Below are 136,335 nucleotides of genomic sequence, written 5' to 3' on the forward strand. Positions count from 1 at the left end.
TATCTTACAGCTTAATTCTGTAAGCGCTACTATTGAGTTTCCACCATGTATCAGGCAATGTGCACACTGGAGTTAAAAACAACACCAACCACGGCCTCAAGCTGTCGTTCGATGCAGGGATGCATACAGGCACAGCGCAGAGGCATTGTGGGTTCAGCCCCCGACCGCCACAATAAAACAAATCATCACAGTCAAGCAGGTCAACACAAATTTTTTGATTTCCTAGTGCAAATGAAAGTTACGCTTACACTATACTGCAGTCTCTTGAGTGTGCAACAGCATTATGTCTAAAAAAGTACATATTAATTTACAAATATTTTATCACTAAAAAATGCTACCTATCATCTGAGCCTTCAGTGAGTCTTAATCTTTTTGCAACAATAACATCAAAGACCACTGATCACAGATCACCATAACAAATATAATCACAATGAAACGTTTGAAATATTGTGAGAATTACCTAAATGTGACACAGAGACATGAAGTGAGCAAATGCTGTTGGAAAAATGGTGCCAATAGACTTGCTCGATGCAGGGTTGCCACAAACCGTCCATTTATAAAAATGCGATATTGCAAAGCGCAACAAAGTGAAGAACAATGAGGACCATCTGTACAGAAAATGGTTAAATAATAAATTATTATTAGTGAAATCATTGCTAGGAAAGAGAAAAAATGGCAAGACATAAAATAACACGGAAGGAAGTATTTCAGGATGAGTGACAGAAAAGGTGCTTCTGAGGAGGGGACAACTAAGCTATTTCAATAATAGGAGGCGGCAAACACACATGTTCTCCAGGAGGAGAACCTTCCAGGAAGAAACAAGAACATATACAAGATCCATGAGGCCAGAAAAAGCATGGAGTGGTTTAGAGACATTAATAGTATCTGTATGGCTGAAGTTCAAGACACAAGCCATAGAAGAGTGCAACACATGCTTGCAGAAGTAAACAGGGGCCAGATCACAAAGGGACTTAATGTGATAATAAGGAGGTTATTGCTAACACAATAGGAAGCTTCTGTATGCTTTTCAGCAGAAGACGGAAATGACACATATTTTAAAATAATTGCTCAATGCTGCTGCCGAAAGACTGTATAAGGTTGGTTTCAGTAGGTGTAGGGGATTTCATTTTTCTTGTTTGTTTTGGGCTGACATCATTCAGGCTCCAGTAGGAAACAGCACTTTCAAACAGGGATAATTTGGGAGTTTAATACAGGGTCGAGGTGGAGGTTGGGTACAGGGAAGCCAGAAGAGGGAAGTGCAGTTTCTTGGGGACAAGGACGATCAGAGAGCCATCACTATACCAGACATAAAGGCACAAATGGAGTGAGGGGTAACCAGAACAGAAGAACAGAAGGCTGCTTCCAGACAGGAAAGGAGACTTTCCATTGACAATCCCCGCAAGTCTGTGGCACTCCTAAAAAGGAGGGAGCCCATGCAATACATACCCCGACCAACCTCCTCCCTCCCCCCAATTTCCTGCTCTTATTCTCCATTAACTGAATCCAACCAGAAGCCCAAGAAGGGCCAGGGAGGTAGCTTACACACATCAGCCCACCGAGGAACAGAGCAAAATGAACGTATCTGGAAGGGAAAACAGAAAATATGCCATCCACAAGGTGACAGTGAAGATAAAGGCAAATGTAAGAATTCAGAATATCCTTGGATGTAGAACTCCCATGAGGCACAGATACATTTTTATGAAGAGTGGAGGAGACGGAGGCATTAACTATAAACCTCAGGCTTCCACGTGGAGTCATGAGGTTGATTATGGTGCTGTTTATGAAGATGTGGTAGACTTGGGGTCGAATGGATTCTTAAGGAGAAACTCAAGATTCATTGGCATGTTAAGTGTAAGGCATTTGAGAGGTGTGCAGGTGGAGATGTGAAAGGGGTGGGTGGAGGGACAAGAATGTACCTCAAAAGACACACCTAGACTGGACAGAGAAACTTGAAAGTCATCAGCACACACACGGTATTTAATGAGATGATAATGGCTATTATCTAGAGAGAGCCTGTAAAAAGAAGAGAGGACCTATTTTCAAGTTCTGAAATCAGACAGAAGAGGAGAAGCCAGCACAGAAGACTGAGCAGTTGTAACCACAGTGGTGGAAAGAAAACCAGGAATGCATGAGGTCACAGAAATTATGAATACATTTCAGGGAGGAGGATGGGACAACGGTGATACATACACCATTGAAATGACAGCACTTTGAGACTAGCTTCAGTTAGTGGAGCAGGCAGAAGCCAGATTAGAGTAGATTGTTCATGATAAGCCTGTGATATAGGTTTCATTATGCTTCAAAAAAAATTTAACATGTGAAAAAATAATGCTGAGATGAGTTAAGCAGCTCTTTTATTTAGTTACTAAAGTTTGAATGCAGGTCTTTGGACTCAAAACCTGTGCTCATTCCATTCTGCTGAGTAATGAATGCTCCAACTCTGTGATTCATGCTATGCTGGGAGAAGTTTGGAAGGAATTGTCAAGTTAGCATCTCATCCTAGGGTTCTGCCAGATCTGACCTTCTCTCAGCTCTGGCTCTTGAAGGCAGAAGATGAGGAAAGGCTTCCCCTCCAAAGGGGAAAAAAATAACATAAAATAAATGGCAAGATATTAATCTCGAGACCATTTACAGAGAGCTGTTAAGTGCCCCCATTGGCATTAACAGCGATGAGCTTCGAATATCACTTGTACAGCAAGCAGCTTAGCTCTGCAGATAACAAGTCACAGCAGGCCTTCTTCGGCTGCAAATGTCGTCACTTTGTTTGCCAATTAACTCTTTCCCACACTGCTTTTTATATAACCAGCTGGGAGGCTCTGCTGAGACAGCATGATCTGCCAGAAAACAGCACTGGCCTGGGAGCTGGGAGAGAGGATGGGAAGAGGCGGCAGAGGTCGCAGAGACAGACAGCAGTGGTAACAGTAGCAGAACAGTCATTACTAAGCCAGAGCCCTCGGAGACTACTTTCTGAAATAAATTTCCATGTTTTCTGAGCTTAATATCAGTCAGTGTCTTAGGCAAGACACTGTTCTCTCATCTCAAGAAATTTCACTTTGTCTACATCGTCCTGAACATGCTAGCTAAACCACTCTGTGGTCTTTCCAAGTACACTGCCAACAGTCCTTACATCCGTATTTGTGATGCCACAGACTAGATTCCTCCAGGAGCAGGTGGTTTTGTGTCCTAGAGAGCGTTGCTTTCTCATGCATTGGAACCATGACTTCCAGCAGGTGAAATACAGGGAAATCATGGATGTTCTTTGTTTGCTTGGCCCTCCAGCAACATTTGACATGCTTGACAATCTCATCTTCACAAAGCATGTTTTCTTTTGTTTTCCTGATACCACAATTTCCAGGTGTTCCTCCTTCCTCATGGACTATTCTTCCTCAGTCTCTTTTCCTCAACTTACAAATGTTGAAACATCCTGGGGTCTTTCCTAAGCTCCCTTTATTTCTCCATCTATTTTCTCTCCATGGAAGGCACTGATATAATTCATCATCCAGAATAAGGCCACCTTGAGAGACTAAGGTGCTAGACCAGGCAATGAGTATTACAGGACCACAGGTGTGTTTCTAGGTGACCACGTCTCTACACAGCAAAGGTTCTTAAATCTGTGTCTGTAGACTCTGGACTCACATACTCAGTGACCAACTTGACATTTCTACCTAGATTGAAAGAGGCATCTCAACCACAACATAGGAAAAACATAATTCTTGAGTTTGCTCTTGCCATCCTGTTCTTTCTTAGTCATTTCCACCCTAGTGAATGGCCTCACCATTCATCCACCATTCACAAAGCCAGCCATTATCTTTGATGTTTCTTCCCTTTGTCCACCATATTCAATTCATCAACAAGTCCTGTTGACCCTACTACCTTCTTGGATGAAGCTACCACCATTTCTTGGCTAGATACTACAATAGCATCTTAACTGGGCTTTCTTCTTTGATTATTGGCTTTCTAGAAACTCTTCCCACACTTTGAATAAAATATATGCTCCAAACTTTGATGCTCAAGATTCTCCATGTCTTGGCCTTTTCCCACCTCCTCAGTACCACTTCCTTTCCCCTCCCCTCTCACCTACTCTCCTCCATCCCACTGGCCTTCTCAGGGCCTTCCAGTAGCCCTTCTCCTTATCTTAGAGGCTCTGATCCTCAATAGTTAGCTGCTTCTTAAAATACAGAACTTTGCTTAAATGATGCCTCCTCAGAGAGACTTTCTCAACTGTGGTTCCTCATCTGAGCCGCAAAACATAGCAAATGATTTCAGTAACACCCTCTTCCCCAATTTTCTCAAGGACTGTATAATACCACTACCATACTAGATGCATAGACAAGAAGCTAGTCAGTTATACCGAATGTATGCCTTAGGGCGGCTGGACTTTATCTTCGAGGGGAACCCTTGTTGAAAAAGGCAAAATATGCTTTCTTATGTAATTCTTCTTCTAAACGTAGTTATTACCATCTGGTATTTTTCCTCACTTGGTTACTTTTTTATATTCCCTATCTCTTCTGCTGAGATTGCGAACTCCATCAGAGACTATGTCCATGCTCTTTGCTGGTACATAGCATGCATTCAGTAAGTATTTGTGGGAGGTAAATGACGGAGGCACAATGAACCAAGATGGGGAACCTAGGAGGATGAGGGCTTCTCGCAAACCCTTTCTAAGGTTGGCCTTTACTGCTGACCCCTCCAATTATTTTTTTTTGTAGTATACCATGCTGTGTATTTCTTTAATAGTCCTCACCACAGCTTTGATTATTTCTTTCCTCTGTGTTCATTGTCTCTCTCCTCTCCCTAGAACATGAGCTCCATGTAATGAGTGACCTTATATGACTTGCTGTCCTGTTATCCTCAATATCTCACCCAATGTCTGGTACACAGCAGTTTTATTATCTAAATAAATGAAAACAAGGGCAAGTCTCTGCTGCAAGAGACTCTGATCCAGGCTGAACTTAGATCACCTTGCCATACCCCTCTGTGCTTGTTACTAAGCCTGTCTCTGTGTCAGATTTTCCCATCAGTAAAATGAAGACTCATTAAGACCCACCTGATACAACATAAGGAATAAATCATCCTATATATAACTGTTGTGTGCTACCTTCGTTTGAGTTCCCCAGAAGCAATCTCTAAAACAAGGGTTCCAGTCCAGCTAATTTATTGGACAATGAAGGAAACACTGGCAAAGGAGTGGGCGGAAAGAAGAGAGCCACCAGTGTGGGCAGCTGAGCTTATTAATCCCACTGAACAAACTGGGAGACAATGTGGTGCATGTGCTACAGACTGATCCCACCAAAGGCGAAGGGAGCTGGGGTATAAATACACCTATCAGACTTTGATGGAGTGTTGTTCCCAGCAGGCATTCATTCCTGGGCCTGTCAGGGTGATCTGTCCAGCTCTAAGAAAAAGCCCTTATGCTGAGAAATGCAGAGCTGCAGCTGGCCACTGGGCTGGCATACACTGTAGTGGTGGGACCAATGGGATGGGGGGAGGGGGTTGCAGAGGGGATTTCCAGAAGCATCTGCTACAAGTGTCTGCTGTATCCCAGTAACAGCCCAGTGTCTGGCATAGTAACCTACATTTAAAATACTTTTGTTCATGAGCCCTCTGAAATGTTATACAAACTAGATAATTGTACATTTTTCAGGGAAAAGATGCCAAGCCATCATCAGATATTCAAAAGGGTCTGCGACCCCAAAAACTTAAGAGTCACTGGTATAGAAATCCATATGACGTGAGACTTGCCCCTTTTCTAGCCACTCATTCAAAAATATTGTTAGTGCACCACCGAGAAAGCACGAAGGCTGTACGCACTGACGACTTCACAGCAACCCCAGGGGAAGGTAAGGATGCTCCCGACCAGTGAGAGTGAAGACTGAAGCCGAGGTTACTGGCTCTCTGAGAGGAAGTGGCACCACCCCAGCATACATTCTCAGTACACGCACAGTGGAGGTAATAAACTCTCTCTTATAATCCCTACCTTACAAGGCTGTTGGAGGAGTTAAATGGTATAATGTATATAATATACTTAATTACCTAACCCAGGCCTTGGCAACACAGTCCCTAGAGAGCAAATGCAGAGACCACACTCGTGTTCTCCACTGCGGTGCCCAGGGTCCTTGGACACAAATACATGCTGGACTGAAATGTACGTAGAGGGCAGAGGAGTGACAGGGAGGGAGGGCATCTGGGCCGCAGTGTTTTTTGGCCTACTGGATATTTCCAGAGAGGCCCATTTAAAGCCAGTGACACACAGAGAGGGCATTTATTTCATTTTAGCAGGCTGGTGTCATTGGCATTGGACTCTGAGTGCCTACACCACCCTGTGATAATGGAGACAGCTGGAAGGTCAGAAACACAGAGATGCTTCAGATGCATTTCCAAATATTTCTCTGATGCAGGAGGGAGAGTCTGAGAGAAACTGGTCCCCTGACATTTGTCTACCGGATGCCAAGTCAACATGCTGAACTGAACACATTTCAATCTTAGGTACATTATTTAAAAAAAAAAAAAGTGGTTGGCGGGTACATTTTTGCACTGCCTGCATGCTGGGCAGAGAGCCACCTAGAGAAGGTAAATAAAATCCTAGTCACAGAGAGCTCTGGGCCGGAAGTGTTTTCAAACACTCGCTTAGAAGCATTGCTGTAGCCTGGAAAAGCAGCTGAGCCTTAGTTACCAGAGGCCTGGGAGCAAGTTCTGGCCTTCTACTTACTACACGTAAAGAATTAAATCAAATTGCCCTAAACCTCACTGTTCTTACCTAGAGACTAAATCCAGGTGGGGAGGATTAGCAACGTGCACACACGCACATGTACGTTCACATGTGTGTTGACAGAGCCACTGTTCTGAGCACCTAGCCCCACCCTTGCTTGGAGATTTCAGAGAGAATCGAGTGAGGATAGGAGGATTTCAGCTGATTGTCTCAGTCACGCTTGTAAGTAAGCAAAATAGAGCAGAGGTCAGCAAACTGCTCCCCACGGGCCAGATCCGCGGGGCCTGCCGTCTTTGTAAAGCACGTTTCACTGGCTGACAGCCACGCCCATTTGTGTCTGTAGCGTCAGCGGCTGCCTGTTTGCCACAGCAACGGAGCTGAGTAGTTGTGACAAAGACCAGATGGGCCACAGGCCTAAAATATTTACTATCTGACCCTTTATGGAAAGTATCTGTCATCCTCTGAAACAGAAGATGAGAGAAACTCGCGTTAAGACCGTGTCCTTGCACTCATGTTTATCGCCTGCATCTTCCAAGGCTGAGAACTTTCTTTTCCAATGTGGTGGGAAACATTAACAGAACTGACCTTGAAGGAAACTCTTCCTCCCCACATTCTTCCCTCTCCTCCATCCACACTCATCCCCTCCTGGTGACCCCTAATTCTCTCTTGTCCGTTCAGCAGGGTGCGACACAGATTAGGACTGAGATGCTCAAACCACAGGGTTGTGAGCGTCCTGCAACCACAGTGTGATGTGAACAACCCCAGCCTGTACTCCTGGGACGCCAATTTTATAGAAAAATAGGTAAAATCTCATCTTTCAGAAAAACAAACTAGGAGATTTTAGATGAAGCACAGGACTGCAAAAAAAAAAAAAGAAAATTCCCAGTCTGCTCTGGTCCATGTAATATCCTCTCCCGGAGGAAAAAGCTCGCCCTCTTCTGTGTGGGATTATAGACGAGAAACGTGACAAGGACTCTCCGTGTGGGAGCCCAACATCTCAGGGTCGGACAGAGCTGTGTTTGACTCTTTGCTCAATTGCTAACTGGTCATGTGTCTGAACTGTTGCAAGACGCTCACTGCTTCTCATTCTGCAAAGCAAGGAATGAGTATCTTCCTAGGAAGGCTGGAGTGAGAGTGAACAATGACAATCTGTACTGACGGTTCTCCAACCTGCCTGCACATGGAAACCACCTGGACACCTCCTGGATGCCCACGCCTCACCATCACCCCAGCGAAAACAGAAGAGGGGATCAGCACTGCTTAAAAATCGCTCCAGATCATTCCATTGTGAACCCTGGGTTAAGAAAAGCCTGATGCGCGGGGAAGAATTAGCATGACTCAGCATGTGGTACTCACCTCGGGCTGCCCGTCATGCAAGCTCCGACTTACCCCACGGTGGCAAATAGCCCGAAGTCAACGTGTCACCCCACCCTTATCATGTATTTGCATTGCAGAGACTAATGGTTCCCCTAAATCACATTGTGGAGACAGCCCCAGCCTCCACCTGATGCGAGCCCCAGGTCATCTGGGGCGGAACACCAATCCCCATCAATGCACAGGAATCCACATCCTTAAAGGACAGGACAAAGCACAGTCTCTGTCCTTTGGGGGCCACCAACAACTCGGGAGTGTCTCCAGAGCTCATCGAAGTCACCTGTGCTCTACCTGCTTGCTACAGATGGCGAGCAAAGAGTGTGTGTGTGTGTGTGTGTCTGTGTGTGTCTGTGTGTGTTTGACTGACTGAAGGACTCCTGACCCTGGAGTCAGAGACCCGGCTTCTCTCCCACCATGTCCGGCCTGGGTTCGCACTTGAAAAGCCTGAGTTAAGAGTTCCTAAGGAGGTACTTTATTCTGGAAGTGATCCCAAGGACCACAAGTGAAGCACCAGTGGGTAAAACAGGAAGGAAGAAACACAAATGTAAAAATACGGCATCAATTCAGCCATGACTGGGAGTGACTGTGGCTCAGTCTCTCCCCCACGTGAAATACGTCTCAGAACCATTCACCTGGGAGAATGAAAAGGGGATGCATTTATTCAACAGTTCCAGCTCCCCTCAGGTCAGGAGTGGCCCCTCCAACATTAATCTCTCAGACGGTCTATCCTTAGAACCCTTCCAAAGTTTCACAGTGAGCTGGAGAATCCCTGAGCAGAAAGATTCCCCTGCCTCCTCCCCCCGGCCCCCAAAAGCTGTTGAAACTGCATGGAACTGTTTGCACAGAATGTGGGGCTGGGAGGGTGGGAAAGAGTGTAGAAGTTGTTGGGTACCCAGTCTTCCCACTTACCCCTGCCACAGCAGAGGCTCCAGGCATGATCTCATCTGGTCCTCCCCCAACCCCAAGGGGGCTAGCACCTTCCACTTCATTTTACAGTTGGGGAACCTGGACCTCTGAGATGCCAGGAAACCTACAGTGGCTGAATGGGGACTCAAACCCAGACTACCCACCTCAGACCCTTCCGCTTCTCACTCCTGAGCTGGTAAGTGGAGATTCCAGACACATCATTGCATCTTTCTGATTTTTGATGCCCTTGTTTGTAAGACCATGTCGGTAACCTCTGCCTCCTTTCTGGGCTATAATGAAGACAAAATGAGAAATGTGCGCAAACTATGAAGGCAAGTACACATACAAGGACTTAATTTTTTTTTTTTTAAGAAGGCAAAAAACAAAACAGCACATTTCTGGTAGCAGGGGAAGGGGTGAACAGCTTTGAAAGGCACATCCATGACTTGGGTGGTTCTGCCTGAAAAGACAGGCTGCCACAGGGAGCCCGGAGCTGGGGCAGATTCTTCCTGGTTAGAGGACAGCCTTTCTCTGGGGTTCAAAGATACATCTAAGTAACCCGGCGCAGAAGGACAGTTGCTGGGTGTGCCTCTGGGTGCCCTACTAGAGAAACAAAAGCTAAGAACTACAGTTTCTCTCATAGATGTGAAGCAGCTTTGCAATTGAAAGACAGAGAGCAAGCCGCCCGGAGCAATTATGTTTTCATTATGATTCCCAAGCTGCTGTGTCACAAATCACATTTTCCCTCCCGGGGCGTGTTGGTGCAGAGCTGCTGACTGCGGTTCCCATCACTCCTCCAGCTGACTGCTCCAGCCGGGCCTGGGAGCGGCCAGCCGGCGGCTCTTTAACTGCGGCACCTGCACACGCACTGCGGAGCCCACGGAGCAGATGCTCTGTAGTGAGGGCAACCTCCCCACTTGCAAACGACTACAGAGTCCTTTTTACTATCAAATTCCTGTTGAGATTTTTTTCAAGAAAGACAGACCAGAAAACCCTTGAAGATTTTCGCGTCGACCTGCATTGCAGCTCAGCTGAGGGTGCTGAGGTTGGGCGTAACCTTGACTCGAAGGCACAAACACAAACACACCCAGGCGCCCTGGCTCTATTTAAAGCGGCAGAGATGAGCGCGCTGGAGCGCTGCCGTGATCATGCCGCCATCATGTGGCTGAAGGAGGAACTACACCATTGGAGAGGAATCTGCCAAATTCGATATGGTCTGGGGTGTCTTTCCCTCCTTCCTCCCTCCCTCGCTCCCTCCCTTCCTTTTTCCTCTCCTCCTTTCTCCCTCTTCTTACTTCCTTCTTCTCTTCTTTCCTTCCTCCTTTCTTACACTGCGACAAATGCTCAGATACAAAAATGCATCTGACACACCTGCTTTTCAGGAGCCCAGTGAAAGGGAGGAGGAAAAGTGGAAGCAAAATAATTTAGTTCCACTGTTACCAGCCCCTTCTCCTGGGTTCCTGAGAATCAGCACAGTTAACTCTCACAAAACCCTCTGTGGGAGGGCATGTTATCGACAACTAGTTGTCAAATGAATCTGAGTGATCATGCAAACACATCCTTGATTACACTGTTGTTAAAACAGATTAGGTGATTTCAATGTCAAAATTGTGAGCTTCTATTTAAGAAGAGATGATTCTCACAAAACTTCATTAACTTTACACCTAGAGGGGGCCCAGAACAAGTGATGCTTTTGCTTACCTATTGCTTTGAATAAAAATCAGTATTTCACCCAAAAAAAGGCATTGAGACTATGCCCTTATCTATTTTTCTATTAGGTTATTTGTCTTCTAATTCTCAATTTGTAGAAGCTTGTGTTATATCCTGAAGAGATTATCCTTTTTTGTGTTATATGAGTTGTAAATGCTTTCTCATCATCAGTCATTTGCTTTCTTTCTTTATGGAGTTTCTTAACAGAATATTTAGAATTATTGTTTTTAATATAACCAAAGCTGCTAATTTTGTTTTCTCTTCACAGTTTCTGAGTTTCCTGTCTTGCTCAGGAAGGCCTCCTTCACCTCAAAAGTATGATAGTCTTTAATACTATTTTTAAACAGAGTTTATAATTTTATTTTTATGTTTATATTTAGTCCATGTGAATTTATTTTTATACACTGTTTAAGGTAAGCTAACTTCACTTTCATCCAAATATGAAATCAGTTGTCTCTACACCACTTGAAAAATCTTTCTCCATTGAACTGAAGTGGCACATTTATTGTAGACTATGTGCCCATTTATAGCTGGATCTTACCTGTTTCACCAACTTATCTATACTTCTCCACTACTATGCTATTTTCATTTGGTAGGACAGACCCCTCCCTTACTAATTTTCTTTTACAAAATATGTTAACCTCTACATCATATATGTATACATTGTCTGAATTTTTAGAGTAAACCGGCATTACTTTTATTAATAGAAACAATCTTTGCTTCTCTATCTTCTGCAGGGCTTACGTTGTATTTCTGGATGCCAGGGAATGCCTGGGCCTGTCTCTGAACCTGCTGGAGGGAACGTGATTGGCCCAGATTGAGTCAGTCTATTTCTCTGTTGCCAGAGGAGGGGTCTCATGGCCGTCAGGAGCCACCCCTAATAGCGAGCAGTGGTTGTTCTCCATAAATGGGGTGGTTGTGAGATGGGCAGAGACCCCAGTGGTGTTTCCAAAGACCCCTAATCCCAATTCATTCAAAAATCATGTATTGATTGCTGTTTCTCTGCCAGGGCTTGGGACTGGGGAATCACAATTAAATCAGATACAGTCTTTGCATTCAAGAAGCTCAGGGTCTAGAAGAGATAGACATATGTGAAGACAAAATTAGGCCCTACCAGGCAAAGAAGTGTAATGAACACATATGCGTCGTGCTGGGGTGGCTTTACGGGGGCCGGGGGAGTGACATCCTTCCAGGTGAGTTAAGAATGTGATCCAGAAGTAGTGGATGCTGGGTGAGGGCCGCGTAGCACAGGGTTCCTCCCTCCATGGGGGACCCGTCCCCCCACAGCTCAGGGGTAGGAAGGTGTGTGATGATCCTTGTGTGTGCATGTGTGCAGGTGGGCGCGGTCCCCCCGCACAGGCACCTGGCCAGAAGCCACGGGGTTTGAAGAGAGAGATGGAAGGATTTAGGATGGAAGCATTGGGTTCTTCCCTGTCCCCAAGAGACAGCACAGCCAAGCACTGCAGGCAGGGTATTCGGAAAGACACAGTTCTCACTGTCCCAGGAAACGGGAGCTTATACCCCGAATAAAGACTCTGCCTCATCCTGTACCACCTTCTGCGTCTTTCTCCTGACACACAAGTGCTGTTTGTTTGAAAGTTTATCTCAACTGGGGGTTTTAAGGAAGGGCCCCTGGACACCGCCATGGATCCTGTGTTATGCTTCAGCTGCTTTTTGATGTTTGTCTGTTCACACAGATGAAGTCATGAAGATCACAGTCTAGGGCAAGATCATATTTTCTGTGGTAATTATTGTTCTTGGAAATAGGAGAGCAGGGGGAAGGACAGGATCCAGGCAGCCATCCAGCGCACCGCTAGGTTAACCCCTGAGGGAACAGAGACCTGGAGAGGTGACGTGACTTGGCCAAGTTCACACAGCTAGCTCATTCCACGCAGATGTATCTAAAGCCAGCTCATCACTATGCAATACAATGGAGGCCTCCTTTTGATAGAATGTATCACTTCCTTTCTTCCAAACATCAAGGTCAGCATTATCTTTATTTTTTGTATGTGACAGTTTGCAATATAAAAATAGAAAATATAAAAGTTAATTTTTAAATAATTTAAATATAAATTAAACAAATTTAAATATAAAATTTGGAGAGCGAAATGCATCCAAAGGACAAACCAAAAGGAGAATACAGGCTCTCCCACCCCCACCACCAAAAGCAGGCTTCCAGCAAGAAAAGGCTGATTAGGTGGGGAATGCCTACCCTCCACAAAGCCTCCCTGAAGAAGCCTTCCCTGCACACTCCTGTCGCTCTGCGCATTCCTCCCCACGGAGAGCCCCAAACCTCCTCACTGGAGAGTTTGGGACAGAGCATGCGGCATCCATGGCTCATCTTTCTGCTTCCCTTTGTTGGTCCAAAAGTGCTGGCCGGGAGCAGCTGGGTCCTCTGACATGAAGAACAAAGTCCTGACCCCAAGGAGAAAGCTATCTTTTTTCCAGCACTGTCAGGAGCTGCGTGGAAAAGCCAGTCCAGCTCTCGAGAACAGTCCTAGAAATCCATTGTCTCCTCGATCTCCAGCTTTCTCTTTGTCTGTAGTCAAGGTGTCATTCTCTTCTCCTCGGTCCACCTCCTTGTGTCTCGGTTGATTCAGAGCTCTGACAAGGGAAGGGGGTGTGCTGGGTTCACCCCTTCCATCAAAGAATGTCAGGATGCATCCGTGGTAGCTAATTTAAAGACTGGGAGTAGCTTCCTCATGATTTCTACAAAGGGTGCCAAGTCGGTCCGCAATTTCATGTGCAATATAAATGCCTTTCATAGTTGAAAGATGTTTCAAAACTCAACACTTTTTTTTTCTATACTTCGCTTTTTGGACAAAAGCAGAACAGAATATATGACCAATGAGAACCCGACCTGCGAAACCAGCCACTCAGAAGACAATGGTCCAGGAGCCAGCACAACCTGGAGGTCAAGGGAATCTCACTGGCTTCTCTCGAATACCCCTAGATTATCTCCTCTGCTTGCTTGAGTCTCAGAATCTCAGCGGCCAGAGGGTTCTCAAAGGTCACCTAATATAGCAATTTGGAGGAACTGGAAGTCCTGCCACATTTCCCCAGCAGCTTCTGTCCAGTCAGCTTCCTCACCGCCAGAGAACTGGAGTTTAACGAAACCCAAGGTAGCACAGGTCATCTTTGAACACATTGATTTTTGAGGAATTTTTGTTGTTGTCTGGTTTTTCAAAGCATGCTCAAAGTAGCCACCCTGAACTGCATCTAAAACCTACTCTTCGTGGGGCAATACTGCAGTTCATCAATTCCAAGACACATGTTTGTTTATGACGTTTTCTCTCTGAGCATGGAGCTCCTCTGAATGTCTGATGACTTAACATCTTACGGCGGTGCTTGACCGGGCAGCTGATGGGACACAGTTGTTGTCTGCGAGTGTGTGAGCTTAGCTCTTCCTGGTGGTGGAGTGAAAATGGCAACTTCTCAACATTTCAGTCAGCAAACCACTTAGATACCTTGGGAATAAGGAGCCTAAGTTCCCTTGGTGACCTATAAAAACTTAACAGTTGAAATTTTCTGGAAACTGAGAAAGCACCAGCATCAAAATGTTCAAAGGCATCTGGGATAAAAACCAACAACACTCCTGGAGATACTAGTGGAGCACCCCTCAAACAGTGCTGTATCATAAAGCTGTTACAAAGAGAATAAAACTGATGACAGAATACAGCAAAACTGTTCAACGCATGTGCCTAATACACGGGGCGCAGTAACCATTTTGGAAATGAAACACTTGTTGGTTTATGACGTGCCAGGAACTCCGCTAAACCTTTGCCATGTTTTATTCCACGCAAAAACCTAATGAGGTAGTTAGTACAAGACCACTACCCCTTACACAAAACTTCTGGGGCAAGGTGAATTTTGAAAATCCGTAACTCTTTTCATTATTTTAGAAAAGCAATGTAGTGCACGTATTGTGTTTTACCTGACACTATCAGCCTGGGATAATGTGCTTTAATCAAACACATTAATATTTGGCAGCAAAATCCATGCATATTATCAAAGAGTTGTGTAAAGAAAGACCTCAACAAGCCTCATGCCAGTTCAGGTCGGGTTTAGCTGCCAAAGAAGTTTGCCATGGGCTTATGAAAATATTTCCTGTCTTCAGATATTTGGGGATATTAGAAAGGCAAATGAGGCATTTTGAACTTGTATTACTATCTCCATTTTGCAAATAAAGTGAAGCTTTGTAAGGAGCTTCACTGATGCAGCTTCCTAAAGTGTGGAGTTGGGCGTGAGACCTGTATCATTCTCACTCCACAGCACACCATGCACCAAGGTCTTAACCATGATGCTCTGCGGCCTCAGGGAGACATCTGTCAGGGGGTTGAGGGCCACTCGCATGGGCCCTGAGTCTTCTACTCTGCAGATTAACCACCAGCAGACAATCACTGTCTCAAATCTCGCTGCCATGATGGCTGCTCACCTTTCAACACACAGCCATTACCCTCAATCCCCTCTTAACCATTAGAGCACAGTCTCATACCACCCAGAGGGAGACACCTGCTCATACAAGACCAGAGAGGTGCGGTGAGGAATTTACTCTCTAGCAGCACCAAACACTTGCTCAATGAATTTTTAAAAAATCAAAAAAAATTCACAAGCAGATGATGTGGTCTCTGCTTTTATGATGCTCATAATTTTAGAAGGAAAAGATCTAAGAAAAAGCCAGCATTGGATCCAAACTCAGGTTTGAGAAACTTCCATCCCAGTTCTATTGAAATCACAATTCCTCGTATAAATTCCCATGGAGAAGTCACAAATATCATAAGAATTTCAATAATAACAGCGTATAAGTGCTGTAGCCAGCTCATCTGATTTGAAACCTATTCCTATCTGGGTGACCTTATGCAAATTACTTAACCTCTCTTTGCCTCAGTTTTTCCATCTAACAGATGGGAAAATAATTTCTCTCATGTGAGCTCTCAAACTAGTATCTGGCCATAGTAAGGACTCACTATGAACATGAGCTTCTCATCATTATCATCATGGATCTATCTGACACGTGAACCACGGTCTCCCAGAAAGGAGAGGTGGCAGAAGCAAATTTAGGAGCCAGATCTGTCTGCCTCTGAAGCTCAGGATCTTAAGCATTAGGCTGTCTTGTTTCACATGCCTAGGACCTGTGACACCTAGAAACCAATCTACCTCTGAAATCCTAGGACCCTTCCACAACCACATCAAGGAGTAACACCATGACTTTCCCTGTCTCAGAATTAGTGACTTGACGCAAAGCAAAACAAATATGGCCATCTCCATGGAACCTCCCTGGTGGAAAGTGGATTAATCTGCTCTGACACCATCATTATTAAAGGCTTTACTATGGGTGAGAATTCATGTGGTGCTCTCTAAAGAAACAAAGGGGGTGTAAACAGTCTTAGTCTTCAAAGAGCTCTCACCCTAGCAGCAGTTACAATATATATATAAATGCATTAGAATATAGCGAGATATACACACATGTACACGCATATAATAGACACTTGACACTTTGCACATAATACTTACTTGCCGCATCTGAGTCTAAATTTACTCATTCAGAGATAATGATTCTTATTCTCTCCTATAAATTCTTAGATCTTTAAAAGAAGCCACGTTTTGCTCATTTCTTTATCCATACTGCCTATAAAATGAATACTCGAGAAAGAAGGAAGGAATGAATGAATGGAGGAATGACTGGTGTGGCCTGCAGTCTCTAACCGGATTCTCCCACAATGACTGGTGCTCCCTCCAGCAGTCTCTGGAGCACAGGGGAGCACACCCCCCATCAGTACTTCCGTCAGTCCTCCCCACACCCAAGCACAAACTCATCTGGCCACAGCAGCAAATGTTCCCTCAGGGGTGGAAGGGAAGGGGACAATACAGACCTAAAGAAAGCGAGGCTGACTTCTCTTAGTCACCTTGCCAAAATGGGAAAGGGAAGTCAGACTAAAAGGAGAATGGTTCATAAATGCAAGTTCTCCTAATAGCACTGGTGAACCCTGGGGGTAAACGTTCCGGTAGCTGACGTGTAAAGAAGTTCCGATCTCCCCTACAGTCTTGGGGGGTTTTAAGGGGATTCCCACTGAGCAACCGCTCCCACGTGTGTTCACCTTCACCTTCAGGAAGCACTTCGTGGCTACTGCACACCTTACTGTGACTGCACCTCCTCTGAACACCTAAACTGGCACTGAAGCCTAGCGGTTGTGTTTGGGAAAAGGAATCCAACCTAGATTCAAATCCTTCCACTCCGTATACCAGCTGTGTGGCCTTCTGCAATATAATCGTCCTCTTTAAGCCTATACTTCCTTATTTCAACTTGCACATATGGATAGCACCTGCCTCCCAAGCTGTTTTACAAATCAAAAGAGATAATCTGCATGGGAAGTACTCAGTGCATTGTTTGACAAAGTTATCTTAAAAAATGTCTAAAACTATTATTATTCATTCCTGCATTGATAACTTACGTTACATTTAATAATAGATGTTCCTTGGGTTGTACTAAGTATTTGATGCATGCTTATTTTGTCTTTTTGATGGCAAGAGCTTACGTACTGAGTCTCTGTTGTAGTCTCATTCATGTTTTTCAGCAAGATACGATGGTTCTTAGCAAAACTGTGATGTAGGTGAGAGCAAGCTGTGTAGTCGAGGGGCAAGAATGCATCGGAGGCCTCTTTTATCTTCCCTGACCAACTGTCTCCACAAGCCACCGCCTGCCCCTCTTTGAGTAGAATCTTCTCCCAAGACCAGGAAACAAATTGCAAGTTGGGTCCTGTGAGTAGGTTATACTACATGGCAAGGGGAATAAAGTTTCTGATAAACTGTATTTATGACAGGGAGATTATCCTGGAATATCCAGGTGGCCCGATATAATCACAGGGTCGTTTCATGGGGAAAAGGGAGGCAGAAGGCTCAGAACCAGAGAGATGACATCATGAGAAAATCTCACCGGGCTGTTGCCAGTTTTGGAAGTGGAGGAAGGGAGCCACGGGCCAAGAAAGGCGAGGAGTCTCTAGCAGTTGGAAAAGGCAAGGAAGCAGAATCTCCCCTAGAAGTTAAAAAGTCATGCGGACAACTTGAGTTTGGCCCAGTGAAGTTCATTTTGGATTTCTGATCTCCAGACTGTAGGATAATCAATTTGCGGCTTAAGGCACTGAGTCTGTGCTAACTTGTTCCAGCAGCAAGAAAAAATGAATGCACTGGCCCATGAGGTGATACAATGGGGGAGCCCCCAGGGGCAGTGATGACTTACAGAGCTTATTCAGGTGACCTGGAACAGCGGAGCCAGAAGGACAATGCGACCTGACAAGTCAAGGGGAAAAAGCTGAGCAGAACCCAGACCGCCATTCTGAGCACTAAGATGGAGTGACAGGGCTACGCAGCACGGAGAGCAAAGGGCAAGGTAAGGCGTTAGGGAGACCCAGGGCAGGGGGCTGGTTCCAGACTGGCACTGGGAGCAGCAGGAGGGATGGGAGGAGAAATGCTTGACTGCATCGTGACAAGGCAAATATATGCCTGATACTTTAGTCTGGCGGCTCTCCCACTGGAGACATCACGACAATTCACTGCGCTAGGAGCCTGGGCTCCACATACAACGTCTGTCTGTACCTCTTGGGACACCTTCCACGGCCCCGACACCAACTCAGCTCTGACTGTAAGCTGACCAACGGTCTGTCCAAAGAAGTCCATGATGGTGGTCAGTGGGATGATCTCCCCCGTGAGACATGGACTCTACTTGTGGAAGCCCGTCTTTCTTTTCATAATAGTCCTAGTATCTCACTTCATGGGAAGAAAGCCACGCCAATAACACCCTATGATAAAGCGTGTGGTCATAAAGTTTTTATTCCCCACATTCGATAGGAGAAGGAAGGCAGCTTTCAAGTTCAGTGTCTTCAATTACTTCCAACAATACTTAATAGGTATTAGGAATTTTATTTTTAAATTAGGAATGCAAAATAAACAAATAAAATAAGAACACCAAGAGCAACTGGAAAACACAGCCAGTGTTCCTCAGGCTAGAGTGCTATTGTATTTTACGACAGTTGCCTAAGGATATCCAGGGCATATAGTCAAAACCTGCCCCTCGCACTGGTTTACACCGCGGGGAAGTGTGGGGCTGGCAGTGAGCCGACAGGAGCTCCGGGCCCAGACTTCTCTCCAGCTGACTGTGTGTCCTTGGCTTAGTCTCCTCCGCTGGGATAAGGCCTTTCTTTGGCTCTGCATCATTCAAGCTTCACTCCGGCTCTGAAGGCCCATGACTGTATTGCTCCACCCAAAGGTCACTGTCATTTTTCCAAGGTTGCCTTCACGGTCAGGGAGTTTTGGGACCGATACCGGTGTATCATGGTGACGAAGTGTCCTTGGCTACCCTGCGAGCGGTCACTGCCCACAGAGGAGCAGAGGGAGGTGAGGAAGTCGTACTGCCGACAGGGGTCTCCGGGGGCACTGAATACCGCTTAGGAGTCTCTCACAAGACCCCAAGTCCCTCCGCACTTCCTTTAGGAAAAAAAAAGAATTTTAACTTCAGTCCTGGCATAAGAATGAGCCAGGCAGTCATACAATCTGAACTGAAAGGGGCCTTACAGGTAAGTGGCTGCAAACCACTGCTCCCTCCCAATACTCAGCACGCCCACTTATAGGTGGGGACGCCCACATCTCAAGAGAGCAAAGCTGGCCCACAGGTCCACTCCCACTAAGCAGCAGAGTGAGACCTGAACGCCAGTGGCTCCCCCAGCAGACCCCTGCCCTTTCTGTGACTGCAAAGGCCATCCTTTATGAGATTCTCTGTGTTTGTCTAAAATACAGTCCTAGGAAGTTCTACAAACCCTTGCTTTGCAAAGGGTGACCCATGACCCAGCAGCACTGGCATCAGCTGGAAACCTGTTAGAAATGCAGAATCTCAGGCCCCTCCTCAGACCTACTCAATCTGAACCTGCTATTGTGATAAGGCCTCCCAGGGAACACAAGTGCACCTTAAAGTTTGAGAAGCACCAACATCTCAAATACAAACAGTCAGAGTCCGCAGAAGTCTCCTAGCTTAGTCGTCCAACACTGGGAATTACTGCAGCTCCGAGTGGCCCCAGAGGACCACGATGGTTACTTATTGATCCGCATTAGCAGGTGGCTCTTTAGTTCTCCAGGCAGAAACCTGTGACCTTCATGGGAGAAGCCTGAATGATTCTCAGTCGCTACTTAGGAATCTACATCCATTTTTGGTATCTAGGAAACAAGGAAGAGGTTTTTTTGGTTTGTTTTTTGTTTTCTTTAAATATCAGATGACTGTGACTCTTTTGTTAACTTCTGCTTACTTTGCTTTGGCTTTGGTTTCATGAAACCAGAACCTCCTATTTACACAGGGTTTACATAAGGTTCATTGTTCTTTCTGTGGCACAAAGAGGCAGCCTAGGGAAGAGAAAAAAGCAAGAGCAGTGGGCCCAGAGTCCCCCAGAGCTGAGTTCCAATACTGCCTCAAATATTTAACAGCTGTGTGTCCTGAAGCAGGGCAGTTTACCTCTCTGAACTTCACTCTCCTCATCAGTAAAATCGTTATGCCGATAAGAACTAACTTAAGGCGAGTCACAAGAGATTATATACATGAAAGTTCCCAGGCAAGTGTTTAGTAGGATGCAGAGCTGTGTAATTTAGAAAGGTAGTAAATAGAGCATGCAATAAATACTTCCTGAGCAGCTACACTGTGAGCAGACACAGGGCATATGCTACTAAGTGAGACATACAGTGACGCCTCCATTAGAACTACTGCCCATTGAGAAAGTAAGGGAAAAAATGACTGAGTGCTTGCTATGTATGTGCAAGGCACTGTTCTAAGGACTTTACTTGGATGGACTGATTTAATCATCACTGCTATCCAGTGGCTCTAGGTACTATCCTTAACTCACTTTACAGATGAGGAAACTGAGGTGCATAGGAGTTAAGTAACCTGGTTAAAGGCTGTACAGCTAGTAAGTAGACACACCTAGGTCATTATCCCAACAGGTCGGTTCTGGAGCCCAGTTTCTTAAGCTCTCTGCTACCGTGCCTCACTATACGCAGCAACTAAATATATATAAATATATGCTCCAAGAGGAGATGGCCAGGGAGCTGGAAGAGTGTATCACAGAGCCCCAACCCCATCTGAGGGGCTAGATCAGGCTCTCTGTGAAGGTGACGAGAAGGAGGATGAGAAGGAGGTGATGAGAACTCAGGCAAAGAAGGGGAAGAATCACCCCAGCCAGGAAAGAACAGGGGTGAAGACCTGGGATTAACTGAGAGCTCAGGTAATTTAATATTAAGTGACAGAAGAGCTCTTGATTCCTGAGGACTGCAGCTCAAAACTCAACCAACCAACCCAAACGTTCATGAAGACAATCTCTTGAATGTTACTTCTGTCATGTATACATTCCCAACTTTTACCCGGGGCCACTATCAATACCTGTCCTGGTCAGAGAGAGACAGGTGAGCTGGCAATGAGAAGGACAGAGACCAAGGGCTTTGGCATCGAGTCTGGCCATGGATCCACGGATTCCTCCTTTCTGTATGACCTTGAGAAGATGATTTTAAATTGTCTCCTATAACTTAGTTTCCTTATCTGGAAAACAGGAATAATAATACTACTTTTTGTAACTGTGGTAAAGATGAAGTAAGCCATGCGTGTATGGCGCTGGCCTATAGCAGGGGCTCAGGGAATGTCTTCCCCCTCCCCTTCTCAGTGGTCAAAGCTGGAAGATGGCAGTTGTTCAGGGAAACCAGACACTATCTCCAAACATCCAGGTCCCCTCACCCACCCTCCATCTTTGAAGGTATCTGGTTTACCTGATGTCTTAAGCAATGATTGGTTGTCAAGTTCTATCATAGTGTACCCATGAGACTTGTCAAAAAAGTCTTTGTTTGTTTAAGATCCTTCAGAGGAAGCAAAACTCCAAATTGGACGAAGATACCCAAGTGCCCTATTGAGAGTCTCTCTTATAAACAAGTAAACAAAATGTGAAACTAGACAATCAAATTACAATATAAGAAAACGGCTAATAAAACGAATGGGGTTTTTCTGTTCCTAGCAGTGCACACTAAAGGGATATGTATGCCTTCAATCTCCACCAATGCCAGAGAGACAATTTTGGAGTCAACAAAGACAGTCTTTTTCAGGGATACCTGAACTTCAGAATTGAAATCATCTTAAAGAACACTGGGCTAAGCCCCCTGTTTGCCAACATTTATGAGTGATTTTTAAAGCTGAAGCAAAAATCACATGGGGTTATTGGCAGAGTTAGGACTTGAACTTGGGACTCCTGGGGCCATCAAGGGGCAGTATGTGCCCTGATCAGCTAAGGAGATTTGCTGCTCAACACAAAGAATTCAAGTCTCAATGTTTAAGCAGAAAGCTGTGGATAAGTGGCTAAATTCCCTTCTTTGAAGAGCGAAAATAGAGTTAAAACTGCTATAAAGCAACAAAGCCTCAATTCAACATATCTAAGGACATATTCTCTTTTCCTAATAGATGTAATAATCCTCATGCTTGTCATTTCTCATTGACCCCTTTGTGGGAAGTTAGTAAAGTTTGCTTAGATTTGCATGTGATTTCCATACTGGTCACCCAATCCCAAACTCACGTCAGTGGGTAATCACAGGCCAGTTCCTGTTCTGGTTCTTGGTCATTAAGCAAGAATGCTGAGTGCTTTAGCCTCTGCCAGGCAAAGCCATCACCCAAGGAAAGGAAGGCTATTCTCCATCATGGCATCCTTCCAGCTGGGGATCAAGGCAGCCTTCCTAATCCTGATGCCCTTCAAATGCCTTTCAAAAAGGCCACAAAGGACTCCCCAGTGCAGTGATGCAGTGTGTGGTCCGAACAAGTCAGCTATGAAAGAAACGTCTGGGGCAACTGAGGACATTTGAATTTGGAATGGGCATGACATGGCACTAGGAAATGACTGTTAATTTTGAGCGGTATGATAATTGTATGATCATTATGTAAGATAATAGCCTCATTTTTAGAGACGCATTATGGAATATTTGGAGTGAAATGTCAAGATGTCTGTAATTTGCTTTAAAACATAAACTACTCTAAAATACTAAGCAAATTTTCAAGGATAAATCAAATGCAGCAAAATGTTAGTAAGTATAAAATCAAGGTTTAAGTATCTATTACAATATGCTGTCTACTTTTCTGTGTGTAAAAATTTGCATACTAAAAATTTTAAAAGGAAATAAAGTTATTCTTTTAGAATTTAAAAAGAGCTATGAAACATCACCTCTTGTTATTCTGTTTGTCCAGCCAAAAGTCCATTTCCAAAGATAGATGCTATGATAAAGAAAATAAGAATTTTCTTTTTTATGTAAAAAGAACACACAGTTAACTAATACATGAATATTTACTCATTGCAAAAACTCCCAAACATCAAGAAGTATAAAAAGTAACAAATGAAAGTCCTTCTCTGTGGACTGTCCTCTCCCCGTCAAATTCCTCCAATAGCTCCTGCCCACCCCCTGCCCACCCTTCTCCGCACCATTAACAGTTTAGTGGAAGTGACTAGGAAAATGGATTTGTGTTCCTGGGCCAACTTAATGCTGAAATCATCCATGAAAAAAAGTGATAAAAGCAGAGTAGAGGGGTGGAGGGGGGACAGGGGCAGGAGAGGAAACAAGCTTTCTGAAGCGCTGAAGAGCTGGACGCAGGTATATTATTTTTGGAGAGACGCCTAGGTGCTCATTCTGTTTTCTCCCCAAGAGGAGAATATGGCCCTCCTAATACTGAGTTCAGTTCATCATCCAGGAAAGCCAGAACTTTGCAGATATTCCTTCCCTTAAACCGAAATGCCAAGGTCAGTAAAGGAAAATCCTTCTCCCAAGGTTGTATGGTCATAAAGTGAACATTCTCAATGCTGCTTTCTGAACATGGCAGGGTCCAGTCTGGGAAGAGAGTGTCACCTCCAGTGTTTGGCCCTGACAAGGACCCAAGGCTCCAGAGTGGAAACCATGACAAGATGGTTCCCTTACACAGTGAACCCTTGGTTAAGAAATGGGAGCTCATGTTAAATGTGTAAGTGTCATCTGTTTTCATCAAGTAGCCAAATAGGCACTGTGTAGCACCAAACACATTGGTGTTTTCATGAAAACAAACAGTTTGGTATGATTTATATTCTTACAGTCCCTGAAACTTGATAGAAGCAAATTTTGTACTAACAGCCGCACACATGTACAACAGCTTATACCTGAAATGACAAAGGAATCATCAACCTTTAGAAAACATGACTCCGGTCCTCTCAGAGTACTCTGATGCGCTAGGTTTGACTCTGGCGGTCTGGTGGAAGACACTGAGCAAACTGTTGGGAATGCCTCACATTGTGTTGAAACAATGGACTGGCTCTCTTGTTTTGGGTGGTATGGTTGTGTTTTCCAGAAACTGGATGAATCATTTGTCTCAAGCAGGCAGTGGCCATGCCAGCTTGGCTGTGCTCCAGGTAGCCTTTCCTAAAATCTGCAGAAGAAATGTGTGCTATTAGAAATGTTTGAGACATATTTCCTGGAAGAAAAGTCCTAGGTGATCAAGATCTCCTTCTCATCTATCTCTACGAAAAAAAGGGCTCCTTCTGGGTCTTTCTTCTCTTAGATCTGTGAGTATAATTATCTGAAAAGGATCAACCAGGCCATGATTTTACAGAGGGAAAGGAAGTAGTATTCCTCAGTGCTTTAGCAATGTATATCAGTTAAGAATGCTTTGGTTGCAAATAAGAGAAACAGGGTCTAACAGAGGCTTAAGCAAATATGAGATTTTTCTCCATCATATATCAAGAAATTTATAGAGAAATTAATCCTAAAGTAATATGGCAGCTCAAGGATACCTATCAAGAATACCCATTCCTTTTGTCTTTCAACTTCACTATCCTTAATAAATCGGTCTTTCATTCTCATTGCTATTGTCTAATTGTTACAAAATGGATTCCATAGCTCCAAGGAACACAACTTTAATAAAGGCTGAAAGAAGAAGAAAGAAGTTATCTATCTGTCCCTTTTATTTGGAAAGAAAACACCTCAGCCTTCCAGCCAAGTTCCCCTCAACTCTCATTGGCCTGAACTGGATTTCATCATCTCCCTTAGCTGAAGGGAAGCAAGAAAATTGCCTTTTACAAAAGGAAAAGGTGTTCATGACTGAATTCAAGCAATTATGATTTGCCACCTGGGACTCTACACATTGCAGAGGTTGCTGTTATCAAGAAGGAAGATGGAAGTGGATATTAAGCAGATAACTAACACTCCTGTACCATCCAATGACCATACTCCACCTTCAGTGCCTTGTACTCCGAAACTTCTTTCCCTCTTCTGCCTTTAACACAAGCAGAACATACAGCATTCTCATTTTTTAAGGCTTGGTTTAAGCCTTCCTGAATGGTCTCCTCCAGGACGTTATCTCTGAGGACTTTATCCCACAGAAATCATAGCTACCATTGATTGAATGTTTACTGTAAGCCAAACATTAGACTAAATTTGAAGTATTTTTAACAATTCTCAAAGAATCTCGCCAAATAGATGGCATCCCTCATCATATAGTAACTTTTCCACAGTCAGCACAATGAGTATGGAGTGAGGGCTGATTTGAACTCAACTCTATCTGAAGCCAAAGACCTTCTCTCTTTTCCCTCTAACACATGTGCCCTTTTTCTCTGCTGAATTCCTGTGGAACTCAGAGCACTGCCAAAGCCTCTGTTTTCTTCTGCATTACTCTATGAATTATTTATTTGTGTAAATTATACAGAAAGAGTTCTACTTCCTAGGGTCAGGGAGGTCTTCAAGTTGTCCTCGTCATTTATCTTCAACCATGTCTAACTAGCCAAGTAAGCTTTCTTTACAGGGTTGTTGCTTTTTTTTTTTTTAAACCCAGGGCCTAAGGAAAGCTTTCCCAGTGAAGACCTGACCTTAGTGTTTTGTCTTATCAAGAATGAGGTGTTTGTTAAAATTATGGTATAGTGGTTCTCAATCTTGGCTGGTTTAGCTGGTCTCAGGTGGGACCCGGGTGGAGCCCAGACATTAGTATTTCTAAAAACCTCCTTAAGTTTTCATGTGCAGCCCAGATTACAGTTCTAAAATGAGACTGAGTCTCTGTATGTTTACCCAGCAGTTTCAGTCTGTTCTAATGATCAGGTTAGTCTGTGCAAGACCAGCCACTAATGACCTTTTTGAGGGAAGAGTAGAAACTTTCTTGGCTCTAGTCATGATGGACAATTTATTCTAGTCCTAGGCTTGAGTGTGTCAGAATGGTGTTAGGGATTTTTGTAAAACATAACAGAGCCAACATCTACAGAACCTCTACTGCAATGCTAGTCACTACACTAAGAACTTTCAGTGGCTGATTATTTTCTCCCTTATATTACTCTTTGAGCCAGCTTTGTATTACCCCATTTTATAGTCAGGGAAAATTACTTAAGGATACATGGTTAGTAAATGGTGGAACCACGGGTCCAATCCAGGAAGCCTGACCTTGGTCTCTGGTTTTCTCGGTATGGTACTTCCTGCTCTGAAACACACTGGAGTCTTTCAATGGCATTATGAAGTAAAGTATTATCCTGTCTACTGAGTCAGAAAAGAGGATGGGAAGTTAGAGCCCAGGACTGGTCTGCACCTTTATCTTAGAGCAAAGGAATCTGACATTGAAAGAGAAATAAAGGCAGCCATTAGCTGTCAAGGGACTTATGCTTCTATAAAGCCAAGCTAAAGAATCTTCTACCATGTGTAAGACCTCACACTACACGCAGGGACTTGATCTTTTTAAGACATAACAACAGTTATTTCTAGGCAGTATGATACTGTGAATTAACTTTGGAATCCAGACTCTAGCAGAGTTTTACATGTTGGCCCCAAACTTGTAAGTAGGGTCCCACAAGCTAATCCCTAACTTTCTGAGCCTCCATAGCCTCACTTGTAAAAAAATAAAATAAAATAAAATGTTATGCTTCAAGTGGCTCTGAGAATAAAAGGAGATAATAAACATAATAGCTTATAAATAACTATAAATATTGCCTAATTCTATTCCCTAAGAAAAACCCGTTCAGTTCAGCCATCAGAGGGTTAAGAAAGCCAGCTTGAGTGCAATCACGAGGTTGAGATATTTGATTTCTGAACAAAGGTTCTATAATTTCAGCTTAGCTGTGCCTATACCCAGCTCCGTGCCCAATCCCTGCAGCAGCCTGTGGGACTTGTAAGCAGACCCAGAGCTCTGCAGTAATGCTCTTTGAAAAAGTACCGTGCTTTAATAAGTCACTTTTCTCTCCTCCGGCTAAGTTCACATGAATTAGATTGCAAGGCACTTTATGCAAAACGTCTGACCTTCACTGCCTCTGATTTGCATTGTCATCGTTCCTTTATTCTTCTAAAGTGCCTTCATTTTGCATAATGTTATAATGTTATTCAGGCTCTGCAGTTAGCACTATTTCATTTCTCCAATTATAACCATTTTAGGCAAAGCTATAGATAACCTTCAGATACCCATGCCTGTGTGATATTTCATTCACAAGGAGGAAGCAATGAAACTCGACTAAAAAAAAAAGAAAAAAAATTTTAAAAGCTCATTTTGGGTGGACTTTTAAAACTTCAAGACTAGATTTTCTTTCCCTTTTGGGGATTAAGAGAGAGTGTTGTCTCCATCCCCCATGAAAATCTCTGCATTACTGTTTAGTTATCACAGGCAAAGCTTCCTATTGAAGCAGGGCATCCACCCAAGCTGAATAACCCACTGCTATAACTTGAAGGGTTTCTCAACCTCAGATCTCTCTTCTAACCGTTCCCATAGATCCCACCCCGCTGCAGGAATGCCACCCCAAGGCCAAGGATGGAAATCAGTTAATGAACCAGTACCTGTAAGAAACAGGACATACTACATTGTTATCTGCCATTTGTTTGTCTAAATGGGATTGTGATCCTTTCTTTAAAGTTAGTTGGAGAGGACTGATAAATATATTCTGAGAGAAGGGGATGGAGAGGGAGGGAGGAAATTACCCCAAACCAAATGTCAACCCTTTCACACTTTTCCAAAGACCCTTGATTACAATTTGGACATGCTAAACAGTAGAAGGAAACATTTGTTTCTCATAGCATTTACCAAATACCTACTATTCTTCAGACAAATCAAGCCGCATACAATACAAAAATGCACCCACCTTCAACAGGGCTTACCATCCTAGTCACAAGACAGCGGTGAGCTAGGCAAACAGGACACGAATCATGACAAATTAGAGAGACTGAGTATCTGTACCAGAATTAAACTCTGACATACAACGAACAAGTGGCTCTTCTATTTCTGTTATTTCACTTTTCTTCACGTGAACCACAATTTGATAAATACTTCAGGAAATGACATGTAAAAATTTAGTCCATGCAAATTGAGAAATGAATTTTATCAACAGTCAAATCACACAGTCGTATTTAAGGCCATCTCTTTGAAATAATTGCTGTTTTTCTCGGTTCTCTCCTCACCCCTGCTCATCTCTGACTGTGCGGGAGGGTGGCTGACTTGACCCCGTGGGGCTGGGTGAAGGTCACTCCTAAGGCTGTCTGAGTGTGTGCTGGGCAGCATCTCACCTACCATCCTTGATTTTGCTTCATCCCTGGGTGTTCACTGATGCCGACATCCGTGAATAATGAACTCCTCTACAAACTTCTTCTCAGTCCATTTGAGTCTGATCCCTCTACCCCATAAGCCCCCACCAAGAACCTCCTTACTTCCTACTGACACTACAGACCTCTCTGAGTCTAGGCTAGTCCTTTTCACTAGCCTTGGACAGGATGCTACCTCTTGGCTTCTGTTGCAGTGTCTCCTCAACCCCACCTTAGTTGGCCCCACTGCAGACTTAAGGGCTCTAAACCCAGCGTCTCTTCTGTTTCACCAGGAATCTCAGGGCTGCCGACAAAACCCTCTCTACACCAGATCATCCTCAGAAACCATGCGGGGGCTCCTCTTCTTGGCTTGTGGCTGCTCTGCATTACAGTGTCCTCCCAGAGTCCTTAGCAGGGAGGCGGGCCAGAGCCCTCTCTGCCCTGCGTAGTTCCCCAGTTTAGCCAACGTATCTCCTTCCTTCTCCAGAGTGGAAGGTGAGGTTACATCCCTGAGTCCCTTTCTTTCCCATCTCTGACGTCTTTCTCAGTCCTCTAGGTTCAGAGAGAGCGAGCCTTTCCCTGTGCTATACTGACAGGATGTTGAGAAGCAGAAATATTAAAGTAAAATCAACTAATATATATGCAAAAATAACACTTTTTTTATCCTTAAATATCCAGATTCTCGGTCACCAAATGCTAGAGCAGCAATTTTTTGCTTCCCATTTTATAGATAATGAAGAAAGTCATAAATCAAATCAGTGCACGTCAATCCCACTATATTAACACCTCATGTTAAATATCCATCTCTTTATTGACACTACACTTTGGAAATTTTCCAACATAAATGTATCTTGTTTTCCTTTGAGGGATGCCCTTCTTGCTCCTGACCCTTAAAAGAGAGGCGTTTTCCCAGTTATTTACTTGGTTTCCATACTTTTTTTCTCTTCACTACTTTTTAATATGTGTGTGATTTCATCTACTCTAAGAATTTAGCCAGAATCTTTAAATCCAGACTCAACATTTTATTCTTGCCTTGCCCATTTTCCCAATTGTTGTTGGGAAAAGGATGGTTCTTCAAACTGGACATTCAAAGAACGGAATGGTCCCCATGGCATTGACTTTCTAATTTCTATTCGTATCACCCTTTCCTCAAACATCTTACTGTCATATGTGGGTCTTCATTCACCAACCCCCTGACCATGCTGGTTCCCACAGATTCTACCTTCTTGGTCCCCATGATCTTACCCTCATTTACTGCTCCCTGCCTTACTCCATACAGGACCTCATTACTTCTCAATGGGGCATGAAGTCAGGAAAGTATGATGGAGTAGAAAGAAAAGGAACTCACATTCCATCTTAGTATCCTGGCATCCTACATGCTCCAATACTTGGCCCCAAATACAGTTTGTGTCTTAATCTTGAATAAATGAATGAATGACATATACTTGTACACTCTCCATAATGAGCTCTGATTCCTTATCACAAGTTGCCTACCCACTGCACCTCACAATTTTGCTGCACGTCTACAGTTGAAGAACATTCACAGCTCTCCCTCACTGCTTTGAATTTCCAATGCTGAACACTTCAGTTTGTCCAGGGAGCTTCAGAATTGCTCAGCCCTATCACCCAGAGCCCAATCATCCACTAAGCCTGGCATCATGGCTGGGTGACAGCATCCCTCCCACTCATGATCTTCTCTTTATGCCTTTCTGCTCTCCCTTTAGAAACCAATTCTGCCTCTTGCTGCACTTTAAGCCATACTAGTCTCTCACTCAGCCTCTTTCATCATGAACAGGCTGACACAGGAACTCAGGAAGCCCATGATGTCTACAGAAAAGGAAAACCAATTTTTTTCTTTTTTGGCTAACATTTTTTTTCCTCCAAACTGTTGTCCTTTTTCCCAGAAATTTAGCTGTGTTATTTTTAACCTGAATTAGGTGTGTCTCTTTCCAGGAGACTTCCTTTCTATAAGCAGTGAGAAAAGCTTCAGAATGCATCTTCAGTTTTAACATATTAGTAATCATATTATTTATTAATTAGCCATCTCTGCAGCCTCAGTATTTTAACAAAGGACATAGGTGCTATTTTGAGCATTATTTTCATCTTGGGGCTTCTACACCACCATGATTTGTATAAAGAAGGAAAACATCTGATGACCCCGGAACAGTTCACAGTTCCCTTCATGAACTAATCATTTACTAGGACTGAGTGAATAGTCTACACTTGCCCTACCAGTTACTTATCGCTGTTTAACAAATCACTCCGTAATTTATTAGCTTTAAATGACAGCCAGGCATTATTTCTCTTGGACTTACAGATGATTGGGAAGTTCTGCTGAGCCGCGCTGAGCTTGCTTGACCTTGACCAGGCTCACTCATGCATTTGTGGTCAGCTGAGTTAGGCAGGCAGCTCAGCTAATCCCGGCTGAGCTTCTGTGTCACATGTTTGAAGGTGGACTGGTCCAAGATGATGTTGGCTGTGACAGTTCAGCTCTGTCTGATCGCTCACCCTACAGCAGGCTAATCCAGACGTGGTCCCACGGAGTTAGTAGGATTCCATATTCAAGAAAACTCAATCAAGCAAAAGAAGGGGAGACACTCAAGGGCTTTTTAAGCTTCTACTTGTGGCATGTTTGCTAGCATCCTAATAGTCAAAGTAATGTACAGCCTTAGCTCAAAATCATAGAGGGAAGGGCTTCTAGTTACAGGATAAAAAGCACGAATAATGAGAAGCCATTAAGTAAGCCCATCAATGCAATTGATTTACCACTTTCCAAAGTCTCCTTCTGACTGGCATACCTCATGAGAGTGTAACTATAACGCCCTACCTAATCTAACCCTGCTGGGAATGACACCACCATCACCGCCAACAACAAAAACAAGGTTCCATGGACCACCAACTGCAGTGCTTAGACTACAATATAAATGTTCTTATTCAATCTATACTCCAAAGTTCCATTTAATCCATAATCCAATCTATAAACTAGATGCTATTATTTCAAGTCAGGAGCTCTAATTCCAAACCCCATGAGCTTCAGCGTGAAGCTAGTCTTCCTACAATAACAAGTTTGCAATTATGTCTCCTATAGGAACACACATCATGATGATGGCCTTTTACTATATTTTGTTCTTGTCTCTCAGTAAAAACTCTTTGGTGAAGAGTTTATACATCAACTCTCTTATAGTAAAAATCATTTGCCAAAAGATGTGTGGATATACAGGAATTTATGAAACTGAGAGGTACAGTGAAAAATATTACTCAGGGATCATCTCTCAGTAATGGCTCACAAATCATTTTATACCACATCCTCAGGAACTTAGAATCTCTCTTACTCCTCTAAAATCACTGCTAAGCAACAAAAACAAAAAATGAAAATGGGAAAGAAACTGCTTTTGCGAGTATCCCTCAGCTCTGGGTTCATCCCTGCTAGACCTGCTTTTCACAAACATTCTGGATCCAGGAAGGAAATGACATACCCATGCAAACATGAAGCCAACTAACCATATTTAGTAGTGGTGAAGAATGAGGGAAATTATGGGGAGAGGAGATGCCTAGTACTTAATAAAGAAACCATCATCTTATCAGGCCTAATTTAAGATATTCTTTGACACAATAGACTCTTTAACAAATTCCACAAAGCAAAAAAAATCACTATGAAAATTTCATCGCCTACCAAATAAGCTTCTGAAATGACCAAGACTGTTTGGCAAGATAGTCTTTAAGTTGGGATTTCATCCTCCATGAAGGCTACACTATGAGGTGGAGAGGGACACTGCGGAGTATACCACAGTGCTTGTTGCAGGTTCTTTGTTGAGAGTGCTCAGGTTTAATTTGCATTACATGTTCCATGGCCCCTGGGAGTGCCCCAAGTACCCGTCTAAGTCAAGGGTCAATAAAGTTTTTCTCTAAAAGGCCAGATGATAAATCTGTTAGACTTTGCAGGCCATACAATTCTGCCATTTTGCACAAAAACAGCCCTAGACAATATGTAAATGAACGTCCATGGCTGTTTTCCTATAAAATTTTATTCAGGCTGTAATTTTCTGACAACTGGCCTAAACAATCAGGAAGTCTTGAGAGAGTCAAGCTCTGTTGCTTTGGAGAGTAAGTCTGGCTTCTGAGTAGGAGGAGGCATAGGCCTATTTAAGAGAAGCTAACTTCCCCTTCTTCTGGTCATACCTGGCAAATGGAATATGGACAGTTTCAGGTAAGAATGATGGGGTAACCCAGTGCACCTGACAGCCAGGAAGGGGATTCTGTTGGGGAAACTGAGTCTCACAGGGAGAACAAGACCGTGGCCACAGAAGAGCCTTGTTTCCCTCTGACACAAATTCAGGGTTTTTCTCTGGCAAAAGCTTAATTCTGAAGTGCTGAGAGATGTAAGGCAGGATGGACCAAAGGACTCAAGTCAAACATTTAAAAACCACTGGACTAGAAGCAAGGAGATCTGAGATCTGGTCCTAGCTTTGCCCACTAACCGCACGTGTCAATTACTTGATTATTGAGATCAAGTTTTCTCCAAAAATTAAAGAAGAGATTCTAGTGTTTTTCCTCTGTGTGCCCATCTGTATCAGAATTACTTAGGCTGCTCATTTAAAAGGCAAATTTCTGGACACTGTCCTAGACCCACTGAGTTATCATCTCTGTGGGTTGGAGCCTGGTGATACGTATGCACAGCATGAGTTCCAGGGGTTCTAAAACTCCAGGAAAGCTTCAGAAGCCCTGGACAAGTAAGAAATTCTCCAATAAGCCTTCCAGCCCTGATGTTCGGCACCTCTAAAATGTGGCATTAAATCCATCACCCTCTGCACTGCCGACTTCTCAGGGAGAAGTGCCTGTTAACTGTGACACATATGGCATTCATTAGAGTTGTGTGGAATTTCGGAAAGAATAACCAGCCTCACCTCTACCTCTGCATGGAGAAATGGTCTCTTGGCCTGGGCAGATGTGTTATTTGACAATCAGAAGGGAGAAAAAGAAATAACTAACTCCACACCCTTTTCCTCAGGCCCAAATGCAAATTTGGAACTCACTCTGCATACCTTTCCAGGGAGGCAGCCCCAGCTGATGAGGGACTTCGTGCTTGTAGCAACAGGCCCTGGAAGTTGAATCATACCCTTGAAACTGACATAGATCCCTTCAGTTCAACAGAGCAGCTGAGGGAGGAGGAAAGGTGTGTGTATGTGTGACTTTGGTGTCTGTGATGTGTGGGCTGTTCATGCGTGACAGTGTGTGTGGTGTGCATGGTGTTTCTGAGTGTGGTGTGTGTGTGTGCTGGGGGAGGGCAGGGTTAGGGGGATGGTTAGCCAAGAGAGCCAGAGTCCACAGATTCAACAGTCCCCACTCTGTGCCAACCCCCAGCCAGGCGCTAAGAGTACAGAGATGACTTAGAACAAGTCACTGGCGGGAAAAATCCTGAGTCCAGAGTGTAGCCTTTCCTGAGTGTCATGAGCCAGGCACTTTCCCTGCATCACCCTCTTTGAGACAGAGATTGTGGTCATTCCCATCTCACAGCTGAGGAAGAATGAGGCTCTGAGAGGTTAATAGCAGAACGCTGTGACAAACCTGAAAAACTTGAACCTAGGCAGCTCAGGCTCCAGGGCCCGTTCCATTAACAACCACCGTCATAGTAGCTGATCTTTACTGAGGGTTTTGCACACGTCATGATCTCAGGATGCACGCAACCAACCCCCTGAGGTAAATGCAACTATTCTCATTGTCCCAGTGAGTGAACTGTCCAAGGCCATAGAGTCTTGTAGAGTGGTTGACCCAGGATTTGAACCCAGCAACCCTGCAGCTCCAGGGTGTGTGCTCCCAGCATTCTGTTACTTTGCCTCTTAAAGGCAGACAAACGCGGAAATAAATGACAACACGAAAGATGCATGTATACGGTTAGAGGGAGAAAAGGTAACTTTCTGGGGGAGGCCACAGAAGACTTCCCTAGGAAGCGCTGTTCTCTTGCATTTTCAAACCTGACTTTTGGAGAACTAGCAGAGTCCATACTCCTCTGGCCATGAGTTTAAAGACAACAGAGAGAGTGTGATGGTTGTAATTTCATCCCTGCTTGATTTGCCTTCAGTTGGTGGGGAGCAGGGAGTCGTGTTCTATTTCTTTTTCCTTTCTTTGAACATAAACTCCTTGATGAAATGTGAAATGCCTCTTTTGGTCACGTCAATAGCCTTAGAGTCCCCCCTCCCTGAGGAGTCAAAGAGCAGTCAAGGGCAGGCAAGTCTGCACATGAGCAGAGAAGAGGGAAAATGAAAAGCCCATATATGCAGAACAGTGCTGCCCAGAGAGCAAGGGGCTGGGGAATTGGAGAAAAAAGTCTTATTGTATATTTCATTCCCAGCTCCACCACAGTTTTTAGTCTTCTTTCCAAAATAACTGGAAATGGTTTATTAATAAGCTCATGATCACCATGTATTTCAGGAAGATAGGTCTGACTGGCTACATTCCCAAAAGATTATGGGAGCTTACCCTCCACAAGTCTGGGTTTAGCCATGCAGGACATTAATGACCGCAGCCTGAGCCTAAAGGTTGTTGCAACTATAGTGTGTTTGTTTTATAAAGGAAAAATTGAAAATAAAACAATATATGCAAGAGAAGGATCTAATTTAATTAAGTGAATGAGTACAGAAGCCACACTGAAGACACCTTAGTAAGCCACTCAGTGCGCTCGCATGCACGTGTGTGTGTGTGTGTGTGTGTTCACACATCACTTCTGGTCACCCAGCACTTGCATATTTCTAGGAATGGGAGGCCACCCCTTGCCTAGGCAGGTCACCTCACTGCTTTGTAATTCAGATGGTAGATGGGCTCCTTATAATGGTCACCATTTGTCCCAGTTCTGACTTCTGAAGTTACTCAGAGTCGATTTTAAAGACTTTTTAGTGACTTCAAAACCTTTTTGGAAGAAAGACATGAAAAGCAAACATACATAAGTAAAATAAAGAAACACATGAATCCTTCTCCACATAAAAAGCCTATTGATTATTTGAAGATGACTAATAAATCCCTCTAATCCTCTCTTCTCCATCCAGCTTGAACACCACTTCTGCTCAGCTCCACTCCCCACGTCCAGAGTCACATGACTCTCCCCAGACATGCACATGTGCTCACACGCACACACACACTACCAGCTGGTGGGCTCTACTCTCTTTTAAAACTCTGTGACTGATGTTGTCCTTAAGTGAAGTGTGATGTGCCCAGGAGACTTCCTTTATAGTTAAGTTTGCTGCTGCTCCAACTCAGCACTTATGTCTGCAACATTATAATCGCACCCCCTGCCCTGTATTCAGTTTCCCAGTTTGTAGCTCAGCTCATCGTTGGGTCTTCCTGCCAATTCCTGAGTGTGTCCCCATCTTACAACCACTCTTCTTTAACTACTAGGTCCTGTCTCATCACAGTTGTTTCTTCTTGGACTGAAGTCTTGATTGCAGGTCCCTAACCAGCAGTATCTCCTGACATCATGGCATCAGACACTTTAACCAACTCAGTCTTTATTTCAAACAATCAATTAAATGTTTACAGGGAAGGCTAAAGACAAACAGATATGAAGTTAGCTAAAGATCATTCCATTCTTCAACCAGTGTGGAGCCACGGCGTTTACTATCACTCAGACTTCATTCCTCAAGTATTTCTTCCAAGGCATCCTGAAGGAAACTTCCATGTCCCTTGCTGAAATTGGCACACATGGCATCAGAGTACCCAGTGCTTTGATAGTCTAGCAACCCTATCAGAAAAGAAGAGAGGTGAATTTGTCATCATCTCTCTTTTTCTTACGTAAGCCATACCAGTTCCTGGTGTCACTGCCACCTTCCCTAAGTGCTGAGAAAAAAAATGTTTCTGCATCTTGACCTCTGTGCTTCCATAGTACTTCCTCACTGTATCCTCCTCTCCATGTTCTACCAATTCCAGCTGGAAGATCGCTGTCCTTGACAAAGACTACATATTTTATAAAACTTACACAGCATTGTTTCCCACTCTTCTCTGTTGACATTTTGTTTTCTGCCCTGGGCAATGAGCCTCTTCCTTCCTTCCTTCCTGACTCCTTATTGTGAAAATAGCTTCTAAATAGTCCCACTCCAACTCTCTATACCCTTTCAACTCTGAGTACTTTTCACAAGTCTCAGTTTATTCAACAATTATTAACTGAAGACTCACTATGTCCAGCATGTACTCAGTGTCGAGGATACGCTGATGGACAGACTGACGGGGCCCCTGCCTCACTCATCTCATAGGGAGCATCCGTTTCCTGTAGGTGAGGCTGGGATTAACCCGTGCCTGAGTCTTAGGGAGAGTGTGCCGCATGATGGAGCTAGGAATCTAATCCAAGTGCCCTAGCTGCCATGTGATACTAGCACCAAGGAAATATTACGGAGTACACTGTTAGGAGGTCCCATGAGCCTCCTTCTGACATCATCTGCTTCCATTCAACTCATTATCAACTAATCCTTATTAAATGGTTACCGGATAGGGTAGTTAAGGTATAACTGATAACAGCTAAGGCGTGAGCCTCTCTCACCGAGACTGGAGCAAGTGGCTTTATTCATATCTCCACACTCTGAGATGGGGTGGGAAATGGTTTAAGCGGCTGTCCTCTCCCCCATCATATACCAGTGAGCCCTAATTCAGTCTTCCCATAGCTCTCAAACATTAGGCTCTAAAGACAGTGAACAGAAGATTGTTATACTCCGTGATAACACATCCTTTGCCTTACGAACCCACCCACTTCTTCACTCATTCCCCAAGTGGTGAGGTGTAAAAAGGGCTTCAGTAGCAGTGGGCAGTGGATCTGGGCTTTTGTCTCACTCCCGTCACTGGCTCAGTGCGGGACCACAGGAAGTCATTATACCTCTCTGGGACTCCTTTTCTTCAAGTGTGAAATCAAGGACTTAGATCTGAAGATTCTTGAAAGAAGACCATGCCCTAAAGTTCTAAGGGGTCAACTGCCCAGTTCCAGAGACATATGGCTGTGCACAGATGTGAGCAATCACCAGCCTGTCCCAAGAGCACTTAGCTCCGTGGAAACGAGGACACAGCCCTTCGGGGGCTCCTGTCTGTGACCTGAGAATTCACGTTCTTTCCTAAGAGCTCATCTGCTCATTCAGACAGTCTTCACGGGGCTTAGACCATGAACAGCACTGGCTCCGTGGCAGCAGGCTGGCAGCCTGGCTGTGCTACTTCCAATGTGTGGACTTGAGGAAGCCACGTTACCTCTGTGAGCCTCTTTACTTCTCTGTAAATCTGGCATAATGGTACACGGTCCAAGGCAGTGGTGGGTCTGGAAATTTTATGACCATATTACTCATCTGCTTGAAAGATGAGAGCCTCTGAGGGCCTCACCTTGAAACTGTGATTGTGAAGTCAGCAGGAGTACATGGTTTTGCTTAGACTGTTTGTTTATTTGAGGTGTCTAGAGTGTGAACGTGGTGTAGGTTATGCGAGTGGTGGGGCTCAAGCCTCCTGAGGTTACCCCAAAAGCACAGACGTTATTAACGGTGCTGTTAGGACAATTTAGTATGATTTCGTATGCCTGAGTGCCTGGCATGTGTGCAAAAAAAAAAAAAAAAAAACCAACATGCTGGTTTTGAACATGAGTCTGCTTTGTGCCAAGCCCTAGGTGAAATACACACAGCAATGACGTCCTTTGTCCTGCAGTAAGGTCCACTCCATGAGAGCAAGAAAGCATTTTTGGAGGGGCTGCATGTAAGGAAACAAAATGATCCTCTCCTGGGAAATAACTATCTTATTCTTAAGACTGGAAATAAATCATTGAGGTTTTGGAACGTATCAGACAGTAGCTGCATGGTCGTGTCAGTCCTCAGCTAAAGCACTGGGCTTGCAGAGCTGAGGAGTCAGGATTTGTTTATCCTAGCCATGACAACATTTAGAAATTGAATTTGTGCCTGACGCCTAGCAGGCCTTCAAAAAGTGTTCAATGAATGAACAGATGAATTAACGAACTACTGTATAAATAAACAGAACAATAGAATACTTTTTAAGGCCAGCACTGTGAATTTTCAATTTCATACATACTTTCCCACTCCCCAAGTTTAGTCTATCTGAAGGCAATAGTCTAGAATATTTTATCCCCATAACATGCATAACCACAGGAGAGTGCTCAAAATATTCTGTAAATTGAAAAATTTTTCTTCTAGCCCTGGCAAATTCTACTCTGAGCTTTTAAATAGTAGGTAGGTAGGTAGGTAGGTAAGTAGGTAGGTAGATAGATAGATAGATAGACAGACAGACCATCCTCTGAAATCCAAGAGTTTGTAAGAGTTGTCTCCAATATCCATTCCCCACTTCCCCATCATTAACAGGCACCTGCTTTTTCAGTTGGGCACACAGCTGCCCAGGATAAACACTACATTTTCCTGCCTCCCTTGGAACTAACTAGGTATGGTCATCTGGTAAGTTCCACCCAATGGAATGTAAGAGAAGTGGTGAGGGTGACTTCCTGGAAATGTTCTTAATTAGAGAAGGCTGTTCTTGCCTTTATTCTTTCCTCTTAAATGCTGGCTGAAAAAAACAACCATCTTGAAGCTTGAGATGAACTTGGGAATGGAAGATACATGTAAAAAACATGGAGGAAAAAACAGGAAGATGGACCCTCCTATGGGTCACTTCAGACCTTATCTAAAAGAGAAATAAACTTTAATTTGGAAAACAGAGCAAAACAAAACAAAACCGCTATCTTGGTGTTTTCTTTCCCACATAGTCAAAGCAAATCCTGACTTCATACAGAGCTGATGTTCAGAAACCTTTGGAAATACTATTCGTACAATGTGTTGCACACACACACACACACAAAAAGTGAGCATTGGACTAGGAAATGGTCACTGGACAGAGTGAAGTGTAACTGATAACAACTAAGGTGAGTTCTCATCCAGCTTCTATCACTAGTGAGCTGACTGACACTCAATAAATCACTTCCTTTTTAAAGCCTCAGTTTGCCCCTTGGCAGAATATGGGCATTAAATAAATATCTCTTCTACAAATTTACTATCCTGTGATAATTTTTAGAAAAATACAGCATGAGCTCCTGTGCAAAATATCCTGTCAAGTTTAAGGATATTAAGGAAAAAAGAATCTGGTTGTAAACACACTCTGTCAATATTTGCTGGGCACCTGACTCATGCCAGGTACTGTGCAAGGTACTGGGAATATAAGAGGTGACCTCAACAGACACATTAACAAATATTGATAAATAATTGTAAACAGAAAAAGATTTGCATAGAGGAGAAGTACCTGTCACGGAACCATGTGTCAGAGGACACTACCTGGTTGTGGGAATAGATCAGGAAGAAATACATGAGAAAGTGATACTTTAAACTGAAATATGAAGATGAATGGCAGTTGACTAGGTGGAGAGTAGGAAGAAAACACACAAAAACATGTATCTTAAGTGAACTTGAAGGGTTCCTTAAGGACAAGTTAATCAAGAGTTTTGAGCCACAATAAGAGACTCAGGCCCCTCAGACTTACTCTCTCCCAGACCTGGCTCTATTATAAACTGGTGCCTTCCAGCAAAATCTCCACCCAATCCTGAATATTCATGACTTCAGCTCTGGAAGAAATTTTTTCATAAAGTGGCAACAACTGAGCATTTTTAGACTAGCTACCCTTCCTTTCATGTGTACAGCAGTTTTCAACTTACTGTATACAAAGCAAACTCACATGTACAATTTCACATAATATACAAGGTAGATGGTATTAGTCTCAATTATAGGGCAGAAATGGAAACCTGGCGAAGTCAAGGGGCATACTTATGCCTATGTGGTGGGAACTGAATTTTTCCTCTGATCTTCCATTTCCTGGTCCAGTGTCTGTCCACCCCTCTCTTTCTAGTGCAGACATTTTCACACAAAGTGTGACTATAAGGGAAAGAAATTCATTTATCCCTTTTAAAGGAAAACTGGCCAATTAATCCAACAAAGCGAATGAGAGAGATTAAAGTCAAATAATTTCTTCACTCCACTTAGGACCTGCTTCCAAGTCACACAAGAAAATAAATGAAGACTTCAAATCCACCCTTTGGGTTTTGACCCTAAACATTATTGCACAGCTTGATCAGAGCCTTTATTCAGCAGAATTGGCTCTAAACGACACTTGTCTGTTCCCAGAGAATCGACTCCACCCTCCAAGGATAAAGATTCAGCACCATAGGGAAGATTCAAAAGAATGTGCTGTAAGCCCTGAAGGCAGTTCTCAGGAATGTCCAAACATGTTTTGAGCAGTGGCAATGCCCTCTGAATAAGAGTTCACCTGGATGAGAGCTTTAATGGTAATCAGCAGTTCTTTAAATAATTTGGTTCTGATATACAAAAATACATTGAATTACACACGTTTAACTGGGTGAATTGTATGATGTGGGAATTATATCTCAATAATGTGATTTGTAAACTGTAATCTCATTGGTTTATCCTGTACATAGGGTTCCAACTGGGATAGTTGCTGCAAAGCTCATAGAGATAGCTTCACACCCATAGGTTGCAGTTAATTTGGAGACACATAAACCTACCATCAGCCTTGTTCCTTCCTGCTCATGAGACAGCTGGTGACCTCTCTCCACCTCCTTGTGTTCCATGAGCTCATCACCTCTATTACTTCATAGGAGCCCAGGGGCCTAGATGGAGTCTTCCTGTCTTTCTTCAACAGAGATCTTCACAATGAGAGTCTTTAAAAGAGAAGAATCTCCAGGTCTTGGGTCAGCTGCCTTGGGGCCTGCCAAGAGTTCACAGAAACTCACAAATCTCCCAAGGCTCCTCATGAAAACCATTTCCTCAAGAAAATTCAAGAAGATTCCCTACAGCAGAGTTCAAGGAAGCTTCAGAAATCTCCAACTTGTGGGGGCAGCAAATGAGAACACAAACGTTGGAGAGGTTAAAGCTCATTACTCTGAGGACTGCATTTGGTCAATGGCCTGGGGCCTTTTAAAACTAGCCCCAGAGTTAACTCTGAGTTGCGAGATTAATTGGGTGAAAGGCATTCACACCTTGACATTCAAGAGAACACCCTCATTAGCAAAACACACTAATACTTGAGAAAACTGAGTGAGGAACTGGAGAGTCTAGTTTACAATGAGTTTTACCTAAAACTGACCTAAATACACACACAAACATAAACACAAACACACACACTTTATATATCATTTTGACATTTATGCATAAAATTCTCTCTTCATCTTTTATATCCTCTTTCTCTCTCTCCCCTTTTTGCTTTCTTTTCCTACACTCTTTTTTTTAACTCATTCATCAAAGGGTATACCCAGTGCCAAGCACTGATGGGACAACACTGCCACAGTTCCTTCTCTCTCATAATTTATGGTTGTTGGGATACTTCCAGATAAAGAGTCTAGAACATTGCAAAATTGCTTCTCATGCTCATTTTTGCAGGCTGCTCGGTCTAGAGCCATGTGTGTAAAACGCAGTTCATGTGAAGATGTGTCATGCCTGGAAAATGCCTTCTTTGGTCAAGATTAGATTGCGTTTGGTCACCAACCAGTCCTGAGGTTTCCAGAGGCACCACTGAAGCTTGGCGGAATCACAAAAGCCCAGGGACCCAGGGGAATCCCAACTGTTACTATCCCTGGAACAGCATGGGAGGGCCCAAATCACAGCAATCTTGGTTTTCAATATCCAGCTGCCCGAAAGAAAGCTGGTTTTAATTCCTCAGAAGTGGGGCCAAACATCACAATGCATGATTTAGGAGCAGGGAATTGTCAACGTGCCAGTGTTACCAGGATCCCAAGGTTACTGATACCTACAGAAACGTTGGTGGGACCCTAAGTACCTTGGTATTGACTCACACACCAGGGGTTCAAGTGGCACTGGAATGGTATTTCCAGGATAGAAGATCATACTTATCGAGTTCATTAGGATTAAGTTTGGCTGTGAGTAAGGGACCTAGAAAATGACCGCTTAAGTAAAAAAAAAAAAGTTCATTTCTCTCTCACATTTAACAAGTCTTGAGGTAGCTCCCCAATGTCAGCACTCAGGATCCTTCTGTATTTGGGCCTTCATTTCCCAAAATATCCTCATGATCCAAATTTCTTTCTGAAATTAATTATTGCATATTTCAGGAACTAAACAGAAATGAGTTGAGGACAAGACTCCTTTCTTTTAAAGAAAACTCCTGGAAGAGCTCAGCGACACTGTGGCTTATATAACATTTGCCAAAATTTAGTCACATGACCATACCTTTTGTCAGGAAAGGTGGGAAATTTGATAGGGCAACGATATGCCCAAATAAATATTATGGTCTGTAACTAAATGGAAAGGGAGCATGGATTATGAGCTCACTTAGAGATAATCTCTGTCACGGTCATCAATGGATTAGCTAAAAAGAAAATTTTTTTAAAGTTTCATAAACTACTCATAGTATTAACTACCTAAGGTTCTTGGGAAGGAAAATTTCTGCCTTTCTGAGCCTCGATTTCTTCAACCATAAAATGAAGACATGTGATCACTTTGGTAGCACCTCTCATTTTCCTTAAAGCCTATTTGATTTGGGTAGATTACGTAGAGGAATTTTTTTTTCAATTCCTGGGCTCTAAGAGTCTTCACAACTATCTGCAAAACCTGGGTATCTTTTCGTAGTAGGTGTCTGACCAGGATATGTCACATTAGTAAGAAAACAAACCTATCAGAGTGTGGTTGAGCTAATGACGAGAAAGAACAAGGTCCATTAAACTCCAGGTTAATTGCCAATAAGTGGTTAACTCCCAATGAAGCAGTTGACTTAAAAACCAGTTAGAATTACATCAGTCCTTATTTTTTCAAAAACATTGTGAGGATAAATGACTCTTTTTGTGCTATGGAAGTGCAACTGATCCTCTCTGGGGAACCCAATGAGGACCCAGAAGGGAAGGAAAACGAACCTCACGGCACCTTGTTCAATCTTCACAAACACAGATGCTAACTCAGCTTCTGGGATTTAAATCAATCTGTGTGTGCACATACACATGATTACAAGAGGAGAGGAGCGTGTCTAAGAGAAGTCCCCATGCCTAGGTTTTTCTGGCAGCTGACCAGTGAAGTTTTCATATTCCTATTGCTGACCCAAAATCTAGACATAGTCTTAAACTTTCACCTTCACTGTCCCTCAACCACCTAACACACAAGACTAGCAATTACATTATCACCGTCACCAAAAATGAATCCAATTCGCATATCTCAGATTCTGAAATGTATTTACTCATACAACCTGAGATGCTATCACAATGTTGAGGCTAAGAATTCAGATTCAGGAACTGGATGCCTGGAGACGCTAGTTCCTGTTCTGAAATTTATAGGCCGTGTGACATTTTAAACTTTTATACACCTCAGTTTCCTCATCTGCAATACTGGGAGTGAGAAAGACATTTATCTCTTTATGGGAGTATGAAGTACAAGAAATCCTGGAATATAAGCAATTGAGAAATGTTACTTTAACAAGAAGCAAGCAAACTTTTATTCCTCTACATTCCACTTTATTTCCACTAAAATTTCTCTTGGGCCTTATTTCCAGCTCTTCCTAAATCCCTCCCACTTCCCCAGATCCATGGTTCTCCCTAGCTCTCCTTTACTGCTAGCTGGGGCCCAGGGCAGCTGTTTCACCTGCAGTGGTGCAAGCCCCTCCTGTCTTCCTGACCTTCCATGTCATCGGCCTTTCCAATTCCCACCCTCCAATTCCAGGCCTTTGAGCACTGGTAGAAGAAGAACACTTACAGCGGTAATTAGCAACACCATACAGTCACACCCAGCCTCAGCTGGGTTCGGAATGCTAAGAGGCACCTCTATTAGTCATATCTGGTTCCCACTTTCCACAGTGAGGTTCCCACTTTCCACACACGAAGCTGTTATGCCAACCCTGCCCTCTCAGCGTGAATGAATTCTTTTCTTCATACATGTTCTAACTCACTCAGTCAATAAATATTAACTCAATCTCTTTCATGAGCTGGATTAGCAGTTTCCAAGTAGACTACTTCCACTAAGGGAAGTCTGAGACTCATTTGTTCATTCATTCATTCATTCATTCATTCAAAATGATTTTACTACTTCAGAGAGAACACCCAGACCAGATTGGAGGGATTGCCTCTTCTTATGTGTGCTTACAGCCCCTGATTTATCTCTACCGTAGGACTGTGAAATGTATTTTAATTGAGTATTTCCATTTCTCTCCACTACGGAGAGGCTGGGAGGGTAGGCACCATGTCTTATTTATGTTTGTATTCATAACACATAACACATAGCACGAAGACTGGCTTTGTCAAAACTTAATAACGTTGAGTGAATGAATGGTGCACCAACTTTAATTGCAGAGTCAGCTTCTTCTCAAAGAGGCACTTCTGGCTCTCCGCCACCCCGGACAAGGTAAGTCATCCTGTTTTACCCCCATAGCAGCCAACACTTCCATAGTTCACAGTCCTATCTACCCAGACAGTATCCCACTCCCCTACTAGACTGTAAGCTCCTTGAGAGAAGCCATTGCATCTGTAGGACACAGCCCAGTGTCGATTTGCTAAAAGAATGTCTGAACAGGGCTGAGATTAGCAACTGAACTGCTGAAAGCACTGACATGGGCCTTGGGTGGGTGGCCAGGCCCTGCTCACACTTCCTTCAGAGCCCCATGCCTGCATCGCGGAAAGACCCAACTCTCTGTGTGGCAAAGCTTTGGAATCCAGCTGCTAAAATCCAAAGGAGGGAAAGCAGGGCTGCCAGGGAGTCATGTGAAATGACTGTCCTGAGACCCCGTTTCATCATGTGTATGCACTTAGTGACACATCAGGAACCTTTTTTCCAGCAGCAAGTTTTTTTCCCTCCACTTGTGGACATGTTGAAAGATCACACATATGCTGTCAATGAAGTCACCAACAATCACAGGGAGCCAGCAGCAACAGCTGGTGGGTCCGAGTCACCCCAAGGAGATGAGGAAGGTAAAGACTCCGTGAAGAAAGAAAGTGAATAAAAACAACAAGGAGGAACTGTGTGCCTTGAGGCAGCTGCTGCTGTTACTAAAAACTAGGAAAGGAGGCCAGAGGGGCTCTCACCCGTGGATGACAGGGAAGCCTGTTATCAGCAGCCAGGGTGGCCAGCACTAGTACTCCCGGGGGAGCATCACCGCCTTTGTGGAATGAGATAGGAGACATCCAGCTCCCAGCAGACCAGCTTTCTGATCTGAAATGCCTGGATTCAAACAATGTCAGTGTTGCTCACAAGAGGTAACAGGAGACTGACAGTTAACAGGCCAGGGAACCCTGGAAACAGTCGTTAAAGTCTTGAAAGACGTGGGCAGCGGTGTGGTACAGCACAGGTTCCGGGGCAGAATGCCATTCCAGCGAGGCTCGCAGTTCCCATCCTGCCTGCCTGCCTGCATCACAGGCACCGTATCACACAGCAGAACCTCTGCCCAAAAGCAGAGCAAAGAGATAAGGAGACAGCGGGGAGCCTTGATGCTCACACACTTCCTGCTGAATTTACAGGTCTATATATATATATTCAACTAGGATTTCATGATCATGTTTTTCCACATCAGTCAATTAAAAGAAACCATTCTTCAAAAGGAAAGCTTAGTTCCCTCCGAAACTGGGATACTTGTTCATCAAATGGAATAGCTGGCCAGGAGACATGACCACCTCCACTCCGACAATTAATGAGACTAAAACTCTCTTCCATCATGTACTGCTCAGCTCCAAAAGCTCTGTTATACTACATCCACAAAGACAACTGAGGTATGTACAGTCACTAACCTTGAGGAATTCAACAGTAACAAGGTGGGGAGAACCGCATAAGCAGGTAATGACAACACAGTGGAGTATGTGTTACAGTGGAGGTTTGGGCCTCCTGTGATCCTGAGACTGAAGAGAGGATGGGTGAGACTGGGGCTGACTGTGCGGAATAAAGAAGAATGGAGGATGGAGAGCAGGAGTAACAAGAAGAGAGGTTTAAGGCTGCCAGGGTGCAAAGTAGTCTTCTCGACACATTTTTTTTACACTTGTTCTTGTGTGGTCCTTCACGGCTTCTCATACACATATTCACTGGCACTCTGTTCCCTTTCTGAATTTTTTCCAGCCTCTTCTTATTTTTCCTCTCAACAACCATTCCATTCCTGTTTTATTCCTTCTTGCTATATGATTCTGCACCGATTTGCATCTGTACCTACTTCATTCCTGACGTGCAGGATGCCCTCTCCAGTGCTTTCTGTATATTAACCCACACATAGATTTGCAAAGTAACAAGTGGGGAGAACATCTGAGTCGTATGAAGCACAGAGATGTCGAGGGGTGGGAGGCTTGAGCATGTATCAGCAATCTGCAAAGACCTTCAGAATTATTTCTCCCTTCTATGCAGCAGAAAGTAAGAGACACGAAGCTAGTGTCCCAGGTTACAAGTCCCCCCAGCCCCACATCCCCACCAAACTGCCCCAGGGATCACAGCAGCAGAACTACGTTCTGTGCAGCAGGACCGCTGGCTCTCTGTACCTAAAGGGCAATTTTAATTTTATCAGGCCAGCTGGAGCTTGTTTTTGAGTCTGTGGAAAGATAGGAAGCTTTCAAACAGGAAGTTGGGGTAGGGTTACACTGACAAATCTGTAATTCTGTCCATGACTTTACAGCACAGGAACGTTCTGCTGCAAAACTGCACTGCTACAGCCAAGTTTAAAATTTATATATATATATATATAAATTCAAAACATGAAATAAATATATATATATGTTTAAGCCAATTTGGCTACTTGGAGCTGGGTTCTGATTCTTAAAAGTTTGAGGGTTATCTTTGTTTTGTCCTAAGAAAAACCCCTTCCCTTATATAGTGAAGCTGTCTCCTTCCCTGGGACAGTCTTCAGATTCTCCTTTCAAGGTTTCAAGCTCAAAACTCTTTTAACTAGATCCAAACACCCTAAGTTTTTCACAAATCTCTAACCCTCCCTCTGCCTCCTCACATATTCCAGTCACCAAATCCTGGCATTTTTGTTTTGGAAATGATCTATTCCCCATTAGAACTTGCATGACCCCAGTTCAGATCCTCACCACCTCTTATCTGGACCAAGACATCCGTTTCCTGAATCATCTTCTTGACTCATTCTCCACTTTCTCCACCTTGCTGCCGGCATGAAATTTCCAGGACGTAAATCTGATCAAGTCCCTTCCCCGCTAACATCATTTCTGGTGGTTCCTGGTCCTCAACTGTGCCATTGAAAATGTGGTCCACAATCAGGAGCCAGACTTTGTTCCTGCTCACGATAAGGTGAGAACAGAAATGGAGAGCAAGCCTTTGGAAGCGTTATAGACATTTGATATTGCCATATTACCCAAGCGTGTGATGAGTGGACTTGTGTCACTGAACAGGGACAAAACAGGGTGCTACTGAATCCACATGGTGCATTGTCTGTGTCACAAACTCCATCCTCCCTTTGGTCTCTGAAAGACTGGGGAATAAAAGCCAACAACTGATTCTTCACTGCAGATAGTTTAAGGAACCCATTGCTACAGGATAAAGTTCAAGGACTTCACCCCAAACCCTTCATTATCTGGCCTGTGTCTGTGATTCTTCCAATATCTTATGGGACTCCTACACCTTACCCCTCTTCTGTGAGGCTCCTTGACAGTTCTCCAAGTACATGTATGTATTGATCCTTCTTTCTGTCCCTGCCTTGGCTATCTGGAGACTTTCTCTTATACTTAACTGTTCTGATAAAACAGCCTATGCAAAGCCATTTCTGATGCCATCTTTAAATCTACCTTCCTGGTGTCCGTCTTACCCAGCACATTCATTCAAGAAGTATTTTTTTCAATGCTAAATCCAGAATGAATACAAGAAGACAAAATCCCTGCCCTCAAATGACGCCTAGTCTCATGAATTTTCTGTGTATTGTCTCCTTGAAGACGTGGCCATGTCTGAAACATCTTTGTGTCTCCAAAGCTTCTGTGCTGTGAACATACTGGGGACTGAGACAATGATATATTTGGAATTAACGTTGATAATAATGGAGGAAACTTCTTTTACCCTCTTGGTTTACCTGTCTGGGCTTTCATTTCCCCTTTCATCACATGCAGGATTTGAACTGCAGGACACCCTCATTTTCTTTTAAGCTCAAATACTGTACTCTGAAGGCAGGGAATTCACATTAGCAGATCCTGCTTCCTCCAGATTCCCCTAGAAGATGGCCCTTATCCTCCCCGCCTCCACACCACGCCAATCCCTCAGGGTCTAAACACAAAGGCTGGCAATCACAGGAATGCATGTAGCTCTACTTCCCTGAGACTTTTCATCAGGTCTGTGTCCATATCGCATTCCTTTGTGACAGTGGCCTTTCAGCTGCTTGTAGACAGCTCTTCAGTCAGGTAATTAAAACAGAAATAAAACAGGAATTTCAAATTTTGGATTATATTCTACTGGCATCTTCTCTAGTGTTTTGGGGAAGTTGAGGTGACAAGAAAAAGGCATGTTTCAACACAAACTTCCGCTAGGCTTGGGGAAGAGCATCCAACCATCATTCATATATAAAACAACAGATCTGGAACATCTCAAGTTAAATGTATTACCCTGGAAATGAGCTGCCATTGTGGGCAATTCAGTCAAGGTGGCCTCCATTAAACCTACTGAGTTGAGGTCAGTGTTCTTTCTCTTCACCCCACTCTACGTTTATCAGATTTTACAGAAATGTAGGTTGAAATACATACTGTCCTTTGGGTTTTCAGACCAGATCCAAGTCTCTTGTCCCCGTAAGATTTCAGTGTAATAGAAAATTCTTTTTAGACCTGATCTAATATCCAATTCTTGATTTGGATAAACAAATTCTGATGAAATTCTTCCATTGCTCATATTCAGTATTGTCAATGAACTGTTAATTCCTCTTCTAAGTCACAGTAGTATCATGGACAGTGATCATTTCCCATTGCACTGCTTTCTGGAAAAGTGGGTAACATCCTTTAAGAGCGTGGTCTCCCTTTTGAGCTTTCCTCTTACCTGAAACACACATCCCAAACCCCTTCATGCCTGACTGGATCTGACTCATCCTTCAAGTTTCAAATCAAATACCACTTCCCTGGGTCCCCTTCATGTCCCCCAAGCTGGGGACAGATGACATTCTTTTTTGTTCCTTTAGCATCCTTGAAAACCAGCCTTTGAAAGAAAAGGGATAGTAATGCAAATGTCAAATTATACCTAACTTGGTGGTGAGCAGCACAAACAGAATGCATTCATTTTGAGGTCTTCTCCCTCAATTCAGTCTAATATTTCAAAAATTAAATTAGCAAAGTTTGAAGAGCCTGATATTTTTATTTCTTCAAACAATTCTTCTCAGTAATACTCAGTTGAGTCAGAAATATCTAATAAGATGGTCAAAGATGCTGCAAGTATAATTTCTCTAAAAGGGGGTAATTTATATCCCTGGAAATGTCACAGTTGGGTAAAATCCCTAAATAATGCTGCAGCTGATGTTTTCTAAGGAATCAGACATGAATTCATCCTACGTATCACCTCCTTTTTATAGTGCCTCACCTCACCTCCTCCTCTTCCCCCTAAAAAACCCTCCATGAAGTTGGCATATGAATCTGGGGCAGCAATTCTTCAGTCCAAGACCACGTGAGAAAATGACTCTGCTGTTGGTCTCTGGGGCATGCCCTGCAGAGATTTCTGTCCCTGCAAAAAGCCACTGCAACAGTCCACACCTTTCAGATTCCTTTCACTTTAACTGACAGGCCAGCTTCCCTCCTCCCCTTTCCCTCATGCCATACCCATGGGCCTGCTACACACATTAGTGTTTTTCAAAGCAGTGTTCCCAGCAGGAGTTCCCAGAGCAGGCTACACACCCAGAAGGAAGGAGATAAAGGTCTGAAAACTCAGTTTTAATTGCATTTGGATTTGGGAAGCCTGTTTTGATTAACAAGTAATGCTGTAACGGCATTACAATTTAATGAAAAGGGTTTTTTTTCTCTCTTTAAGAAAGTGAAAGATGGAATCATAACGCCACGACTACCCCTCCTCAATCCCCAAGCTATATTTTGATACAGGCAGGCTAATTTGAATGCCTAGACTGACCGACCCAAAAAAAAACTTTCAAAGGGCTCTGGCGCCCTCTGCTGGCAACTAGTGCTGAGACCAGCAACACAGGAAAGGTCACTGGATGTTAAGTTTTGATCCAGTCCTCTCCATTCATTTAAAGATGAAGATGGTGAAGATGAAGAGCCTCACTCACTGAAGTCATTTAGCTTGTTAACAGGAACTGTAAGTGGTCCGAGGACAGCCTACCAGGTACGCTGTTAGGAAACCTCCTTTCTGAATATTGTGTATTGCCTTACTGCGTATGTCTTTGAGCCAGTTACCCATCCCCTCCAAGTCCCAGTTTCCCAGCTCTACAAGACAGGAACGAAGCTCAAATGGCTTTGAAGGGGTTGAAAAAGTACCATTCTTTAAAACATATTATTTACCGGTAGTTTCCTGCTTTGGCATCATCTCCATTCTACTGCTCACTAACGTTGTTTGGATAATCAAGCGGTCAGGGCTGAGGGTGTTACTCACTGTTCTATGAGCTTGGCTAACGAGAATGTGGACAGTTCTTTGGTTAAAGTTATGCAAGTAACTGTGCTCCTGCACACATCTGATCTGTGCCCGTATTTACAGCAAATTATAATCCACATAACACAGGACTAACATGTAGATGTGGTGTCAGTTACCAACCCTCTGACCGACTGACTAGGACATCACCTTCCCCTTGGAAAACAGTGACTGAATGCCCCTCCTTCTCTTTCTTTTTCTTTGCCTAATTTGGCTTCAGCTCTGCCACTTCCTTATCTCAGAGCTAACGTGCTGATGACAGGAAGTTCTTGGAATCTCTGTGTAATTGTGCACTTTTGTCTTTACTTTGCATTAATCTGGCAATGCAAAATCTGGATGAATTCAAAAACTTTAAAAGGCATGGAGGCCTCCCACTGTGGACCTGCTCTGATAAACTCCTCCTGCTTGTGAAAGCCACTGTAAACATGTTGGTTCTGGGGAAAAGCATTTTACAGATCTTCCTGTAGGCAAGGAAAGTGTAATAGTTGGATTGGGTATTGCATATTGCTTGAAAAACTCTTTCTCTGTTGTACAGAATTCTTTTCCTCAGTTTATTAAATGTCAGCTATATGTGGGCATAAAATATTCTTAATATAGGATACACAGCTATTGTCAGTCAGAAAGGATGGTTGTCGATCACGTACCATTTGACTATTCCTTTCTTGCCACGAGAAACCATTCTTCTGATTGCAGCAGCTGTACATAGAAGATCGCTGTAAGCCGTTTCCCTGTAATTCTGCTATTAAATAATTTTGGATATGCACACACAGATTTTTTAATGAGTTTGAATATACACACAAAAGCAAGTAGTAAATATTAGAGAGTTGTCCCACATTGTAACATACTATGACCCAGATACTACGTTAATGCCCCAGATATTTTAACTCCCAGCTCCTAATCCTTTAACCACTTCGGTAGCCTTCAAGTTTTGGTGTTCAAAACATTTGCCAGAGGGGAGAATCAAACAATGAGCATTCTTTTGCCTTGGTCCCTGCATTTCTGATTCTGTAGTTGTGAAATAAATTCCAAGGTTCTGAGGTGTGTGGCCCACAGATAGAAGTCTAAGAAGCACTGTGCAGCAGCATGCAGCTTGCTTTTCTATCTATTCAGTAGTACTTTTTAAACTATTATTTGGCTGCACAATTACTGGATATCTTCTGTATGCCAGGCACCCTGTAGGCACTTCCCCGTGGTGGTTCAGAATAGTGGTTAAGAGTAAAGAAGGCAGACCCTCAGGGTTCAAACCCCAGCTCACTTAACCTCTCAGTAGCCACCATCTCATCTACAACAGGAAGATAATAATAGTATTTTCATCATACAGTCATAGTGATGGTAAGAATGGTCGGTGTATTTACAGCGTTCAGAACAGCACTTAGAATATGAAGGCAGATGTTACGCACACAAAATCAGAGCTAGAAACGGCCAAGTGGTTTGGTCAAGTACGCACAGCCAGTAAACAGTACTGCTAGGATCAAATGCCACATAAAGCTGAAGACTGTAGTGAAACATATGTCATCCACGCTCTCTTTACCCCCAGCAAGCTTTCAGACAAAGTGAGGCATGACTCCTGAGAGCAATGGTGAGAGCACTTCGCGGTGTGTGCCAAGCAGGTGGCGGAGAGCAAGAAGACTTGCGTGAGTTTAGAAGAAAAATCTCCACATGGACCTTGAAAGATTTGTCCACCGCCTGGTGAATGGACAGATGTCTGGGTTATGGAGAACTGGAAACCCAAGTTTCCAGACACCCTGGATTCAATGAGAGCAAAATGGGAAGTTCTAGCTTCTAACAAGCTAGAGAACAAACTGATCTCTGGACCTGCCCAGGTTTATGTTTGAGGAGGGAAGCAAGTCCATTCTGCAGTGTATCCTCACCCCAGAGTGCAATCAGCTTTGTCTGGTCCAAAAGTTCCTTCCTACAGGTAAGAGGAAAATCCCCTTCGTGGGAAACTGAAATCATTTATCTTCTCCTTTATCACCGTTGGAAATGAAACTGTCGGGTAAATCACACTTGACTAAAAAACATGCACGCAGTTCTCAACAACTGTCAATTCAATAGCCATTCAATCATGTGAATAATAAAGCCCAGAGTCCTTGCTTTTATTTCTGAATATTCCCTATGCTCTGCCTTTCGACAAGTGCTAATTGGACAGATAACGGTTTAGATACGGTTAACATTTTCTTACATTTCTATATCACTCAACACACACACACAAATAATGCTTCTCATATTAATGGCCTTTTATTTGAAAAATGAATCTGTAAATTTGACTCTCCAAAGACGGGACATTGAGATCATAAGGCTTAGCATTTGAATCTGTCCGATGATGGCATATTGAAGATTCTTTCTACATTTGAATATTTGAACTTGTTCTTTCAAACAATGAAGTTCTACAAAACAGTAAATATCAAGTCTCCCAACAATAGTTTCTATCTAAAGGAAAAGACAAATATGCATTGTCCGTTTCCATTCCTATTCAAATTAATTATCATTTCCTCTAATACATTCTGCTGCTTTCTCATCTGATAGCTGTCTTCTAGATTACTTAATTCTCTTTCCTCTCCTACACCCTTTATAGTTTCCAGATGCCACAATCATGATTTATTTAACAGTTAGCAATTATAACAGCCATGACTAAATTTAACCAGTAATTGTACAAAAGTATGATATCCTTGTGTAACCCAAAAGTTATCTAGCTTTACAGACAAAAATGCAAGAAATAAGATATCCTGAACAGCAAACATGAGGAAACAATGGAATTCTTTGGTTTTTTTTTTTTTTAAATAAAGTGATAGTCAGGGGACTTCAGCTAAGTGAGGGAGGAGGACAAGAAAGGAGGGGGTCTTATCCCAGTTGGTTAGAAGGAGTTCTCTGAGATTTAGTTGACAAGTATGGAATGTGCTGTCTGGGCAACAAGATACAGAGAAGGAATTTCTGAAAAAAGAAAAAATGTCATAGTTCTGCCCACCAAATTCAATACCAATACACTACCGTGCAGTTAAAGAGAGAGCGCAAGAACAGAGAGACTGATCCTTAAATGCTTGGATTTGAGAGACGGGGTGTGTGTGTGTGTACACAGAGTATACACGTGTGCATGTGCATTTATGTGTATACTACATGTGTGTGCCTATACACACACGGTTGTAGATGCAAGACTAAATAATTAAATGAGACGTGGAGTATGTAATGGCTACGTGCTCTGACAACATAGACACAGCGTAACTACCAGAAAGGGAGAGCAAAGGGGAGATGAAGCTTGCGGATGGCCTTCTATGGTATTTGAGGTAAAAGAGCATCACTTCAATCCAGATGCTGAGGAAAATAAGAGGGTACCAGCGAACTTAAATCGTGTTGCAGGATAACATCAACAAATAATGGCTGAGAAAAAGAAGACTAAGGGCATTATATAAAAATATGACTATGAAAGTCATCATTACCATAAATAAATACACCTTCCTAAATAACAAAAGCTTTACCGAAAGAGCAAATTAAATAGATAAAACATTGACTCTTTTACATATAATTATACATAATTATATATTCTACATATTCAAGTAACTAAAATACATATTTTATAATATATTTTATGTAACATATCCAAATATATATCATTCATTATATATGTAACATTACGTATTTAAATATATATAGATACTTACATCATATATAATATATAGGGAATATATTATATATATGTCAGAACTGAGAACAACCATTTCATCTTACCACTGTATCAGTAAATAATATGGACTTACATCACATATTAAAAGGAAAAGATTTTCATAGTGACTAAGAAACAAAAATTCACTATTATGTTGTGTATAAGAGCATATTTGTATATAAAGATATTCAGAAAGATTAAAAATTAAAGAATAGTACATCTGGCAAAGATGAAAATGAATTTGAAAAGAAATATGCACCCCAGTGTTCATAGCAGCACTATTTACAATACCCAAGACACAGGAGCAATCTAAATGTTCACTGACAGATGAATGGATAAACACACACACAATGGAATATTACTCAGCCATAAAAAGAATGAAATAATGCCATCTGCAGCAACAAGGATGGACCTAGAGATTGTCATACTAAGTAAGTCAGACAAAGACAAACATCATGTGATATTACTTATATGTGGAATCTAAAAAAATGATATAGATGAACTTATATACAAAACAGAAATAGACTCACAGACATAGAAAACAAACTTATGATTATCAAAGGGGGAAGGGAAAAATTAGGAGCTTGGGATTAACAGATACATACTATTATATACAAAATAAACAACAAGGTCCTACTGTACAGCATAGGGAACTATATTCAATACCTTGTAATAACCTATAATGGAAAAGAATCTGAGAAAGAATATATTTGTATGTATAACTGACTCATGTTGCTGTACACGTGAAACTAACACAACATTGTTAATCAACTATACTTCAATAAAAAACACAATTAAGAAAAAAGAATCCTACATCCAGACAATGGAATATTATTCAGTGCCAAAAGGGAATGAGCTATTAGGCCGTGACAAGACATGGAGGAAACTTAAATATGTATTACTAAGTAAAAAATGCCAACCTGAAAAGGCCACATACTATGTGATTTTAACTGTATGACATTTGGGGAAAAGCAAAGCTGTGGAGATGGTAAAATGATCGGCGGCTGCCAGGGGTTGGGGAGAGGCAGAGATCAATCAGCAGAGCACAGAGGCCTCTGGGGACAGTGAAACTGTTCTGCATGACAGGGTGATGGTGGATACAGGTCATTATAAATTTGTCAAAACCCACAGAACGCAGACACCAAGAATAAGCCCTAATGTAAACTACGGACTTGGGATGCTTATGATGCTTGGGGCAGGTGCACTGACTAGAGAACAAGCGTGCCACTGTGGTGTGGGATGCTGATAATGAGGGAGGCAGTGGGGTGGAGGGTGCAGGGGGTGCGTGGGAAACCTCTGTGCTCGCCACTCAGTTTTGCTGTGGACCAAAAACTACTCTAAAAATAGCCCACCAAAGTATAAATAAATAAACAAAAGGATAATTAAAGGTACTACTAAGCTTTTTTTAAAAAAAAAAGGAAAGAAAGCAAGGGTCACAACCTTTATGGTTAATAATACCAGTTTAGATCCCAAAGTATTAAAAGGCAACAGCTTACAACAAAGCAATTATAAATATTAATATTTGTTCATCTAATGACATAGCAATGTTTTTCATAAATTACTGTCTAAACGAGACAAAAGAGAAAATACACGGACAGAATAACTGGAGACTTTAGCAAATATCTCAATTCAATGAAACTGACAAAAACTATTATGTTTTAGACTTAACTGCATCCTGTCCCGCTAGTGTCCCAGTACAAAGCTCTGGGCCTCACCTCTGATTTCTGCCACATGGTAGACAGTTCCAGGTGGGGTCTGACTCAACTGCTACTGGCAGGGCGTTGCTTTAGGCACATATCTCCCCCCATCTTTCACTTTCTGCTGCAAAAATTCTACATCTAGACACTGGCAAGACCCCACTTGGTAAACACATATGTATAGACCCAAAGCACAGGGAAACAAGAGCCTCGAAGGATAGCCCTCAATTATTTGAGATAATTGCTTAATTACTCAACCCAGAATGGACAACAGTGAGCGCAGGCATCACAAATGCTCAGAGAGGGTGGGTGAGCATCGGGCCCCAGTTTCACCAAGCAGTGCCCTCAGGAACACAGTCTTGCACTCACTGTTCCTCCTCCCCTCACTCTTTCTAGTTCTTCACTCCTGCTTCCAGGGATGATTTTGTAAAAAGGCTACTAGTCCATGTCTTAGAGCCTGCCCTGGGACAAAGACAACCATACAATCAATGAAGTAGAATGTAAGTGTGTATGTGTGTATATGTATAAGATGGATAGCATACACATATATTCTAAAGTGCACTATGTATGTATATAAACTTGTACTTGTAAAGGAGGTATATGCTATAACAGATCAGATGGAATATATATACATACATATTCTTCTCGTCTTTATTTTTAAACTGTAATCTGTTAGAACATATGCTTTATTGATGGGTACACATGGAAAATTCACAAAAATTAAATACAGCTTATGTCCCTAAGAAAACCTCTATAAATCCTAAAGAAATGAAATAGTAATAAGAACATTCTCTGACAATAATGCAATAAATTATAAATTTGCAGCAATAGCAAAAAAATGACTCTTTTACCTAGAATTTTTTTAAATATGCTATTAAATTTAAAGGGGAAGATAAAACTTCAAAATTTCTCAAAAATAGTGATAATGACCACATAGCATATCTATCTCTCTGAGATACAGTTATCAGAAAATATGGTATAGTATTAAATAACTACATCAATACAAGGCAAAAAAAAAAACAATACAAATGTTCAATTCCAAAAGTTAGAAAACTAACAAAACCACAAAAAAGGAAATATTTAGTAAAGATTAAACTGAACTATAGTTAGAAAAAGAGAAAAATAGTAAAACATAAATAAATATAAAAGATGATTCTTTTAAAAAAATGAAAAAGTAGGTAACTAATTAATCTAACTAAACCAGGAAAAAAAATCCAGAGAAAGTATAAATACACAAAATTAGAAATGATCCAAAATAGAGACATTTTTAAAAAATCATACGAGATTATATAATCTAACTGTAATCAATAATTTTAAAGAACACAACTAACTAAAATTGACCTCAATAAAGACAGACTCTAAAAATATTAATATTCATTGGTAATAGATAAAAATAGCTTAAAAGTTTCTCCACAGAAAACACCAGGCCTGGATAGTTTCACAGGGGAATTTTTACAAATCTTTAAGTTCAGATAAACTCAATGCTATTTAAAAGAACAAACCAAGACAAACAAACAAAGAAAATCCAAATTACTTTAATGAAGTAAAATAATGTTGATCTATCAATTAGATAAATATTATACCCAAAAAAAAGGAATCTAGAGAAAAACCTCAATTTTAGATGATGCAAACATGTTAAATAAAATATTACAAACAGTATCCAACAGAACATTAACAAATGCACATCATGACCAAAGATGATTTATTCCAGTGATTCAATGACAGTTTAATATTAAAGAAATCCTTTAATATTAAAGAAATCCAGGTAAGAATATAGCCCAGCCAACACCTTCATGCTGAGACCATGGCAGATGATTCAGCTAAGCTGTGTCCCAATTCCTGACTTTCAGAAACTATGAGAAAATAAATGAGTACTGTTTTACGTTGCTAAGTTCGTTGTAATTTTATATAATAATAATAATAGATAAATAATGCAAACACACAGTAAGCTCTGAACAAAATAAGTATTGTAAGTATTGGTTAGGCTAGCCTGCTAGATATTTAAACATAATATAAGGTCTCTATAATTAAAAGTTCGTTACTATATCTAAATAAACATATGAATGGAGAGAAACAGGAATTCCAGAAACAGAGCCAATTATGTGTGACTTTTGATACAATAAGAGGGAGTACCTCAATTAGTAGTAATAGGGTGTGGTTGCTGAAGGTTGGGGTGGCTGTGGCAGTTTCTTAAGATAAGAAAAAATGAAGTCTGCTGCATCAATTGACTTCCTTTCACTAACGATTTCTCTGTAGCGTGCAATGTTCTTTGACAGCATTTTACCCACAGCAGAAGTAAAATGATGTTTCAAAACTGGAGTCAATCCTCTCAAACCCTACTGCTGCTTTATCAACTAAATTCATGTAATATTCTAAATCCCTTGTCATTTTAACAATCTTCACAGCATCTTCACCAGGAGTAGATTCCATCTCAAGAAACCCCTCTCTTTGTTCATCCATGAGGAGCAACTCCTCATCTCTTAAAATCTTATCACGAGATTGCAGCAATACAGTCACACCTTCAGGCTCCTCTTCTAATTTTAGTTCTCTTGCTGTTTCCATCACACCTGCATTTACTTCCTCTGCTCAAGTCTTGAACCCCTCAAAGTCATCCATGAGGGTTGAAATCAATTTCTTCCAAACTCCTGTGAATGTTGGTATTTTGACCTCTTCCCAGGATCATGAATGTTTTTAATGTTATCTAGAATGGTGAATCCTCTCCAGAGGTTTTCAATTTACTTTGCCCAGATGCATCAGAGGAATCACTGTCTACAGCAGCTATAGTCTTATGATATGTATTTCTTAAATAATAAGACTTGAAAGTCAGAATTACTTTGCATGAAAATAACATGCATCTCATTATATCTTCATCAGACCTCTGGGGTGACCAGGTGGATTATTACTGAACAGTAATTCTTTCAAAGGAATCATTTTTTGTTTGTTTGTTTGTTTGTTTTCTGAGCAGTGTCAACAGTGAACTTAAAATATTCAGTAAACCATGTTGTAAACAGTTGTGTTGTCATCCAGACTTCCTTGTTCCATTTACATATAAAGCACAGGCAGAAGAGATTTAGCATAATTCTAAATTGCACATGCACACCTTTCAGATGGTCTCAGCAACACCCTACACCCTCAAGGCTGCATCACTGAAAACAGCTCCCACTGTGGGAACAGTGGGTGAAGAGAGAATACTAAGGACAGGGGAGGGGTGAGGAGTCTCTAGTTGCCTGGTGCAGCTCTCAAGTCAACTGGCAGACACGTCCTCCCAATTACCTCCTCTAACAGATAGAGTGTTCACAGAAGAAAAAGAAATATAAATGGCCTTTAAATTCAATAAAAGATCTTTAACTTTGCTTACTTAAAAAGAGAAATAAAAGTTAAAACTATATGGCTAGACAAAACAGGCTATGGGAAAACAATCTCATACAGTGCTTGTAGGAATTTTTAAAAATGTTTAAATTACTATGAAGGAGAATTTGGTAATATTTAGAAAAGTTACATGTGCACTTAATCTGTGTCTCATCTATCCCACTTCTGGGAATATATTTCAAAGATACATTGACAAAATTTTACCCAGGGCTGTGGTGGATTGTGTGCTTCTCTCCAAACCCAGCCCTCCTTGGATCCCCAGCTTCGTCATGGCCTCATCATGGGTGAAGCAATTCTCCACCTTTGACACTGGGCTCGACAGGAGGCTTACTTTGAATGACACATGTCAGTGAAAGGGACAGTGTACCAGACCCAAAGCTGGGCTTTAAGAAATGTAAACAATAAATGATTACTTCCACACTCAACTAAGGCTTGGTGGTTGGTTGCTACACTGCGTTCTGTAGCAAAAGCTGATACAAAGTAAGCATTATTTGCAATAGTAAGTAATTGGAAACAACCCAAATATCCATCAATAGAGGACTGACTGAATAAACCATGGACAAACTACCCCACGGATAATTATGCTTTATACTTAAATGTTTAATAGCAAGAGCAATTGCCATTTAACTAGATCAATTTAAGATATTCACAAACAGTTATTTCTTCTGAGAATCTTCAAATATTTAAGAATACAGAACATTTAACTTTTCACAACAGCATTGGCATTAATCAAGGGACCATCCCTAAATCACTGCTTTAACCAGATCATTGCTTTCAGCCCTAGTAAATCAGGAAGTAAGTATAAGTATCAAATTTGGATTGCTCTTCAGAGGAGAATCACGAGTTACTCTGGGCCAGGGCTCTCGGAGTTCTTTTCTCATCAAAAGTGACCCCATTTTCCTAACAGCCACCATGCATGAATGAATGGTGAGGAACTGTTGCGGGTATAAGTTGCTGACCATGCAAGGTTGTTGACTTCAGTTCCTTCTTCTTTGATTGCTGCGGGAAACTATATGTCATGGTAGATAAGATGACAGGTTGGGAGTCAGACATACCTGAGCACCTGAGCTCTAATCCCTGACATTGTGAAGTATGACCAACTTAGATACTGTAAAACTCAAATTCCTCCTCCATCCGTCAGGGGTGCTAATACCTGCCATGGAGAATTTTGGTGAGGATGAAAAGAAGGAGCAAATATACAGATTCTACACAATGCTTGTGAGGTCACAGACACTGAAATATATTTGTATGGTTGTTTCCTGCCTCCATCCCTTCTCATCAACATTGTCAAAATGTGAATGTAAATGTGGGCTCTGAAACCTCCTAATAATAGTTAAATTAAAGATTCTCCCCAATATTTTCAAATAAGCTTATACAAAATGATTATAATACTCACTGGAATATATATACAAGTGAAAACAAAGAATTCTTCTTGAGAACTCATTATTAATATGAGAAATTCTGCAATCCCACAGAAAGGCTCAGAGTTAGTACTGCATTAAAAGACCATCTTATTTAGTTGAGGCATGTATGCTAGATTTGATTTATAATTATGCACTCTTTCTTCCAGTGAAATGATTCTAGATCCCTGCCTGTCGACATGCAGTGACATGACTTGAAGTGTTTCCTTGTTGGGGAGCTTCTATCTCCATCCCACTGTTAAATGTGGACATGTGATTTGCTCTGGTTAATGGCAGGCCAATGGATGTGACATATAATAGATCCAAGCAGAAGTTCTAACCAGAGTGGAAAATCTCCTAATAGACAGGACATCAGTTAGAATGCTAAGAAGGTCCTTGTCTCAAGCTCTGGGTAAAAATCAACCCTTCTATAAAGGGCTTGGTAGGAAATACAGGCTTTGCAGACCACATTTAGTCTCTGTTGCATATTCTTTTTTTTTTTCTTTTACAATTAAAAATGTAAAAGCCATTATTGGCTTGTAGGTGGTACAAAAAAGAAGCCTCTGCCCTAAACTAAACCCTGTTTTTGTGTCACCTAAGCTTAACAGCAAAACTTAAAAGGGCCATGATGTTTCTAAATAACTGAGTCCTAGCACAAAGCTCAAGAATACTTATAGGAATAGAAAAATATCAGAACACTACAAAGAAAAATTGACAATGTTTTATATCCAATCAAAAATGATCAGGCATGTGAAAGTAGCATAATAAAAACTACAATGAGGATATAAATCAATAAATCAAAACTGACCCAGAAATGACAGATGATAGAACTTGTTTCTATAATCTGAGAGATTCTGACTTGAGCTGCTGATCACAACTTTGGCTTTGAGATCTCTTTGTTTCTAACAGTTGGAAATTTTATTTCTCTTGAATTCAAGATCAATAACATTTCCAATAACTTTCTTGTTAATTCTACTTAAGATTTTCCATATGTTTAGAGCAGTAAAACAAATCTTTTAAGGCATCTCCATCCACAATAGTGGCTGAAATCCTTGATTAATTTCTCTGTTTTATCAATACATCTCCGTCCTTAAGAATCTTGAAGGACAAAAATGTATCCTGAACCTTCAGCAAACGAGTCTCCATTGTGTCAGGTATATTAGTGATAACCAACCAAGAAAGCAAAGATTCACAAAGATGTGTCCAAAAAGCCACTAGATGGCGCGATATCTTCACATTTCTTTAACACTAAAACCCAGAAGGGAATTTAGTCCTTTACAAGGGACACATCAGATAGCTATCCTAATTTGTCATTCCAGCTGCCTGCCTTACGTGCTGATGATCTTGTGAGAAGGAACTGAGTCTAATACATCTTTGCTTTGCTTTAACTTGAAAGGGAGCTTTCTACTTTTTTTATGTTGATGCTGTGGTGAGAGTTTGAGTATTTTCAAATGCAAACCGTGAGATGAATTCTGATTCTCCCATCCCTACATCTAAACAGAGGCTGCCTGCCTTATGCCTTACTCATCAACCTTGCCCCAGATTCCAGCATTCTTCAAGGTCTACAGTGGTTTCCTCTCCTGTAATAAACCATCACTGATCTTTCCAGTCCACTAGTATCTCTTTTTCCTAAATTCTTTTAAGACTTTTGCTTTGCTCCTTCCTGGATGGGACAGTGTAATATTGGGGAAGTTACTTTATCTATGTGAGGCTCGGTTTACTCCTCTATATAATGGAAAACACCAGAGTACACCAGTAATGTCTATACAATAAGTTCTCATAGACATATTTACGAGCCTTTGGTATAATATTGGGTACGATTTCCCTCTGTCCTGTGTTTAATCATATGTTCAGCAATTATTTCTTGGGCACAGACAACTTGCCATGCATTTGCTTACTGCTATGGATGGAGTAGTAAATAAAATGTATACAAGCCGTGCCCTTATAAGCCCTGCAGTAGAGAAAGGGAGAGGCAGATAATCATTCCAGTACGATCTACAATATAGGCAGTACAGCGGAGTGTGCAGGGTAAGCAACTCGTCTTGTCAGGTAGAATTAGGGAAGTCCCCCTCAAGGAAGTATCATCTAAAATTAAAGTGATAATAAAAACAGCAGTGAATAGCCAAGTAAAGGGGACAAGTAGGTGAGGTTTTAATCCAGCCCCGTAGAAGCCCAAGGTCTTGGCAAATTCATGGCTTCCAAATGTTTTTGACCACACCTTACAATAAGAAATATATTTTACATCACAACATATACACAGACTCAAACACATGTAAGTGAAACAAGACTTACCAAAATATTGTTCACTTTATTGCAAAAATGCATTCTGATATTTTCTATTCTATTCTCTTTTATTTAAAAATTATTAATCTCACCTGAAAACAGAGCACCAAACTACCTGGAGCAAAACCAAACCGGAATGAAGGGAGAAATTAAAAATTCAAATAATAACATGTGGAGACTACAATACCCCACCGTGAATACTGTACAGAACAACTGGCAGAAGGCCAATCAGGAAAGAGAAGACAGAATACCCCACCGTGAATACTGTACAGAACAACTGGCAGAAGGCCAATCAGGAAAGAGAAGACAGCACGACACAGGAAGTCAGCTCGCCTGGGAACACGTCACCCAACAATATCAGAATATGCCTCCTTCTCAAAGGCCCACGGAACATCCTCCAGGAAAGACCATATCCTAGGTCATAAAATAGATCACAGTAGGTTTAAAAGGACTACCTTTACATTTCATTTGGAAAACAACAGAATGAAATTAGAAATCAGTACTACAGAGAATTATGGTAAAGTCACAAACACGTGGAAGTTAAAACAAAACATTCCTATTAACCAATGGATCAAAGTAGAAATCACAAGACAAATGAGAAAATACTTTGAAATGGAAATTAAGACACACTATACCAAAATGCCAATCGAGGGGAAGCTCAAAGACCCTATGTGAGAGAATGGGTTAAAAAAAAGGATGTTTTCAGGATTTGTGTATTAAGCTGCATTAGATTTTAATAATCTTACTTAACTCTCTGTTCAGCAAGAATTTACTGAGCACCTAGTATGTAGCAGACTGGTTACCGGGAGCATGAAGAGGAGTAAGATACAATATGGGCTTTCTACGAGCTCAGCCCTTCAGGAGAAACTGATAGGTAAAAGTCTGTGGATAAAAGTTTCCAATAAGTACACTGAAAACGAAAACATAATTTCAACTAAGTTTGAGAAATTATGCAATAAGATTGCTGCTTCCTAAACACATGGGCTCCAGAACATTAGTTTGGCAAATACTACAACTAGGAGGCAGAAAGATCTTTCTTTATCCCAGAAAAACATCATGCAGCTATAAGTAAAGGACCTACCTCAACCACAGTCTAGAAGAAAATGCTAATTGCATTTTGGGCTCAAGAGGGAAGGTGTCAATCTTACACCTAATATTTTTCTAGATGTCATCGTATGTCAACTCTCTTGATCTTCACAAAAGCAGAATGAGGTGACTATTACCATAGGCATTTTACAGGTGAGAAAATTGAGACTCAGAGAAATTACCTAATATATGAAGTATATCTTTTGGGCTCCTTGCACCCTCTTTTTACAGACTGTTTCCCTTTATATTTAACTTTCTGTTTTCTCTTGTTTTTTTACCTACTTTAGCTAAGCCTGTGTTCCAAATCTCAAAAAAATAATCTTTGGGGAAAAAAGAATTAAAATTTTGCAGTTATACACCCAGACAATAGGATACTATTCAGCACTAAAAAGGAATGAACCACCAAGCCATGAAAAAACATAGTGTTCCCTTTGGATACGTGCCCAAGAGTGGGACTGCTGGATCATATGGTAAGTCTAATTTTTAGTTTTTTGAGGAATCTCCATCTTATAGTAACCTATAATGAAAAAGAATATGAAAACGAATGTATGTACGTATATGTATGACTGAAACATCATGCGGTACACCAGAAATTGACACAACATTGTAAACTGACTATATTTCAATTAAAAAAAAAAAAGACACAGAGAAATCTTAAATGTATATGACTAAGTGAAAGAAGCCAGTCTGCAAAGGTTAGATAAAGTATAGTTCTAACATGTGACCCTCTGGGAAATAGTGACTCTATTATGTATGATACAACAATGGTGGATACATGTCATTATACACTTGCCCAAACCCATAGAATGTATAACACCTGGAGCGAACCCTAATGTAAACTGTGGAATTGGGGTGATAATGATGTGTTAATCTAAGTTCACTGAGTGTAACAAACACACTCTGGTGGGGGACATGATGAAGGGGGCAGCTGTGCAGGTATGGGTGCAGGAGGTATACAGCAACTTCCTGTACATTCTGCTCAATTTTACTCCAAATCTAAAACTGATCAAAAAAAAAAAAGTCTGTTAAAAATAAAATTAAATTAAAAGGCTACTTGAGGAATTATGTTTTTAAAGATGTTGTGATTCCCCTTTGGTGTCCACCTCAGGCTATTGATCCTTTGCATTTGTCTGCTTTTGCTGATGAAGCCTCAGCCCCCCTGCTTTGTGAAGGGAAGCCTTCCAGCCCATAGAAGCCCAAAGCATCCATCTCTCTCTGAAAACATACAGTTAAGAGTCAGCGTGGTGGGACACGGGCAAACTGCGGATCTGGAACTCTCCTGGTTGATTGGTGGAGGGCTTTGTGCAAGTTACTTTAATGGACTCGGCCTCAGGCTCCTCATCTTTAAAATGGGTTGATAGTGATCATTATATCTGATTATTCATTTACCATCCAACTATTGTGCTAGAGAGCAAGGTCCACCAAGAGAAGAAGAATATCTATTTTCTCCAGCATCATTTCAGTGCCGGCACAGAGCAGGCACGAATAACGATGAACGGACGGACGAATACACAAAGGAGTGACAGTGCCTGGCCTGCAGGGTGGTTGTGAAGTCTGAGTAGCCCGTGTGGAGGATATGCTCGGTGTCTCCTTTCCCCCGCCCTGTGAATCTGTCTTTTCCCCTGAAGCAATCCTCTCCCTGGCTGCCATCAGGAGAACCATTCCTGGCAATTAAGAACAACAGACACCGAGACAAAGACAGGCTTCAGGAATATGACTGACTTAGAGAAATAAGAGAAAGGAGACACCTGCTCCACTTTCCCTTAACAAAATTTACAAAAGTAGGTCTTTGTCTTTCCTAATTGCCCGATGGGGAAAAGCAGTATCAGTTTAAATGTAACACATTCCAACCAAGGGATAGGCTATTTCTAGCCCAGGTCTAACATAATGATTCCCAAGAAGCCTCAAGCCTACTGATTCAATTATTCGAAGAAAATTTCTGAAGTTGAGATAGGCTTTATTTTAGACCTCGTTATCATTTTCCTTGATTCTAAAGAAGGCAGGAGTGAGAAACAGAATGAGCAGCACTTCGCCAGAGGAAAAGAGCTGTGTCTTGTTCTGGCTCCGTCCACAAGTCATGTGTACTTTGAGCAAATCGTGTCTCCCCTCCTGGCCTCATTTACCACATTTACAGAACCCAGAAATTAGATAAATCAGTGATTCTCCAGAGCACATTTCGAGAAAACACTGGATTAAAATTCTGATGCAATCTTACACTTGAAAAAATTAAAAGATAGGAAACTCTATATTGACTGGTGGAGGAATATGGCAAATAGAGTGACTATAAATGGAGCTTGTTCTTAGCCCTCATTCCCTCTCAACTCCAAAGGAAATATATCAGCATTCTGAGAGCTCTGTGTGTGTGTGTGTGTGTGTGTGTGTGTGTGTGTGTGTGTGTGTGTGTGTATGTATGATGTATGCATGAGTGTGAGTGATTTTTACTGTTCATCACAATATAGAAGAGACTAAATAATGAAGTACTGATTATGTGATTCTTTTATCATTTCCAGATCATTATTAGAATTTTAAATATTGAGTTCTTTCTCATGGGTAAGGTGTTTGTGCTCACTCTTCAATGGCCACTAGATAAACTGTCAGAGACTATCTCAATTATATTCTGCAACATTTCTCTCCTGGATTTACAGAGTGATGAATGCTATTAGTCATTAAATGTACAAGCCAATCTGCAATTAATAAGACACTGCTTTTCACCATAAAGGCCCAGTTAATGGACCAATAACAGGATAATTTCAGTTTAAAGTTATCATCAGGGATCTGGGCATTTATAATTCAAGGTACTCTGTACAAACTTTCTTATATGTGGGAAGGAAAATTGGTATTTATTAACTTCCAAAAATGTGACATTTTTCTTCTGATTTACTGCTTTAAGTAGCTCACATTACTGACACATAGTAGGTGCTCAGTAAATGCTTACTGAGTTAATCAATGAATTAATCAGTCGATTATGATCAGCATTTTACGGATGAGGCAGTCGTGGCTCCTGGAGCAGTGCACACTGGGACTAAGATTCAAGTGCATCTAGCGTCAATGTCCCGTTCTTTCCCTTGACCTTTCTACCTCTTGGTTTCTGAAATCTGCCCTTGATTTCTCAGCAGCATGGTAGACAGCACATAGTGTCCATGTGGCTCAAGATATTTTTAGCTAAAATCATCTTCCAAATTTGGGTTGTCTATAAAGCAAAACAGTATTATCTACAAAGATACCTGCATAGAAGAAGCAAGAGGAAAAGAAGAAAAAGAAGTAGATTACTGTTGAGCACCTCAGCTGGAGCCCTAAGAGGGGCCTGTCACCCCCCTCACTTCCCCACCACCCCTGGGTTCTAATCAAGGTGTTGGCAGGGCAGCATTCATTACGGAAGTGCTGGGTGTAGCCAGTTTCCCAGCTCCCAGAGGCTGTCTGCATTCTTCAGTTCATGCCCCCTCCCTCCATCTTCCAAGCCAGAAATGACGGGTTGAGTTATTCTCATATCATACTGCTCTGACTTCTTCTTTTGCCTTCCTCTTCCACTTTAAAGATGCTTCGTGATTACATTGGATCAACCTGGATAATCCAGAATAATATTCTTATTTAAGGTCAGCTAATTGGCAATCTTAATTCTACCTACTACTTTAATTCCTCTTTTCCGAGTAAGGTAACATGTTCACAGGTCCCAGGGATTAGAATGTGGACATTTGTAAGGGACTATGAAGATGTGGACTTACAGTTTTCAATATGTATAAACAGAGAAGCAAATATAGTTGTTAATGTGTCTGTGTGTATTTATACATATATGTGTGTATATATATATACTTTCTCATTTCATACACACACACACATTATTCCCTAGTTCTGTCACTGGGAGACTCTGGGATCAATGACACCTCAACAGCAATGAGCACACATAACCATAGATCTCGACTCTTAGTTAACATTCTCCACCACAAAGAACTAGGACTCCTTGTAAATATGACTGATCCAGAGCTGGTGTACAAAAAAGTACGAGATGAGCATAAAACATATTTTTTATGCCAGAAAGAAAGAAAGAATTCAAAGAATGATGGGCGGTGCCAAAAGGGCACAGAAGCCAGCTTGAAGGGCCTCCCACCAGCCAAACTGGAGACAACTAGAGTGTTAAAATAAATAATGACAGTAGAATACTGTAACATACTGAATAAAATAGGAAATCAGAAATCACACAGATATTATCTAGCAAGTGAATAAATTGAAAGCTTAATTAGGGATGGAATATGTATGTAGTTTTAAACTATTCCCCACAAAACATGTATTAATTGTATAGGACAGACAGTAACTCTAGAGTGGAGAAGCAGATGACACCATGTTAATCAACTGATCAAAGTTAAGATCGAAGAGTAAAAGGACAAACAGGAATTGGGCATCATTTGACAGAATTGAAGATGAAGAACAGAGCATTATTTTTTTGATATTCCTACCCAAGATGTAGAACCTGAATCCAATATAAGAAAACATCAGGAAAATGCAAATGGAGAGATATGCCTGCAACTCTGAAAGTGTCAAGGTCATGAAAATCAAGAAGAAAAAAAAATTGTCCCAGACTAAAAGAAAGTAAAGAGATGTAACAACTAAATTCAATAAGTAATCCTGGACAGGATCTTTTTTCCTATAAAGAACATTATTGGGACAACTGATAAAACTTAATGAAATCTAATCTCTCAATCTAAGGATTAAATGGTAGTAACTGATCAATGTTAATGTCTTGATTCAACTGGTTATATCATGGTTATGTAGGAGAATGTTTTTGTTGGAAAAACAAACTAAAATATTAGGTGGAGGAAATAGGGAACAACTTAATCTCAAAGGTCTGGGATAGAAAGTTCTTTATGTTACTTGTAGCCTCACTGTGAATATGTTATTCTTTCAAATTTGTTTTTAAATATTAAAAAATAAAATATGAGAGATTAAGAAACATAGAGAAGAATGCCAAGGGATGGGGATACATATATATATATATATATATTCATTTAACAAATAATGATTGGGAGAATTAAATCAACACTGTTCAGATGTCAATTTTTTCCATATTGATCTACAGATCTAATGCAATTCTAATGAAAATTCTAATTGTATTTTTGAGAAAATCAGTAAGTCTATTTTAAAATTTATACTAAAAGGCAGAGGATCTAGACCAGCCAGAATAATTTGGGAAAAGTCTGGGGGGACTCATAATACCTGATTTCAAAGCAATATAAAGCTATAGTAGTCGGTACAGAGAGATATTGGAATAAAAACAGACCCACAAATCAATGGAAAAAATGGAGTCCAGAAATAGATCACACATTTATGGTCAATCGATTTTCAGCAAAGGTGTCAAATCATTTCAAAGTATTTCAAAAGCTAACGTTTTCAAAAAGTAGTGATGAAACCACTCTATACATGTTTGGAAAATAAATAAATCTTGACGATTTATACCACACATAAAATTAATTTGAGATGGAACAGAGACCTCAATGTAAGAGCTAAAACTATGAAACTTATAGAAGAAAACAGAAGGGGAAATTTTTGGTATGAGAAATTTTGGCATAGGAAAATATTTCCTAAACAGGTCCAAAAAGAATAAATAAATAAATATATATATATATATATGACCTATTACTATAAAGAAAAAAAGTGGTACAACCATTTTATAAAACAATATGCCCTTATGTTAGAAAGTCAAATCTGCACTTACATATACCCTACTAATTCCACTCCTAGGTATTTTCATAGAGGAAATGAAAACCAAAACATATGTTCACACAAACTCCTGAATTGAACGTTCATAGTAGCATTTCTTACAATAGCTCAAAACTGGATATGACCCATCTCAAGTGATACCAAATAATGAAAGACCTGGTAAAGAATTAATAAATTTGGCATATCCAATAAAATAAACTTTAAAAAATGATAAATCGAATCCTTATATCATAGCACCCACAAAACTAAAATATTCCAGATGATTTATATACAAACATAATAGAAAAACTTTTAAACTTTTACCATGAAGTACAGAAATACATTTTTCTGATCTAAAAAAGGAAGCATTTTTTAACACACACACACACACACACACACACACACACACACACACACACACAAACAAAGCTCTAGCCATTATTGCAAAGATTAGCAAATTCAGTTTTGTTTAAGTTAAGAATTTATAGTCATTGAGAAAAAGGGTGAGGAGCTTTCCCTGATGCCTGGGGCTTTCCAGGTTTTAAGCACTTTAAAATATTGTATCCCAAGAAACCCCTCAGTCCCTAACAAGCCAAGACAGTGGTAACTGTCCAGAGGTAGCTAAGCTACTCCAAGGTATTACTGCCTTAGCCTGCACTCTGTTTGGCAAGTGAAGGGCAAGGGCCTCAAACTGACACCAGAGCTCTCAGGCCAGAGAAAACCCTAGGTTACAGCTCTCAGAGGCACAAGCAAATGTAAGTTCCTGATATGACTCCCCAAGGACCCTTGTGAAAAACAGTCTCCCCTGCCTCTTAGGGCCTTCCATCTGTGCACACCTTAGGTAAGACACTCTGGAGCTTACCAAAACCCAGCACTTTCTGGTTTGAAATGGACGAATTCATCCTTAGCCTAGGAATCCCAAAGCACTCCATCCATGGGCCCTGAGTAAGGCATGCGCCCCAAGTGCTGCCTCTCCCTCTGCCTGCACCCTGCCTGGACCCCCCATGTAGGTCAGGTGTGTTGTGTACTTCCTCCAGGACCTGCGAGTAGCAAACTTCTCTCCGTTTCTCTTGTGGTCTTTTGCTGAACCACAGCTCAACACCCAGCACCCGGGTCGGGGTGGGGGCAGGGGGGACAGTGTTGTTCAAATCAACAAATGTTAATGTACCAAATCATAACAGTACCCCTAAAGAAGAGTCATTAAAGGAAATGAAGACAAGCCCCAACTGTTAACCAATATTTTTCACAAGTGTCAAGGACAAAGAATTCTCTGGACTGTTATTAGGTAAAAGACGGCAAATATCTTATTACATAAATGAACAGAAGCCTTGAATAGATATTTCCAGGAAGAAGAAATATAAAAGGTTAATACACATAAAAGAATGATCTGTTTAATCTTACTTTTTATCTGGGAAATGAACATTAAAGTGAAATGCCAGTAATAGATCATTAGAAACCAACAAGTTTGTCAAAAATTTTTAAAACCTGACAGCACCAAGTACAAACAAGAATTTGGAGATATGAGAACCCATATAAAACTCTGACCTAATACATAAGTTTATAATAATTTATTAGACAATTTTTGGCAAATAAAATTATGAAGGAGAAGTTGTGAATACCCTACCGCTTGGTAATCTCACTCCTGGGTATGAAACTGTATGGAAGTTTGGACATGTATACAGATAATATAAATTGATACTTGGAGGAATCTTTATGGCAGTCTTGATACTAACAGAAATAAGTAGAATGAAAAATAGGAACAGCCCAAGTGTCCATTGAAAGGAGAATGGATAAATTAAATATATTCACATAATAGAATACTATCCAGCTGTGGAAAAAAAGAATTGTACTCTATTTTTAACATAATGAATTTTAAAAACATTAAGTGGAATAAAAAAGCAAGCTGCTTTTAAATATATCATGATACAATTTTGTCTAGTTCAAAAACAGAGAAAACAAAGATACATTTTATAGATAAGTAAGTATGTGGCAATATTATTAAAGAAGATAAGGAAATATACCATTAAAGTAAAAATAATCATAGTATCAAGAATCTCTACATGAAGATGTAGAGAAATGGTCGTATTTCCTAGGTGGAAATGTTACTGCGACAGTATTGTTGAAAAGTAATACAGCAATATTTAGTTAAAAAATAAATATATACCCTTTGATTCAGGAATTTTACTTATTAGAATTGATCATGCACAAAAGCTGCCTCTAAATAAATAAATCTGTGCAAAGGTGATCATTGTGTTAGCAAAAAATGGAAGCAAGTATCTCTCGATAGGGAAATGTCTGAATAAACTATGGTATAATCTGTTCTTTGCAAAAATTACCCAGCTGTTCAAAAGGCTGAATTAGACTTTGAGAGACAGTTATATTTAGTTAGTTAAAAAATAAAAATGGAAGAATAATGTGTAAATATGATCTTGCTTTTGTAAATAACTGATTTATAAAATAATAGCATTAGCCCTAAGCATTTGTGCATATGAATGTATATACTTGTTTTGCAGGAAAAGAAATGGATTAAGGCACATCAATTTGCTAATATTTGTTACCTGGGGAGACAGAAATGAAAATGAGATGGGATGAGATTATTAATTTTTAAATACAAGTTTGCATTGTTCTATTGGTTCAAAAGAGGGTATGTTACTTTGTTAATATAAAAAAGAAAAATTAAAAGAAGAAAATGTGTAAATACTTCATGTCCACCAGGGACATTTTGGAACATTTAATTTCCAAAGTGTGTTCCAGGGAATTATATTTGACAGTAAGTTTAAAGAATTCTCCTTCCAAATAAGTTTGCAAATCTGGGGTAAAAATGTTAAAGGTATTTTTTAAACTAAATTATTTATCATATCACTTAGTAATTTTACTTGTGATGTGAATTTCCAAGATGAGGGTTTCACTTACAGAATTTCTTAAAAATTTTGACAAGCTGGAATATCTCAGGGAACTACTGCTTCATAAAACCAGTTTTCTGAAATAATGTGCTAATCCATTTCCCCAGACATCATCCTTCTCAATACAAGGTCCGATTCTATCTGATCTTTTTGCTAGCAATTTTATATAGTATAGGTCATATGGTACACATAATTTTTACTTCCTTTTCCTTTGTAATGCCACACTGTTTTAGTACTGGAAAGATTTTTATGGACATCAGTTATTTATAGTTTAGTTGGAATTCCAAGATAAGTGTTTGTGCAAAATGTAATCCTAAATATGATTAATCTATAAATAACACACTTGTGGGGTTCACACTAAAAGTTTTTAAGGGACTGACCAGAGACGATGGGTATCTGGAGACAGGAGGAAAGCCCTCATGCAGAAGAGGAATTTGAAGATAGAGGATCAAGGCAGCCCTGGCCAGGACTAAAGCATGTACATGTATCCTGATGAGAAATGAGCATGCTCAGGACAGGGACTCTACTTCTATAAAGAGAGTAATCCGACTGGTTAACATAGGCGATCACACAGACTTAAGGATGAGATGCAGTTCTATAGAATTCTGTAGGAAGGAAGCAGTATTTGTTATTATGTAGCCAGATCTGGATTGTGGTAACTGAGACCTTTAATAAAAAGATTTCTGTTTCCAAATACAGTGAGCTGTCTTCACTGTTCCACAGCAAACCCCTTATTCATGGAAATGGTTATCCCCTGAAAAGACACCTGAAAGCCAGTCGTAGTCCGTTCAGGCTGCAATAGCAGGACACCGTACACTGGGTGGCCTACACAACACACATGCTTCTCTCACAGTTCTGCAGGCCAGGAAGTCCAAGACCAAGAGGCCTGCAGATCTGGTGTCTGGGGAGAGCCTGCTTTGGAGTGCGGAGGGCGGTCATCTTGCTGTATCCTCACATGGCAGAGACAGAGAGCAAGAGCAAGCACTCCTGTCTCTCCACAGCAGGACACTAACCCCACTGATGAGGGCTCCACCCTCACAAACAAAGTACCTCCCACAAGCTCTGCCTCCTGCTATGATCACAGGGAGAGTGGGATTTCAACATACGGATGTCGGGGGCACACAAACACTCCGTCACAAGCTACGCTAACTCAGCTGGAAGCTGCACACACCTGTGAGTAATAATAAGCACTAACATTTTCAGAGTTATTTATTAATCCCACTTACATGCATTATCTAATTTCATCTGCTTTCTCAACCTGGGAGAGTTAGGTATCATTATCTGAATATTATAAACAAAGAAATTAAGTCTCAAACAGCTTGAGTGATTTGCCCAGTCACAAAGTTAATTAGTGAATGAGCTGGGGTCTACACCCAGATGTTTTATCGTATGTTCTTTCTGCTGCACCATATATTCCTTCTCCAATAGTAGGCGCTCTGATGATAAAAACAAAAGATAGCAATATGTGTAATTTGTTGCTTATCTATTCTTGATTCTTTTAATGGATTTATTTTGGAGTCAGTTGGAGTATCTCTTCAGATAATTTTTTTTCAAGAAAAATACATCTTTGTGTTGTTGTGTATCTGAGAATATGTTTCCATTGTCACACACGTGAAAGGTAACTGGGATGGGTGTAAACATTTGGGGTCAAAACCTTCTGCCATTAAAATCCATCAGTTGTCACTCCTTCCATTCTGACTTCTGATGTAGTGGAGACTAATCCAGACTGATCTGTGTTTTACTGGTAACCTGTTTTTTGTTTTCTTTTTAAATTTTATCCTTACCTGAGTGCTTGTCAAAGTTTCCTTTATTCTGATGCATCATAAGTTTTGCCAGGATATGTTTTGTCAGTTCTTTTCCACTGATTCCATCAGAGAAGCAAGAACTCTTTTGTCTTTACTTTCTAAGTCAATTTCTTATCAGGATTTTTTTTTAAATATAGTATTCATGCCTACATTGCAGTCACTCTGATTTTTCCCTTGTGAATACTTGTTATTTGGGGGTAGAATTCCTTTCTCTGTCCTCCATATCTGTCATTTCTGTTGTTCTATTTCTTACTTTTTATTTTTTTCTTAGAATTCCAGAAGAACTCCTCGGTTTACTTCTTTAGTAGACAGACATTTATCAAGTGTTACTCTGTGCCACTCCTTCTCCTAAGTGTTCAGGATACAAGAGTGAACAAGAGAAACAAAAATGCCTGCCTTTGAGGAGACTTCAAAAGAAAACAGAGTATTTTAGATGGTGATAAATAACTCGGAGATAAATAAAGCAGGTAGGAGAATGTGAAAGGTGGGAAGTATTTCACTTTCAGATAGGATAGGAAAGCAAGATCTTACCAAGAAAGAGACATTTGAGTAAAAAACATTTGAATAGGTAAGAGAGTGAGCCAAAAGTGTATCTAAAAGAACATACCAGCCAGAACAAGAGCAAGTGCGATGACCCTGACTACTTGTCAGTTCAAGGAAAGGAGCAAAGACCAGTGGGCCTGGTCCAGAGTGAACAAGAGGAGGAGAAGGAGATGAGGCCAGTGACGTAATCCAAAGCCAGATCATGTGAGGCCATGTGGGTAATAGTAAGAACCTCAACATCTGCTCTAAGAAAGAAATCCAGTGAAGAGTTTGAGCAAAGGAGTAGCATGAGCTGACTTGTTTTTAACAGAATGATTCTGCCTGCTGAGAACAGAGCCTAGGGCAGAAGGAGAGACATCAGTGAGAAGGCTATTGCCATAGTCCTGATGAGAGATGATGGTGACTTGAACCAGAATATCAGGGAGGAAGTAGTGATATGGTTGGACACAATGTATCTCAAAGGTTAAACCAATAAGACTTTCTGACACATTGGATGTGAGAACATAGATTCTTGTACTGGGCAACTGGAAAGACACAGTTAACTTTTAATACAGAGAAAATTCTAGAAGTAGGGAAAGGAGATCAGAAACACAGTTTAAAGTATGTTATTTATGTAATTTTTTTGTTTGGATTCTTTTTGCTCAAGATTTTGTTTGTAATATTCACACATGTTAACAAATGCAGTTGTAGTTCATCTATGCTCACTGACTTATAGCAGGGATTGGCAAACTTTTTCTGTAAAGGCAAAATATTTTAAAAATTTGGCTTTGCAGACCAGATGATCTTTACTGCAACAACTCAACTCTGTCATGGCATGAAAGAAACTGTTGCCAATATATAAAAGAAAGAGCTTGACTGTGGCTGCAATTTGCTGAGCCCCCTAATCTACAGTATCCTATTGAGTGACAGTATCACAATTCATTCATCCATTCTGGTTGTTGTGTATTTGAGTTGTTTCAGCTTAGGGTTTTTACAAATGATGCTCCTAAGAACCTTCCTGAGAATGTCTTTTGGTGACCACACACTCATATTTCTATTTGTTATAAATATAATGGAATTGCTGTGCCATAAGGCATATTAATCTTCAATTTTGATTAATGTTATACTTTTTTCCAAATAACTTAATGATTTAACTTCCAACAGCTGCATATGAGAGTTCCTGTTGTTTCATAATTTTACTACCAATTCGCTTGTTAGAGAATTGTCAGTCTTTTAATTTCAGTACTCTGGTGAGCGTTTAGTGGTACTTCGGTTTGATTTCAGTTTTCACCAGTAATTACTGATGAGGACGACCACTGTCACATGGTTTTTGGCCACAGAAGTCTTCTTTCATACGGGACTGGATAAAGGATTATGTACATATTTCTATTGGGTTGTCTTTTTTCTCACTGTTTTATAGAGTTTGCTACAAATCCTCAGTGTATGTTGCAATTACATTTACCCACGTTTACTCTTTTCTGATGCTCTTTATTCATTCTTACATTTCTCAGCTTCCGTGTGATAAATATTTCATCAGTATTGAATAATGTGTTTAGTTTCTACTAGAGCAGTTCTGCTGGCGATAAATTCCCCTACTTTTTCTTTGTTTGAAAATATCTTAAATTCACACTAATTCTTGAAGGGACTGTTTTCAAGTACAGTATTTTAAGCTGTCTATCATTTCCTTACAGCACTTTAAAGATATCATTCCTTTGTCTTCTGTTTTCTATGGTTTCTATTGATAAATCAGCTATTTATCTTATTGTTGCTCCTCAGAAGATAATATGCCTTCCCCACATCCCCTTTGTTCTTAAGATTTTTATCCACGATTTTGGTTTTATCAGCTTTTTAGTGATGTTCCTAGGTGTGGTTTTCTTTATACTCCTCTTGCATGGGGTTTTTAGGGCTTCTGGAATCAGTGGCTCAATTTCTTTTACTATTTGGGGGAAATTCGTATTGCTTTTTGCCCTTTCCCCCTTCTCTTTACTTTCTGGGTCTCCAATTGTATGAATGTAAGACTTTCTTATTGGATTTTCCATGTATGTTATACATTTTTCTGTATTTTTATTCTTTTGCCTTTATATGCTTTATTCCAAATATTTTCTTTCAGTTTATCTTCCACTTAACTAATTCTACTTTTGGCTCAGTCTAATCTGCTATTTAACAGAATATATTATTACCATTCTTAGTTATTACATATGTTTTTATTTCTACATTTTCAATTTGACTCCTTTTATAGTTTCCAAGGTTCTGTCAAATTTTCAATTCTTTTTTTATTGACTTGAACTAATTTAGCACAGTTGTTTGCTTGTTTTAATATGTGCTTTCTCTCTTTATTAAGTGGATTATCACTAGATTTTTTAATTTGTTGGTATTCTTGATTTTATATTATCTTATATGTGTAAAAATGTGTTTTTAAAGTTTGTAAATATTTCGTCCATTTTTTCCTAGGTTCTCTCAGCAGGAAGTCAGTCTGAACTACACAGTTGTCATTCAGGAAGAAGAATTTCTGACTCTTCATTTTTTTCTTTTCTTTTTGGTGTTTCTAAACATTATTTTAATCGTGCTATTACAAGTTTTTTGTTTTGTTGTTGTTGTTAGTTTCCTTATCATCTTTTACAGCACTTATCTGTATTTTCAGCTTAAGCCACTATCTTTTATCTCAGCCTGCCTTCCCTTATTATAGTGGTCCACTTATGCTTCAGAGTGTCAATGTTTCCTTACACTCTCATACCAAACTGGTTTCTAAAATTGTCATAAGTTTGTCATTCTTCTGAGTCTTCAGGACAAAGTTCCCTTTTCTTTATCCTACAATTTTTCCATAAAGTTATTAAAATTGGCCTTCCTGTTTATTATTTAAGGAGAAAGTCTTTCCAGACTTGTTGACAAAGTCAACAGTAAATCACTATTATTCTGCTTTCTGCTAGCTGAAGGTCTGGTCAAGTCTTAGACTGAGACCTCTAACGGATGGCAGCTTGATGTGCACAACTTTCAGTGAATTCTTTGTAGGCTTTCTTTAAGTAGATTTTATAGACTAAAAGGTAATTTCTTTGAACACATAAAAATGCAGAATAAGAAACATTATAAGTCCCAGTATATGTACTCTTTCATGTTCTTCCTGTTGTTACCTTTCCCTTCCTATTTGTTATAGCCCTTAGATAGATAATACCTCCAGTACGCAGCACCTAAAGCCTCTTTAAGAGTTTGTGTTTAAGATGGTCCAGCCTTGACTATTTTATCAACATTCCTAAATGTCATATTCCTTATTTGTAAAATTGGGATAAAAATAGAATTGTGTAAGACTGTTACTTGAAATGATGCATGTAAATTTAATAGCACAATTGCTGGCACTAAGAATTAAATAAAGGTTACCTATTGTTAGAAGTACATAGTAGTATCAATATTATGGTTATTAATTTGCTGCCCCCTGCTTCCCTCTCTGACCTTAACCTGCTGCATTTAGATAGCAGTGACTTGATGAGATTGTTGGTGCCTGGGGAGTGGACAATTTATTCGCTCTTTGAAAAGCACTACCCATGCAATAAAGAGACTGATACCCAGTTTTCTGGTAGGTGTAGTTTCATATCTTTGTTAATGGACAATGGAGGAAGCAGAAAGCAGTCTTAAGTGATCGTACATGTCAAACATGTAGTAGAAATGAGTGCAGTTGGCCAAACGTAATTAAAAGGGATAGTAGGGACTGTGACAAATCAGAGAGTGTGTGCCTACTATTCTGTAGGCAGCCATACCTCCAGTTAATTGATACTACCTGGAAATGTGTGTTCAGTGATTTCCCCAGACAGCAGTCATTGGGATTTGTAAGTGAAACCATACTTAATACTTACATGAATTTAATTTTAAAAAGACCCATGATATCAAACAATCTGTATGGGCTATATAGGGTGTATATGGCTCATGGTATGCTGTTTTGTGATTTCTAACTTGTAAGATAAAGCCCACCACCTTGTCAATAGCATCTCATAACCTGGCTCCAGGAATCCTCTTCAAAGTTATCTTCCACCTCTTCTTCATTTTAAATTTATACTCTGGTAATACCAAAATGCTTCCCCAAATCCTCTGACTGCCTTTTAAGCTCTATGCTTGCCTAAGTGGCCCTATTATAGTTTTAATACCATCTGGGCATATAGCCATCATAGGCCTTGTGGCACAATTTTAAAACATCTGTTTCCATCATTCCCAAATACCTAGAAGCTGAAGTCCATGCTGTATCCACCCCCCCAACCGGCACCTAGCACAGTGCAGGAACACATAACAGGCCCTCAGATAACATTTGTTTAGCTGAACTGAATTTTCTGAAAGAAACATGGTTAGCACTATGATCAATCTTTGCAGAAGTTGAAATGAGGCATAGAGGGCATGAGTGCAGAACACTTAGGATTCACCATTTTCTTTACTCATCATTTTTTGGATCTGAAGGACCAAATACCTGTAAGATCTCTAAGGCAAAATATGCTTGAAGAACTTCTAATAGGCCAATTTCCCTATATTACAACATTCAAAGAGCAAAGGCAAAATTAGTATGAGTAATACTAACCATAGCTACTATTTATTTAAAAGGTTACGAAACCAAGTTCTTTGCTAAGTAGTTTACAGGAAATGTTTTTTCAATCTTCATGTCATCCATTAAAGGCAGATATTCTTATTGTTCCCATTTACCAGATGAAGACATTGAGGCTCAGGGAGAATGTCCTTGATAATACAGCTAAGAATTGGTAGATCAGGTATCCATATCCAGGCCTAATTCCACTTCACTTGTCAGTGCTGCCTCATCAGTGTCAAGTGACATCAGTGATCTGTGGATAATGTTTTGTCCCAACAAACCTGAAATTCAGAAAGAATCCACACTCCTTTGTGACTTTCTCGTGACAGGTTTGAAAAGGGAGAGAACCCAAACAGAGTCACAGGCACCCAGGACAAAAATGACTACATTTCATTGCTTTGATTGTGCCGGTGAGCATTTTTCTTTGGTAGACACATCCTTAAAAACAAACAAACAAACAAACAAACAAATAAATAAATGAGGTACTCTAACTGGTAGGGAGGTTTTTGAGAAATCACCTGTCCCTGCCTATTAGTAGAGGATAAAGCAAGGATCCTGGAGTCATGTGTTCTTGAGTTCAAATCTCCACTCTGTTCTTTTATGAACTGATTATATTCTTTCAGGCTTATTCTCCTTATATACCTTACATATAAAATAAAATTCATGAAGCCCTGCTGGACTCAGGTTTGTTATGAAAATCAAGTGACAAAATGCAAGAGAAAGAGTTTTTGAAACTGTAGAGCAACAGGCACCTAGGAAGGATGGTTACTATTTTGCTGAAATGATATCCTCCAAGCCATTTTACGTGAAATGTGGAAACTTGAGGCAGGGGATAGGTAGACACTGTGTCTAGTGGTCCTGCTTTGATAAGTGGTTTTAAGTAACCAGCAAACCAATGGAAATTAGGCTATTAACACTGAACACATGCAGTATATATTTGTATGGACCTTTACTTTGCCAGGGACCTATAACTATACCTTATAATAAGCAATACATATTCTGCAGCATTTTAATAAAATACACATCAATGAGCAATGAAAAGCAAAAAGGAAATAACAAAAAGAGATACTGGAGGGAAAAGCCTATGTTTATGGGGCTAGAGGGAAGAAATTCAGTGTGCTTTTTATTAATTCTTCCATAGCACTTACTCAAACTCATCTTTATAATGACCTCAAGCTAGGTAGACATGATTTCCATGATGTCCATAAAATAGAGAGGAAATTTCCACTCAACCAACAACTGATGCTAAGAAAATGAAGTAGGGAGTTCTCTTTCCATCTGTAGGCACTATGTGTACCAAACCCAGACCTTCTGATTTAAAGCTATCCTTTGTATGAAAATCTGTACTACAAAACAAAACCAACCCCTCTCATTACCCCTCAACTATCTTTTACCAGGAAATAAACAACTCATTTGTTATCAGTTTATCATAAATTCACACTGACAGAGTGCCCTGGGACTGCGGGACTCTGTGCTACAGAATTAGCAGATGTGATTTCGATAGCATTTAATAGTGCAAAAGAGCCTGTCTCGCCAAGAGTCCCCTCATTGACTATTAGTTAATCACTAGTAGGGGCTTCTGTGCCATAAAGAAGCCAGTAGGTGAGAGAGACACACCAGCAGATGAAAGCATATGCTCATTAAGGAGAAAGACAATTTGAAACATTTAAAATGAGAATAATAATGCTAATAACAATCATATTTATTGAGCAGTTACTCTATATCAGGCACCATACTAAGCACTTACATAGATCATTTAACTCTCACGATAACCTGTAAGGTTAGCAGTATAATTATCTCCATTTTATAGATGAGGAAGCTGAGGCAGAGAGAAGTTACGTAAAAGCTTCACAGCTGCAGAGGCAAAAAAACCTACGAAGTCTAATTTGAAGGGAATCAGTCATTCTTCAAATAGTCCCTTGGTGCTGCTGGCCTTTGCTTGGCATGAAGACAGAAAAATAAAGAAAACAACATCCTTGGCTTCCGAGAGCTACTTTCTACCTAATTCACTTCTCCTTTACTTGCCTGCCTTATTCTACTCCCTGGGTCACAAGCTAACCTTTCCACTCACTGGTCACCTTCTCCTCTCTGGGCTGTGAGTTCACCTTTGTTTTATCGACCTAGTTCTATTTCCTGCATCAAAAGCTCACCCTTTCACCCACTGACCTCGTCTGACTTCCTGGGTCATTAGTTCCCGTCTCTTAACTGACCTTGATTTGCTTTTTGGTTCTCCTTACCAGAAGGTAGATATGTTTGGACCTGGGAAACAAAGAAGCAAAAACACGAACTATTACCTTCATAGTCCTTGATTTATAAGCAGTATCAAGAGTGAAAGAGACCTCTATCTGTTTGAAATCTCTTTATGCTAAAAGTGGCACACACGAGAGAACTCAGCATTTAGGCTGAGGCTACAGAGGGTCTGTAGAGACTCATTCTCTGAAGATAAGAAAGAGGTGTTTCTGATATGAATTCAGACCCTGTGGCTGTCACAGTGCAGGTAATTCAGCCTAGAAACAGTGAATCCAGAACACCACTCTGGACTGCTGAAACATGGAGGCTTCTATGCATGAGTCCTCTTTCTTTATAAATAAGTAAATAAGTTAATTAATTAATTAATCATGGGAATCAGGTCAGCATAAAAAAAAAAAAAGAAAAAAGCTGATAAAGAACACTCTCAACCACCCACTACTGGGTAGGTGACTGAGGCTTGAGATCAGAAAACCCTAGGTCAGGCTCCGTTACATCTAGCTCAGATCTTGGAGTCTTAGATTCCCCATTCGTAAATAAGAAAAAAAGTGCAAATCTCTCAGCATCTCTCCAGGTAAAACAAATAAGAATAGCTGACCTTTACTGAGGGCTTGCTAGGTGCTGGGCACTGTGCCATGCTTTTAACATACGTCATCTGAGGCCTCACTTCAGCAGTCCATGATATTTTGTGTGTGTATTTGCATGTTGTTTACTTACAGATGTTTTAATGTTTTTAAATAAGGTGTCTTTATTTAAAACTGAGGAAATTTCACCATTTTCCCCATGTCTGATTTTTCTTTTAAAAAATGGCAGAGTTGAACAGCAGATGCCAAATTTAGGTTATACTTTCACTTTGCGGTTGGCTTCAGGCCCCACCCTGCCCTGCTGCCTGGCACTCAGCCGTGTGTGCGGGTACGGGGTGTCCTGGGCCTTCTGCGGACTTTGGAATCTACCACACCTGCACTGCATCTTAATCCTTGAAGAAGCTCTGCAAAGTAAGTATTACTTTTTCATGATAACAATTCTACTTGTGTAAAATTGATTTTAAAAAATAGGTTGTTCAATACATACTAGTTAACTTTCTTCTTCACTTTTTATCCGCAAAACTTGGTTGAGTTCCAACGTAGAGGGGAAGGCCTATTCTTAAAATTTTAATTAAATACAGCTAAAAATAGAGGTTCTTTGGTGAAGCTTTTATTCAAAGAACCACAAAGTGCTATTCAAAGGGAATTCAGATACAAAAATAAATCCACCAGTGTCCACTCCTGTTATTGAAGGGAGAGGAGCCGTATCATCACCTCATTCCTACCAAAGACCCTATTAAGGTGAAAATGTTTTTTAGAATCAGATTATATATTTGAACTCGAACTTGAATATGGCCTAAACTGTTGAATGTTTGAAGCGAGAAAGGTTGAAGGAACAAATTCAGGAGGTGGGTTGTAAATTACGGGCCTTTTGAAAAAGGTCAGCATTTTTCATTAAATTCCCATGGCTTTCTGAGGAATGCAATACTGCTACCCTAAATGCTTCTTCCTTAAGATGCCTGTTCTTTATGGACATCCCCGTCTCCATGGTAATAGGTTAGTGCTCATCTCCCACCCCCACCCTGACCTCCACCACCCACAGCAAACCTTAGCAGGAGGAAGAGCCCTCTGGGGGGCCATGCACTGCAGTTCCAGGACATAAACAACTCCATGGGTGGTTGCCATGGCAGTTCTTCATCCGCAATATAATTACCCCAAGGGGCACTGGCGATGCACTTAATGTGCATTGAAACAGGAACAGCTACATTTCAATAAATCACTCTAGCCAGGTGGTCGCCAAGCTAGTATTCTGGGAAGCTCCGGTTACAAGGCAACCACGGCCATAATTCATCATTAGAAACAATGGCAGGCTTGGAGTCCATCTCGGGCATGGAGTCCTCTCCAGTTTTATACAAGAAAGCACATGTTTCCATAAAAAGAATACCAGGCAACTTCAGATTTTCATCCAGGCGAACCTGGGGATGCCTGCTTCCTTTACTTAGTTGTGAGGACTTGTTCATATCACTTTGCCTATTTGTAAAATGCAAGTAATAATATATACCTCATGAAACTGTTGTGAATTTATATGTGAATAATGAACACCATACAATGGCAATCATTAATATTATTTTTATAATGGGAGGGAGTCTGGTAAGTTTTGGAATAGAAGATAATCATCAAATAATTAAAAGATAAGATCTTCCAAATTAAAAGGCCCATTCATCTCTCTTCTCCACACAAACAAGTGCACATACGGATGTGGCTAGTAGCCACTTACACTCAAAGATGTGAGGATAAGCAATACTGCAGATGGAGAGTTTAGGCACACACTACATGTGTTGTTCATTGTTTAATTCCTCCACCAGATGCTCCACTGAGGTCTAGTATGTATTTCTTCCTAGTGAATGTCTCACCACCACCGCCCCATACATGGTTCATAGTAAGAGCAGTGTATCTAATCAAGTTTCAAAATTGTGTTTCATAAGGAAATGAAACTCAGCTTGGATTAATCCTCCTACTAACCAAACACATGTCACCTCCAGCATTGAGCTTGTCTTTGTCTCCCTGTCAATCCCTCACCACCAACTGTTCTCCATTTTCCTGTCCCTAGGATTTAAGCAAGCATTCTCTCAGTCAACAAAATTCAGAAGTGAGTGAGCATTCTCAATTCCATTTTGAAATGTGAAAACTGATGATCATAGAAGTTATGTGACAGGTCCAAGGCCACAGAGTCAGTTAATGGCAGGGCTGGATAAAACACCAATTGTCTGACCTCTGTCCAGTACTCATTACATGGCACAAGGATGCCTTTCCCAATATCTGTTTTAAAAAGAATTATTATGATGTTGAAAACATGTTATTGATATCATCAAAATTAGTCTCATTCTCAAAAGTCTCAGATATTTCAGGCAAAATTACTAACAAATTGCACTTGTAATGGAAGTGGTTGAATTCTCTGAACAGTAAGTCATCAGTCATCAAGCCTGACATATATGTTGTTATTTCTCAATTTCAGTCTTTAATTCCTGACACAGAAATGACCTATTTAGGCATTGAGATATCTGCTTCATTTTTTAGTTAGCTTCTCTGGTAATATTCATGCATGTGTTTAATTCCATTTTTTATCCAAACTGCCCCAATTATACTTTTTGTAGCAGATTCTCTTAGGGGGATACAGTATCTTTTTACAGGTTTATCTGGCTCGCCTGAAAGTTTCAACATTTTTCATTTCATCAACTTTTCCCTGGTTTTGAGGGATTCAGAATTGGAGGAACTCATAGCTATATTTCAGTATTTTACAAGATGTTTCTTTTATAAGCAGTCATCTCATCTTTGTCAGAAGTTTCACAACTTTCTCTATCCTTCAGGATGGAAATTTTTAGAAAGTGATTCCCTTCATATTTTAAGGGATGATGTGGTTAAAGAGAAAACTAAGGGCTGAATGTACAAGTGTTTCTATATCTGGTTTCTAACTTAGACTTTCCAGATTCCCTTCGGAAATGGAATGTCTTTGTGTAAATAACCTGGGAAATACATGCTTTTCTTTAACATGAAAACTATCTTCCTGGTAGTGAGTAACTTTATAAGCCTTCGTTTATTTTGATTTTTATTTTAAAAAATTAGATAATTGTTTTAGGGCAGTGTAACTACCCAGGATGATACTATAATGGTGGATACATCTCATTATACATTTTTTAAAACCCAAAGAATATACAACATAGTGAACCCTAAAGTAAACGATGGACTTTGGATGGTGATGACGTAGGATTGTAAACTCATCAGTTGTAACAAACGTATCTCTCTCGTGGTGAATGTTGGTGATGGGGAGGCTATATGTGTGTGGAGGTGGGAGATACATGGGACATCTCTATACTTTCTGCTCATTAGCTGTGAACCTAAAACTGCTCTAAAAAATAAAGTCTATTTAAAAATAAATTAGGATAATTTATATAAAAATTCTTTCCTTGCCAGTAAATAATTTATACCTCAAATAAAATATCTGCTTTTGAAGCCTGTGCTATCTTACAGCCTTTTTTTTCTTTACTTATAACCCTGTTCCTAGCTTCTGCACAAAGATCTGGCTGTTGTGTGTGTGTGTGTGTGTGTGTGTGTGTGTGTGTGTTTTAAATGTATTTCAGTATAAGAATTATGTGAGTATGATACTGTTATCAAATAATTTGTTAATTTGGATGTTTCCAACTGGAATTTGTACTATTTGATGCACAGGTTACAATTCTTAGTTGAGATTATAAAGGTGTGAGAAGGGAGTCTTAAGGTTATTATAAATAACTTTTTAAATATCTTTTATTCATCACTCCTCATTTCATTCATCATTCCTTTTAACATAAACACGTATCAATTACAAATGATTCATATCAATTCACAAAAGCCATTTAAGAATCTCTTTACGAGCATCACTCTGTTAGTTGCCACATTTAATTATTATATGTTATGTCAAATAATAAACTTGGCTGCTCTTATATAAATCACATGGTAAGGAATGGCTTTCCTTCAAGTTCTTCTGATATAGTGAAGTTCAAACCAGTATGAGTTTGATACATGATACAAGATACAAACCAGTATACATGATTTTTCCTAGTATCTTTGAAATTTTGATTCAAAAAGAATTTAACAATAGAGATTTTGTCCTCTTTTTCATGTGTTTATACAAAATCCAAAAATCACATGCAACACAGATGCATAGCACATACTTATAAACTGTTTGATAAATTATATGTAAATTTTATAATCTCTTTTGATAGCCTTATCTAAAGCAGGGTTTCTCATTCTCGGTACTGCTGACATTTAAGGTCAGATGATTCTTTGTTGTGGGAGCTGTTCTGTGCATTGCAGAGTATTTAGCAGCAACCCTGACCTACCTCTACACACTAGATGCCAGCTGCACCCCCCCAACTGTGACAACCAAAAATGTCTCCAGCCATAAACAATGTCCCCACGGGGAAATCTCCCCCAGTTAAGAACCACCGGGCTAACCAATAACTGAAATCACAAAGCTTTCTTTAAAAATATAATTTTTAATTGTGCTTGGTCTAACTTGAGTTAGCTCAGCTCTTTAGAACATCATACTGAGTTCAAGGTCAGAAGATTGATCATGAGGTTTAATGCATTCACTCAACAAGCATCTAATGATCGGCCCACAATTACACTGCACTGTACAATGTGCCAAGAGGGACATCACAAAAACACAAAAAGCAACCAGTGCCCTCCAGGAGTTTATGATCCCGCACCGTGAGCAAGAAAAAGCCAAAATGGGTGGTGAATACAGTAAGATGATGATTCAGGGTAACACTGGGGGTAAGAAAAGCTATGCCTGAACCTAGTACTAAAGAACGTTAAAGAATGAGGTTAGACAGAGAGGAAAAGGGTTGTTTCCTCCTATAAAAGGGGAAGAGCAGAGACAGTTACTTATCATAAAAAGCTACCATGTACTAGGCACCATGCTAAGTACTGATTACATCATATCTTCTGTATGTGATATACAAGTATATGACAGATGTTAAGCTCTGGCTCTAAAATCACCAGACTTTCCTTTAAATCCCTACTTCTCCTAGTTCACTGGATAACTTAGGGTAATACTTATCATATTTACATGCAAATTTTTAACATATAAATTGGGAATAATTAGATGGTACGGTTGTTTTGAAGCCTGAAAGAAGTGATACCCAAAAACTATTTATTATAGTACCCACACTAATAATAAGTGAATATTTTCATTCTCCTTATTTTTATTATTAAGGTATTTAAATCCAGGCCTATCTGCGTTCAGTGCTGTGCACTCTACAACTCACCATGTTCTCAGAACACAGGACTTGTGCAGAGAGCAACAAAAGCTCCCTGCCTTGCCTGGTGGAAGACAGTGTATTACATAACAAAGGGTTTGGTCTATTCACAAACAACTGGAGATAATAATGACTGTGAGTCCTGCTCATACGAAACCCCAAGAAAAAGCCAGTGTAGCTGCAGTAATAAATAGATAGATAGATAGATAGATAGATAGATAGATAGATAGATAGATAGATAGATAGATAGGAGCAGGGGGAAATGTGGGATTAGATGGAAGAGAAATGGTGGGAAAAGTGTGAGCAGAGGCCAAATCATGTGAACCCTTCTAGACGATGATAAAGAGTTTGAATTATATCCTGAAACCAACAGAAAGTCACTGAAGGGTTTTAAGCAGAGTGGTATCAGGAACAAACGTGTCCTCTGAAAAGATCACCCTGGCTATTTGGAGGATGGAGAATGGATTGGGGTAGGACAAAACTGGGAAGGAGCCCAATAAGGACACTAAGTGATAAATAATGGGATCCTGGGCTTGCCTAGTGACAGAAAGACGAGAGAAGCAGAAGGATTTAAAGATGTTTTTGGTGATAGAATTGATAGGATATCCTTCAGCTAGTAAGTGGCAAAGCCCAGACATTTGGTTCCAAATATAATACCTTCTATCATACATTACAGCTACATTCTCCTCTAACATAGACACCTATAAGCCACTAGACACTGAGAGAGCAAGAGTAAATCTATGCATAAATCTGCATTATCTCCCAAGAAATGGAAAAAGAAACCTTCAAATTTTATAGTCTTTACATATTTTTGCTGAAAATAGTAAATGTCTGTGGAAAGAATAAAATGAGTGATACTGGGTCAGATGTCATCTCTGTACATGACAGAAGACATGACTTGACGGGAGTTGGGTATTTACTTCAATGCAGCCCATTAGCATCTAGCATTTGCCAGATTATCCGTCTCTTCCAGGACAAATTTGAATAGGTGCATATTTTTAAACTACAATGAGATGCTATTGGTTTGACATCTAGTACTCCATCATCCTAGATAAAATGGCATCTATGAATGCTTTTCTGTAAGCACATCTTTGGTTAACTTTCATGGATTTCCTGATTGATTCAACAAATGTGTGTTGAGCTAGTACTTGGCCATGTGCTGTGCTTGATGCTAGTAATAAAATGAAGATAAGATAGATGATCTCCACTCTTAACCAGTTTATAGTTGAGAGAAAGATAAGACATGTAAGCAAGCAATCTCAACAAAGTCAACAACTGGCTGGATGGAGTAAGTATAGGAGTAACCTAGACCTTTCCTGGAGGAACTGATACTGACATGGAAACCTGTGGGTAACTAGGACTAGCCTGGAAAAGGTGAAATCAGAGGGAGAGTGTTTTGGGGCGAGGTCAGAGTATATGCAAAGGCCTAGAAATGAAAATGAAAATGACATGTTCGTGGAAAACAAATATTTTACAATGGCAGGAGAGAAGTCTATGAGTGGTGAACCGCTGGGGACAAAATCATGAAAGAACTAATAGTGCATGTTAAATAGCCTGAATTCTTCCAAATGGCAAGATAGAACTATGAGAGGATTTTCAGCAGGGAAGTGACATGATCAGAAAGACCTTCTAATTACAGGATGGAGAATGCATGAGTGTGGGTGAAGAGAAAGAGATCAAGCTAAAATACAGGCAAGTCAATTGGAAGTCTCATGTATTATTATGGACTAGAAATTATGCATTCTAAGAAAACTGAGTGGATAGGGAGAGAAGTAGGTAAATTTTAAAGAGGCTATTTAGTTGATAGGATGGGCAGGTCTTGGTGATTGACTGGATGTGTTGGGAGGTATCAGAGACGATATCCAGGTTTCTGACAAAAGTTAGGAAATACGGGATAAATGGTTAGGACATGATAGTAAGTTGGACGTTAGACATGTTAAGTTTCATCTGTCTGTAGGTCATTTAAATGGAGATGGCCACCAGGTAGTTGAATACTCTATATTCACAGAACTCTGTGTTAGACTCAGAGATCTTGTTGGCATCAGTGTGTACTACAGGAAGAATTTTGATTGAATATGGTCCATGAACAGAAGAGTCAGAGAAATGTGACAGCACTGTGTGAATTAGCCCTTCACATCTATCCTGGGGCTGTTATAATCCCTCTCTGTAATCAATAATACACAAAGCAAACAGTTTCCTAAGGGTCACTCCAATGACCTTATTACATTAATCTATTACTAGGCTTCCACTGATTCCTGTTTACCATGATACCAATCTGAAGCCAATATGCCAATCAATATCTATATATTGAGTGCCCCATGTATGTTCAGCACAATGACTATCTGAATTCTCTTTATAGAGTTTTAGATATGGTGGGCCAGAATTAAGGTGCAGGACCCTAGACAAGGTGAAGAGGCGTAGGAGGAACTTGCAGAGAAAACTGTAGTTTTAGGCATAGAAAACAGCAAGTATCAATCTGTAAAAATAAAGATTGGTTTGCAAATGCAAAAAGCAAGAGTGTTGCAGAAACCAGGAGGCAATGTCAAGGGTCAAGAGACAGAACAGGTGCAAAGCCAGGAAGAGAGCATGGAAGACCCAAGGCAACTAAGGTGCTTAAGCATCCATATATTGTTTATCAAGAACATGGTTCGTGGGTGGGTCACATCTGCTTACAAGTACTGGGTTGTGATAGACAGCAAATAACTCATACTGGTTTGATTCCTCCATGATTCTAGAATTTTATTCTAAACATTTTTTATTAAGTCAGTATTTTTACTTATAATAATCCACCACTGTCTAAACCCTTTAGACAGGGATTTCTGAAATAATTATAAGAGATACCACTTAATAAACACTGTGTGTCCCTGAATGGGCATTTTGCATACTCTGTCCCATTTAATCTTCATAACAGTTAAGTGAGGAAATTCAAGTTCCTGTTGTCACTGGGAAGCAAACCAAAATTCTGAAGATCTGCTGCAGGGTGTTTATTCAGGCTTTGCCTTCCTCTCCTTTTTCCTCTGGAAACTTGCTCCAACTCACACCCTTGTTCCAGCCACTCTGGCCTTCTTCCAGTTTACCAAAGCCACAATTCTGGAGACCCCAGGATATTTGCACATGCTGTTTCCTCAGTCCAGACTTCTAGTCTCTCTTTCCTTTTGTTATCTCTTTTAGATCTCAGCTCAAGGATCATACTTTAGGCAAGCTTTTCCTGCCTTCCCAGTACCAGTCAGTACCCTTGGTCATGCTTTAAGAACCATATCCTTTTCCTGCTGAGCCCTGAACTCAGAATGTAGTCACACTTTTACTAGCAGGATTAGTTGTTTAAGGTCTTTCACCCTAAGCTTATTATGTCTTTTTTCATTACTGTATTCCTGATGCCAAGCAAAGTCCTGGCACATGGTAAGGATTCAATTTAAAAATTGTCAAAAAATTTAAAAAATGAAAAATGTAATTTCTTCAAGGTTACATGACTGGTAAGTCTATATAAATTATTTTATCAAACCCTACAATAACAGAGTTTTATTTTGAAATTAAGGGCTAGAAAATTGGTCACTTATCTAAGATCAAACAATTCATTAATTAGGATCAAAATTACAGCTCAGAGCTCCTATCCCCTCTCCATTTTCTTTTAAAAATATTAACTATACTTTGCTCACTTTTGGCCTGCCCTTCACCATCTCCATTTTGATCGTTTGTATAGATGCCCAAAGGAAATACAGACAATAAGTCTATGTCCTAACAATACAAGCTTAATGAACTAACCCAGAAAAGTAACCCACCACAAAAAATTCAAATGAACACACTAAAACCGTAACTAAAAACATTGCTTCGATCTGGGACCTGCACTTCTCATTTCTATAGAGAGAAGGATTTCTGCATACCGCATATTTCACTTCAAAAAAAAATTGAGAATTGCTAATGAGTTGTGCCAGAAAGAGTCGTACCTGTGTTAAACATTCTACAAATATTCATGTATCATCTTAGCATTTCTTTTAGATATATCCTTTAAAGAAGCAATTGCCTCTATGCTGTAAGCTCATGGAAAGCAACTGCAGTTTCTCTTTAAAGCCATTTGGGCCTCCAGAGCAGAACAACAATTCAAATCATGGCTGTACACAACCACTTACGTGTATGGCTTCCCTGTGGCAAAGTTCTTAGTTAAGCCCATGGATCATATTATTCCAAGTCAGTTGATACCTCTTTGAATGCTATTGCCTGTGCTTCTACAACTAAATTTAAAGAGCAGGCTTTGCAATAGTACTATGCCGACTCTTTCATACCTTCTTGATTATTTCTGTTCTCTATTTTTGCCTACACTGTCAGGTACAGACTATGAGGAGAAAGCCTCAAAGCTAATAAATGAGAAATCCATTCCACTGACTCAAAGTGTGATAACGTGCCAGTGTTTTCTAAAAGGTTCTTCCCTCATTAAGCCAGCTTGATCTGTCACTAATAACCCACTGAAGAGGGGAGCTGAATATGGGACACACCGAATTTTCTTTCAAATGGTCACTTCTAAAATCAGAATACCAGACACCCAGGACTCTGAGCGAAAGACAATATCTTTATTAGCACTTAACCAAATGACCTCAGAAGCACCTGCCCTTTGGCAAATAAATAAATAAATAAAAAGGAAGATAAGAGGAGGATTTGAAATAATAATAATGAAGACACTTCAGGTTTGGACTCAGAAGAAAACTGATGAACAAGGACACAAAACATAAGGAGAAACAGTCAAGGACGTTCTGGTGAACATCAGGGAACAGGGACAGCAGTATAATAAGAGGTGAGAAATACAGCCTTGAGTCAGACACACCTCCGTTCACTAGTGCATTCATTTATTAATTCATCCATTTGGTAATGGTAGCATGGCATAGTGGTCAAAAGCACAGATGCTGCAGCCAGAGTAACTAGGACCAAAATGAGTTCCATCATGGACAAGCTGTGAGGCCTCTGGAAAATTACTTAAGCTCCTGCGCTTCAGTTTACTTCCCTGTAAAATGGGTATGATAATGTGTTTATTTCATAAAGTTGCTACGAGGACTTAATGAGTTAACACAGGTAAGATGTTTAAAACTGTGTTTGGCACATTGTGAAAACTATATAAGTTTTGCTTTTACTGTTATTTTTCCCCGTGCACCTGCTATATTCCAAATCCCACAGAAGGTGCTGAGTATGAGAAGGGGAATTAAATAGGCCCTGCTCCTCAGTTTTGTAGATCACGATAAACATCATGATGGAATGGGGTAGAGAGCTGCGAGAGAAAATAATGAGGCTGCGAGGTGGCTTGGTTTACTGAAAGATGAGGAAACATTTCTCTGGAACAGGTATCATTGGCTACTTAGGAGGAACGGATGTCAGAGACACAGTGAGGGTGGTGAGGCGGTGGGAAATGAGCCTGGAGCCATGGAGGGGTGGGGGGTGACCACCAGGGCCTCTCCCACACCATGTTTTATTCTCAGAACTGTGGGAGACTATTAAAGGATGTTATGCAGAGAAGTAATATAATCAGGCTTTTTAAGTGAATAGACTAGTTCTTAGTGCAGTTTTAGGTTTACAGAAAAACTGCACAGAAGGTAAACACATTCCCATATATCCCTTGTTCCTCCTGCCCCAAAGTTTCCCCTCCTTCTAACATCCTGCACTCGTGCAATAAATTGTTTACTATCTATAAACTACTATTGATATATTGTTATCACGAAGGTCCAGAGTTTACCTTTGGATCCACTCTTTGTGTTATACAGTTTTATGGGTCTTAAGAAGTGCCCAACCTCATATTTCATACATGATAATATCACATAGAATCATACAGAATAACTTCACCACTCCATAATATTTTTATTTTAAAAATGGACTAACTTGAAAGAATGAGGAAACTGTGGTTGGAGCGGTGATGATAAACTACTTAAGTGGCTACTAGACAAGAAATGATGGTGACTTGGACTAGGATGGAGGAAAGGAATTCAAGAGAATGAATACATTTAAGATATATGGGAATGGGTTTGATGGGGGTATATTAATCATGGTAGGATAACTGCTCTCCATATGAACCTCAAAATCTCCACAGCTTCTCATAACAATAGAATCATTATTTCTTACACCTTGGCAAAGTGGCTTTTCCTCAAGCTGTCATCCAGGAAACCATGTCATCTTGCAGCAAGGTCCCGCCCCCACCCCCTTCTGCCTCCTCAGAGCCCTCTCCACTCAGATGGGGATGGAGCAGGAGTGGGAGGACCACAGGGGAAGTGCACAGCATATTCTCTTGGCCAGCATTCAGTTGCATAGTCCTTCACTGCTATCGGTTTAGGGAAAGGTAGTCCAGTTGTAGGCCCAGAAGGAAGAGTAAGCGGGGTTTGGTGAAGACAGAGTAATCCTTACACAGGATAAAGGAGAAGGTTCATTCAAGCAACTGATTATTTTCTGAGAACTTGGGCCTGACTGTAGGTTAGTCACTGAATTATGTCATTGGGAAAGAACAGCTAATGATGGGAAATGGATGTTTTGACAGACAACTACTGTCCTCCTTAAACACAGTGAACTTGAAATCAAAACGGAGTTTTCCCCTTTTACCATAGACACTTCCTAGATGTTTTTGTCTTCTTACAACTTCTGTAAAGGTGCCACTTCTCTTTTAAATCATTTCAAACTCCACACTGCTTTGTTAACAGAAATGAGATCTGCCTTCGAATTTCGGGGGACTCTGAGTATCAACTAAGCTGCTAGAGTAAGATGAGAAAGGAAAAGGAAGAAAAGAAGAAATTTGGGAGAGAGAATGAGAATTATACACCAGGTCGAACTGGAGATGTGACGGCCACTTCTACATTAAAGGTCATACAATTCAGAATTAGACAGTCCTAGGATTTAGCTCAATGTTAAACTCTATAGGCCTTAGATGAAAGGCTGACTGATGAACTTCACTAAAATAAAACAGGTAAGCTTCACTTTAATAAAACAGAAGTTAAGTAAATATATATGCAAATATTATATAAGTATTACAAAGTAGTAAATATTATATAATTAATTATAAGTATATACTAAAATGAAGTCATTTTCATATAATATAAATTTATATAATGTTGGTTTAATGTTAATTTACTGGTATAAATGTGAACTATTGCTGGCTCATAATAAGTGCTCCATATACACCTGTTGAATAAATGAGTGACTAGATAAAGAAATTAAAATTACAGTGTAGTAGAAAAATTTCCATAATATGTTTGTTTCTTCTCATCCTATGTATACATTTAAGCCCCTGTGAACCCTGAAAGACGGGGAGTAGCATATCAACATTTGGTTGGGGATGCTGCCTGGTTAGTCATTACCTGCTGGGAAAGAAATATGCATGATTGGTTCCCCTACCTAGGTCTCTAAGTGATTGTCTCTTGTGTTGCCCTACAAAGATGCTGACCTGGATTGTCTGAGTGCAGCTTCAAAATCTAGTCTAGGTGGTCTGGTGTGTTTGCTATTCTATAAAAGGAAAAATAATCAGGAGGCATATGTACATGACTGTACAGCTCTACAGTAGACAGCTAATCTTAGGGGATCCATGACTACAGGCATCCAGAACGATGGGAAGGTCATTACAGGTTAGATGCTGCCCCTATAGTCAGAACTCTGCACCCAGACTTCGCTGAGCCCTTGTTATCCTCCTACACCTCTCCTCCTCACCTTCAACCAGACTCCTAGATGCCTTTTTAAAATGATTTTATACCTAGAATGGTAGGGACTCTATCTTGCTTCCCATCCCCTCATAACCACTATCAGAAGGGCTGTGTTGGGACCAGCCTGTATCCCACAACTTTGATTTCCTCTTCATTTTAGTCTATGACTCCCCAGAGCACCTCTGAAGTTCCCTGGAGTAATAGCAATTTAAAATCTACTGGCCTAGGGCAACTGTTGTAAGCATGTAACAAAGGGAACTTACTTAATGAAAGGTCTAAAAGATATATATATCATTTAACAAGGCAATTAAACACGTTATCCAAAACTGTGCCACCTGGGTTCCTGCGGCCTACACCAGCAAACCTAATAACACCATTTCAATTACACACCCACAGTCAGCCCCAGATGTGGGTTAGTAAACAAATGCTAATACAAAAAGGACAGCATGTACGAGGAGAGAATTGTAACGACAGAGTAACATATGCAGGCCAACAAACTGTACATTCTGCAGATGAATAAAACTAACAATAGCTTTTTGTTAGAGCTGTCTTCACAGCATTGAATTATTTTAAGAACCCATAAGGTAGGTAAACAAATAAGAAAACAAAAGTGGACCAAAAATAGGGGGAGGGAGTGTGAGCTGGATTCTAGCTTTAGCTCCACTGCTAATAGTGATGTTAAATGAAAATATTCTCACTGAAAAGAAATAAAATATAAAAACTGTTTTCTCATATGACTAGCTCTTCCACCAGATCCTGGACAAATCAACCTCTCTTTTCTAGGCTGCTATCTCATTTTAAAGATTAGAGAAAGAGCAAAAGGGAGAGGCTTGGGAAATAAGATGAATGCTCATTTCTAAAAGCCAATGTTAATACCATCATTTATTAAAGTAAATGTAGAAACAAACAGAAAATCAAAACAAAGCCAAGCAAGCAGTTGGCAAATGGGGTAGGTTTCCCATAAACTGTTAATCAACAAACACGATGAAGTTTCTGTTATTTGGGCCCAGAACTAAACTAGCTACTAAGGGGATACAAAAGAGTGCTTACTAAATTAATTGAGCACTTACTCTCAACCAATCCTCACAAAAAACCTACAAGGCAGATGCTTAGAGATGAACGAGCTTAGTTTTCAGGACATTTAACCATCCACTAAAGTGCTTTGGCTGCAAGTAACAGAAATCTCTATTCAAATCTGATCGACAAGGAAACGCATCACTGCCTACAGCTGCGAGTGCGGTGGCTGGCAGTCTTCCAGATGGTATACAAGGACCTAAGTTTCCTCCATATTCAGTGTCAGGTCCATCCTGTATCTGTACAACCTGATGTTCACACAAAATGGGGCACAGTGATAATCTGAGCTACATGTTTATTTGTTTCTGTCCAGTATGAGCGAGAACCTTTCTCCTCCCTGGTGTGGACTTTCTATTCCTCCCCTCAAGCTGATGGGGACAATTTAGGTCCCGTGATAACTTCTGAATCAATAACTGTTGTGAAGGGATGTCATGTCTGGAATGCTAACACTAATAAGGACAATTCCTAGAGCTGGGAATGGGGCCACTTTCTTCTGAATCATCAATGTGAGAGGTGTATATGTGAGCAAAAACAGGGTGCTTACAAGAAGGAAGAAGAGAGAATAGACGAGTGGGTCTACGCCATTTGCTCAAAGTCAAATGCTTGGCAAGTGGCAGAGCCAGCACTGAACTAGTTAGAAAACCTACAGAACCTCAGACCAATTTCTGAAATTTAGACAACCACATTATTAGGCAATCCTTCTTATTACAGCCCAACAAATCAGTTTGACAACTACACCCCCAGAGATGCATGATAACCATGTTTACCCAACAAAACAGACAGGTCATTTGGTCTAAAGAACAGTGAACTTATTAAGACAACTGAAAACAACATGTGAAATCCAGAAAGTCACGGAATATCCAAGGCATGTGAATGCTATGCCAACAGAGGCAATTTGCTTTGGATGAGAGTCAACTGTGTTATAAATATATAATAACAGTATCAGCACAATAGTAAATATTCATGTGCCATTTAGCCCATCTTATTATTATTGGTATTTATTCATGGTAAAGCAACACTGTTGTATCTAAAAACTGCAAAAGGTACAGAAAGCCTTTAGGCAATTACAATTTTTTTTAATGATTGTCGTAAATAAAACACCTCTGCCTGATAAGCCTTCTCTAATTTCTTCTGGCTGCTACTGATAATGGTCTGTAAATAATGCCGCCCCAGTGTCTGGTGTCTCTGAAATATTTAACACTGGGACAGAGATGAGCCGACTAGGTGCTGGCCTCTTTTTAGCTGAGACCTAGATTCAGAAATATTCCCTCCTCATCTAGGATTATACCAGTTCCGTGGAAATAAATATCCTTTTTTCACAAAGCGTTTTTGGCCCGTGAGGAGAAAAGCTAGATAGTTGCAGCCCAGGACAGCAAGTCTGCTTAGAAGACTAGTTCATTTGCTATGCAGAGGGAAATAAACCAGGTAATTCAACTTTGGACCATCTCCCAATCTCTCCCCCTGCTTGGCACCATTGCCAAATACCTGGTACTGCTAGCTGGGCCAGTAAACTCACCAGGGTCCTCTCCACTCCTAGGTAAGCAGAGTTCCTTCCTGCTGCCCTCCTCCAAGGAGATGCTCAGTCATTTTTTTGGTGAGTGAAAGATCTTAATATTGGCTTTTTTAATTGAATTAAAATGCCAAAATGAGACATTCAGAAATAAGGAGTGACTGGGCTTACAGCTGCCTTTAATGTTTTCCTAACATTCCCCTTCCTTTTTATTCCTCCTGCCCCACTCCTGGCCAGCTCTTATCACCTTCATCTGAATTGTCATGGCCTCTTATCCTTCCTCACTCAAATTCCACTGCAAAATTAATTTTGTAAACCTCTCTCTGCTCATTACCTCCCTAACTCAAAAACCCTCCTTGAATCCCCACTGCCTACAGAAGACATGCTCCACCAGAAGTTGGCAAATTTTGTCCATAAAGGGTCAGATACTAAATATTCTGAACTTTTGGGGCCAGATGGTCTCTGCTACAACTATTCAAATGTGCCCTCTGCCACTGCAGTGCAGGAGCAGTCTTAGACGATGCGTGAATAAGTAAGCTTAATTCTGCTTTTTAAAAAATTTATTTACAAATGCTGAAAATTGAAGTTTATATAATGTTCATAATATTCTTCTTTGAATTTTTTCCCCAACCATTTAAAATGGTAAAAACCATTCTTAGGTCATGGGCTGTACTAAAACAGGTGACAGACTAAATCTGACCTGTGGCTTGTAATTTCCCAACTCCCTAGTCTAAAGCCCTTTAGTCCCACATCCAAATTAACTCCCACTTACAATCCAGCCCATCTCTTCAGCATTAGCACTCACTATTTCCAATTCGCCACACACATACTATTACACCTGCTAAACTGAGTGACATTTTGTTCTCTGAATGTGCCATATGCCTGCCCTTCCAACTCAGCTCTTTTGATATCATTCCTTCCATCCAGCTTCTAAGACTCGGATAAGTCTTCTCTCATAAAACTCTTCCTAATGATCTTGGCTTGAAATAACCTCTTTATCTTTTATAATACCAATGTCTGCCTGGTTCTGCATAAGCAATTTACATACCTCATGCTCTTTAACCCTTAGACAATGAGATAGCTTCTGCTGGACCATTCTACAAATAGGTAATTGAGAGTCAGCGTAATTATGTACCCAATGCCATAATAAATGGCCAGGGCAGGAGTCTAACCCAGATATTTTACACCCCAAAGCCCATACACTGCTTTTTAAACTCCAAGTACATCACAGACATTAGCATTTATTTGTACTCCTTTTATGATGCAGATTTCATTTCTACCCACTATTAGAGCTATCTGTGTGAATTTTTTCATCTCCTTTTCTAAAGTCTGGAATTCCTGAAGGCACAGTCTGTGTCTTATTCACATTTGTATCCTCAGATGGATTTGCACAGAATAGGTACTTAATACATCTTTGTTGAAAGAATAAGCACCATTCAATACATACTTGTAGCAATGAATTGCTACTATTAACTTTTGGATTTGATTTCCTGTAATCACTAACCTTGATGACAGAAAATGAACCTGCCTTTTTTTTCTTCCAGGAAGCAAACCCAGAGATAAACAGAAAATCAAAACTGGTTTCCATCAGTATGTGTGGAAAGATTTCATCTGTACTCAAGCAAAAACTAGACAGATACAAATACAAAATGCATTTGGCCATTTATTTTGATATTTAGCACTCTCTTTCAGAAAAAGAGGAAAAAAAGCCCAGAACTTTTGGTGTGTTAATGAGTCCCATTAGCATGTGAGCACTGGGGTTGGCAGGACATTCTATGGGTTTTATAGAGCCTTCGACATCAGCAACCATTGGCACCGCTGGTCACAGGCACAGAACCTACTCCCTGCCTCGTTTATGACAGGGTCATCCTCTGTTTCAATTGGACACTGGGGTCATTTACAATGGAGCTTCAGTCTGGCTGTGGTATTTGGCAACAAGGACAAAGAACAGTCAATGACTGCCACCCCGCTCGCTATTCAACTTGCCAAATTTAAAAAGTGACTGATTTTTGTGTCTTCAGAGGTTACGTTTGACAGATCTTTTCCTCCTTTGGATGTTATGCCTGTCAGGTGATTACGTTAAGAACGGAATGCAGTGAGGAGCAGTGTGGCATAATGGCCCAAAGCCTGACTTTTGGATTCAAGAACTGCCATTCACCCATTTGTGGCATTGTTCATTTTTCACGTGATGTATTGTTTTTAAACCAGAGCAAAATAATATCCTCTTTAGAGAATTTCAGATGAAGGAGTCAGCATTTACACCATCCCTAGTACAGTGACAGTCACCTAGTAGGTGCTTAATTATTCTAGTCGCTGTTACTTCCTTCTTTCCATCTTAAGACATTATTTTTGGAAACAAGGACTAACGTGAGTTCATAAATTAGTTGTGTGATAACAGAGTTTTGTTGCTTTGTTTTGTTTTGCATTGCTTACTGGCTGTCTCAGGAACATAACTGAAATTTGACTGTATTTAACCATGAATTATGTCACAAGTAGAACCTATTTTAAATGAGTAGTGAGCCTAAAAGTTAAGACCTCAGATTTAAACTGGATGTTCTGAAAGCAGAGAATAAGTTATGCTGTAAGATATACTGAGTCTCTGACTTACAAACCCAAGCAACAGAAACGGAGATTCAAGGAGACAGGACCACTGAATGCACAGCCACTCCACGGATCAATGACCCAGATGCCACTGCTATAAAGCAGACTTGTTTTTAGCTAACCATGCCCTAGCGATGAATATGGAAATCTATTCCCTCGCAAGATTTTCTTCTGCCACAACCTCCTCTCTCCTTTCTCCTCCAAGATAAATCGACCCCACCATACTGTTCCCTTTTCCCTCTTCACCTTTCTCCTCTGGTCACAGCTAAGTTAATATCCTAGGTCATTTTTTTAAAATTCCAAACTATACACATACTCCTTAGCTAGTTTTATCTTCTCTCTCTGTAATGTATTCAATTTCAAGAACCTCTATTTCCCTTCTGATGTTATAACTTCTCTGAACATCCACGCAATCCTAACTTCCTGGGGTTTCTGTAAGAATGGGTCTAGTAGGTCTATTAATAGAGAGAAAAATCTCTAAGGTGTAGAGTGAAAGAAGTATAATTTTTAACTGTCTCCAATATCTGAAAACCGTAAATATGCCTAGGACTCCCCTTCAGAAATCCCACCCTCCCCATTTTTTTCAAGTTCATTATTCACATAACTGAATTCAAGTGTTGAAATAAACAAAACACTGTTTCTTCATCAAGACCTACATATGTGTGGATTACTTGGTGGCTAGAATAATTTACTGACTTCTAAAGGCTGCTTGTTTTGAAACTAGTATTTCTGTTATGTTATGTTTAGGCAGGTTTATGGCCTAAATAGGATACTTAACCATCATTCACAATAATATTTATATAAGTATTGAAGATACACTTCAAATAACCCACTCATAATTATACTTTTGGAGACATAATTCATTTGTATGATAATTTCTACTTGGATATAAGCTATTAGTTGATTTTAGAAAATGTATAGCTCATTTGATATACTATAAATCATATGATGTGTTGTGTTACTTATTTCTTGGAAAATATTTGTGATTTTTATTATACACTTACTCTTTTAGGATTTTTAACTTCTTGAAATTCTCAGTGATCAAGAAGGACATACCTTCATTGGCATTAGCCAATGTGCTTGTTGATAATTAACAGGTTTTTTGGTTAGACGTGCATAGCTTTCATGGTTGGAGTTTGATGAGTGTGATGGGTCTCCTTTCTACCAACTGGAACGTTCCTGTAACTAAGCAGGACCCTATGGGGCCTTCCCGTGACAGACCCCGCCCCCTATGTCCTCTGCCTTTGTAGAAAAGCTTATTTGTAGAAAAGCTGGAGTCTCCTAGGCCTTTCCTGAATCACAAAAGTCTGGATCAAGAATTAATGATTGAAAAAGTATGAACATGTAGTGAGAAGAGTAGCAGCTGGAAAGTGGTAACAATTTAAACAGCAAAGCAGCCATATGGCAGTTATAGAATCTTTAGTTCCTCCCTAAAGTACCTAGATAACAGTATTTAATGCATATTTCCTGATGCTCAAACCCCCCACCAAATGGAAAACATTAACTATTTGATGACCATGGGTATGTAGCTCCCAGACCTGCTGGAGCCTGAGGATTGATAATGTTAACCTGAATGATACCACCCTATCACCTCACTATCTACCAATCAGAGAGTTGTGCATGAGCTGATCACACACCCTGCAACTCCCCTCCCTCACCTTGCCTTTAAAAATACTTCCCTGAAACCCACTGGGGAGGTGGGGACTTTTGAGCATGGGCTGCCTCATTCCTGTTGCATGGCCCGCCTCATTCCTGTTGCATGGCCCTTGTAATAACTTTTCTGCATTCCAAACTCTGACATTCAGTTTGTTTGGCCTCACTGTGTGTCAGGCACATGAGTGTGATTCTACAAAAGCCAGTCTGAGCAAATTTGGTCAGGTATTCAGATGTTTACTAGCAAAGCAGTAACAAAACATTAATTTAACAAATTGTGCAAGCTTGATAATACCTCTGCTCTCTGATCTTTCCTATAGTCTGACATGTGTATCTGATGAAAGGCTTTCTTGAGGCAGGTTCACAATAGTCTAGCAGCAGAATTCAGCTAAGCCTCCAGCAGGGAGGAAGTGACGGAATCCTGCATCAGGAGATACACACAGACCTGGATGGAATCCCAGGGCCATGGCTTTATCCTGAAGTGGAGTAATTTTACCAATAGATTTTAATAGCAAGCTCATTTTAATAGCAAGGGTGAAGGCCTCATAACCCATCTGGCCAATCTATGTATCTTGCACCCAGCCATTTCACCAATTTAAAAATCAGGTCTAACACCCGTTGTACTAATTAGCAAACTCTGGTGTTGATCACTGATAAAGCTGAATCCTCCTAACAGAACTGCTAATCCGTGGGCTTCTGATTAGCCTTTCAAAGGCTAACTAACTTAGAGTTTGTATTGACAATTAAGGTGTTTCAAACGTTAAACTAATTAGAAAGAGATTAAAACATTCTGGCACTCGTGTCTCGTGCTCATATGTACACACACCACCCCCAACAATAAATTACACATAACGTAAAATTCTTGAATATCTCAAGACCTAAAACATTACAATTCTGTAGATTTTTGTTTTTGCACACAAGAAGTCTTCCGCAGATTCACAGGTGAGAGACGGGAGTGAGGTGGCTACTGGTAACACGGTATGTGAGCCAAGCCCTAAGAAACTAACAATAGACTTTGTCATCATGTGGTCGTATGGACATGCTGAAGGTTTTAAATTGGAGGTAACTCAAAATGCTTAAGACTCAGCATCTCTGGAAGGGTGTAAAAGAAGGGGTCAGGGATTTGAGGCCATAACAAGCATAGGAAAATGAGACTTAATTTAAGAGTCCTGAAACTAAGAAAAAATACATGATTAAATGACCTATCTTCCTGCCATGTGATATACTTTTAAAAATGAGTATGGCTTGTCCATTAAGAAAATCAAGTATGTTAAAGAATGATTATACAGAACATACACTCCAGATTGACATATTTGTTATTATTTTGCCAGTAATTTGTATCTATGTTAGGATCACATAACCCTAAAGACTGGGTTTAGGATGGTATGATTTATCTGAAGTAAGCCAGTGTGGTTTAATTTTTTAATTATTAAAAAGTATTTGATTAGTAAAATTATTTAATCATTAAACATAACTTAATAATTAACATGCATTAAAATACATTATAAATATTTAATCATTGCTAATTATTTTTAAATCCAACCAATAAAGCAATTAAGTACCTTTCTGTTAGCAGCACAATCTGAGATCCAGATAGGAAGAGACTTGCTCTTTTAAAATATGATGCTAGTTACCCTCCATCTAATTAGAAACTAGACACTGTTAGTGCTTCAAAAGAACAAAACACATTTAATTACCACCCAATTCTCAATACCCTCTACAATATCACTGCCAAGATTTGTCCAGCCTAAGCTCGAGCCCCTCCAATGACAGTGTTCTCATTTTAGCCCAAGGCTTCCAATTCAACCTTTCAAAAGCTCTGGCTGTTACAGCATCCATCCTCATGTACTTTCAACTAACAAATATGAACTGAGGGTCTCTTACTGTCAGGTACTGTCACGGGCTCTAGGACTAGCATTAAATTACACAAATGTCTTTCCCCTCATGGAACTATATTCAAGCTGGGGAATATAGATAATAAAGAGAGGTATGGGAAATATCTAGTCTAGGCTGGAAGAGATGTGATCTACAGAGAGAAAACAAAGGAGGGCAACACTAAGACCTATGGTGCTGAGCAAGTTCCAAAAGAGGTAAGTCAGTCAGCAGGTAATGGAGATAGGGCAGTAACAGCAAACACAAAGACCTTAAGGAAGAAATGGTCCTGGAGTACTTAAGGAACAACAGGATGCCCATATGGCCAGGGTTAAGTGCAGAGAGGACACCAGGAAGGCCAGAGAGGCAAGGGAGTGGGATGTGCACAAAGCCTGGGGGGAGGGTCACAGTAAGATCAGTCTCCCAGAAACTGCTGCATGGGAGGAGTGGAAGTGGGACCCAAACCAAGGAACCTTCAGAGTGACAGACTTTCGGATAATGAACATCTGCCCTCGCGTGTCCAGAATCTCATCTGTCTCAGGTTCAACAAATCTCCTTAATTCTTCCTCTGCTCTTCACGTCACCTAGCTCTGCACCACTTCACGCTCCTGCTGACTCTCCTTTGAATGTGATTCAGGATGCCTGGTCCCTCTTTCCACATGAGGCCTGTAACTGGAAAGAACAACTAGCGAACAAAGAGCAGCCTTTGCAGTTGAGTCGAGACAGCTCCCACCCTGCCCTGAATTCCCCCATGGGAGCACTTATTCTCGATTACAATGGCTGTCTAAGTGCTTGTGCATCTCCCCAGTAGAAGGGAAACTTCCTAAAAGCAAAGACTTGGTCCCACCACAGTTATGATCCATAGCCTCACATACAGTTGACTCACATATACTTGAAGAGCTTCACACATAGTCGGTGCTGTTTGAATATTTATAGATGATAAACCTAAAGCACAGAAAGGGTAAGCAACTTGCCCCAGGTCACAAAGCTAGAAAACAGAAGAGACAGGATATGATTCAAAGTAAGCAGTCTATCTAAACAGCCTGCCTGTCCACCTGACTCTACTATAGTACATCCCGCTGTAATTCAGTTTGATTCTCTTTGTCTGTCTTCCCCACTAGACTCTGAACTTCCTCAGGCCAGCAGCTACGCAGTATTCATCACTGCCCGCCTCATATCTAGCATAGCGTCTGGCAAATTGAGTGCTCAGTTGTTGGACAGGTAGGAGTTTGAGAAAGTTTGGTTTGGATTTTGCTCTTGCTGGATTCATCTAGCTAAGGCCATAACAGATGTCATTTAAGGAAAGACTGGATTTCATGTCTGTTGATCAGCATTACAGCAGATGTGAGACATTCAGTATGTCACTCAGGTGGAACAGAATTATCCCCCACTGTGTGTATAAATACGAACACACAGGCCAGCACCCGTGGCTTTTCTGGGTCTGAGACCCAGGAAGGGTGCAGGCTCTGTCCTCTTATGGGCTGGTTTGCTCCAAGGTCATCAGTTCAAATAGGGCAGATAAGCCAGTTAAACTCAGCCGCTAGACTGGGTATTTATCTAAAAGGACACGTTTAATGAATATAAACAGAGAAGGTCCATAGGGCAGTAAAGTCATTTTTATTTTTAGAGGAGAGAACTATAGATTTTTGGTTGATCCCATCACTCTACATTAAGCACCAAAGTCAATGTGGCAAAGTGCAAAAAGCTCACATCTTGGAGGCAGAGAACCTAAGTGCAATATCTGGTTCATATACTCATTGCCATGCGAGCTTGGGATGCCTTTTCACCTCTTAACTACACTGGTTACCTTGTTTGTAAAACCTCTTCTGTCTCTACTGGTCACTAGGAAAATTCAGTGGAACAATATATACAGCATTAACATATGGAACAAATCTGTCTTATAGGAACTAACCAGAATGTCATTTTATTTCTGTTTTCTACTATTTCATTAGTCTTATTACATAGAATTGGCTTTTCTATCAGCATGAAAACTTGATCTCATGACATTTCTGTTCACTTTAAGCCAAAAATATAGTGTCAATTCAATCACTCAAAGTGTCTAGTCTATCTAATAATCAGAGTTTTGAGCCTCATTCAAAAGTAAAATTTCCCTCTATCTTCATACCCAGGACCTTGTGTCAGGAGGTCCCCAAGACCTCCTCTGGTTCAATGATTTCCTAGGCACAATCACAAGACCAGCATATAGTCATATTCATGGCTGTGATTTATTATGCCAAAAGGATACACAGCAAAATCAGCAAAGGGGAAAAGCACGTGGAGCAAAATCTGGAGGAAATGAGACGCAAGCTTCCACAGTCCTCTCCTAGTGGAGTCACACAGCACGAAATTAATTCCCCTAGCAATGAGTCGTGATGACACATGTGAAAGGTTGCCAACCAAGGAAGCTCATCAGAGACACAACGTCCAGTTTTATTGGGGGCTGATCTCATAGGCACCCTTGCCTAGCATGTAGAAAATTCAGGACTCCCAGAATGAAAGCAAGAGTTCAGCATAAAGCATATTGTTTGCATAAACAGATGAGGCCCAGTGAGCTACTCTAGTAAGTTGGAGGCATGGAAACCCTCCTAAAATCCACGTTTCCAGACACCAGCCAAGACACTTAAAGGACCAGCCTTATAAACAGGCCTCTCAAAGGATAGCAGTCAGGCTCGCTTTATTAACTCCGAAGGCTAGTAAAAAACAGTGTGTCCTCTTTATTTCTTCCCTTAACTCCTTCCCAACTATCTACCTGACACTGAGCATGGAGCACTGGGAAGTGGGCAGAGAGGTAAGGGGAACAGGACAGTTCTTACTTAACTGGTACCATTTTAACTTTGCCTCACACATCTGGCACCGGCTGGTGTTCAAAGGTTGCCACTATCTTGTTGGCATTCCTTTGGGGTCTTCTGAGGCCACCCCTGGGAAGATTCAGCTGGGTTTCCTGTGATGCAATGACACATTTTCCTTGGCCAGAGGTGCCTCCTCAGCCCCTGGTTCTCCAGTAGACCATGCCACACATGAACTCTCTAGGAGCTACGCCATGCCGCTACATAGTCCTTCCAGGCAGAATTTAAGAGAGCTGCATGTGGTGTCTCCCTGGCTCGTGGGAAACACTGGGACATTTTTATCCCTAATAAATTCTGCGAGTATAGATGGCTCAATGCAGTCACTTCTCCTTGGCTACGGTTGTCTGAACAGCTAGATGTCTGACTCTCTCTTTTAGGTTCCAGCTAAGGGTCAGATAACAGTCCTGCTGTTCTATCAGCTGCAGGAGTAAACATCAAGCTTTCTGAGTGGTCCTCTTTTCATCTGATGTAAAAAGCAGAACATCCTTTTCCCTCACCTTGGTGACTGGGAGGAATGGGGTTGGCAGGGGATGGGGAGGGACTCCTGGCACACCAACAGCTCTCTCTCTTTCATATATACTCCAGTGATTTCTATCTTTCAACTCACTTTGATATGTAAAATCCAGGTGCAAATCCAGGTTTTAAGGGGCCTGAAATTTATGTAATTTAAGGGGAGATGTGCCTTATTCACCAAAAAAAAATGCAAAATTATGAATATAAAACTAGGTACAAAATAACTATTTTGAATGAGACAATAAATCACAACAAAATAAAAATTTTAAAAGCTGACAAATACTACAAACACGAAACTCATAAAAATAATATTGTTATAACTACCTGACCCTCATCTATAATACTTTTTTCTAAATTTTTAGCTGTATTTTATTCTGTAGACTCTTTGATCCCCTCTATATAAGACAATTTTGTACCACTATCGATATTGTGAAAAAGAAAGATAATGTAGTCTTTCCTCTAGTATGGTTGTTTGGAATTTATTTGTATTATTGATAGGTTAGATAATTTTCTTTCAAACTCATAATACACCAATGTCACCATATGTCTCATATATTTTTAGGATTTGCTGTTGTAATTGGGAAATCTCCATTGTTTCTTTCACACATGAGTTGTAAGATTTGGAAGAAATTTCTACAGACTGGCCTCTAACTCCATTATTTCCGGTTTTACTTTCTACTCCATCCTATGTCCCATGTACTTCCATGCTGGGATTTGTCATCCTGGTCCTGCACCTCTGTGTCATGAGGCTGTATGAGTTGGCACTAAGGGCAGTCTGAGTACCTGTGGAAGCCATGCACACAACAAAACTGTTAGCAGTATTGTAAACCTTGACACAAAAGTGACCTTGGGCCACATGACTATATACCAACCCCAGCTAGATGTATCCACAGATCAACGTCCTGTTAGTTCAGTGGTTCTCAACAATGAAGGTTCAACCTTCCTTCCCCAGGGGACTTTGTCACAACTGTGGGGGTGAGTAGGGCAGGTGTTTGTGAGTTGCTACCGGCATCCAGTGGGTAGAGACCAGGGATGCTGCAAACACCCTTCAGTGTTCAGGACAGCCCCGCTAGCAAAGAATTACCCAGCCCAAAATATCAAGGGTGCCAAGACTGAGAAGCCTTGATAGTCAGATCTTGCTAGCTGGATTTCTAAAACATGCCCCAGTCAATATACCACCACCAGATGCCGGGGGAGAAGTGAAAAAGAGAAAACTCAGAATGGATGCAGACCATTGTCCTAAAGCATTTCAGCTAGAATATCTTACTTTTGCAAATTCTGCACAAACATATAATCACAGAATCTCATTGCCAAGGCTCTCCCAGGGCAATGGAGGGGTCCTGGAGCTTCAGCCTCATCAGCTTCAGGATAAATCTTGTCTTCCCTCCCTACCAACACAGATGGATTAGCATCCTGTTTATGTGTTGAAAAGGAACAAACTTCTTTGGAGTGTTTCCTTATCACAGACTAGCATGTTATCTCAATTTTGTAAAGTGTAAGACAGAGGGAGACCACAAGCTGGCCACTGGCAGGCTGGGACCTGGTGCACAGACATGATGTGTGGGTTCTCTCGGGATTGCCACGTTCTGTTTGAATGAACTGCCAGGCCTTAAAAATTACACTTTACATAGAATCCCAGATTTCAGGCTTTGATTGAAAACTCCAGCAGCACTGGGCTCCCACTCCCACCTGGCGACAAGGGAATTTGGTTTAGCTTAGTGGCTGCTTTTACAGTGTGCCGAAGACCTCCGCTCAGCCAGCTGTTTATGCTCCCTGCCTAGCCCTCCGGTATCTGACTCTGCAAACCGCCCAGTGTCATCCATTCACTACGAAGGGCTGTGCAAATATCCAATAGACCACTGATGTTTACGCTTTAACTTTCCCTTCGAGCCTCTTCTGAGTTCTGGACAAAACACTCCCTTATTTATCAGGGATCATTTTTCTTTTCTGGGAGAGTCACAAGGTCCATATTTTAATAGAAGCCACACAGCTTCGGCAATTTGTCACACACTGGATTTCCTATGAAAATGCAAAGTGCTGAGGAAAAAAGAAAGTGTCCTCACTTTGAAGGTGGCTGGCCCCAAGGGGGTGATCGGTAGTCAACTACTCCAGGAAAACTATTTCTTGAAGAGGCCAGGGTACAGAACACCAAACTGATTTCAAAGCCCAAGAGGCCAATTAAATCATGTGAAAATTAATGAACAAAATAAAAGGCAGGGAATAGTAATAGCAATGCAAACATTGCAATGTGTTTAAAATTACAATCAGGATTTTTTTTATCATTTGATATACAAAGATGACACCCACTGACTTTTAGCAAAAAGTGTGAGTGGGCTCCTTTCAAAGCCAGGCTTTCTGGCCCCTCCTTGAATCATTAGTGATTCCTGGCCAGACACCAGGTAGTGTGTTAGATATCACACATCAAAAGAGGTAGAAGTGTTTGAATATCCTTTGTCCCTAAATCCTGGAATATGTCTGGTTAGTCTTGTTCCTGAACAGAGAATTCATTATTTTAGTTGGAAAACATCAAATCTCATCACTTTCTTATTTTTCAGTGAAAGAATTGAGACCCCAGATTACTTGGGGACTGTCTGCGATGGTTAATGTTATGTGTCAGCTTGGCTGAGCCATGGTGCCCACATATGTGGCCAAATATTATCCTGGATGTTTCTGTGAAGTGCTTTTGGATGAGATTAACATTTAAATCTGTAGACTTTGAGAAAGCAGACTGACTTCTGCTTTCTCAACGTGGGTGGGTCTCATCCAATTAGCTGAAGGTCTGATCAAACCACAGGCTGACCTCTCAAGCAAGAGAGAATTCTGCAGCAGACAGCCTTTGGACTTGAAAGGCATTAGCTCCTCCCTAGTTTCCAGCCTGATGGCCTACTTTGCAGATTTTGGACTTCCCAGCCTCCGCAACTGCATGAGCCAAGTTCGTAAGAGAAATATCTTTCTGTATTATCTATACATCCTATTGGTTCCGTTTCTCTGGAGAATTCTGACAATACACTGCCCAAGGAGAAGACTTTAGTCTAGGATTCAAATCCTGGGTCTTCTTATCCAGTGTCCTTTCAACAGCTAATGGCCTGACTGCAAATGCCAGTAAAGGTAGTTGCTGAGTAAACAAATGTCACCCTCTGGGTGGGGTGGGGAGTGGTTTTGACTCGTGTGCAGTGTTCAGCTCCAGCAGCATGAATATTTTCCAGATCTCGAACCTCGAGGGGAAAGGCAGGGGACAGGCAGGGGACAATGAGATTTAGACAAGAGCCAAAATGCAGGAGCAGATACTAGTTCCAGGAAATTAGGGAGCTGAGGCAGGGAGTGCTCTCCCGAGATGGAAGACACCCAAGACCGCACAGACAGATGGATTAAACCACAGGCGAGAGAACCAAGGTATAAACTAACAAGAAAGAAACCAAGAGGAGAGTCAAGTCCCAGAGAGACAGGGAGGGGTGTTAAGGTACAGAGCCAAGGATTCAAACCAAACCAAAGTAGGTACAGATATAGATGCTAAGCGGGAGATTCAGTTATTCACCCAGCAAATATTTACCAAACATCTGCCATGTGTCAGGCATTGTTCTAAATACCGAGGATGAAATGGGGAGCAAAGGCAGCATGTTTCCCAGCCTTCGAGGAGTCGGGAGCGTGCCTTCAGCAATTACCTGGAATAGTGATTCTCAACGAGTAGAGGAGAGGGCATACCTTGCCACGAACTTGTTTTATGTCTCCAGGGGAACAGGGAAGAGATCTGTAGTTGAATGGTTTTTAAAAAGGATATTCCAAATGATTCTATACATTCTTCCTGGAAAACCATTTACAAAATCTATTGTTTTCAGAACATAAATTACATAACTAAAGCATGAGGTATTCTTCATGCAAAAAGTGCAGTTTGAAGAACATTTGCCAAGAATATTAGTGAACATTTGAAGCTTGCTTTTGTAAACTGGCTGGGTTGGGGTGAAGAAACTTGCTGACTTAAATTTAAGGTCCAGAACGGAACAGATACAGCCTCTTACATCCCTTACATTTACTCCGCCTCCCATGTCCCCACCTCCCACCCCTTGTACATACACACTCTTTGACATACACATACACACACACATGCTATAGAGAAGACTAAAACCTTCTCCTCGGGCAGGGTCTTTTATCTATTGCTTTATTCAGCAAGGCATGCTGACCACGTGGCAGACTCAGGCTATGTACTAGGAGTGTGGCCCTGGTCCACATGGAGCGAACTGTCTACCAGAAAAGAAAAGCAATAAGCAAATGTCTGCACTGATAAGTGTCCATCGCAAACTGGACACACAGTTAGGAAGAAAAGGTACACAGCACTGTGAGAGCACAATCAGAGACCAGCCTGGCCCTGGGCGTCAGGAGAAAGATACAATCAAATGACTTGACATTTTTATGTAAGAGACACGTTCCTCTTTTCAGAACCATGGAAACATCTTATTCTTCTTCTCCATCCTGTATTTTATCTACACATCAGACAGGAAGGTAGCAAGAAGAGGGTGGAGGCCATTAAACTCGGTGTCAGAGTGATTGATAGAAGTGCCATCATCTTCTGAAAATGTTACCTGAGTATCACTCACACGATGAGCGTGCCTCTCCCACAGTCCTTTAAGATTTTCATAAATCCTACTTGTAAGAAGGAGTGCTTCTAACACTCCCAACAGAGGTTATTTTCAGCCCTTTGATTTTCACCAGATGATGTGCAGTCATTACTAATTCAGTCAAATAGCTCAGCTTCAATAAGTCATTGGCCCCAGGAGTTGGAAAAAACCAGAAAACAAAAAAACAAAAATATACATCCTGGGCCTTGTCCATGAACCCAAAGCCAAATTCTTGACATTCACTGATGCTCCTTTATGAGATTTCCTTAGGGATCCAATATGTTTGTTATTTTTTTAACCTGCTTCTTTTTAGACAAATCAGAAGACAATTAGGTTCGCCCTGTAGCTCAGAAACGTTTATCAATGAGCATGTTTGACTACCTACTATGAACCAGGCTCTCAAGTGGTTTACAGGCTTGCAAGGAGGCAGAGACACAAATAAATAAAAACAATAAACCAGGGGAAGTGTGAAAACGGAGGCAGAGACTAATCGCCTGAGAGAGGAGAGGGTGAGGGATTGTTCCACAGGGAAGGTGCTACTTCAGCTGCGATGAAAGGTGGATAGGAGTCTGCTAGGCAGGAAGGGGAGAGGAGAATGGGAGGGAAGAGGAGTGGCTCAGGCAAAGAAAACAGCATGTTCAAAGGCACAGAGGTGAGGAACAGCCTAGCCTGTTCATGAGCAGGAGGCTGTTCAGTATGTCCTGCAAACACAAGGCATGAGGAGGGGGCGGGCGAGGCGAGCAGCAAGAACGGTGATGGGGCCTCGAAGCTTTGTCTGCCCTGTTAAGAGGTTTGGGCTTTTCCTGAAGGCAAAAGCAAGAAGAATTTTAAGCAGAAATGTTGCAATAGGATTTGTGTTTAGCAACATCACCCTGGTAACTGTACGAAGGATAACGAAGGATAAACTGGGATGGAAAGAGCCAAAGCAACGTGATACAGCAGGAGGCCACAGCCGCGTGGGCTTGGGCTGAGAAAGGCTGTTTTCTCTGGGTTTTATTACTTCCACAGCCTTTTCCTCCACCTCAGTCCCTGCTCCAGGAGCACACTTTTAGCCTAAAATTGTTGTGTATATTTCAAACTTCTCTCTCAGGATCCAGTATAAAATGGGTGAGGTCTGGAAGGAAGGCTTGCAAAGCTTGAAAAAGCAAATATTCCAAATTCCTTTTTGTGCCTCCTCCACACCTCCAGCCCTGGAGAGTGTCAGGCCTGACCACTGGTCATCCCTAGCTTAGATCGTGAACCTCTGTTACTAGCCCTTAAATACTCTCATTTAACACCATGGAAGCTTGTCCGTGAGAGAGGTGGCGTCTAATCCACACACTTCATCTCACAGAGGAAACAAGGGTCCAGTCCAGGTAAGAGAAGTGACTTGGCTCAGGTTATTGTGTGTAGTTAGTGGCAGGGTCTAAACCATTCGTGCCACAATGCATGTCGTTATATGTGTGTCCAAACCCACAGAATGTACAGCACCAAGAGTGAACCCTAATGTGATGTGGACTTTGGCTGATAGCCATGTGTCCATGCAGGTTCATCAGTTATAACAATGCACCATCTGGTGGGGGTATTGATAATGGAGGAGGCCATGCATGAGTGGGAATGGGGGTATGCGGGAAATCTCTGTACCTTATGCTCAATTTTGCTATGGAACTAGAACTGTCTATTTTAAAAAATAATAAACCATTATTGCCAAAGCATAATGGCTTATCATGATCAGTTGTGGGATTGTTAAAAAGCAGTGTGTTACCAATTTTAGCGATTATCCTGTGTTCTAAAATGTGTTCTTGAGTTGGTGAGAAATGAAAGATATTGGGAAAAGAGATCAGGCACAGCCTGTCCTTGCTGGTCACCAGCATAGTTAACATCTACTTTATCAGAATACTTGGTGATAAGACAGAAACCCAACTTTAGGTAGGTTTACCTTAAACACAAAGGGCAACAGATTGGAAACTTCACTTAAATGCATAAAGGGCTGAGTGGTAGCTGCTCTCAGGAGTAACTGGAAGGCGGGTCACCCTCCATTTCTCATTCCTGCTTCTCTCTCCCAGAACAGTCATCTTTAGTTTCTCAAACTAGCTTTATCTTTTTGGCAGAGGTAAAATATGGGATGGTGGCTGGAGACTCTCAGACCTCACCTTTTATAACTTTGCCCAGAAAGAACAACTCTTTCTCCCCTGAAAAGTCAAAATACTCTCAGAGAAAAAATTTGGTTGGCTTGGCTTACAATACATTCCGCAACCCCATTAACCAACTGAGGTACTGTCTCGAGAGGCCACCACTATAACCACCTAGCTGTGGTGGGATCCAAGAAAAACGGTCAAGCAGATGGTTCTACTACAACTGCTTTCAAGGATGCAGTAAATGCAAACAACTGCTGAGCTTGATTTTCTTGCCAATATTCATTGAAGTTTTATCACTGCCAGGATGGCAATGCTTTCTTTGTGCAAATACCATCTATCATACACTTCTCTTTAATGCTGGTATTGATTTCTATTTAATACATAACAAAGACTTTTCCCCCAAATGAAAGATGAGTAAAGGAGATGGTACCTTTGAGGAATGTTTCTCTTACTTCCCCACATGGTCTAGCATTCATTCATTGCATGTGGCGTGCATTTTGGGCTATGCTAATTTCAGCCTTAGGCGTGGTGGTACTGAGTAGGCTAAGACAAGGAAGCTTACTGAGGAGAGGGGAGGGCACACTGACTAGGGGTGAAATCTCACCAATGCGAACCAATCCATAGTCCATCAGTCAGATTTCTTCTCTGGAGAAATGCAAGAACAGGAGTGGGGACTAATTTACAATGAAGAGCAAGTGAAAGGGCCTGGGCCTTGCAGAAAATTGAAGTGTAGAGTAATGCTATAATAGAAACGAGGAAGGAATGAGTTGCCCAGCATGGGGTTGCTGCAGAAAGCTTTGCAATACTGACATGTGAACAGACTCTTCAAGGGTGAATGTGGGTTTTCCAGGTAATAAAGGAGAACAGGTAGAAACGTAGCAGGGAACCGCCATATTCAAAGAGATGGCACATGGAAACATGACACGTGTGCTTGGAAGGGCTATTATAATCGTAAGGAAGATAAACCTAATTAACCTACTCAAAAGTAAGAGGAAGGAGGGGAAGGAGGGAGGGAGAAGAAAAGAAAGGGACGAAAGAGAAGAAGAGGGAAGGGCAGTAGGGGGAGGGGCGGGGAGGAAAAAGACAGTTTGAAAGTGTAGAGCTTGACTCCTGGACACCAGGGGCTACACGTGCATGAGCAGGATGGCCATTTCTCTGTCTCTAATATACAAGTGGCAGCTCTGCCCTCACTTCTTTTATGTTATCTCTGCCCTTCTACATGTGTCTGCTCTGTTCTCGTTATGCTTAAAATATTGTTCCATTCACTCATCAGCTGCACATGGTTTAAAATGACGGCCCACCCCCAGCCCTAGACCTTTTACTCCAAACATCCTTTGTATTCTCAAAACTTTCTAGGGAAAACAAACAGTTTGTTTCATTCTGCAAATCTCAAAAAAGAAAACCAATTTATTATTGGTCACCCCATGGTTTGTTTCCCTTAGATTGAAATGCAGCCTTTGTTTGGTGGAGTCCCTGAGAGAGGTTTCCCCTGGTGTCCTTTAAAGTGGAAGGGATAGTAACTTGGTGGATGAATTAAAGACAACTTGCTTGGTAAATGGTGAGAAGTACGGGCAGCTTGAGCAGAGAGCACTAGTACAGCCAGAACAAAGAAGAATCAAAACACAACCGAGAAGCATCGGCAGCAGCATCTATGACAGCAGTGACACCAGTTACCCATCCAAGCAGCAGTGTTGCTATGGACGGTTAAGGACAACATGAGAGAATAAAAGAAGATGCCAGGATCCAAGCAGGGGCGATGCCAAAGCTGGAGGAGTAAGTACCACTGAATTCAGCCAGGTTAGCAATTGACAATGTGACTACCAGGCACTTATCCTGGATGATGTCTTTCTCATCTGAGGTCACACTGAATGGCATGTAGCACATAAGTCAGTTAATGCTCCACAGTGTTTTCCAGATCCCAGGTAGAAATTTATTATCATAGCCCAAGTGCCATCACGGATCATCCCAGCACTTTGTGACACTCTTCGAATTGACTGTGGTCACGCTCAAATCTCATCTCACGATCCAAGATAGTGCCCTCCCTTCCTGTGTTGTGAGCTGATAGTTTATGGAGAAATAGCCAAGAGGGTAAATCTTCTTTTAAAATGTGTAGAGGCAGAAACAGGAATTTTATGTAAGAAAAAGAAATTGATCTTAAGAATATGCTCTCTTAGGAAACAGAAAGCCCATAGGAATCAGCTTGCCTGAAAGCTGCAAAACTCAGCCTCCTCCCTGTCTCACATTTCCCAGCACTGTTCAAAGCTGGCAGAGAGAGTAAAAGAAGAAAGTCAGATAATAAGCATCCTTAACTCTGGAACCTACAGAATGTTCTTCTCACCTTTGCTGGGAGCTGGATTTAAAGTAAGGCTTTACTTTGATTTTATTCATTAATTTTGGGGGCTGGAGATTTGTTTATTTTTTAAAGCAGAGGTGAGAAGAGAACTGGGAAAGAGAAGAAAAACAAGTCTCTCTTCAGTAGTCTTTCTGATGGAGGAGCTAGACAGCAGCTCTGTTAGCAAGGAAGCTGTTAGCAGCACATTAACATTTAACAAGTTTAAATGCAGTCAATTTATTTCCATTCAAGAGTTAGAACCGCCTCTTTCTAGCTAACTGTTTTAACTTGGGTTCATTTTTTAGTTATTCTGGCCATATTTAGTAGTGGCCAATTCTTAGATTAGAGAAAATGGTCTTGCATCATTTTATCTAAGGGTGGGAAGAAGTAACAAGGGAAAGAGACACATCATCATTAAAATTATCATCGTTGTCATCACTGTTACCATCATCACTGCTCCTGAGCTCCTGCTACATGCCAGGCCCTCATGCAAGCTTCTCACGAGCACTGCCTTATAAGAGATGTAACTACTCCATAAGGTAGTACTATAACTGTCCCTCTTTTGCAGATAAGTAAATTAAGGCTCTTAGAGGAGTGTAAATTGCCTAAAGTCACTGAGATGTCAGACAGGGGAGCTTGGACTGAAATCCAGGTCTTTCTGTTTCCAAGCTGTGTGTTCTCAACTAGGATGCTGCACATGTTCTAAGGGATCTGAATCCTGGGGCTGTTAACTTCTGAACAGAAAATCAGATCACAGAGCACTGGACTAAAAGGCCTTGGTCTGTGTTACAGTCCAGCTTACCAATAAATGATCGTTTGGACTTGGCAAGGTTACTTACCACCTGGGTCTGTTTCCCTAGCCGCATCATGAGGAAGTTGAACAGGTTTATCACAGTCCTGACATTCTGGGATGTGGCCATTCTAGGAACTACCCACCAACACTAGATTTCTTCCAAGGAAGAGAGTAAGTGGCCGAGCTTCCTCATCAGGGCCAGGACTGAAATACTAGGTCTCTACCATAGGAGGTCAAAATTCTGTCTGATGAGTTTTATAAAAATTACACTACTAGGGTTAATGATCAAACCTGGGTTAATCTTCTCCCAAGTCCAGCAAGAACTGCTACTCCCACACCTCCTCAACCAGAAGCAGGTACGCCCACCCCGCAGAGGCTCTGCAAGCTCTAAGAGCCTGAGGCTGCAGAAAGATAAGCAATGCTTACTTTCATAATCACATTCTTTGCCTCACGAAAAGATCTACTAAATAGATCCTTTAAATAGGAATCTCTTTTAGAACACTTGAAAGTAATTCAATTTACTCCTTCAGAAATACATTTACCATACCAAGCAAGGCCCACCTTTATTTCCAACCAGAGTTTTGAATACTTACCAGTCTAACGGAAGCAGGGACATTTTATGCTTACAAGGGAAAAGATATGCATTCACTGATACACATGTACTGAAAGTATATTCATTGCCAACCTATTTACTAAGCACTGAATGTTGGGCTAGATTCTGGGAAAATAAGTGTGTATAAGATTGGTGTGGCAACTTTCCACACAGAATTTTTAAGTCCAGTGTGTTGGTAGATGATTTTTAAAGTAATAGCTTAAAACAGAGTAAGTGCTATGATAAGAGAAATGCAGGTTTTATGGACACTCCAAGTGTAAGCCTGTCATGGGAGATTTCCTAGGAAAAGTGACATTTGCACTCAGACCTGAAGAATCAAAAGGAAGCAAACAAAAGCAAGTGAGTGGCGGAGGGGGAGTGTGGAGTGGAGACTATTTCAGGGAGAGGAAAAGGCAAGTATGAAGACCAAGACAAAACAGAGACCATGGCATACTGAAGTAGCTCATAGAGGTACAAGACAGAATATCCAGAAAATGAGGTTGTGTAGGTAGGTAGGGACCATCTCAGGAAGGGACAAGAGCGTTCTTGAACATCACAGTCTGAGCATCCCTGGGCAAGTTACTTAATGTCTCTGATCCACAGGAGGAGTATGGAATAGACTGTATCTAAGGTCCCTTCAACTATGGATTTCAATGCCACAGCTAAAGGCAAGAGCTAAGACTGAGGAAATAACTTACTTCAGTGGAGGTGTAGAGAGACCAGGTTGGGGGACACTCATTTGTTTATTCAATAGCTATTTAATACTTGCTACATTCCAGTTACAAAATTAGGGATCTATGTTGGAGGCTGTAGAGGTAGTCATTAAATAAATAATTATAAAGATAAATATACAGTCAAATTATAGGAAGGAAAATAAGGTACTGATGAAGAATATCTACTACAAGCCTACAGAAAGCACCATACTACATGGTAAAACATAAGAAATGTGTAGAAATAAGGCAAATCCAAATTCTATCATTTCCATTCAACACTGTAATGGAGATCCCAGCCAGTGCAATAAAACAGGGGGGAAAGTATAAAGATCAGAAACGAAGAAATAAAACTGCCACTTTTAGCAGACAATATGATAATTTAAGTAGGAAATTTCAGAATATTTCAAACCTTTGGAATTAATAAGAAAGCTCATCAAACTCAAAGGAAAAGACTTAGGTAAAAATATCAATGTGATGTCATACAGTGGTTATATCAGAACTGAAAGTTTAAAATATACTCAAAGTAATGTTTCTAGTATAAGCTCTTCAAAATCTTTAAAGAAAAATTTACAAAACTTTGTAAGCATACTTAAAAAGATCTAAATAAGTTATCACCATATTTATTGGAGGAACCCAATATTATAGCATGTCAATTTTCCCCAAATTGATCTATAGATCAAACACAATTCCAATCAAAGCCACAGAGCTATTCACAAAACATGGTAAGCTGCTTCTAACACTTATTTGTAAAAAGAAAGTGTCAAGAATATATAAGACAAATATGATTTATAAGATATCAAAATTTATTATAAATCTGTAACAATTAGAACAGCATGGCAGTTGCCTAGTAATAGAGAAAAAATGACCAGAAGAACAAAATAGAGAGTTGAGAAACTGACCTATGATTATTTTGATACTTGAATATGATAGATCAGTGGGGAAAGAATAGGCTATACAACACATAGTTTTGGGGAAATGAGTTCTCTATTTAAAAATGAATTTAGATCTCTATATCACATCTTACTCCAAACAATTAAACGTGAAATAAAAACTTAAATACAAAGTATCAAATTAACATGTTGTACATCTAAACTTATACAGTTTTATACATTAATTATGCCAATGTTATATGTCAACACCTAAATGTAAAGAAGTAATATTTATGTATACAAAAATATATAATAATTATGACCTAGACTCTGATATTGCACACCATCATTCCTTTTCATGCCAAGAAGTATATAATTTCTTGAACTGGACACAAAATGTCTAAACTATAAAAGATTTTACAACTGCCTACATTAACATTTTTAATTTCCACTTACGGAATACACCATAATTTTAAAAAAAAACAAGTTTCAGTCAAGATATATATTTAAGAAAATGTCAGTATACAAAATATGTAAATAATTCTTATCAATCAAAAGATACAAATGACCAAAGACAAAATTAGCAAAATATATAAACAGTCACGGATGAAGAAATGTGAATGGCCAAGGAACACAAAATGACTGATTAAACAAAACCTATAACTTACATCAGATTCAAAGGAAAGGGGAAAGGAGAAAAGAAAGAGAAAAAAAAAGAAAGAAAGCCTCATAATATAAAAGGCTGGTGAGGAGGTAGAGAAAGAGGACTTCCCAGTCACATTAGATGGAAGCATAAATTAGTACAGCCATTTTGGAAAATATTTTGATGACTCCTGCACCCCAATGTTCATAGCAGTACTATTTACAATAGCCAAAACATGGAAACAGCCTAAATGTCCATCAACAGGTGACTGGATAAAGAAGATGTGGTATATTTATACAATGGAATACTACTCAGCCATAAAAACCGACAACATAATGCCATTTGCAGCAACATGGATGCTCCTGGAGAATGTCATTCTAAGTGAAGTAAGCCAGAAAGAGAAAGAAAAACACCATATGAGATCACTCATATGTGGAATCTAAAAAACAAACAAACAAACAAAAACAAAGCGTAAATACAGGACAGAAATAGACTCATAGACAGAGAATACAGACTTGTGGTTGCCAGGGGGGTGGAGGGTGGGAAGGGATAGACTGGGATTTCAAAATTGTAGAACAGATAAACAAAATTACACTGTATAGCACAGGGAAATATACACAAAATGTTATGATAATTCACAGAGAAAAAAATGTGACAATGAGTGTGTATATGTCCATGAATGACTGAAAAGTTGTGCTGAACACTGGAATTCGACACAACATTGTAAAATGATTATAAATCAATAAAAAATGTTAAAAGAAAGTTAAAGATGAATATGTACCCTAGAGAAATCTTATATATGGAATTAACGATTCATCTTAATTCATTCAACAACACAGTGATGCTGATAAGAGTGAAAAACTGAAAACCACTTAAATACTCCCAAAGGAGAAATGATAAATAAACTATGGTATAGTCATAGAATGAATACTAGACAACAGTATAAACGTTCTAGCTACATGTGTCAACACAGATACATCTAAATAAACATCACAACGCTGCACTCACAAGAAAGTTGTAGGAGGATATCATGACTACCTCTGGGGAGGTAAGAAGAATGGGATTAATGAAAACTTAAGATTTTATATCAGAAATATTTCATAATATTTTTTAAAAGAGAAGGAAAACGTATTTAACTTCTGTGTTGAGTGCTGCTGTGAGTCCAAGTAAAGTGAAGACTAAAAAGTATCCATAGGGTTCAGCAACGTGGATGTCATTGGCTAAGAAGTACTTTCTTCCCTAGAGCAAGTATACATATGTTTTGGATATTGTCAACCTATTGTTATGCAGCAAATTGCCCCAATACTTAGTGGCTTAAAATCACAAGTACTTATCATCTCAACAGTTTCTGAGGGTCTAGGATCCAGGAATGACATAGCTGAGTGGTCTGGCTTAGAACTGTTCTTGGGATTTCAGTCAAGATATCAGCTAAGACATCATCATCTGAAAGCTACAGTGGGGCTGGAAGAATTGCTTCCAAAGTGGCCCACTCACGTGGCTGGAAAGTTAGTCCTGATGGTTGGTGGGAGCCCTCAGTTTCTAACCATGTGGGCCTCTCCAAAGCCTGCTTGAGTGTCCTCATGATATAACAGCTGCTTCTTCCCTGAAGGAGAGACTCAAAAGAGAATAAGCAATAAACCACAGTTTTTTATCTCCTATTCCCTGATTTTGCACACCATCACTTCTGCTTTATTCTGATTAATAGAAGCAAAGTGCAGCCCACATGGAAGGGTAAGGGCTATTAGGCTCCACCTCTCGAAGGAAGGAGGGTCCAAGAATTTATTGACTTAGTTTAAAACCACCACAATATGTTACAAGTACTTTATGCTGTGAGGCATATAAATGTAATGTTAGATGTGACTTCTGCTCTCCAAAGTGGAATCTTGTAAAGCAATTAAGTCACACGTAAGGCAGTTCACATGCAAGACCTAAAAGAATAGGGGCAAACGGATGGGCTGATCAGAAACAGTTTCAGTGAATGGAGATGGAAATAGCCTTACCCAAGTGGCAGCATGGCAGAAGGTTTTGTGGAGGGACCAGGACCACAGGAGGATCCTGGCATAGAAGCAGGATGCTGAAGAGATTCCAGGCAGGGAACAGCATCAATGAATGCTTTGAGATCATAGAAGTTATGCATTCAAAGCATATTTTATTTGCCTTATTACAGAAGACACCAGAAGAACAGTTGCTTATGAAGATCTTCCCCAGACAGATTGAAATTCACATACAATCCATAGAGCCTCTGTGTTCTCTCAGGACCAGGACTGTATTTTTCATTTCTGTGTCCTCGGGAGCTAATACTATACTTGTCACAGGGTAAGTTGTCCACAATCTATTTTACTGAATAAAGTATGTGTTTAAAAGTAGAATGAACAAGTGAGTAAATGAACGGCTGACTGAATAAATGAACCCTCTGAGCTACCAAACTTGTAGCTCAGAGTGCTTGTCTGGGTGGAAGGAAACAAGGTGGGAATGAAACACGCAGGGCATTGATATTTCTTGGTTTACACAAAGACACAGTGCAGCTAGAATGAATGCCAGCCTCTACTATCTCAGCTTTCAACTGGATAGGAATTCACACACATGCGTGTGAGCACACACACACACACACACACACACACACACACTGATGTCACCATGTTAGACAGGCCTTCAGAAAAATATCAACACCCTTCTCTTTCAGTTCACAAGAAGCAACTGAATATCAAGTGAATCTGGGTTGATAAGCAGCTCTGAAATGGCAGGTGGTAATCAGCTGGCTAATTATCATCTAGCCACCTCTAGCTAGTCATCATATCTGGCTACCTGGTGGATAGCTTCTGTCTCACCTGGGAAATCCCCCAGTGTCTCGTCCCCAGATGACGACTGCCAAGAGCGTAGACTGAAAAATCTCTCCAAATGACCTTCGGGTGTCTAGGCTAATAAAGGAATTCAATGTGAAATATTAATATCTCTCACTGAATGTGAAGTTCTGACTGTGTCAAAGCCTTCACCAGCCTGTTCCACATGGTCCCTGCTTTCTCTATTTTATTGTTATTGTTACTGATATTATTCAGCCAGAATTTAGACTGCCGTCCAAAAACACCGTTACTTCCCCTAGAAAGTCATTTATGTGCATCTTAAGGCCTTGAAGATGATTAAAGGATGGTTTCTATTCCTCTTTGGTCATTTGTCATTTTGCTTTGGGTCATAAAAGTCTAGGGTAAGTTTCCAGCGAGATTTAATCAAGATTAAATCCACTGATTAGAGTGGAATTTTCCAAGATAGCTCTCCAAAGATAAGGGGGTGGAAAAAAGATGAGACTGAGTTATACAGATTGGAGTTCCCACCATTCCCTGGGTATGTCATTCCAACCAAGCCCCTTTACCTCTGCACCTTGGTCACCTCATCTGTTGCATGTTACAGTTAATGAGCTGATACTCAAAAACACACACAGCAGGGGCTCCATAGGTGAGAGTTTCCTTTCCTCTTCGTTTCTAAAGAAGGGCTCGGAGTACTGTCACTGCAGGAGTGACTGTGTTCCAGGTGGAGAACCTGCAGAAGCACAGCCAGCCACACTAGGAAGGCCCTGGGGAGGACCACAAAGGCAGATGACAGCAGATGTTTCCAAACCTCTTGGGGATGGAGGTCACTGTACATTGCATGGGAGTTTGTATCCAGATGGCATACAGTGTCCTCTCCTGTCTCTTGGAATCGTTCATTCCCTCAATCTCCAAACCCTGAAGCCATTGCAATATAAGAACGGCCAACCTAGATCAAACCCTGGCCAGCCTCACTTTGGCCCATTGTTCTGAAAACAATGAGAGGCATAGAGACCATCTCTGGAAGGAAAAAGACATCCTTGTTGGTTATAATGGTACAATCTAGAAGGAAATTTATACCATGAGGAGATGTTACTTGGGAGGGACTGAGGAATGGCAAGATGAATGAGACACATCCTTTTATGAACACAGACTCTCTGTCACGACGTGAGGGGGGCTGCCCCAGGACTGACGCATCGTGCTATGAATGTGGTACAGAGAGAGAGATTCCTTCTAAAGGAGTGCAGGGTACAGGAGGCCTGTGAACAAGGTGATTTGGGGTTAGGCTTTGAGGGATGTACAAGAGTTTACTAAAGAGGCTGCCTACACTGAGGGGAGAGGATGAGCAAGAACCCAGAGGAACAAGGTGCAGGCGGGGGAGGGGTAAGTCTGGAAAGATGAGTTGGGCCCCACCTGCAATGCCAATTACCTCAAGCAGAGCATGACACTGTGAGATCAGTTTGTTTATCCCAAAGGCCCACTTTTCCTATTTCTGAGTTTGATTAACAAGTTTACTCTCTTTAGAAAACTTCCATGATATATTTATAATATTTATAATATTCTTCAGAATTTATAAAGTATTTCCCATACATTATTAAATGTATTATTTAATGAATAATAATGTAATATGTATTATATATGTAATCATGTAATTTAATGTTGTGTTATTTAATGAGTAATAATCTAATACAATGATGTATCAGTTATTACCCTTTGAAAGGAAACAAAAGAAACCTATTTTGCTGAGAACTGAAAAGATGTTCAAAGAATCAATTACCAAAAGGGCAGGGAATGGGCAGCCCCAGGGACTCCAGGGCACATAAAGGAATGCACTGTCTCTAGAGGATCCCAACATGGGGGTGAGTCACCCTCAACCATTTTATTTTTATTTCTTTTTTTCAATATTTTAAAGTATTTAAGACACAAAGAAATAACATAAACAGCTGTGTTCTTACCACTCAGCATTACCAAGTATTACATGTTATCATGCTTGTTTTAATAAAATATTAAAGATACAGTTAAGGATGCTATGCAATCCCTCCTCAATCTTATTCTTCTACATGCCTCTATCCCAAAGGTCATGACTCTTTTTATTCTTTACATGTACATTTTCATTATTTTTTTATGTATTTTGATATATGAAAAATACATCGTGTTGTTTTGTGATTTGCCTTTTTTGCCCTGCATTTCGATTTTGAGTTTGAGCCACATTGATTTGTGTGGGTTTGGTTCATTCATTTTTCACTATAGTGTAATAGTCCATTACTAAATATGCTCCTTTCTTGTTCTCTTTCTCTATCTTTCTCATTCTCTCTCTCTCTCTCTCTCTACCTCCATCTCTCACTCTCTCTCTACCTCCCTCTCTCACTCTCTCCCTGTCTCTCTCTATCTCTGTCTCTGTCTCTAAGTTGGTTTTTTACATTGAGTTCTCTGGAATCAAGATTCTGAAGTGGGGCACTGTAAGGCTTATTAGGAAGTATTCTTGGGAGATACACTTAAGAAACAGGAAGGAAAGACTGGGCAGAGGGAAACACTGAACTGAGACATGGCCTGTCCCACAGGAAGCTCTGGAACTGAGAAGGCCTTCACTGTTGTCCCAAATTGAGACCAGGTGGCCAGCCTTTTGCATCACCAGATTACCCAGTCACTAGCGTTGATGCCCTTGGAAGGGAGCACAATCTTGAGTGAGTCAATTCTCAGCGTGCAAGGACAGGTCCCATGAGGCACCCAGATGTGGGCCTGCAGCACCTGGAAGTTCCGTCACTGCGGAATGGGTGTACCATCTTGAAGAAAGGTTCTGGGCAGAGCAACCCAGCAGCTATTACACACTGACATGACACTCAGCACTTACTCTATCCTGCCTCTAGTGTGACTTGTGGTACCTAAGAGCCCAGAAAGGACACAGTTTAATTTACTTGGCCTCCCCTAGAGGCAGTGGTGTGTGTGGCTTAGGATTAGCCAGTCAGATACACTTGTATGAGGTTTGAAAGGAAGGAGTGAGACAGAGCTGGGCTTCTGCTCCTTCTGCTTTCTGCGGCTAACAGAGGCTGCCCCAGTGACAGCACAGTTCCTAGTGTCTAGGCACTGGCTTTGTGGGTGCTGAGGAGCAGCCTGGGGCAGATCATGGTGCTGGAATCAGCTGCTGCAGCTCTGATTCTGGCAGCTTCCTGACTGGCTCTGGAGCCCGAGGTATCCTGATCTGAGAGGAGGCAGCAGTGCTCTGGGGGCCTGGTTCTGGGCTGTGACTCTGGAGGCCACCTCTAGCCTATTTCTTCATTGCTTCCCCCAACGATTCTCTCAGCCGCTTCAAAACTTTAAATGTTCCTCTTCCTGCTTAAATCACCCAGGGTGATTAAAAGGTCCTGCACCTGAACCTGACTGCTTTCTATCAGTTATTTTTAATGCTATGTAGTAATCTGTATCAGATACTTAGATCATTTCCTAATTTGTCCTATTAAAAACAATGCTGCAATATGTATCCCTGTAAACGCTTCCTGTTGAATATATGCAAGAATTTCACTGGGCACGAAGGTACATGTGTCTTCAACACTACTAGACAGTGCCGAATGGATATTTTACCACGTTATGCTCCCCCTCATATAGTATGAGAGCTTGAGTTCTCTACATCATCATCAACTCTTGGAATTGTCATACATTTTTAAATTTTTGCCATTCAGTGTGAAGTGGTGGCTCTTTGTTGTTTTAACTTTATTTCTCCTAATAATTAGTGAGATGGAGCATTTTTCATAAGCTCACTCATCATCCATGGCTCCTCTTCTACGAGCCCTGTGTTCACATCTACACAGATTATGCTACTTAGTTGCTCTTTTCCTTACTGGTTTGCAAAATTTATTCAAGCATTCTGGACTCTAGTCCTTTGTTGGTCATGTGTGTTGTAAATATAATCTCCGAATCTGTGACAAGTCTTTTAATTTTTTATAATGTTTTTCAATTATGCAGAAGTTCTAAAATTTTAAGGTGGTTTATTTAGAGTTATTGTCCCTGGTGATACTGGACAAATCACAGAAAGAGTCATGGCCTCAAACTCCAAACTCTCAGCCACTAGTGACCATGGTTTCAGCCACTCTTATTCAAAGGAATGTGTATATTTCTGAGACAATTAGTGTAGATATAGTTATCTTTTTTCTTAATATTTAACCTTACTTGCCATTTGTTTTTAATCCAGAGGATATATGAAAACACAAGTCTTGTGTCACTCTACTCAAGATTCAAATTTTAGGGAAAAGCAGATTACGTAACTAGTCTAGCTTGAATCATATGCTTACCCTTGGCCAGGAGACCACAGGTCATGCTGACTGACAGTTCTACCAAAACTGTGTCAGCAGAAGAGGACACCAAATCAGATCCGCAGCACAGCCTTCAGATACAGGCAGAGTGGGCACTGAGCAGGCAGAGACGACAGATGTGCGCTACAAGTGTTTGGCAGGATGGATACTGAATAAAGGATACAGATTTCTTAGCTGTAGTAATAGAGCTATTACTGTTTGCAAAATAGTAAAACAACAAGATAAATTCTTTATGATATATCTGAATATGATATAACGGGAGCACAAAACAAGAACCCTCAAGTAAGTCTGAGACATGAGAGGAACGTCCAGAGGAAGTAATGCTTCAACCAAAGAGAGGGGGGGGATATTCCAGGCAGAGGAAATGGGAAATGGCAGTGCAAAGAATTAATTATACTAAGCAAGTCATGTTCTGAGAACTTCCAGAGTTTAGTACCGCAGGCATGTGGACTGCAAGGAGGATGGTTATAGGTAAAACCAGATGGGAATAAAGTATATATATATACTATATATATATATATATATACTATAAAGTGTGTGTGTGTGTGTATGTATATATATATAAATAACTATAACCATCGACTAGTAGATGCCTTCAGAGAGAATTAAAGAATGTAAAGGAGGTATTTTTAACGATTTTTAAAAATGACTATTGAAATTAAGGTGTTAAAAATATCTCAGGCTTTGTGGAGACCAGTAGATGGTCTCACAGCTGCTTCAAGCAGCCGCTGTCAGAGAGAACATCAGCCAGCAGGGCGGATGTGGAGCATAGCTCATCGTATGCTCTTGGACTGAATTTAAAGATCTCCATTTGCACTGACACACCAACAGGCTCTAAATTTAAAAAAAAAAAAAAATGAGAGTCACAGGCAGGGAGCACTTATACCCTGGATTTAGTTTATAGTCTTTATTTCAAATACCATGTTCTTATTATCCAGAACATACCATGATTTTTGTTTCAGGACCCATACTACCTAGACCTAGGTGTGCCTACTGCACGGAAAAATAGACAAGGTATAAAACAAGGTATAGTCATTTGTCCTCTGTCTCCAACCAGACATCTGCTATTTGCCAGCTCTGTGGCTTTGGACTTCTCCAAACTTGAATTTTCGTACCTGAGAACCAGTCACTAAAACAGCCACACACACCACCTACAAAACAACCCAACAAAACAAAACCTAGCTTTATGCGCCGATATCAAGAAGTCATTCCTAAGAGTCTTCATACAAATCACTCTTAAAATAGTACATACAAAGTTTGTTTTTGAAATTGTACAGTGTTTTTCAATCTGTAAGCTGAAAATAAGCTAAAGTGATTCTGACCAACAGTTAATATACACTAAAAACAGAATAAAATAGTATGGAACAGCACAGAATGAGTAGACTCAAACAGATAGAGAAATTACCAAAGTAACGCCATAGGTAGAAATATCATTGCTGCAGGGTGTGTGTGTGGGGGGGGGGGGTGTAAAATAATTGGCCGCCATGTAAAATAATTGGCTTAAATTGAAAGAAAAAAATTTTGAATAAGATGACCTAGGATTTAAACTAAGACTTTGTGCTTTAAGTCAAATTCTCTTGCTCCCAGTAGATACTTGCCCAATATAGGGGAGGGTTAGGTGCCTCTGGGCCCTTAATGAATATTAATTGCTAGTCATGGAATGAATGATGGAAATCACTAATTGAGGGACCAAAGCATTCCTAGGAATTAATGTCCTGATGAGAAGGACTGATATCCTAGTAAATAGCTGAGGGTTTTTAGCACCAACTCAGCTGCATCTCTGGGGAATGTCTAAATCAGAAGTCATCATTATACTCTCAAGAGCTGCAAATGAAGATTCATAGGCCCATAAATTTCCTTTCCTATGGGCCCTGGACTTGCATGACTCAGTTGAAGGGCAGGTTCAGGAATAAATGTTCTATTTAGTAAACCAGAGGTTTGGGGCAGAAACACTTATCATTTTATAATTCTCTTAGAATGATCCAGTTTAGAGCCCACCAACAGGAACATATCTGAGGAAATTATCTTTGAAGGAACCTCAGTTTGCTCATTTGTAATTGAACTATAACCTTAAAGTTTTCATTCAATTTAACTTTCCATGGGCTGAGGTGCAATTTTTACTAAAAGAGCCCATTAGTGAATTTTGACAAGAGAAAAGTGATCTTAGAACTACAACTTTAATTCATTAATTCATTTGATGATGTATTAAACAAAAGTGTATTGTACTCCCACTATGTTTTTGACACCAGCTGAGTTGAGAGGATGAAATGAAGAAGACACACTGAGAACAAGTGTATTATTCATAAAGTAAACACAGGATGCTCTGAGATACCTGGGAGTGCATACAGTGTGTGCCACCTTGTCTGGTCTGAGGGTTCATGAAAGATCCTTTTAAGGGAGTAACATTTAAATTAAGACCTACTGGAAGGATGATTAGGAACTAGCCTGGTAAAATCTCAGAGTGAAGGGATGTTCCAGGTAGAGGGATAGGATATTTGAAGGCCACAAGAAAGAGAGAAAGAGAAAGGGGAAAGCAGGGAAGGAGAGAGAAACAGAGAGACAGAGACAGAGACAGAGACAGAGAAAGTGAGATTGGAATTACAGGAGGAGTAAAAATGAGAGTGACAGTGGCAAGAGGTGAAGCTGGAGAAGTCACCAGGCAAATAAGACTTAAAGTCATATTGAGGAACTTGGAATGTACCCTAAGTGCAAAGAAGAGTTATGTGAAAGATTTTAGTGTTTTTACAAGGCTGGTACAGAAGAGTCAGCGCTGACTGACTTAAGGGTCTGTTTTTAGTCTATTATGGACACAGCAGGACAGGAAATTTAGGAGATCCTCAGCAATAACCCTGATTAAACATATCTCCACTGGAGGACAAATGGCTGGCCATAGGGAAAATCATGAGGCCAAAAATATTGGCCTTTCAAGGAGCACTCTACAGACTTTCTCTTCCCCACCATAATCCGTGCTCCATAACGCTGCTGTGTAACAACTACTCCAAAATCAGAGGCTTTCATAATAATCATTAACCTCATTAAACCAATTGTGGGTCACTGAGAGAGGTGGCTGAAGTAGTTAGGACTCATCTGAGTGGTTCTGCCTCAAACTGTGGATGCAGAGATCCTGGCTCCTAGCTGAGGCTTGGACTCAGGCCTGCTCCATGTGTGTTTACTCAGTCTAGGGCTCAGTGAATGGGTATCTGAATGGCCATGTGGGAAGCCCCACCATCCCAGGCCAGGACAGAAGCTCAAGAGAGCAAGTGTAAGTACAGGATGCCTCCCAAAACCTAGGCCAGCCCTGGTCCACTACCACATCCTCCTCTTCTATGGCTGGTCCTACTACCACTTTTTTTTGTGGTAAAATATACATAACATAAAATTGACCTTTTTAAGTGCATAAAACTGTGACTGGCTTATCTCACCACAATGTCTTCGAGGTTTATTCACATTGTGACTTGTGTCAGAATTTCTTTCCTTTGTAAGGCTGAATGATACTCCACTGTATGTTTATATCACATTTTGCTTATCCATTCATCCATTGATAAACACTTGGCTTATTTTATCTTTTGACAATTGTGAATAATGCTGCTATGGATGTGGGTGTACAGATATCTGAGTCCTTGTTTTCAGTTTTGGGGGATATATATCCAAAATAAAAACTGTTGAATCATATGGCAATTCTGTTTAATTTTTTGAGGAACTGCCATACCATTTTCCAGAGTGGCTACACCAGTTTACACGCCTACCAGCAGTGCATAAGAGTTCCAGTTTCTCCATATCCTTGCCAACACTTCCTATTTTGTATTTTTGTATAATAATGATCCTAATAGGTATGAACTGGTATCTCATTGTGGATCTGATTTGCATTTCCCTAATGATTAGCGACTCTGAGCATCTTTTCCCATCTTCGTTGGAGAAATGTCTGTTCAAATCCTTTTCTCATATTTTAATAAGGATGTTTGCTTTTTTGTAGCTGCTTTGGGTTATAGCTAGCAGTTCTTTATATACTCTGGATATTAATCCCTTATCAGGTATGTGATCTGAAATTATTTTCTCCCATTCCATGGGCTGCCTTTTCATTCTGTCAACAGTATCCTTTAATACACAAAAGTTTTTAATCTTGATGAAATCTAACTTATCTATGTTTCTTCTCCTGTTGCCTATGCTTTTAGTATCATATCTAAGAAATCATAGCCCAATCTAGGGTCATAAAGCTTGTTCCCTGATCTCATCCTCTTTAAAGGAAGAGCTGCTAAGTTACATGGCAAAATGTAGAGACACAATGAACAGAGAAGTGCTGGTACCAAAAATCAATTGGGATACCTCCCTTCCCTCGTTTAAGTGCTCACTATACTAATACCCTCTCCTTGCTCTGCTCATACACTTTTGCTCTTAGGAAGGAACCCAGTCACTCTGAGGGGACGGTGAGTAAGACTTGGCTAAAAGAACCACAGCTCCCAGGGATACTTTCATTTCAAGCAAGGGCAAGAAATCTTAAATCAAGGGAAGGAAGACATGCATTTACATTTTGAGCATCTCTGAGCATGGCACAGAAAACGTCTCACTCTCTGAAGAAATAAATCAGAAAATCAGCTCAGTGCTCAAGTTGCTACCATTTCTTGTATTTCAGCCTTTAGTATCAAACTGCTTTCTTAGTGGCAGTTACCAGGATTTCACTACGAACAGGATATGATGGAGGGGTAACCCATTAACCAAACAGACCCAATGAGTGAAGCAGACAAACACAATCCTTATAAACCTCCCACATAATGCTGACCCTTTCTTCAAGTCAGTGACTCCTTCCCTTGTGCAAGGACAGATAACCACTCTTCCTTCTTGTCCAGCTTTTTCAAGTCATATTTACATTGTACAATTTGTTTCATAAAACAAAAGAAGACATTTTCTTGGTGTCTTCTCTAGATCTTGTCAAATCTTGTTTACATTGTGTAATATAGGTAATAAGATAAGGTTTTTGTGAACTTTTTTCTGTCTTCTAAGTGTAAAATTGCAATGCTGAATACAGTCTTTTAAAGCTATACTCTCTTACTACAGATTCTGATTTTATCCTTTTCACCATCACCCTAAGGTACCCACACATACACATGTGCATGCACACACACACTCACTCACAAACCATTGGTTCCAAAAGCAGAGGGACCAGAAGGGTTTTTTGTTGTTGTCTGTTTGTATTTAGTTTTATTTTGTTTTTGTCATAGAAAGTGCAAAGACTGATGCAAATCAAGTTTGTGTGTGTGATGGACAGAGAGGAAAGTGATTAGAGAGGAGAGTGATGAACAAACCTGGCTGTGTGAGGGCACCAGGGATCTGGCAGTGAAGGTAAGGGCGAGTTTACTGCTGACACAAGCTGAAGGAGACGGGGGTGGAGGGGACACAGCTGGCAAGATCAGGTTCATCTACCACTCAGTTGTGACCTCCAGTAAGCCCATTTTAGGCCACCTACTGATGCCCACTGTGGACAACAAACGTAAGCTAAAAAGCTGAGTGGCTCTCCTGTGGCCTTTATGATAAAAACCCCAGAGAGGCTTAGGGATAATGTACAGAGGCCAAAAGAAAAAATAAAATGCAGGACTGAGGTTAGAGGAAAAGCTTTCTATGCCTAATTTGTTGCAGAAATTATTCAAGAATAAGTCAACTGTGAAAATATGGCCATTGGGACCCAGCCAAGGGTAGTATGAACCATCCGGATGTGCTGAGCAAATGTTAGCTACGTAATCAAAAACCACTTGGTTGAAGCTTTAACTTAAGTACCAATTTTTCTTGCCCCCAGTTTTAATAAGGGAGTGGTGTGGGGGGCAGGCTGAGGTGACCACCTTGCAGGTATTCGTGCTGAGCTGGATGAAGCTGTTAAGCTGTTCCTGGTCTCTCTGTCACAGAAGCTTTTTTTCATTCCCTTCCTTCTTCTCGCTCCCTCAGGACCTGGATTCTCACTTTAGCTCCTACACAAAACTGACAGAGAGACACTGGTTTTGCTGAGGTTCTGCCAGAAGAGCTAGGAATAGTTTCCTTTTCACAGGAATGAGCCAATTCTTGGCTGGATACAGGGGCATCAAAAGGGGTTGAACAAAGCTTGGAAAGCAGGAAGGAGAAGGGGGAGTGTCTCGGTCTCACGTGGGCTATGAATTACTTGGTGTCACCAGAAGAAAACCCTGTTTGGTAACTCAGTGAATATTCCAGCACAGGCATATTTCACATGGTCCCCAAATTTGTAATTATGCTCACTACACTCCAATGGAAATCTCTCCATAGATTTTACTCTCTAATGGCCATGTAATAAAAGGTAATATATATTCTTACACCAAGCAATAAATAGGGAGCACTCAGCAGCACTGTCTTCCTGAGGAAATCTCAGGTCTTTGGGGATGCATATTCGTTCACACAATAAGGAGACACAAATCAACATGGTGGCCGAGCAGGCATGGGGTGAATGATGGCCTCGGCTCCTAATGAAACCCAACCATGAAAGTCATTAGAAAGATTGATTGGCATTAAGTTAGCTGCCAGTATTAGCTGGGGTACCCCGGGCTGTAATGAAACTGCCAGGGGTTATTTATGGAGACGTAGGGTTTAGGGTGTAACTTATGTCCAGCAGGCTGGTCTTACAAACAGAGGAACACACAATGAATAGAGCAACAGACTTCCAGTTCCATGCACTTCCTCTCCCACTGGCTGGGATGGCATGCTTTCCCAAGCATTTGCACCAGGCGGAATACAGGCAAGTTCCCAACCGGAAGGAAAACTGGCCAAGGTTAAATATACTTCGAAAATGTCAACTTTAGGTAGGACAAGAGGAGGTTTCAGAATAACTGCCACTAATACAAAACTAAACACACACATTCATATACGAAAGCAATGCCCTTGTCTAAGTCAGAGGACAGACGTATGCTTACTCTCAATGTTTGGGAAACTTCTTTTAACTATGGCTCCTTTCCTGAGAGCCAGAAAAGGAGAAAAGAGAAGGAAAACCAACCCTGCTCCTGCTGATTCAGTCATGTGCTCAGGCACTGGGGGCACAGAGCAGAGGACAGGGTGGAGAGTGCATGCAGATGGGAAAGCAGAATAACTAGCATATGGCCCCCTTCTTCATCCCAGGTCTCTGCACTATACTGTTTGGCTTTAAGGTGAATGAGGGGAAAAGGATGGAAGCAAGTTGTAAAACAGGACTTTTCAAGAGCCACTAGGAACATGACTATACAAACCACAGCATGGCCAAGAGTCTGGAAATGTCACCCAGTCAGAGAGGCTCTTTAATTTCCTATCTGACCGGCTCCAACAGAAGGAAAAGGGAAAACGGTGCATGAGCTTTGTGATCCAGGCGTGATTTCTCAAAAGCCACCTCTCTCTTGACATGCTGCCTCCAGTTCTGCAAAAGTATCCATAAAATGATGCGGAAGGGCCTGGGCATTGGAGAGGACATGCCAGAGGGCAGAGCAACAGCAACTGTTGGAAACACAGAAGCTCATGACCCCAGACAGAAGGAAGAGAGGGAGAGAAAAAGGGAGGGGTGGACCCGGCAGAGGTCAGTGCTGCATGTTCCTGTCAGGGACTCCTCACACACACATCTATATACAAAAATAATGAGACAGACCCTGAGACAGGGACTTGGGGTGGCAGCTCACTTGGGAAGTGATAAAAGGAAATATAAATGAGGTGGGGAAAATAAAACAGGAAATAAAAGCCAAAAACCTGAGAAACTGTATTGACTGTATTTCAGAAGTCAGTCAGGGCATCAACCTGCCAACTCTTATTCTCCATTGGTGGAAAGTTGCTCCCACAAGGCATTCATTCCCGTGTTCTTGCTTAAGCTGGACCAAGCTCTGAAATGCCATAGAAGCCAGCAGACAAGAAGAGAGTCAAAAGGGCCTGGAGGGGGCAAGCTGTCAGCAGGCCAGGAACTTCCCACCAGCGCTACAGGTGCACTCAGGTAGGCCAGGAGGTTCTGGAACAAAAAAACTGTGACTCAAGTCATCCTGGCTCAGTCGTCTGAGAAGGCTGGTGAGCGGGGCCAGGAATAGCCTTCAAGAGGTGGAGGTTTCTGAGTGAGGCTAGTGAGAACTGGAACCAGTCAGACAGATGCTGAATTAATATCAAGAGCCTTTATTAATATGACTTGACTTTTCTACTAACTTTACCCAGGAAGATGAAATTGTCTTTCTGAAATGTGGTAAGCTGAGAAATGGCCTACTATATCAGCTTCCTAGGGCTGCTGTAACCCATGATCACAAACTGAGTGGCTTTAAAAAACAGAAATACATTCTGCCATGGTTTTAGAGGCTAGAAGTTCAAAATGAAAGTGTCAGCAGGGCCATGCTCTCCTCAAAGCTCTAGAGAATCTGTTCCATGCCTTTCTCTTCATTTCTGGATGCTCTGGCAAACCTTGACATGGTCTGTGCCTCTGTTGTCCTTCTTACAAGGACACTGGTCATTGGATTAGGGCCCATCCTAGTCCAGTATGACCTCATCTCAGCTAAATGTATCTGCTAAGACTCTATTTCCAAATAAGGTCACATGCTGAGGTTCCAGGTGGGCATGAATTTTAGAGGGGATACAATTCAGCCTAGTACAGCCCCAAAAGATAGCAACGACATACCTCTGGAAACTGGGAACGTTACCTTTTATAGCAAAAGAGTGGATATTATGTTAGATGGCAAAAGATATGATTAAGTTAAAGGTTTTGAGAGGGGAATTTATCCTGGATCATCTGAGGGGGACCCTAATTGCAATCACATGCATCCTCGTAAGAGCAAGGCAGAGAGACACACTCATGGAGAAGCTGATGTGATGATGGAGCAGGGGGAAGTGCAGCCACAAGCTAAGGAACGCCAGCAACCACCAATCTCTCAGAGAGGCTAGAAGGAGTCTCCCTTACAGCCTCTGTAAGGAGTGTGGCCCTGCCAACTCCTAGGTTTCAGACTTCTGGCCTCCAGAACTGTGAAAGAATAATTTTCTGTTGTTT

At 40.8% G+C, this 136,335-nt stretch overlaps 1 long non-coding RNA gene across 2 annotated transcripts; it reads right to left on the minus strand.

Annotated features, from left to right (window-relative positions):
* Positions 1-18,560: 18,560 nt before the first annotated feature.
* Positions 18,561-117,619, minus strand: LOC116659815. 2 transcript variants are annotated; one of them, XR_004315178.1, is made up of 3 exons: positions 117,483-117,619; positions 19,657-19,903; positions 18,561-19,180 (listed from the first exon to the last, which is right to left on the minus strand). It is a non-coding gene; the product is annotated as an uncharacterized LOC116659815 (long non-coding RNA). The 2 variants fall into 2 exon arrangements; XR_004315177.1 differs by lacking the exon at positions 117,483-117,619 and adding an exon at positions 21,114-21,424.
* Between the last annotated feature and the right edge of the window lie 18,716 nt (positions 117,620-136,335).

Source organism: Camelus ferus, chromosome 25 (assembly GCF_009834535.1).
Source record: "Camelus ferus isolate YT-003-E chromosome 25, BCGSAC_Cfer_1.0, whole genome shotgun sequence".
In the NCBI taxonomy this organism is placed as follows: Eukaryota; Metazoa; Chordata; class Mammalia; order Artiodactyla; family Camelidae; genus Camelus; species Camelus ferus.